Here is a 144,179-nt window from a genome sequence, read left to right as displayed (position 1 = left end):
CCCCTCACAGCACTCCGTCCTCCCCACTCCCCCCACCAGGCCCCCGATCTTAACCGAAGGCGGAAAGGGAGGAAACATCAGAAACAGGCTCAGAACAGACAAACATTTAATTTTTAAAAAACAAATATATATATAAAAATATTAAATAAAAATATAAACAAACACAAAAAATACATATAAAAAATGGGGTACACACATATAGGAAATAGAGCATTAGTGGAGCTGGAGTTGGCAGCCTCAGCAGGAAAGCAGCTGGAAGAGAGAGCAGCAAGTTCTTTGGAGAGTGCTCCGTCTTTGGGTGCTCTCCTGCCAGCTCATCCTCCACAGCTCCCATCCATGCATCATCAGAGGCAGGGGTCTGGGGGCCTGGCGTGTGGGCAGGGTCTGTCCTGGTCGCTGCAGGGCTTGTGCAGGGCTTGTCTCTCTCTCTGTTCTGTCCGTCCCTCGCCTGTGATCGTTGTGGAGAAGTGCTCTACTGTGTGTGGAATTGCATGGTGGACTTTACTTTGCATAAGAATGATTTATGGTTTTCTTTTTTGCTTTTTTAACAGCATTTTACTTTTGGTTTTTTTTTGCCTTCTAATGACCTCGCTTTACTTTAACAGAGATTGACAAGCTTAACAGAGTTTTACTTTGCATTAACCATGACCCTCGCAGCCAGAGGAAAAGCATACTTGAAGAGGGCCAGCATACAGGGTCTTTCCCCGCACACTGCGGGGAGATGCGCATAACGCTCATCTTTCCAGCTTTGCATTGCCTGCTTTAAGGAGTAAGCACTGCAAGGCTTACAAGCAACACCTCTGTCTAATGCAGGCTTACCAGGCTACAGTGCAGCTCTGCATGCGCAGTTCATGCTCCTCTCTTTGCTCAAGTGCGCGTGTTCGAGTGCTCGGGAGGCGTATTCAGAATCTCGGACTAGTAGTTCTTGGATCTCCTGTGTTCACTCTTTGGGTCTTGGTCTGTTCACTGGGTAAACTGTGTTTCAGGTCACATGTTACCGTACATGCTCCTGTTCACGCTGCCCCACTCCACACAGCACTGGCCTTCACAACCCCCTCTCGGCTGGCTTTCCCGGGACAAAAAAGAAAAGAGGCTGGCCACGCTCAAGCCGGCGCGGCAGAGCAGAGAAGGTCGAGGGGCGGATGACAGCCCAGCGGCGCACGCCTGCAGCAGTCAGCACAGTCGAGGAGGGGAGATGTCAGCAGCACCTGGAGCACCTGGATGGGTGGCGGCTGAGCGGTCAGCAGGAGGCTCACCAGCAGCTGCGGCTCAAGCGCGACGCCAGTCAGGAGGAGCAGCGCAGACGCCCTCCGGCGCACCCCGCCAGTGCCCTGAGCCTCAACCAGCCAAGTCCTGTCCCCTGCACCCCAAGCCAAAAGGGCCGTCCCCCAGGGGCCGTGAGAACCCACCCTGCATGTAGGCACACACGAGAACTGCTGTAGAGCGGTCTCTGAGTGCGCAAGACAATTTGCAACAAGTTAGACCAGTCCAGTGTCCACTCCAAGCCCCGTACAGCATTTTTTTTTAAAAAGCGGTTCCCCCACTGTGTTTCACATCCCACTGTAGGTTTTTGTGTTGCAACTTTGGTGTTTGTTTATTTTCTGTTCTGTCAGACAGTCATGTTTCTGTGGCTGTTGGGGCTGTCTGCCATGCACAGCAGACAGGCAGTGCAGGTGCACAGGCACCAGGGCAGGCTGCAGCTGGCACACACACACAGACCTTTCACAGTATGCTTGTGCATGGCAGTGTGTGTGGTGGTGGCTGCCCGTCTGGCTTTCCTGAGGTGTCCAGCCCAGCAGTGCACCCTTGCCCCGGCATCCCGAAGTCCAAGGCTCCCCCCCCCATCATTGGCAGAGCTCCAGATCCCCCACCCCCCCCTCCTTCAGCATCCCACCCCCCACCCGTCATCCTCCCCCCAACCCAGCCCCTCACCCCCTTCTCTTCCCCAAAGCCAAACCCCTCACATCCCCCCTCCACCTTCCACACCCCCCCCCCTTCCTGCAAATACACCCATCAGCAAACAATGACGCCAGGCTTTATTAAATTCCATGTTTCTCAACAGAAATGAAAAAACGTCCTTGGGAAAGATTTATTAGCTTAAAACATGTCCTTGTAAATTAAAAAAAAACGGTAGGAAGTGTATGGACTTGGTGGTTGATCATCAGGTTTCAAAAATCAGGTTACAGTCACCAGTTACCCCTTGATGAGAGGAGCCTCCTTAAAAAGCTCCCTGATGATATCGCCCACCTGCACTGCACTTCAGCACGGTGTCTAGCCCTCCCTCAAACAGTCTGCAGGCAGCAGGTCCCTTCCAGCTCCTGCTGCCAAAAAGGTTCAACAGTCCCGAGGCACCAATTTTAAGCTGCAGCAAAGGTTCAGCTTCACAGATATTCTTCCCATTCTTTTCGCTGATGCGGCCAGCGCCACCATTCTTTTTTGTTCCAGCCGATCACTGGCTGCACCACCATCCACATGTGCATCTCCACAAGCGGGACGCCTGGAAAGTTCCTTTCACCATTGAAATCGGGCGCTTCGGTCCTGTGCATGCTGCATTAGCCATCCAGCCGCGCCCACGGGTCCCGAGGATCACCATGCCCCTGAAAAGCCCCGGCGTCAGTGGTCCAAAGTGGAAAGAAAGTTCCTGCCTGGAGCGTTTTGTGGTCCTGCCCCTGACCACATGCGTCTGAAAGTAGCCCCACGGTTCTTGATGACCCATTGGCGCGTCCAGCAAATAGTGCCCTAAGCTGGTTAGCTCCATGCAAAAGTAGCCCTGCTGGTTAATGTAGGCCCGCTGGCCTGGTGGGCTGGTGTGCTGGTGCAGGCTGGAGTCCATGGCGGGCATGGCGGACAGTCCGCGAGACATTGTGTGGGCTAGAGATACAGCCATGTACAGTTTCGACAGTCTGATCAACGGTGGCTCTTTGATGACAGCAATGGCAGCATGACTGACGGCTCCCCCCAAAGTGTTGGCGTTCCTTACCCGTGCCGCGTGGCCGTGGCACACTTGGCTGTCTGTCTGGCTTCCTCAGGCTCCAGTCAGGCTTCCAGCATCTGCTGCCACTCTCACCACCTGATGCTGGCGGCTGCCACTGGCTCATTCCAGGGTCAGCCCATCTGTCAGCTGTCCGCATGCTGCAGTCCTCATCCCCCACCAGTCTGTGCAGGTTTGCAGCCCTAGCTGACCCTGTCAGAGTGCCTTTGCACTGTGCCCCACCATTGTTGCTTTCCCACCATTTCCATGCACGCGAGCCTCATCACCTCGGCCACCCCCTGCGCGCCACTGCGTACCTGGCTCGTTCTGGCGCTGATGTTCTCCTCACGCGACTCCTCGGAGATCGAGAGGCCCTGCCCGTGGAGTGCAGCGACTCAATGCTCGCGTGTGATGGTGGGCGAGTCGCTCGATTAGATTGATGCAGCGCACCAGATGCGCGGGCGCTGCAGCGAGGAGTGCGTTCAAAGAGAACACGCAGGGAACAGGCGAGCATTTTTCAAGGGCAGCAAGAATTGCAGGGCGGGATTGAAGGGAAGGATTGGGATACACAAATTGGGGCATTCATGGTAGTTTTCCCTTCCAAAGTTGAAATGGAGTCACGGAAAGGCGGGATGTGAATGAACCTCAGTGATTTCTGTGTTTCTGTTGTATTGGCTCCTGTGCAAGATATACTATTACTGCTGTGTGTGAATTTGCCCAGCACTGTTTTGTTCACACAAGACTTAGAAAGACTTCCATTGCAAGACATCCTATTACTGTTTTTTTCATGTGATCTGCAATACAAGCCAAGTTGTTCAGACCAACCACTTTCATTCACATGTGCAGGGTCTGCTCCTTCACCCCTGACTCACAGAAGTAGCTCTTGATGTCCTGTAGGAGCAGCCTGACATTAGGGCTGGCTTATTCCTGGGCTGGTGCAAGCTCAAGCTGGGGGCCAAGGCTTGTGCCTCCCGGATCCTAAAGCTGCTGGAAGATGCTGTATCCTGCACCACAGCTGCTATGGCTCCTATGGGCCTTGTGGCATCTGGAGAATAGTCAGGGCACAGGAATTCTATAGCTTTGCCACCTCATGTCCATGACAACACTCACCAGTGGGGGCTTCTCTGGTGGTGGGGGTGGTAAGAGCCAGTGAAACTAGCGCTACACCTGCCAAGGAGCACACCTGGGAGGGTACATGGCTGATTTATGGTCCCTTTGAGCTAGCACAAAGGATGCACAGAGCACCACTGAGCTGAGCCCAAGACCTTCAGTTTCTCTTTAGCACAGGGTAAAAGAGGCTTAACTGTCTCCTCTCTGTGGGCATTTTCACATTCCCTTACATCTGCCCACTTGAAAATAAGCACAGCAGACAGGAGGCTGCTTTATTCTGATTATTCCCCCCTCAGATAATTGTCTGGGATCTGCGTTAATGGAAATGTAAATTGGCTGCCACTGTACTAAATGGCAATCAGGTTTTGTTTGACAGAGCTAGAAAGTATCTTATTCAGAATGTTGGCACTGAACAATCTAAATGCAAATTGTGGGAAGATTTGGGGTTGGGGGGATGTTTATCTTCTGATTAGGTTCTACAGTAATGCAGAGGGGACAGAATTGGTTTTCAGTTCATAAAGATGATCAAAATGTGTAACAGTTAAATGATGGGGCCAGTGTTTACATATATTTTAATGGACTAGACTAAGTTATTCAGTCTGGCTTTTCTTTTAGCAAATTATGTGTGTGTGTGGGGGGGTAAACAAGACCCAATACGGCAGAATTTCAACCGTATTCCAGCAATTCACAGGCAGATGGGTTAGTTTGGAAAATGACAGGGCAGCCACCATTTTATAGCTGTTATTTCTAGCCCTCCTATCTCATTCCCTTTGGCTGAAACTCATCCCCCCCCCCCAGAAGACTGGAACACAGAGCTACGATCAGTCTCTGTGCTCTCTGTACGTTCCCCTTGTTAGATTAACAGGCTGTATCTGTGAGGGGTTTGTCCGCAGGCACCAGCTTCCTCCGGGCCCCAGGAGTGCTCAACTCCTGGCTCCATCTCAGGCCCCACCCTCACCCTGCCTCACCTCTTCCTGACCCCGCTCTGCCCCAAGCCCCACCCCACCCCATTCCTTCTCCCACGCCTGCCTCTTCCCACCCAGTTCCGCCCCGCCCCTGAGCGCGCCCTGTCCCCGCGCCGCCTCATCCCCCTCTTGCATGCCGCAGACCAGCTAATCGCGACAGGCGGGAGGTACTGGAAGGGAGGGGGAGGAGTTGATTGGTAGGGCCACTAGCAGGCTGGAGGTGATGGTGGGGACGGGGAGAGCTGGCTGCTGGTGGGTGCTAAGCACCCGCTAATTTTTTTCTGGGGGTGCTCCAGCCCTGTAAAACCCACGGCGTCGGTGCCTATGGGATTGTCAAGGTACATGATGACTGCCCACAATGAAACTTCCCTCCCGAAATGGAACATTAAACTGTTCAGTCACTAGGTGGTGCTACATATAATATACCTACATTTAAACTAACCTCAGCCATACCTGGCAGAGTATGAAAGGATCATATGATGAACACACCTAATGTGTGTAAGGAAGCTCTGTAGCCAGTTCATGTCTGGTACAGGAGCATAACATGGTGTCAGGAATAAACTAAGAACAGAAACAGAAGGAACAAAGCAACAAAGGTTGCAGGAGCTCATCAATATGCCACCGTTCAATACCCCAGAGAACTTCAGCTTTGATAAACCTTCACAATGAACAGACTGGAAACCGCATTTTGCAAGATTTTGAATTGTGAAAAATGCAACAAAAAAGCTACAGATATACAGGTATCGGCCTTAATTTATGCTATGAAGAAGCAGGCAGAGCATATATTTAAATCTTTGATGCTACTGAAGACAGTCACAAAGATTACTAGGAAAGGGTTCTGGCTATGTTTGATGCATACTTTATATCTCAGAGAAATGTGGTTTATGAAAGCACATGTTTTCACCAGAGAATTCATGAACCAGGGGAAAATGCTGAATGTTTTATAAGAGCTCTGCATACTTTGGCTGAAAACTGTGATTTTGGGAATGCAAAACATGAAACTATCAAAGACGGGCTGCTTATTGGATTAACTGAGAAAAACCTTTCACAGCAGCTACAACTAAAGAGACATTTAACCCTAGCCACAGCGATTTAAATAGCAAAACAGCCTGAACTGGTGAAACTGCAAAACTGTCCTAGAGAAACTTGACAAACCTGAAACTAGTTTAGGAACTGTAAACAGAAATTTGAGCGCTAAAATCATTAACGTAAAACCCCCAAGGCAAGGAGAGAGACCTCTGAGGCTTAGAGGGATGAATTCAACCTGAACGCACAAGGTGTGGAAAAAATCATATCCCCAAGAGATAATGCATGTCCAGCCATTGGCACACAGTGTAACAAATGCATGAAATATGGATATTTTGCAGCTATTTGTCTGTAATATGAGTTAACTCTCTGACTGCTTTGTTGTGACAATCAAGAGCCATTATTTTTGGGATCTATCACTTGTGATGACTGAGACTTCCTAGAGAATGAATCTGAATATTCATGGTAAGACTATGGACTTTAACACTGACTCAGGAACAGACATCACAGTCATCTCAGAAGGGACTTACAACCACCTTCAACCCCTCCCAGAGCTGAAGTCACTTGACACAGCTCTGACTAGCCTGGAGGTATTCTGAACTGCATGAGCCAGTTCACTACAAAGACAACTTACAAAGACAAAAACTAGATTGTATGTGATCAAAGGACCACAGACCAACAGCCTTCTCAGCCACAGTGTGGCAGTCATGATGAGCCTAGTGAGAAAGGTGGAAGAATTCAATGAAATATGTGGTGATATTGGACTTTCGAAAGGAGATCCAGTACAAATACCCTTATGAGACAATGCTGAAGAATATAGTATAAATACACCTTGCAGGATTCCTATCCCATTACTTCATAAAGTGAAAACTGAGTTAAAGAGAATGGAGCGGATTGGCATAATCGAGAAAATCTCTGAGCCAACAGCATAGTGTGCCCCAATGGCACCAGTTATAAAAAAAAATGGAAGAATACAAATCTATGCAGATCTTAAAAGACTTAATGAAGCACTTGTATGAAGTGTTGTTGTTGTCATGTCAGTCCCAGGATATTAGAGACACAATGTGGGTGAGGTAATATCTTTTATTGGACCAATCAATAATTGGGTAATACAATAATAATATTAGTCCAATAAAGATATTACCTCACCCTCCATGGCTCTTTAATGAAGCAGTTGTGGGAGAAATAAATGTCCTCCCAACACTGGATGACTTCCTCAGCAAAGTGAAAGGCACTACAGTACTCTCCAAACTGGCTGCTTTGAGCGGATTCTGGCAAATTCCTTTAATCAAAGAAAGTGCTAAACTAACTCAATTTATTATTTCCTGTGGGAGATTTTGCTTTGGAAGATTACCTTTTGGGATTACCAGTGCACCTGAAATTTTCCAAAGAAAGTGGCAGAACTGTTAATGAACACAAATGGAATTTTAATTTTCCTGGATGATATTCTGATGTATGGATCTTTAATGGAAGAACACAACAAAACCCTCAGCTAAGACCTAAGCCTAATCAGGTTTCAGAGTAGCAGCCGTGTTAGTTTGTATCCACAAAAAGAACAGGAGTACTTGTGGTACCTTAGAGACTAACAAATTTATTTGAGCATAAGCTTTCATGGGCTACAGCCCACTTCATCGGATGCATAGACTGGACCATACAACAAGAAGATACTTCCACCTTTTCATGTTCTCTGTATGTATAAATATCTTCTTGCTGTATGGTCCAGTCTATGAATTTGATGAAGTGGGCTGTAGCCCACGAAAGCTTATGCTCAAATAAATTTGTTAGTCTCTCAGGTGCCACAAGTACTCCTGTTCTTTAAGCCTAATCAGTCAGTCTGGACTGAAGCTGAACAGGGTAAAAAGTATTTTCTGCATATCCCAAAATCAAGTGTTTGAGACAGACAGACAATGATGGAATCAATCCTAGCAATTCAAGAATTGAATACACCAAGTAACGTACAAGAACTGAGATGTATACTGGGGATGATAAATTGCCTTGGTCAATATCTACAAGACCTTTCTGTAATGACAAAATCATTGAATGAACTGTTAAAGTCCAGCACGTTTTTGGCTCTGAAGGCCAGATCAAGAAATTGCCTTCAAAAAGGTAAAAGAAATTATCTCAACAGCTCCAGTTCTCAAGTACTATGATGTGCACAAACCCGCAGTGGTCAGTGTGGATGCAAAGTTTTATGCCCTAGGTGTTGTACTGTTGTAACAACATGGCTCTGAGTGGAAGCTAGTTGAATTTTTCTCTTGCGCACTTACCAAGGCTGAGAAATGACATGCACAGATTGAAAAGGAGTGCCTGGTAAGAGTGTGGGCATGTGAGAACTTTTATAGATATCTGTGGGGACTGGATTCATTTACACTGATAACAGACCACATACCACTTGTAACCCTCATGAATAGAAAAGACCTGGAGCAAGCACTGCTGAGAAGGCAGCATCTATAGCTAAGGTTAATGCAATTTAACCCAATTGCTAAATATGTTTCTGGGAAAAATCTGATAGTAGCAGACACTTTGTCATGGAGCCCAGCATCACACTTAACTACCCGTGAGCTCAAAGACGACAAAGTTGTACATGGACACATACAGACCAGTGTCAGAAAAGAGACTACTCCATCTACAAAAAGCAACCTCGACAGACCTGCAACCAAGGCCGGCTCCAGGCCCCAGCACGCCAAGCGCGTGCTTGGGGCAGCATGCCGCGGGGGGCGCTCCGCCGGTCGCCGGGAGGGCAGCAGGCGGCTCCGGTGGACCTCCCGCAGGCATGCCTGTGGATGCTCCACCGGAGCCGCAGGACCAGCAGACCCTCCGCAGGCACGTCTGCAGGAGGTCCACCGGAGCCGCGGGACCGGCAACCGCCAGAGCGCCCCCCGCAGCGTGTCGCTGTGCTTGGGGTGGTGAAATTGCTAGAGCCGCCCCTGCCTGCAACTTAAGGAAGTTCTAAGTTACATTAGAGGTGACTGGCCCAAGTATCTAGAGGACACTAAGGCAGTGACAAGAGACTAACGTTGTGGTGCCTGGACAATTAAGCATGTCAAATGGACTCATGATAAAATGCAATTGCATCATAATTCGACATGCAATGAGGAGGAGAAATCCTAAACCTGATCCATGAAGGACATCAAGGATTCACTAAATGATGTGCATGGGCCAACCAGTCAGTGTGGTGACCGGGCATCAGCGAGGACATAAAGGATAAAGTATCTGCATGTGAACATTGCAGCTCTAACAGCCCAACACAACACACAGAACCTTTAATAACAACACCTCTACCAGACAGACCTTGGAAGAGACTAGCTGCAGATTTGTACGAATCATTATGTGGTCGTCATGGACTATTTTTATTAAGTGTATAGAAATAATTACTTGAAAGACATAACAAATCACAATGTTATTGAGAAACTGAAGTGCATTTTTGCTCACTTTGGTATTCTAGAACAACTAGTGACGGACAACAGACCGCAATTCACTGCAGCAGAATTTAAGCCATTCCAAATTAAATGTGATTTTGGTCATATTACTGGCACCCCACATGTGAATGGAGAGGCTGAGAGAGCTGTACAGGTGGGCAAAATAAATTCTACAGCAAGAAGTTCATTCCTTGGTCTTCTTAGTTACAGCCCAACTCCAATAGCAGCTACTGGATATAGCCCAGCATAACTCCTGATGGGAAGACCACTCAGAACTACTGTTTGAAAAGGAACCTATTTCCACAGTGACCAGACATGAAAAGAGTAGCCAAATCAGATAAAAAGGCAACAAAGACCTTATGAATGAACAAATTTCAATTTCTACAGATGGCAGAAGCAGAACAAGAAGAAAACTCAGACACGGATTCCAAACTGACTAGAGCCAGTGATTGCAGCTAACGGACAGCCAGCTGGCCAAGTTGTTACATGTTTGGGTTGTGCAATTAGAAAACCAATACAATTTAGAGACACCTAACAGACTGATACAGAATGAACTTCAAAGATGGTGTGATGGTGTAAATATTGTAAATGGTAGGAATGTAGAACTTAAAGTGGGAGGTGTATTAGAATGTTAAACAGTAGTGTACAGTTCTGTGTGGTAATGCATTTAAAATACCTTATTTAAACTAACCTCAGGCATACCTGACAGAGCATCAAAGGTCTTTTTGATGAACACATCTAGTGTATAAAGGGAGTTCTGTAGCCAGTCTATATCTGGTACAGAAGCATGTCACCTATTTTGGTAGAACTTAATGCCACCACTAACAGTTAACTCGTCTACTGCAGAGATGTGCAATTTGCCCTCACTACACAGCTAATACAATAATTATATTCAGCTCCAAGAATTCTAATTTGATGGGATATTTATACACTTATCAGACCCATGTCCTCAGGACACAAGAGCAATTTACTAAACCATATGTTCCACATTTGAAAAATCAAAGCATATAAAATCCCCATGGTCCACAGGAATCTAGCCTCTTGCATTTGGCATTATCTACCTAGACACTCATGGCCAGATTGGTAGCAGCTCTCTGATTTGTAAAAATGCTACAAATGTGAAAATTCCTATTTCCAACAACTTAGCTCCCATTTGCTCCCTCTCACTCTGATGTCCTCATACTGTTTTGCTCAAGATGTTTTCCTCCTCTTCTTTTTCCTCACTTGTCCTTTACCCACTTCATATATCAGGAACATAGTGTTGAGGTCTAATATATGTTTTCCTGTGTCTCTATCAAAATACACCCTCGTTACAATGAAGGTAGTGCCGTCTAATGGCTAGAGCCAACCCAAGTTGGGAGAATCTTCATTTTGCCACTTATTTGCTGTGTGACCTTGGTCAAGTCACAACTTCCTCATCAGTAAAACAGAAATAACAATTCAAACCTTTGTACAGTGTGTTGAAATGCTCAGTTAAAGACACTACATGGATGCAGAGAAAGATTATCTCGCTCACACACACACACTATTAATATTGACACCTGCAGCATACTCTGAGCCCTGTAACTATGGCTGCAATATTAGGCTACGTCTAGACTGCGCACCTCACAACAGCGTGGCTGTGCCACTGCAGCCATGCCATTGTAAGGTGCCTGTGTAGCCACTCTTTAGCGCTGGGAGAGAGTTCTCCCGGAGACAAAATAAAACCACCCCCAGCGAGTGGCGGTAGCTTAGTTGCCAGGAGTGCGGCTCCCGCTGTCGAAGCTCTGTCCACACTGGCGCTTTTCGTTCTTAAAACTTTTGTTGTTCAGGGGGGTGTTTTTCCAAAGTTTTGATTGCTGCAAGTGTATATATATTATGTGTGTGTGTCTGTCTTTGTGGTAGTGTTGTAGCCGTGTTGGTCCCAAGATACTAGAGAGAGAAAGTAGGTGAGTAATACCTTTTATTGGACCAACTTTTGTTGGTCAGGGACAACCTTTAGATGCCAATACAAGCTATTACCTCACCCACCCTATCTCTCTTTATGGTAATATCTATTTATCACATCCAGATTTTTTTCCTCCTTTTTCCCCCTGTTAATTCTTTCCTTACATTGCTAACAATCCAGCAGGGATTTATTGGAAGCACAAATACATTTCAGCATCTGAAAAGTATTCTTCGTTGAACTTTCCTTCATTAGATTACAGGAAATAAATGATGGGGACACCTTGAATTGCATATGGTTTAAGAGCAATAAAAATGATCACCAGAGAACTCAGTGGAAGAGCCAGATGTATAGGAGTGAACCGCCTTTCTGAATTAACGGTTACAAGAAGCATTTCTCTGGTTCTGTTAAGACTTTTGTTGCAGCGGAGTCTTTGGAAGACATTTATAATGGCTGTTTGCATCGGCTTCTGCTATAAAGTAACGAGAGGGGAAGGGAGTGTGTGTTGTGTTTGTATACAACATGACGTTTTTCCCTATGAAAGAAAATAGTTTTGTTGGGCCTGCTCCTGAAGTGAAGTGACATGAATAGGGGTTCAGGGCTCTCAACAGCTTGAAGGTTTTAGCTTATCACAGAATCGGCCCCATTGAGAATAAAATGCATGTGGGTGTTTCATTGCTGTATAGACGTACCCAGTCAGGCCAGGATTTCTTGCTGATTAGGTCTACTCACATGAATAAGAGTTGTGTCATCCAATGATTAAAGTTAATGGATCATATTGAATTGAATTCCCCCTGCGGATGAAGAACTGCACCTTATGGAACAGTCGACTGCACAAGTCATATGCAATAGTTAAGTGAATCTTTCCTTAAATGGTAACTACTGTGATAAACGAATATATCTTGTAAAAGTCACTTAAGTACTGGCCACTGAGAAAACTTCAGCTATTCTGCTGTAGCTTTTACAGTACTGCAGATTACAGTGTGTCATTTTGATTAATGTTTTATAAAGCCTTCCAAGGTTACCTCTGTTTAAATTAGAGGGTGCCACATCGTGAGAAACTCAGACACTGGGCTGTAAAACAACTAAGTAAAGTTGAACAATTCTATCTCAGTGTCTGAACTGTGAATGACTCTCTCAACTCAAAAGACTGAACCTTGGAGCAGTTTCCAGATTTATTATGAAGCCCCCCTACAAGTACGGACATGTGTATATTATTTGTCTAGGGCCTGAGCCAATCAATGCCCAAAGCTCTCCATTAACTTCACAGGATTTTGGAGCAGGCCCTTAAAGTTAAAGAAAAAAAATCCTTCATCCTCCTGCTCCCCAGTCATCATACAAGAGTGTTCCACTAAGTGAGATAGTTTCTATTCGGATTTAGAGTAACATTTCTGATTGCTTTATACAAGGAGCTGTCCTAACATTCTGTTCCTATTCCTTGTACCATGACCATAGGACAATATGGTAATCTGAAAACACACAGTCAATTAGGACTATGATTTTATCCAGTTGTAGGAAATTCCCAGCGATGGGTCATGATGATCAGCAAAAGTAATGGAAATAGGATAAGCTCTATCAAGAGACAGTTATTGTTTTGTATTCAAAACCACCTTTATTTTTCCACTTTTAGGGCAAACTACAAGGACAGTGCAGTAATATAAGTAATAACAATGAATCCTTCTAAACATCAGCACTATCATACCAACACAAAGGGCCCAACTATGAGACACTCAGTTGCCTAAATACCTTTTAACATCTGCCCTTCTGGTGTCTTCAGTTCCCATAGAAGTCACTGGGTGTCAAGGGGGCTCAGCACCTCAGAAGCATCACAGCTCAGTGAAGTGACCTGGCAGTCCAAATTAAATGCCTTTTCTTTCTTCTAGCACCTAAGGGAGTTTAGGTTCAGGGGAGGAAGGGCAAACTTACTCTTTTTCTTGCCTCGGCTGTTTGACAGCAAATCCCACTTTGAAGCAGGAGAGACGAAAAAGCTTGTCCTGGGGGAAAAGGGGGCAGAAGCATAAACAGTGATTTTCATCTGGGCACTGACTCCAGCTGTTAGATAGCCATTGGCTAACAATGTTTAAATATTCTCAAAGGCAATAAGGCTTTGAAGTTAATACCGAGGTGAGGGGTATAACTCACATCTTCGCTACTGCTGTTTGGATGAAAACAATTTTCCGCCAGGCTGGGTTAACAAGCCATCCCTGTATTGTTTACACTTCAGGGGCTGCATTTTTAATACAGAAAGTGCTAAATGCTTTTCTGAAGCTTGCATTCTGCAGGAAATGGCAAAAATGTAGAAAGACCAGCAAGTTTCCAGTCCCCCAATGAATGAGACCCATGAGTATTAAAACTCTCATTCAAGCCATTGGTTTGGGTCTGTAAAGGACCTTGTGCTAAGCACCTATCCAAAGTGTAGCTACGGTCTGTAGTATATTGGGGAGATAACAAAGAACTATGGACATACAGCTGGGGAAGAAAAGTCGTACAAAAATTTGGTCTTGAGAATACTATTAAATTAAGACACTACTTTTAAAAAAAACAAACCACAAAGGGGCCAGCAGGGGGACAGAATAACATGGCTGCCTGAAGCCTGAGCTTTGAGAGGGACAGCAAAGCAATCTGCCTCCACTGACCCCAAAAACCTACTAAACTCTCCAATAGAATAGAGTACAGTATTGCAGAGGCTGGATAAAGATACTGTCTAGCTGTCCTGCAGTGGCTCAAGACTGGGCATGCCAGTCGCAGGGCAGACAGGTAAGAAGCAGGGCACAAACCCCAAGCTGGTTATGAGTTCTATACTTAGATTTCACCAACCATGTAACAAGTATAAACTCCTCAGGCATGATACCAGCCTAACCATGGAGTCCCAGACAGTCCCTGGGGTACTCTGGTCTATCTTGCCACTTAAGCAAGCTTGCCTTTGTGGTAGATGGTCCCTCACACCAACAATCCAAATAATATTCAGGTTACTCCCAGTCCAAAAGGACCAGTCACTTACCCCAGGTCAATTGCACGTTAGATCTTACATCAAAGACATGTGTAGCCAATCCTATAATAAACTAACTAAAGATTAACTAAGAAAAAATGGGTTATTTACAAAGTTAAAGCAGATAAACACACACACACACAAATGAGATACAATCTCAGGTTCCAAAAGGTGGTAGAAGTGTGTATAAAAAGCAAGCACTATGTGTCCTTGAGGGCTAACCCAGACCAACCACTGGGGATCTCTCGCTTATGCTTAGTAATCCTTGACCTTTGAGTCCAAGCAGCATAACGATACAGTTCCTCCTTGTTAGAGATTTTTATTCCCTTCCCTCAGAGTTCAAACTGATGGGACAAGTCCACATGCCTCTCTTCTCTTTGTGGGTGTGGGGGCAGGGGTATTTAACAAAGTCTTTTGTCCTCTGATGTTCCACGGAGGTTTGTCTGGTGTCTATGGGCCTTCTCTTGCTGGGCAAGAGATAACACCTCCTGCGGCAAACAAGTATTTCAGACTTGGTAATGCTCCGCTCCTGAGTGTGGGGGTTTACAGTTTCAGACCAAACACTTAAATATTACCTTATAACATGGGATACGGGTATTATAAATCAGATTAATGCATGCGGCAATTTACAAGCATTTCATAAAGTCTAAACCCATTTTTATAATCCAATCTCTATTTTAACAATACTAAACACACAGGTGAGCCAGGCTGATTTCCAGCTATGTATTGGTCAGTGTTCAGTTGAGGCATAGGGGCCTTGGCATGAGCTTGCACCTGGTCTGCCACCATCACAGATACCCACTAAGAAGAATGTTTCTTCACACTCTGAGCCAGGAACCTCTCAGACTCCAAGTGAACCCATGGCAGCTAAATCAGGCAGAAATGCAAGAGCTGAAAAAAATGGAATGGCTACAAAGCAGATATTCTGGAGGTGATCTCTGGGTTTAAGGCCATGAGAGATGACCAACTACTCACAGTAAAGAAGGAAGTTGCTGACTTGGAAGAGTGTGTCATAGCATTAGAGATTGGCCTAAGAGGAGCAAGTGAGAGAAACGGATCTGCAGAGCCACATGGCACTGAGGAGCAGAGAGAGAGAGAGAGAGAGATGACGTTTCATTGGGATGATACAGAAAATACATCAAGAAGGACCAACCTCAGAATTAAGGGACTGCCTGAAAAACGCTGAAGGAAGAAACCAAATCCAGTATGTAAAAGCTTTACTTGTGGCGCTGCTACATCTGAGCTCCCCGGAAGAGATAAAAGTGGGGAGAGCACACAGAACGCTGCACCCTGACCTGGGCCTAATAATAACAAAAAACCCAGAGACCTAACTGTGAAATTTCATGATTATCATGAAAAAAGCCAGAAATCATTCAGAGCTCACACTCACAGGCCACAAACTGCCAATTTCCCATGACCTCTCTGTCCTAACGTTAAAAAAGAGAAGAGAGCAGGGGGAAATTACAGCTGCACTCAGGAGGCAGATATCTGCTACAGGTGGGCATTCCCATTTAAACTCTCATTCAGCTTCCAAAATCAGTATTATACAACAGGAGACGTTAAACAGGGAAAAGAATACATTCCAGTCACTTGGGATAGAAATCCAAATCTCAGACATACAAGGCAACTCTCCAGAGGTAGTAACTACATATAAGCTGATGAAAGACTCTTGGCAAATGATGAAACCCAGGAAAAAGAAGACAGGAAAAGAAAAGACAAACGACTCTATGCCCATACTGGCAATGACAGTGGTGAAGCTGAACAAGAGAACTCAGATACCTGAACAGTTACTATGTTAATGTTGTAAAGAAAATAGTATGAAGTTTACTTTAAATGGGGTGATCAGTACTAGCTGTGATCTGTATTTTAAAATGTAGAGGAAATAAAGGACTATAAGAGGGGACTGGGGAAGAATTTCAAGGTTGGAGGAGATTGGAGAAAATAAACGGAGGAAGAGAAGGAGCCTTTTGTATAAACCCTTCCCATAACTCAAATGATCAGATGGCAATCTTTCCCTAATGATGAGGGTCAAGGTCCCAGAGGTAGAAAATCTATCTCCTTTGGATTGCAAAAGAAGCAGTCCACGTGTGTATGGGGAGTGTACAGAGGTGTAGAGTTCAGCAAAGCACAGTCATTTGGGGGATTGTTTTACATGTGATGTTGGTATTTCATTTACGGATTTAGAGTAAGGGGATTGCAGAGGAGAGAAGTGAGGAGGTCAGGGAGAATTAATATAAGTAGATATGGAAGTTTCCAGACAGAAACCAGGCCATATTCAGGCACACAACAGTGAATGTAACATAATTAGTAAAAAGAGAGACATTAACAGCACAAGGGTTCATGTCATCAGATGACTAAAGGATTAATAATTTGAGGTTTTTCATTAAGCTAAATAATTTTCACCCAGATGAAGGAGCTTACACATTTTATTCACATCCCCATCAGTTACATACCAGAATAGATTTAATGTTAACCTTTAAATCCTCAATGAAACAGACAAGGCCTTCAGAAATTGGCATATTTACATGGTCAAATCGTGTACCAGTGAAAGTAATATTTGAAAGCTGAGTTCGGGCGCAAAGATCACTTTACTGGAAAATGGACTACTTGCTTCTCCAAAGCAAAGATCAGGTTGCAACAATTAAAGAGGACATTGTTCAATATCCCAATTAAATGATACAGACAATATAAAAAGGGGCCTTCTCTGGAAGGGAGGTAAAAAAAGTATTTAGGGGGTCAGTTGATTAGCAGAGTGTGTCAACTGAAAAAAGAAAGAGCACAAGAAAAAATACAACTAAAAAGGTGCTAAAAAGGTTACAAGACAGATGTTTTACAAAAAAGCAAGTGATAAGCTATTTAGCTTGAAAGCTAAAAGGGGATGCAAGAGCAATGAGTTATTCTGCCAGTTAAGAATAATCAGCACAAGACAGTTATACACCCTAATGAAATATATGTCACTTATTATAAAACATCTGTATTCTCAGATACTCCAAGCTCTGAAGTTATTCAGAAATATCTGGAAGTAGCAAGCTTGCCAAAGATAAGCAAATTGATATAGAGACTTTAGCTAATGAAATAACAGAAGAAGAAATCCTAGAGGCAAGTAAGTATGGAAAGTGGTAAAACTCCAGGAACTGATGGCTTTCTAGATTAATTTTACAAGGTATTTGAGGCGGTATTAGTGGATCCTTTGAGAGGTACCTTCAATACCATTCTGTTAGGGAAGGACCTTCCACAACCTATGAAAGAATCTACTGTGGTTGTTCTGCCTAAAGATGGAAAAGACCTTACCTTGCAGCTCCTATAGTCCTATATCTCTGTTAAATTAAAAGAGATTTTAGCAAAAATACTAGTGAGCCAATTACGGTCTATGCTTTCAGCTTATATAAATCCAGATCAAGCTGCATTCCTTGAGGATAGACAAATGCAAAACAATATTTGGAGATTAGCTGGAATCATATATAATGCCAGATCAAAAACGGATCCATTTCTCTTGGTATCACTAGATGCAGAGAAAGCCTTTGATGGAGTGGAGTGGAACTTTCTGATTCAAGTCCTGTCCCATTTGGACTTTGGCCACCAGTTCCTTAAGTGGATAACTGCTCTTTGCACCAGCCCAAAAAGAGTGGTGCGAGTTAATGGGGGTTAAATCCCCCCTTTCTGAATTACACAGAGGGATGAGGCAGGGACAGCCATTGTCGCCTTTGCTTTTTGCGCTGGCTATGGAGCCTTTTGCACAGATGATAAGGAATAGTGAATTCATCACAGCAATAAAACGTGCAGGAACACATCAGTAGATATCATATGCGTATGATGCTCTGTTATATTTAACTAAACCAAATATGTCCTTAAAATTAGCTTACAAAGAAGTCTAGGATTTTGGAAAAGCAGCTGGATTTAAAGCAAATTACATCAAATCTGAAATGGGCAACACATTCTATGAGATACCTGGGGATTCAAAATCTCAAACAATTTAGAAGAGCTTTATGATTTAAATGTCAGACTACTACTTCGGCAAATGAAAAAAGGCCAGGAGTGCGTGGGGAAATATGCAATTTCTTGGTTGGGAAAAACAGCCACAGTCAAAATGAATATTCTGCAAAGGCTATTTTTTTATTTCAAAATCTTTCTGTGATTATCCTAGATAAAACCTGAGCAGAAATATAGAGGCTGTTGTTAGAATTTATATGGAATAAGAAAAAACCAAGAGTGAGAACAGGTACTTTGAACAGCCCCATTAAACACGGTGGAGTAGCTGTTCGAAATATTCTATGGCACAATCAAGCCAGACAGCTCATAGTGGTAGTGGCTTGGGGGGCACTCTAACCTAGACAAATGCTGGGTCTTTACTGAACAAGAAAATTGCAGCAGTGTAAATATCACTTGGCTACCATAGATTAATTTTCAAAAATCACACCTGCCAGAAATTTACATACATCCAATTCTATGGGTTTGGGATAGAAATAGAGATAAGATCAGTTATTTTACCTCCCTAATGACACCCAGTGCAAATAATCCAGATCTTAACCCAAATCGTGAACCAGAGAACTTCGAAGACTGGGAGAGCCATGGAATATACACAGTTGGCCAGCTATTCAGTAAATAAACTTTTCTAACTTATTTGGAGATCAAAACTAACTTTAACTGGCCAACTCTCCCCTGGTACCTATATTTTCCAGTCAGGCACTATGTTCAGTGCCAGGTTTACTATGGCACCATCATGCCAGGCTCTCACTCGGAAGGGGCCCATTATGCTTGCCAGGTGTCCGTTTTTGACCCGAAAGTCCAGTCAGAAAGTGGACCTGACAGTGTCCAGTCAGCACTGGCAGTGTCCAGACTGGACACTAAAAGTCCAGTTAAAGGAATAACTGCAATCAGCCTCCCCACCAGGAGGGTGGGAAGAGCAGGTGCTGCTGCCTGGAGGAGCTGCAACTCAGCTAGAGAGAGAAAGAGAGAAAAAAATGGCTCCCAAGGACCCGGCTCTGGCAGAGAGCAGTAGGTACTGGCTCTGCGCTGCCCTGAGGAGGATTCTGTGTACACACACACCATGGGTTCCCACAAATATGTTTGGTGCCAGGCCCACAAAAGGTTCATCCAGCCCTGACTATGTTTCTCAACTTTTTAGAAAACCTGTTTCATACAGAGAGCTAATTTTAATAGACAGCATCTGGTCAATAAGGAAACAAAAAAATTAACTAATTTATATTAATGTTTGCAGACAGCTTTCCTAACAAAAAAAAGTGTCCATATATGACACTCTGGGAAAAGGATGTGGTTATACAAATTGCCCCAGAGGAATGGAGTTTGACCTGGAAAAAGAGAATTAGCAACCTCAGTCTGTAGCACAATAGAAAATTTCTTGAAAATACTGTTTCAGTGATACCTCACACCAGTCAGGTTAAATATATAAACTGAATGAGGCTAAATGTTGGAGAAATTGTGGTGAAAGAGGAGATTTTATGCCTATGTGGTGGACATATCCAGTCATTAAAGATTACTGGGATGCAATCCATTACCAAGTACCACAAATTGTTGGATATTTATTACCAAATGATCCTTTGGTAATTCTGCTGGGGCTTCCTAGTGGAGATGGTCACATAAATGTAAATGAAGAAGAATTAATCTCACCTGCTAATAGAGGTTTGGCTGTTGGTAGCCTCTCCTTTGAAAAAGAAAGATAGTCCAACCATTGAGGAATAATTCAAAAAATATGAGAGGTTGTGGTTATTGAAAAATCAACACACCAATCACGTATCCAGACAGAAGACAGATAGATACTTCGATATTTGGTTACCTTTAATTGAGTACTCAGACAAAGTACATTAACCTGCAAAAAAAAAACCCAACAACAACAACAACAGCGTACCTGTCCAATTGTTTTCAATATTAACATCTGATAGCCATATCTGGTCTGTTGAATATGTGTATATAGAGATTTCACTCAATTTAATAAAATCACTAGAAATGGTATAGGTGTTATAATGATGTGCATTCTGTAATATGGTAATGCTATATTCCTGTACAAAGTATCTCTAAACAAAAGCTCGTGATTGGTTTTTTTTCCTGATATTTACATGGCAAAGATCTGTAAACTTTCTAAAACTTTCTAAATAAATAGTAAAACCCAAACATCACAATTCTGTCTCTCTGGAACTAAGTTAAAGGGAACCCATTTGGGTACTGCCCTAAATAAAAAACAAACAAGATGAACGTATACCACTGTATAGCAAATCATTGCACAGGGGCAGGTTTGCTACTTTCAGCATAATGTGTGGTGGTTAATCCCAAACTCCCCAAAAAGCTGGTATAACATACTGGTGATGTATTTAAGCACACATAAATCACACTCAGTATGGCTCTGTATTACTCCTGGGCCTGAAGATTCCAGGCCCTGACAGAATTTGGGCTTTAGCCCAGTGCAGACAGTGCTGTTGTCATGGCTATAGGGTGAACTGTGCCTTAAACCCATTTTAGTCCCTCCTAAGTGCAGGCCTCAGGTGATTCTGGATGGAACCATGCAGACCAATCACTCTTAGACAGGATACCTAGGCTGCAGCCCTCTGGCTCCCAGCTGTATTAATAATAGGTCAAACTTGGTTATGGTACCTGTATGAGTTTCCCTTTGGGAGCTGGTGACACCAGAAGTTTGCAGTGACACAGAAACAGCATTTTCCAAAGCAAAGCATTACTAATTCATTCCTCAAAGGTACAAAGCAAGTAGAGCAACAGCAAGTCTCCCTAGCCCAGTTATCTTCATTGCTGGTAGGGAGACACAAACTGCTCTTACGACCTCTCTCCCTCTGTGTCAGTTTGCCAGGCTGTCAGCTTTGCACTCACACACCCTGGGCAGCTTTTCCCAGCTCACCTAAATCCCCTTCTTCTTCTAGGGTCTTTCAGGTTTTTAGGATCCCCTGCAATGCCAGCCTTTAACCTTGTGTAAGGGGACTGTTGGCCTCTTACTAAAAACTCAGGGGGAGGGGGCGGAAGTTGGTTGGCTAGTTCCTAGTACCAAAAGAAAGAGGAAGGGCCGATGGGAAATCAGGACCCTGAGACTGACAGTCCCCAGGGACAATGGGGAGAGGCCAATGCTCCAGGTCAGCCTGATTGACAGGGCAGGCATGCTAATGAGTAGGGTTGCCAGGTGTCCAGTTTTTGACAGGAACATCCGGTTGTGACATTCTATACCTTGGGGGGAGTGTGCTGTAACCCCCATATTCCTCATTTTCATATAATCGTGTTCTCATGTATAAAGCAAGCCTTGTAAGGGTATGATGTGCTGAAAGTCATTTCTCTATCTAAATATGTATATCATTAGTGCATATGAAGTTATGAGAATTGTGCAGTATGGTTGTCACTAAAACATGCTGTAAGTTGGGGAATCAGCTAGATATTACCTCCACAGAGGCAACAGCAAGGAAAGTAACCAGCGCCCCGGAAGGATGTCAAACAATCCATCAACAGCCATTGTCCAGCAAGGGAACTACAATGCAATGACTCATCTGCATGAGGCCGCACCAGGGGAATTGCTCAACCTTGCTTGGAGAGACTCAGTAATGCTCACCTGACTCTGAAGGGGGAGGCGGGGGGGGGGGGCGCAAAGCCAAGAGGGAGGAAAGGATATGATAAAAGGAAGAGATGTTTGCCATGCTCTTCCCTCGCTCTTCCATCTACATCTACAGACACCACCACACCAAGCGACTGAAGCGCTGATCAAAGGGGAGAGCCTGGCTGAAGATCAACCAGCCAGCCTGTGGTGAGAAGCATTTAAGTTTGTAATGGCATTGAAAGTGTTAAGATCAGTTTAGAATGTGTTTTGCTTTTATTTCATTTGACCAAATCTGACTTGTTATGTTTTGACTTATAAGCACTTAAAATCGATCTTTATAGTTAATAAATCTGTTTGTTTATTCTACCTGAAGCAGTGCGCTTGGTTTGAAATGTGTCAGAAACTCCCCTTGGGATAACAAGCCTGGTATATATCAATTTCTTTGTTAAACTGATGAACTCATATAAGCTTGCAGCATCCAGCGGGCATAATTGGACACTGTAAAACAGAGGTTCCTAGGGTTGTGTCTGGGACTGGAGATTTTGGCTACTGTCATCCGGTTGCACAAGCCAAGGAGCAGCTTACATGCCAGAGGCTGCGCGTGAACAGCCCAGGCCTGGGGGGTTCTCACAGCAGAGCAGGGTAAGGATTGGAGTGACCTAGCAGATCACTGATCCAGATAACAGCAGAGGGACGCCAGTGACCGAGCCGTTAAAAGTCCGATTGGCGGTGCAGCGGGGCTAAGGCAGGCTCCCTACCTGCCCTGGCTCCACACAGCTCCTGGAAGCAACAGCATGTCCCCTCTCTGGCTCCTACGCATAGGGGCAGCCAGGGGGCGCCGCACGCTGCCCCCATCCCAAGCACCAGTTCTGCAGCTCCCATTGGCCAGGAAATTGGTCAATGGGAGCTGCAGGGGCAGTGCCTGTGGATGGGGCAGCATGCAGAGCTGCCTGCCTGCGCCTCCACGTAGGAACATGCCATTGCTTCTGGGAGCTGCTTAAGGTAAGTGTCACACGGATCCCTCACCTCCCCGCCACACCCAAGCCCCCTGCCCCAGCCCTGATTCTCCTCCCACCCTCTGAACCCCTTGGTCCCAGCCCAGAGCACCCTCCTATACCCCAAACCCCTCAGCCGCAGCCCCATCTCAGAGTCTGCACCCTCCCGCCCTCCTGCACCCCAACCCCTGCACCAGCCCAGTGAAAATGCATGAGTGATGGGAGGGGGGTGGAGTGAGCGGGGGTGGGGCCTTGGAGAAGGGGCAGAGCAGGGGCGGGGCCTCAGAGGCGGGGCATGGTAGGCGGTGGGGTAAGGTTGTTCGGTTTTGTGAGAGTAGAGTAGAAAGTTGGCAACCCCACTAATGAGGGAGTCAGGAAGCGAGGGGGTCCTATCCTCAATGTGAGCTGGAGTTGCCTGGACCAGAAGTGGCTGAGCTCAGGAGCGAGGAGGAGACCAAACTGAGCTGGAAGTAGAGCGGCGCTGGACAGAGCCAGGGAGACCCAGAGAAGCAGCCCAGGGAGCAGATCTGTGCTGGGAGCAGGGCTGCAGCAACCAGAGCCAGAGGGGCCAGAGGAGCAGCCCAGGGAGCTGGAGGCAGAGCAGCAGCATCAGTGCTGAGGCGGAGTGGAGCTGGGGCTGGAGCAGTCCGGAGCTGGACGTGATGAGCAGCTGGAGAGAGCGAGGGGGGACCCTGGGCAGCAGGCCTAGCACAGGGAGACACCCCCAGCTAAGAGGCCTTGCAGGCCAAACTTGGAGGGGGATCATAACCATAACAGGGGCAGGGAAGGGGACAACACTGGGAAGAAAGTTCCTGCTACCTAGAGCCTGAGAGTGTGTGGCCACCGCCAGAGCAAGCATCCCTGCTGCATAGCAAGGCCTGAGAAGGAGGCCTGGGACTTGTAAGGAACAGACTATGAACTGCCCTGACATTCTAGAGATGCTGGTTGTGATGTCCCCATGCCACAGAGTGGGCTTGTGTGTTTTCCTTTAACATTTTCCTTATTGTTTTTAATTGATTGCTGTTTAATAAATTGTATTTGCTTGTATGTAGTGGTCAGTGGGTCAGGGAAGCATCCAGTGCAGAGAGAGCATCTCGGAGTGGGACACCCTAGCCTGGGCCCTAAGTGACCATGACAAGATTGGGCCCAACCTTGTTGGGGTTACGAGGACTCTGCCACACGGGAGAGTGGAAAGGGAGCACTCGAGGTCAGGCAGGCCTCTGGGTAAAGGAAGGGGAAGCGAAGACTCAGATCCTTTCACTAGTCAATTCCGTTGGGGTAGTGTCTAAGCCAGGGGTGGGCAAACTTTTTGGGCTGAGGATCCCATCTGGGTGAGGAAATTGCATGCAGGGCCATGAATGTAGGGCTGGGGCAGGGGGGTGGTGTGCAGGAGGGAGTACGGGGTGTGGGAGGGGTTGCAGGGTGCAGGAAGGGACTCAGGGCAAGGGATTGAGGTGCAGATGGGGTGCGGGGTGCAGAAGGGGTCTCAGGGCAGAGGGCTGGGGTACAGGAGAGGCGCAGCAGAGGGCTCAAAGCAGAGGATTGAGTACAGGGTGCAGAAGGGGTTCAGGGTGCAGGCTCCAGCCCAGTGCCGCTTACCTTGAGCAGCTGCGGGGTGGCAGTGGTCTGCAGTGGGGCTAAGACAGGCTCCCTGCCTGCCCTGGCCCTGTGCTACTCCCGGAAGTGGCCAGCATGTCCGGCAGTAGCTCCTGGGGTGGGGTGGGACAGGCAGCTCTGCCGCACGCTGTCCTCACCTGTGGGTACCACCCCCAAAGTGCCCACTGGCCACAGTTCCCTGTTCCCAGCCAATGGGAGCTGCAGGGGGCCGAGCCTGCAGGTGAGGGCAGCGCATGGAGCCCTCTGCTCACCCCTCCCCCAGGGGCCACAGGGATGTGGTGCCAGCTGCTTCCGAGAGGGCACTGGGGCCAGGGCAGGCAGGAAGCTATGCCATGGGGCTGGCAATCCCGCTGGCCATAGTTTGCCCTCCCCTGGTCTAAGCCAAGAAAGTTCCCCACAATAGCAAGACCAATCCCCAACTTCCACTTGGGAAGAGTAAAAGATTCTAGCTTGAATAAAGCCAGATAGGTGGTATGCCCCAATAAACAGCTTTTCCCTTGTTTCCGCCAGGCATCTTATTAGGGTCAGTGTTTTATCTTTCCTGCTTGGTTCCTCAAACAACCTCTGATTTAACTCCTAGCGGCAGGCAGGTTAGTATCAGAGAACCTGAGGGGATATGACAGTTATATATAAAAAAAAAGCCTGGTTCCCTCATTCTCCACAGCTGTGGTACAGGGATGCAATGCTGTTAGACAACCCAGGGGACAAAGAATTTCTATGTCACCATTCTATGTCACCCTCCATTTCTGTGTCAAGTCCATGGCTCAGCAAAGGACACCCTCGTTAGTTATAAAACACCATAGCTAAATGGTTACAAAGTGATTTATTTTATCATTAGTCTTATCTTGCTTTCTAAAGCTGACTCAGTTCCTAAAATATATTAGGTTTGGCACGTTCATTAGTGTCTTCCCATTTGATTAAACTAAACGATTCTCTCTGGGGACAGAAGAATTCCTTTCTTCTACTTGTTTAAGTTTATTCAGGGGATTTTTCTCCTTGACTCTCTCTTTTACTAAAACACAAACAACAACAGCAAAGAAGATTTTTTTTTCTGTAAATCAGACATTGTGAGCATTTTCTTTCCTGATGTCTTTGCTAGTTTTGATATTTAAACTGTTCTTCTCTATTCATGATCACAAACATTTATAAAATTAGAAATGACCAACACTTGGAATTCAAGAGCAGGGCAGACAGACACTGAATGAGGGACAATCCCTCAGATCAATCAATCTGCTGCATTTCTTCGGGCAATATCTGAGATATAGTGTGCACATAATATGTCTAGCAATAAAAGGCTGCCATGTGACTCCTGACTACCCAGGGAGCTATCATTTTCAATTAAGAATAAAGCCTCTGGCAGCCAATGAAGGCAGCAGAAAAACTGAACACTGTTAGGGCAAAATTTAGTTTCATTGTGGCTTGACATAGATTAGATTTTTCTTACTATTTTCACACCATGAGTTCCTCTATCATCAGACAGAAGTAAACTTTGCAGCAAAGCCTTTTGTTATGGTCTGAGTATAATTCTAATTGAACAGAGCAAACCTGAAAATAAAAACACCAAACTGTTCAAAGTGAAAGATCTTTGTAACTAGTTTGAAATTACCATCCTTTCTGGCCCCAGCTCTGTAATTTGAACATAAATGCTATCACTTTCTGATGTTCAAAGCAGCAACACCGGTAATCACATACTGATGTAAAAATACTGCATGTTCTTTTAAGACAGGCTCCATATTGATGTCAGCCCTTTTAACACCTAGTTGTTGTTTGGCTCTGAATTGTACAAGCACAGATTAAATAAATAAATAAATCCCTCCTCTTTGGCTACTGGTTTCTTTCTCCGATGACAGCAAACAATGGAACAGTACATTTGCAAAGTGCAGGAGGGCACACTGCCAACTCTATATCTGACTTAATAAAATTATGGCAAATCCAATATGTTACCCTGAACTCATCTCTTTAATGTCCCACTTAAATATCATCATATCCTAATAAATGTAACTCAGTTTTCCCAGTGATAAATATCTGAAAATGTGATGTATTATGTACACCTCTACCTCGATATAACGCCATCCTCAGGAGCCAAAAAATCTTACCACGTTATAGGTGAAACTGCGTTATATTGAACTTGCTTTGATCCACCAGAATGCACAGCCCCGCCTCCTGGAGCGCTGCTTTACCGCGTTATATCCGAATTCATGTTATATCGGGTCGCGTTATATCAGGGTGAGGTGTACTTACTTTCTTTAAAGAGGCATTGCCAGCTTCATATGTTTTTTTAAACTGAGTACTTTTTTGTTTAGTCTCTTACACTAGATCACCTTTTAAAACGTTATGCATTTTCTCCCCCCCCCCCCAAACTTATAAAAAATGTCAAGAGAGTTTCTGTTCTTCTGTTGATGTTGATCTAGGGGTCTTTTCAGCAAGGGAGAAACTGATTAGAGCTCTGGCCCTACAAAGACTTGTGCTTAACTTTTCACACATTAATACTTTCATTGACGTTTCCTTTCCTGCCACATTACTCATGGGCGTACATATTTGCAAACTCAGGGCCTAAAGCATTATGTGGGGGGAAGTAAAAATAACTATGAAAAAAGTGCTATCAAACACACAATATAAACACATGGGGGGGCGGGGTTTGAGATATTTTTCCCAACTTTTTTTTTTCATTTCTAATAATTGCAGGTGTTACTTGCAACAGCAAGTACAAAATTTTCAGCCAGCCAGATGATTTTCAAGTGGATAGTGTCCCTTTGAATTGGAACCCTGTAATGTATCCTGCAAATAGCAGGAATAGCTTGATGGATACATAGAGGGTTAGTCCCTCCTATCCCATTGATGGGGCCACCAAGTTCAGTGCTCTTTTGGCTGAGAGCAAGTGAATAGATGTTTTTGTAACACGTTTCAGTTTTGTAGTGTAAGTAGAAGTCAGATCTACTATTGCTGACCTTCCCCCTTTCCACATGACTTGGCATATCATATGTCTGCTATGCTCAGCTTCTGCGAGACAAGCAATCAGGACATTTTTGAGGTTACATTACTATTTCTGTGTATTTGTACCTGCACAGCACCTGACAGAACCTCTATGTTGTATTTCAGTGCAGTTTCATTAAGTAGTGATGGTAGCAGGAGGTAAAACATAGAGGGGGAATTAGCTCAACCACTGAGCTGGTGCATAACCTTTGAGTAATAGTCTGCATCAGCAGGGCTCTGCGAGGGAGACTTTCACTAACAGCACAGCTTGTCCCTAACACCTGGATGGTGCTACAGCTTTTAGAACCAATACACCAATTACCAAAGGGGCAGGAGGTAGGATAGAAAATTGAAGTGGAGGGGGAGAGTAAGACTCATACTATAGAAGAGAAGCAAATATGATTTGTTAGTTGCACTGTGCCAATAGACCTTGTAGGCAATGGGACAGGGATTGCAAATAACTTAGGAGTTGTTTCATAGGATAGCAGGGTTGGAAGGGACCTCAGGAAGTCATCTAGTCCAACCCCCTGCTCAAAGCAGGACCAATCCCCAACTAAATCAACCGAAGGATTTTTCTTAAGAGATATAATCAGAGAATCTTGGTGACTGTGTTTTTTAGCTATCAGAAGCATATTCTCATCTTGGTTTATTACTGAAGACATTGGCCTTTCTATGGTTGATAATGGGTGGCCAGCTTCTACCTGACCTCAGTTTTGAGTCTTTTTTCCCCCTAACCAAATACCTTGGTTTTCACCAAAACAAAAACCTCTTGCCAGCTGGAAATCTCAAATTCAGGCTCCTGTCACCGCATAGGATGTTTTTTGAGGTTTTAAGACAAGCTAAAGAATATTTCGGAGATGTGATGGGTCACAAAGTGAGGTGAATCTCACTCCTGGAACATTTTTTCCCTCACTGTTTTTGGAATGTACATATCTCCAAGATAACTTGGCCTAGAAAGACCAGATTCTCTTTTACTCTGTTGCTTTTGATGCGAAGTGGTAACTTCCATATTCGGTGGGGGAAGGGATTCATTTCTGCATACATTATGATGTGGGTATCGGGACCATGTGTGTGCTTTAGCTCTGTTTTCAGGGGTTTTAGTAGCACCCATCACTGCACTATTTAAAGTGTCTGTGCTCTGCAAAATGAGCTTGGCTCCAGCAACCTGTGCAGCCCCATCAAGTTCACAAACTCCAGGGTGTTCTCTGCTCTCCCCAGCTCAGTCTTGTTTGGGTCAGACACACTTTTTCAAGCCTTGGTGCATGATTTCGGTGGACTTCCTAAAGTTCACAGACGCTCCTGAAAATTATAGAAGCAAAGCTGGCGAAGTTGGGGAGAGAAGAATCAAGCTGGGTAGCCTGGTGTGCAAAGGAAAAACTTCAGACAGGCCAATCTATAACTCAGTTGATAGGAGGATAGACATCTCCCTCACCTCCTTGCCATAGGCAGTTTCTAATCCGATTGTCTGATCCATATTAATTGTTAAATGCCATAGGGTACTTGGACCAGAGGGAGTCTAGGAACTCTGCAGGGTCCCTGGCTCCCCAGCCAGTTCCCCCTTCAAGTGATCTCCTCTCAACCCCTTCCATTTCTGCCAACAGGCGCTACAGTTCTTCATCCCTACAGACCTTTGTTGCTCTGCAGGAACCCTAAATCCTTACAATCTTTATAAAATACACAAGAAAACTCACAAACAACAGAGCAGCAGTGCTGTGAAAACACCCAACAATTATGAAAATACAGTTATAATAATTGGAGATATACCAATCTCCTAGAACTGGAAGGTCATTGAGTCCAGCCCCCTGCCTTCACTAGCAGGACCAAGTACTGATTTTTGCCCCAGATCCCTAAGTAGCCCCCTCAAGGATTGAACTCACAACGGTAGGTTTAGCAGGCCAATGCTCAAACCACTGAGCTATCCCTCCCCCATAAAACAAAACTCATAGATTCATAGAGTTTAAGGCCAGAAGGGACCACTGGATCATGTAGTTTGACCTTCTGTATATCACAGGCAATTGAATTTCACTCTATTACCAGTGTATGGAATCCAATAACTTGTGTTAGGTTAAATAATATCTTCCAGAAAGCCATCCAGTCTTGATCTGATGACATCAAGAAATGAAGAATCCACTACTTCACTTGCCAGTTTGTCCCAAGAGTTAATCTCCCTCAGGTTTAAAAAAAATGTGCCTAATTTCTTACTTGAATTTTTCTGGTTTAGGCTTCCAGACATTAGTTCTTGTTATGACTTTTTCTGCTAGACTAAACAGCCCTTTAGGACCAGATATTTCTATCCCCATAAAGGCACTTATGCACTCTAATCAAGTCACCTCTGTTTTGTTTTTGAGAAGCCAGACAGAGCACTCTAAGTCTCTCACTGTAAAACTAACTCTTTTCCTCCCCAGCTTCCATACTGGGAATTATCGAACGTTACATGTCAATTGGCAAAGCTATGAAGGAGCACATTGAATGAAGGAGTATTGGAAAAGGACTTTATTTACTAGTTTGCCTATGGAGTGAAGAAACACTGATATAAATATATACATGTGTGGCTATACAATCACCCACAACCCTGTAGACCTGGGCTCGAAGACTCACTGCCCCAGGCTGCTGCTTGCTGTGCAGACATACCCACAGGGACCTGCAGAAGAGCAGGGAACTGAGGCCTGGTCTCCCAGTTCCCAGGTTAGCACCTAACCATGGGCCATCCTTCCTTTCACTGGACCATCCTTCTTCCACTTTCACATTCCACCCTCATGTGCTTTCAGATCATTGTCCATAACCATTGACCCATGTGTGGTCATCGTCAGGCAAATGCATAAGGTCTGAAAGAGAACAGGAGTTTATTAAATTGATGTAAAGTCAGACAAACTAAGCCTCAATCTTGCCTAGATTTAGGGACATGTTTAATTGGACACACTGTGAGTAGTCCCAGTGTGTAAAGAAAGTTAACTACATTCCTATGTCTGTGCAGGCCAGGGCCTTAGATGCAGGGTAAAAGCCTAAAGTGCCTTAGGAACCTAAATTGTATTGACTTCATATTGCTTGAGGGTCCTAGTTTCTAGATATTTTGTGGGCAGTGACACAGAGTCAAGCTAAAGTTGTTTGTGAGACCTTAACTGTGAAGTTTTCACACTTTTTTTAAAGAATGGAACTAGTCTTCAAGCTTAACAGCAATTTAAGAAAAGTGTCTATTTCATTTACATTGGGGTAGTGCCCTTGAGCCCCATGCATGGGCAGGGCTGTACTGTGCTAGGCACTGCACAAGCACAAACACTGTACAAAGAGGCAGTCGTTGACAAATATTGACCTGCCCATAATGTTTAGACAGTACCTTGGCTGGCCGGAACTACTTCACTGCAATGGAGTCAGAGTGTTCCACCAACCAATCCCCGCTGGCTAGATGAGGATGCATATCAAAACATTCTTGTTTTATATCAATGGTGTTAGAGGATTATTCAGATACATTTATTCATATAGAAATGTCTGATATTGCTTAGCTATGAAACATAGCTCTCTTAAACTATTAGAAAAAACAGAGCTAATTTTTTTAGCTCTTATAACCAATAAAACTCTTGTAAAAAAAAGGGGGGGGGGGGATTCTATTCAAAACAGTATTGACTGTGTGAGTCACCGGTGAGGTTACAATTACACCACCAAATAAATATGCCACTAGTAACTAACCTTTAAGCATAAATAAAATGCTAAATGCTCCCTCTTGTATTAACAGGTACTAACATACTCTTACCCCTGTCCCCTACTACATGTCCAAAGCCTTGAACATATGGAAGGATAAGGAAAGAATAATATAGTAAGTTAGGAGAATATGTCCTGGCAGGTGCTGCAGGGATTTGTGTTAGGCCCCGATTTTTATTCTTCTAGAAAATGGGGCCTACAGCTCTTTACATTTGGAACCAATACTGAACTGAGATGTGTTACAAACACAAGTGAGGAGAGAGAAACACTACAAAGGGACCTGGAATGTTTAGAAATACTCTATGAGCTGGAAATTTTCAACCTGGGAAAGATGCAAGCCAGTACATCTGGGGAAAATAATCTAACACGCAGACATTCAATGAGGGGAAAAGTAATAGACAAAATGAATCTTTTTAAGGCAACAAATGAAAAAGGAACTCACAATGAGGTGACTCCCCCCCACCCAAAAAAAGCCAGTGCAATTTCTAGCTACATGCAGAGTCATCACAACATGGAGCAAAAGTCATAATCCTCTCTATACTGCTCTGGAGAAGACACACCTACAAACCACATGCAGTTCTGAGAACCAGACAGATGGTCAACAAGACAGAGAGAATCCAGAGAAAAATTATAAAGGGACTAGAGGGGCTGATACATGAAGAAAGGCTAAGCTATGTGTAACCCTTCTGCCACCATGAGTAAAAGACCCACCCCAAGTAGGCTGGGCTGTGCCCTTTTCCCCTCAGGTTCTTAAGTCCAGCAACCCCAAAGTCCCCTTCACATGCCAGACCCTTCTCTGCACCCCACTCACAGTTGCTGTCCTTGGTCAGTGCAGACCCAAAGTTCAGAGGTGCATCTGCAGAGTTCCCCTCCCCCCAAGGTGGGGTAAAGAGGTACCTTACTCACTCCACTGCTCGGGCACTTGCTCATCACCCCTCTCTGCCAGCCACCATTCTGGCCACCTGCTCATGGCGCTCGCCGCGCCTCTGCACTGCCACCCTGCTTGCCGCCTGCTCACCACAATGCACCACCATCTGCCCTGCCTGCAGCTCATTGACCTTTCTGCTGCACCAGCCACTTGTTCACCAGCTGACTGTCAGTCACCTTCTGCTGCCACCTGCCTCTCTGCTGTGACCTCTACACATCAGCTCCTTGCAGGCTGGGCAGAAACACCACCCCATCTCAAGTGATTTCAGTTCTCAGCAATTTTTAGGTCTTTGCAGGCTGGGCAGAAACACAGTCCTACCACAATTGATTTCAGCTGTGATTGGGCATTTAACATATTAGGCCCATTTAGCTCTATTATTTGAACAGTAGAGAGGAATAGGTTAAACTGGTCTAGGTAGACCCTTTAAAAATATGCCACCACCTGATTAGGGATACCTATCCCTACCTCTTTTACTTTTACAGTGTGCTGACATTTGAGCCCCTGCTTAATGAGGTTCTTTTAACTGAGGGTGGCCCCCCTCATTTGGGACAGGCTAAGCCAGTCCTGCTTTCCTGTATTCCTACAATAATTACAACATTGGTAACCATATTTCACTACCCCTGCATTCAGTACTAAGGTCATTTGTACCCAACACCAGCCAAAGTTGATCCTTTGACACAGCTGTATCTGATGAATATGTAAACAGAGCAGGAGCAAACTGTATTTACATAAACACACCCACAGTCTCTTCCCCTCCCAGCTAGGTGTCAGGGAAGCATTCATTCACACCCTGGTTACATATGCATTTATAGCCTGGCTCGGTGACAACAGAGTGTCTGAGGGGGAGGGGGAGTGTGTGATGGGGAGAGCTGTTTACACCAAGGGTATCCAAATTTTAGTACTGAGGGGGGCCATATGGGCAATTTACCAGGCGCCTGAGAGTTGTATTTAATTTACATATAATTGAAATACTTTTTAAATTAAAAAAATGAACTGTACCCGATCACAATACAATTGCATTTCTCTGCATCTTTTGAGAAAGACTAGTAAAAATGGCTAATTGGCTGAGTTCACCACCAATGAAAACCTGCAGTTGGTCAGTTTTGCCCTCACTCCACATTTACAGGAAATAAATGCCACCACAGAGGCTAGCTGCACACTATACTTGAGGAAATGCTGCTCCCCCTGTATGTGAACGGTGCAAATACCAAGGCAGAGGTATCACGGCCCCAGGAGGTACAACTTGTGCTAGTGGGAAAGGCCAAATAAGGGTAAACAATGCCACTCACTGAGAATTATTAGGCTGTGGGGCACTCACTTAAGGGAAGAGTAGGAATCTCCATGGCTTTGGAATTGGGGCCAATGCATCCCCTCTGTGAATAACAGAGAGAGAGAAAACGCTGTATGCAGTTCTGGTCTGAACTCCTGGAGCCCCGTGAGTGCCCTCCACCATAGCTTTGTGGGTTTGGCAGGAAGAGAGCAGAGCCAGGAAGGGGAGGAGCACAGGAAGAACTATTTGTCATAGACCTGTCCCTTCCTCAGCTCTCAGATTTCTGACTGGAAATCCAGAAGCCTGGTTAATAGAGATCAAAGCTACATTAATTACCCTGAGTCCCCTCCGGCTACAGTTGAGAAAATAAAGTGGGACCCAGCCAATGGTAGCACAGGCCCTGCTGGGGAATAGGAGGCAGCGGAAGAGTCATCCATCCTGACTCATGCTTCTACACAGCAGTAGATTAATGCACGGGCCCATGGGCTCTATGTCCAGGGGCCCCAGCCAATTTGGGGGGCCCTGCAAGAGCACTGGAACCTGGGTAGAAGTGGGGGGCCATCAGTACCGGAACTTTGGCCCCGGACTGTGCTCCTTCTCTCCCCGCTTGGGGCCCACGCCCCCACCGCCTGGCCAGGCAAGAGCCAGCCATGGTAAGAGCCACCCACGGAGCCTGGGTCACTGTGGGGAACCACAGACCCTCCACCTGCCTTGGATGGGGGGCCAGAGAGCCTGAGAGCAGCTGCTGACCTGTGTTCCCACCCCCTGGGGGGCACCACCCAGGGCAGGTGGAGGGTCCAGGGTTCCACACAGTGGCCTGGACCCCCTAGGCGGCAGCTCTTACAACAGCCCGGCTCCAGCTTCTGTCCTGGCCAGGGTGCGGAGCCTCGGGTGGGAGAGGAGGAGCAGAGGACAGGACCCTGTGGCGAGGGAGGTGTGGGGGCCCCAAACGTTCTTTGTGCCCAGGGCCCCAGTAAATCTAAATTCACCTCTGCTTCTACAGATCTTGGCAGGGGGTGGGGAATCCCTTCTCCTTGAGTGTCTCTGGGATTTGCTGTGGTGAGAGATCCCACCTTCTGTGCACTCCAAAGGGCGCCACCAGAAGCAACTATGGCAGAAATCTCAGAGTGGGAAAGCTTAAGGAGTTCTGTCCGTATGGCTGTCTTCTGTGGAGTTAGCTGCAGGAGAGAGAGCGCTCCTATTTTCAAACTAGACTTGACAAAGCTCTACAGAATATAGTGCAAGGAAGAAGCTTGCAGTCACATGATGGCAAGAAGATAAGACATGTCTTTTTCATCTCCAGCTTGCATGATGAATGCAGCAGGGCCGAGACATTAGGTATGGGGTTCTTATTTTTAGAAATATTTTTATTGTGAAGCAATATGTACTTTCAGCCTCAAGGGTTAAAAATCCTCACAAGAATATTTACTTACCAAATAGACAGTCATTAAAAGGTGAAAAAAAAATCACAGTTAAGGTTAAAATTCAAAGAAATTCAAACTCTGAAAGTTTGAGAGAGCACAGTTAAAGTTATCTAAAACTTCAACTTACTTGAAGTCTCTCAGATAATCACTTTATAGTTATGAGATGACAGAAAAAAATAGAAATTTCAAACTGATTAACACTTATGTCCCTTAATTTTAAAATGCTTGTCTGAATATGCCTCACATTTTGAAGATAGTGACAACTTCTACATTGGGTAGCTACTGCCACTCCACAATGATACAGAGAAAAGCTGGGAATAAACATACACAACTTGTGATTTTTGTGGTTTTTAGCTGTTCTTCATCCTCGAGGCAGTATTTAATCAGGACCTTTGGATAAAGATCTAACTTTTTATTTTATATTATATGCCACTGATTCATTCAGGCCACCTCACTTTTACTGGGACTTCAAATTGCCTGAAGGGTTTTGCCTTTCAATTGCTTCTAATAAGAATAAAATTGTAACAGTCCTTTGTTTTTTGTTTGATAAATTGGGAGGTTTGGTGTCAAATACACAAAACTGGTTTAACAATTACATATAATTGCTGGTTTACATGGTGATACAGCTACACAAGCAGTAGCATTTCTAGAGTGATTATTTAGCATCATCTGCTGGTGACTGGTAGGAACATGCCAATTGTAAATGGAGGAGAAAAGATTTTTGTGTGAGATTCAAGGGAAAGTGACATCAAAGCAAAAGCATAGCAAATAAAGAGTAAAAACCTGGATTTAAAACCACCCGAATATACATGTCCCATTTAAAGTGAATCCAACAACTCCAATACAATTTTATTCCTCTTTGAGTTATGATTGAACCTTCAAACAAATAATTTTGGTGGTCGCTTAAGACAGGTATGACCGTAGCTATTTACAGTCTTTGTAACCATTTGCATAAAAATATTTTCTATGAAAGTTAAATATTTCTTAAAAATCATGGTTTTAAATAAACAAACAAACTTCACTACCTCCATTTGGCAGGTTATTCCATAATTGTCTACTTAGCTGAGAGACAAGGTGAGTGAGGTAATATCTTTTATTGGACCAACTTCTGTTGATCTAACAGACATTGGCCCAATAAAAGATATTACCTCACCCAAGTTGTGTCTCTCATCTCCTGGGACTGACGCAGCTACAACTCATGCTGTATACATGCTAATCGGAGAGCTAATTTTTGCTGGTTCAACCAGTATTGCACATTCTAACCACAGGCAATCTCTCTCAGAATGGTGTAACCAAAGTAAGGTTATGTCTACACTGCACACCTTACAATGGCACAGCTGTGCTACTAGAGTCTCACCATTGTAAGGCAGTGGTTCTCAAAGCCTGTCCACTGCTTGTTCAGGGAAAGCCTCTGGTGGGCTGGGCCGGTTTACCTGCTGCGTCTGCAGGTTCGGCCGATCGCAGCTCCCACTGGCCGTGGTTCACCGCTCCAGGTCAATGGGGGCTGCAGAAAACGGCGCAGTCCGAGGGATGTGCTGGCTGCCCTTCCCGCAGCCCCCATTGGCTTGGAGGTAAACAAACCGGCCCAGCGCGCTAGGGGCTTTCCCTGAACAAGCGGCAGACCGGCTTTGAGAACTACCATTGTAAGGTATACAGTGTAGCTGCTCTTTGTCACCAGGAGAGAGCTCTCTCAGTGACAAAATAAAACCACCCCTAAGAGAGAGGGTAGCTTTGTCGCTAGGAAAGGGTCTCCCAATGATGAAGCACTGTCCATACCAGTGCTTTTCGTTGTTAAAACTTTTGTCGTTCAGGGGGGTGTTTTTTTCACACCCCTACATGACAAAAGTTTTAATGACAAAAATGCAGTGTATATGTGGAGTAGTGGCCAGATCATTAGACTGGGAACTCAGGAGACCTGGGTTCTGTTCCAAACTCTGTCCCTGCTGGGTGACCTTGGGCAAGTCAATTTCCTCTGTGCCTAAATTTTTCCATTGGTGAAACAGGGTAATGATACTGACCTTCTTTGTCAAATGCTTTGAGATCAATGGAACGATAAGAGCTAGATATGATTACTTCAAAACAGTTTCCCAACTATTTTGTAACTACCACCCCCTTTCAGGGGCATTAATTATTTGGGGACGCATCCCTCTGTCTTGTTCTTTTCAATTTGATGCCTTCTTTCACTCCGTGTGTTGGCCAGGAATTGAATCCCTTCAAGCCGACTCAGCGCAATCCTGGTCAGGCTAATACACTCTGGGACAGGGCTGGGGAACAAGGTCTAGACAGAAAGCTGAACTGGCAGGAGAGAAGAGTATCAGCTGCTGAACCCAAACAGCAGCTTTTAGTGGAAGGAAGGAGACATGAAAGGCCTGTGTGGAAGTGCCTGAAAGACAGATTATTTCTACCCACCAGCGAGAAGACCCTTGCAACCCACACCCAGGCGTATTTACCCACATCTTGGGAAAATCCTCTTTAAGAGAAAGTTTCTAAAGCATTTAAAATATAATTTTCAGATCCACAAATAACCTCAAATGTTTGCACAAGTGCATTTTCAGTGTTCAAAAGTGAACTGCAATATAGTTTTAAAACAGGACAGTTCAGAGCTCTGCAGACATGACAGAACAGGCCATCACAGAAAATAATTCCATGACAGGCAACACACAAGCACATGTGTTTGGTTTTCCTCTCTCCAGCCTCCATACAGAGTGAAAATTATGTAAACTGCAAGCTAGCACCAAGCAGTGATGGGGGGTGCACACCCAAGTTAGTCCTTTTAGCTTTCCTTATTTTTGCATGCTCCATGTTTGTGTTGATATTTACCTCTGGTTTTTCCTCTTGTGTTTGGGTTATGCCTTTAGAGAGAAGTCAGGCCGGATGGCGGCAGGAAGTACTCAGAGGTGGGACAGTCTAATTCCCTTCCTTATACTGATCAGCTCCCTATAAAGCTACCTCTTTTTATAAATCCATCAAACCAATAGCAGGTTTGAAGAGGGTGGATGAGAGGAAGGCTGGTCCACTGGTTAGTGTCACCAAGGGATTCCAGAGACCAAGATTTAATTTTCTGTTCCATGACAGACTTCCTGTGTGGCTTTGGGCAAGTCACTTAGTCACTCTGTGCCTCAGTTCCCCATATGTACAATGTAGGTAACAGCACTTCCCTATCCTCACAGGATTGTTGTGACAATAAATACATTAAAGATTATGAGGTGCTCAGGTATTATAGAGTCACAGAAACATAAAGCTGGAAGGGACCTAGAGAGGTCATCTAGTCACAGGCGCCAGCTTCCTCTGGGCCCCGTGGGTGCTCAATATCCTGCTCCCGGCCCCGCCCCCTGTCCCACCTCATCTTGCTCCAGCTCCACCCTAGGCCCCACCCCACCTCACCCCTTCCCCCAAAGCCCCACTCCCGCCCTGCCTCTTCCTGCCCCCACTCTACCCCCACCCAACAGCTGGTCATCCCAGGTTCACATGACAATGTGGTCACACCACTCTGTGCTTGTGGCCCAGCCTTGGAAGCAGTGATCTACATAGGGGGGAAATCAGTGACTATGCCAATTCTACTGAGCAGCATCTGCCAGTGAAAGTCTGCAATGCCATCAGGTACCTTTGCAGGAACCCAGAAAATGCTGCTGCTGTTATGTCCACCACCACCTCACAGATGCTCTGCCAGTTTCCTGACACAGGAGTGAAAGCACAAACAAGAGATCATCAAAGGTGCTTCCTCCACATTGCTGGATCATATGGACAGTCTATCTGGAATAGGTAGAAGCTTCAGCAGTACTAGCATCTGAGCAAAGTCAACTTGCTCCCTGGTTTTAATGGTGACTTTCCCCTTCTTTTAGGCTCTCTCTCAGGAGAATGAGGCCTTTTCTCCTAGAAGGCTTCAAGGGGTCCAAAGCTGGGAGATGGAGATGGAGCCGACCAAGTCACCAAGGCATCCTGAGTGACTGGGGGAGGTGGTTGGGGAAGGGAGTCAGACTCCTGCAGGTCTCAGGGAGTGTTCCACATGATGCAGTTTCAGTATATCTCCCCTCAGCTTCCTGGATTTGCTCTTGAAGCAGGAGCAGATCTTACACTTGGATGGGACATGAGACTCCCCAAGGCAGTGGAGGCAGCTCAAATGCTAGCTGCTGAGGGGAAAGGCCCTGTGGTAGGAATTGAAGCCTGGAGTTTTTGCCATAACCTATGTAGGAAAGGCCACAAACAGAGAGACGCTCAGGGCAGTGAAGGCCCTGACCATGAAAAAAAGGTGGGGGGACCCTTTGGAAGCACAAACCTGTGCTACTAAGTAAAGAATAAAACAACTGAACAAAATACTTAAAATAAGATTTAAAAAAGCAGGTTACATAGCTATCTGGTGGATACCATGGCACTTGGTCTCAAGCTGCAGCCAGCTGTGAAGGAAAAAGAACAGCAGTAGGTCCCACCCCTTCCTATATACCCTTCTACCAGAGCACCAGGATGGGTAGAGTGCAGGCATGGATCCATGGGCATTGTTGATGAAAATCTCTTATCAAAAGCACACAGGCATGTGCACATCCTCACATGGGGACAACTGGAAGAAGTTGTATAGCTATAGGCACTGATCATGTGACCTATCCTTGAGATAATATTTTAAACTCTCTAGGTTCTGATACCACATTCACATTAAGGTAGTATCTTTCTACACATAGTGGAAGACAAAGGGGATACAATATCTTCAATTTAAACCTAATTTTCCTATCTGGGCCTTTCCTATGCCCATAGCTGGCCATGTAAAGAAAGTAACTCAGCCCCTTGGAATACACACACCTTAATATAATCTAGAAGCCAACGGTTTGGTGCCATGGGAGAGGCACTTGTACAGCCCCAATAGTTACAGATTTTTCTATAGGGTTCACAAAGCTCAGGATACAGGGCAATATATCCCACAGTTGGAATATGCAGAGGCCACATTGAAGGATAGTCATAAATTTCCTTTCATCAGCATCAAGGGAAACTATACTAATTAACATATCTTCTTTCTGGAAAACCTTTTTGAGAGAGTTTTTGGACTGCGGTCACCTAAAGCAGTATTTGGACTTGTTTCCAAATACAAGGTTGATTTCAGATTACTATCACTGTGACAGAAATCACTGAATAGAAACTCAGAGCTCTTGCCTTGTATGCATTTACTTGAATGCTCTTTTTTTGTGTTTGCACCTCACTTCTATCTAGATAATCTAAGATTCCATTCTCTGCCAGAAATACTAATGTAAAATGTGTTTAATGCTTTACATTTTCAATATCTCAATGGCATAGGTAGATCATGTTTTTACAGATGGAGGAAGACTAATCTCTCTGCCTGAAGAGAGACCAGGCTACAAAAGAACTCTGCCTCAACTAAGGAGTAAGAACTTGTAACTTCCCGGGTCCTCATCCAATGTTTATTTACACTCTAGCACAGTGGTTTTCAAACTTATTTTCTGGCAACCCAGTTGAAGAAAATTGTTGATGCCCGTGACCCAATGGAGCTGGGGATGAGGGGTTTGGGGTGTGGAAGGGGCTCAGGGCTGGGGCAGAGAGTTGGGGTAAGAGGGTGAGGACGCTGGGAATGAGGGGGTCAGGGTGTGGGAGGGGGCTCTGGGCTGGGGCAGGGGGTTGGGGAATGGGAAGGGGTCAGGCCTCTGGGCTGGGGGTGCAGGCTCTGGGGTACGGCCAGGGATGAGTGGTTTGGGGTGCAGGAAGGGGTTTCAGGTTTGGGGGCACAGGGCTGGGGTAGGGGGTCAGGGTATGGAGTTGGGGCAGCTCCTGGTCAGGGGTGCAGAGGCAGGCTTCCCGCCCATCCTGGCACTACAGACTGCGCTGCGCCCTGGAAGCGGCCAGAAGCAGGTCTGGCTCCTAGGTGGAGGCGTGCAAGTAGCTCAACGCAGCTCTCGCCCACAGGCACTGCACCCCCCAGCTCCTGGCCAATGGGACTGCAGAGCCGGTGCTCAGAGCGGGGGCAGCGTGCAGAGCCCTGTGGGCCCGCCTGCTCCTCACCTGCTGCTGGCCACTTCCAGAATGCAGCACGGTGTTGAAACAGGTAGGGACTAGCCTGCCTTAGCTGGGCAGCACCACTGACAGGACTTCTAATGGCCCAGTCGGTGGTGCTGACCAGAGCTGCCGTGACCCAGTGCCTTACATTCCATGACCCAGTACTGGGTCGCTACCCACAGTTTAAAAACCACTGCTCTAGCATAACTAAGTCAAGGGCAGTCTAGCTGGGTCAAAGGCCAGGATGTTAAGCAACCAACACAGACCAGGATATGCTCCACCAATGGCAAAGGTGGAATATGTAAGTGAAGCTCAGGACACGCTTCCTCAGCTAGGGGAAGTATGTAACTCACACACCTTCTGGGCAGAACACCACAAAAAGCACTCAGGGTTTCACTGCTGAGTGCAGGTTTGTGGGTGCTGCTAGGGACAAATTCTCTTTCTGATCATTGCTCCTGGACCAATACCTGCAAAAGGTTATCTTGAAAGCATCTGTATTGTTCTGTCCAAGTGTTTCTCTTGGCACCAAACTACTTATCTTACTATGGATGTTTGTTACTCATTAACAATAGTTTACAATATTTGTTATTGAATGTTTATGCAAAGCTTCAATAGTTTCATAAAAATAATTATTTGTACCTTTGTTGGTTCCCCTTCTCAGGGCCGTAACTAGAGTGGGGCGAGAGGAGCAGCCGCTCAGGGCACAGAGCTGGCACGAGTGCAAAAATAGGGCAGCACAGGCCCAACAACATCAAACACCTCCTCCCTTTCCTCCCCCAGGATTGGGCCCAGCAGTGTCAGCTGAAGTCCATGAGAGTAGTTTGGGGGAGCATTGCCTCCCCTAGAGAGGGGAGGTTCCAGAGCTGCTTCTCCTGCTGGGTGCTCGCTGCCTTTGCAGTTCGATGCTGCCTCCTGGGGCTTAGTGCCGGTTGTCTTCCTCTTCCACAGGTGCTGGCTGCCCTATATGGCCACCATGCTGTTTTCTGTACAACGGAGAGTGCCCAGGTTGCAGGGGGAGGCGATATGGGGAAAGAAGGAGGATGGGATAGGGCAGGGGAGGGGGATGTGGGAGGAGGGGGAAAGAGGCAGGAGATAATGGGAAAGGGGAGGGGGTGGGGAGGAGATAGGGATCGGGGAATGGGGCAGGTAGAGGCAGATGGGGGATGGGGAGAGGCATTGGGGCAGTAAGCAGTGGGGAAAGGAAAGGAGATGAGATGGGGAGAGGGACAGGGGGCAGTGGGGAAGGCGTGGGGAAGAGGAGAGAGGATGGGATGGGGCAGTGGGGAAGGGGGATGAGGTGGGGAGAAGGAGAGAGAATGGGACAGGGGGCAGTGGGGAAGGCGTGGGGAAGAGGAGAGAGGATGGGACGGGGCAGTGGGGAAGGGGGATAGGGTGGGGAAGAGAAGGGAATGGGGGGAAGCAGGAGCCATATATGAAGCATCCCCTCAGCAGCAGCAGCCGGTGCTCCCCTGTTAAGATGGCCCATCTCCTCCCAGCACCAGCAGCTCACCTCCTGCAGTACCCCTGCCACAGGTACCCCCTCCAGTGCTCTCCAAATACCAGCACCCCCAAATATCCCTCCCAGTACACAGACTCCCCTCCAGCAGCCCCCAAATACCCCTTCCAGCTCCTCCTTCCCCTCCCCCTGGCAGTGTCCTCTATTCGGGAACTTGAAGTATGGTAACCCTAGGGGTTGCTCTGTTCTCACAGCCTTGATTTCAGGAGCTGGCGGTAGCAAGTCCACCCTGCCAGCAGTCGCCTGCCCCCAGCCCTGGGCTCGGCCCCAGAATCGCATGGCTGAGCTCAAAGCTCTGGCTGTGAGACCGCAATCCTGGCAGCCATGGGGCTGAGGCAGGGGAGCAAGGGCCGGTTCTGCTCTGTGAGCAGGGAGGGTGGGGAGAGTGACCCGGCTGCAGTGGCAGGTGCCTGGGGAGTGAGCAGGGTGTGACCGGGCTGCTGAGAGGCAGGTGCCCCAGGGGGAATGAGTCCTCCAGGGAATGGGGAGCATCTCATGGCAGCCAGGCTCCATGGGCAGGGGTCAGCTCCAGAGGGTGTCACCAGCCAGCACCAAGCTCTTTCAGGGAAGAGGCAAGAGCGTGTCAGGCACAGGTTGGACCTGTGCCACCCGCCCTGCCTGGGAGTGCTCATCTGTGCAGAGGTGACCTGGCTCGGGCAGCAGGGCAGGGAGGGCTTCCAGGCAGCCAGCCAGTGCCCCGGCTCCAACAACATGGAGCGCCAGGGGTGTGAGCAGGCCAGGCAGCTCCACCAACTTCCAATGTGCTGGCTCCTGGCAGGAAGCGACAGTTTTCAAGCTGTGGGGTGCATCCCCCTAGGGAGGCACGCTCCACAGTTGAAAACCTCTGTGATAAATGGGAGGCAAAAATCTGAGGGGGCATGTGACCCTATGGCCTGGTCTACACTGGGGGGGGTGCTGATGTAAGATATGCAACGTTAGCTACGGGAATACCATAGCTGAAGTCAAAGTATCTTATTCCGACTTACCTCCTGTCCTCACGGCGCGGGATCGACGTCCATGGCTCCCCCGTCGACTCCACTACCGCCGCTCTCTCTGGTGGAGTTCTGGAGTTGACGGGGAGTGCGTTCGGGGATCGATATATCACATCTAGATGAGACGCGATATAGCGATCCCCGATAAATTGATCGCTACCCGCCGATATGGCGGGTAGTTTGGACGTACCCTGAGTGTCTCCCCTCTATGTTGCCTCTAGTGGGTGCAAATATGATTAGAGTCTGGGGCAAGTAAAATGCTTAGTTACGGCTCTGCCCCTTAGTAAAGGTTGAGATGCTGCTTAATGATGTTGATGTCACAAGCAGTTCTTGTTTCCATATGTTACAATGACTGTATGAAATACAGAAAATATCAGTACACTATTTTAAGTCAGGTATTTTCTCCATCTAATTGCATTGTGCAACTGTAGATTCTCTGGAATATGGAAAAAGGAAAATCTTGTATCAGCAACATCAAGGGATTAAAATAAAATTTTGCTGAGAGAGGAAATCAAAGTCAAGGTACAAATATTACTGTATCTTAAAGTTACATTAAACTACAAAGCATACAAAGAACACACTAGGCAAAGTATAAAATCATGACTGGTGTGGAAAAAGTATGCAAGGAAGTGTTATATACTCCTCACAACACAAGAACTAGGGGTCACTACATGAAATTAATAGGTAGAAGGTTTAAAACAAATAAAAGGAAGTATTTCTTCACACAATGCACAGTCAACCTGTGGAACTCTTTGCCGGAGGATGTTGTGAAGGCCAAGACTATAAGAGGATTCAAAAAAGAACTAGGTAAGTTCATGGAGGATAAGTCCATCAATGGCTATTAGCCAGGATAGGCAGGGATGCAAAACCATGCTCTGAAGTGTCCCTAGCCTCTGTTTGCTAGAAGCTGTGAATGGACGACAGGGGATAGATCACTTGATGATTTCCTGTTCTGCTTATTCCCTCTGAAGCACCTGGCATTGGCCACTGTCAGAAGACAGGATACTGGGCTAGATGGACCATTGATCTGACCCAGTATGGCTGTTCTTATGTTCTTTGGTCCTTTACCTAACAGGGCAACTGTTCCAGTGGTCCAGAATGCCTATTTTTATATATATTGTGTATATTTTAAAGGGCTACGATTTTTTCCACGGAGATTGCAGAAGTCACAGAATCCATGACTTCCCGCGACCTCCATGAATTCAGCCCTGTCTGCCAGGCGCTGCAGGGTCCCCCTGGTGCGGGGAGGGACCCCACAGCTCCCCATGGCTGTGGGTGATGGGGGCCCCTGGAGTTCCCAGCCACTGTGGGGCCTCAGCTCCTTGTTGCTGCAGGGCCCCCCCTGGAGCTCTGAGCTGCTGCGGGCAGTGGGGCCCTCCCGCAGCTCCCAGCCAACACAGGCAGTGGGGCTCCCCAGAGCTCCAAGCCGCAGTGAGTGGCAGGGGCTCCCTGCTGCTCCAAGCTGCCAAGGGTGGTGGGGCCACAGCTCCTAGCTTCTGTGGGCAATGGGAGGGGGCCCCGCAGCTCCCAGTTGCCTGGGGTACTCTGGAGCGCTCAGCCACAGCCCCCAGAGTTCCAAATCACCATGGGCACCGGGGGTCCTTCAAAGCTCCCGGCCGCTGTGGGTACTGTGGAGCGCCGAGCCCCCACAGACGGTGGGGGCCCCCAGACCTCAGAGTGGCCCCAGCAGCTGCCCAACCTCCGCAGGTGGTGTGGGGACCCCGCAGCTGGGCTCCCCATTTTGTCAGGGATATTTTTAGTAAAAGTCAGGGACAGCTCATGGGCTTCCGGGAATTCTTCTTTATTACTCGTGGCCTGTCTGTGACTTCTTTTAACAATATCCATGCCTTAAAATCTTAGCCTTAATAATGCATACAGTATTCACTGTGATAGGGGGCATCAAAACAGCAACAATGAAACTAGAATGAATATCCTAGCAATCACTACATGAACAGAATAGTCCTTTCAGAAGGGCCCACTTAATGAGCATATACGGAATTATGGTAAATTAAAAAGTGTTCCACCTAAACTCTTATTTCCCACATGATGATTGTAATTGCTTTCTAATGCTTTGAACTCTATTGTACTGTTAGGCATGCAAGTACACACACTAGCACTTATCCAGTATCTTATATTTCAGGGTAAGTGCACCCAAAGGCAGTTATGGACTTTTCCAAACTACACTTCATCTCCAATTATACTACTACTACTCCTTTCCATTACTCTCCTCCCCTCCTATCACCGTATCTCATCTTTGTGTGCATCATCTCCTCAGTCTAAATAAACTCAGAAGGGCCAGAGCTTGAGCACAGTAACAGTTTATGAACCAGTCTGACTTCTTGAGCCAATGTGCCAGAACTAAAATTTTATTTTGGCCAATAAATCATTTGTTTAAGAAAAATGTTTGAAAAAATTGCAACTGTATTACTTTTGTTTATTTTTAAGAGTAACGTGAATTCTTACCCCATGTGTCTAATACCAACACACACAAAAGTAGGATTTAAAGCAATTTAGACACTTTTCAGCAAGTACATTTTATTTCAGTGAAGTTATGTATTAATATTTTATTTAAAAAATAGTAATGTGCAAGTCATCTTTGGAGAATTACACTGTCTATAGATTATTGCAGATAAATAGTTATTGGGGACTTCTAAAATATAAGAATTGTTTTAAACGTGCTTTAACCTAAAGATGCTGAAGTTAACAAAAGGGAAGTTTAGCCATCTGTTCTAGTTGTACGACATAATTTTAACACTACAAAGCTATGGTTACTTATCAAAGTTTGTTTTTAAAAACTGATTCTTCAACCTATTGTGTAAGCCACTAAACAGTTTGTCTTTATGTAGTAAAGCGATACAAATAAAGTAAGGCTCCAATCCTGGAAACACTTATACACGTGTTTAACTTGTGCATGCAGGAAGTCTCATTGAAATAAATGGGACTAGTCATGTTTGTAAAGTTACTCATGTGTGTCTTTAATAGCTCAGTTTATTTAAAAAATGCCCAGCTTCTGAACCGGGGAATACATGTAAAGAGGCCAAAGACTGAAAAGCAGATGAAAGTGGATTAGACTATATTTTTAAATGACTTGGTCTTCAATTAGTAATGTCAACTACAAATATATTAGCATGCAACACTGCAGCACTGAAGACCATGATTCGTTTTCATTAGAAAGCTTAGATCACAAAATCAGAACAGTGTTTCTATAAAAAACAAACCATTGTCAGCAAAATTAATAAGTGGTTATTTGAGCAGATTTAAATATTTAATACATTTCAAAACACTTCAGAAGTTACATTAAATGCTGTTTAATAACTAAACATAACGTATCAAAATTACTTTCAAAAGGCTATAATATATATATTCACTGAATACTTCTGTACTACAGCATTCATATTATGAATGAAAACTGTCTACGGTAGAGATATTTTCTTTGGTACAATGCACTTGTGTGTGACTTGGTCATATGCTCCTAAAGTATAAGGGCATATCAACGTAGCTGCTTAATGGAAATGTTCATTAAATTATATTAATGTAACAGTAACTTACAATACTGTATGCATATTGACCATATACTTTTCTTCTTTAATTTGCAGGAGTAATGGCCATTTTCCAAATTTTTGTTTGGTAAGAAATACAGAAGAAAAAGAATAAGTATAGGAAACCATAGCTTACTTGTATAATTTTTAACATTTGCTTGCCATAATCCTCTGTATTACATAAAGCTGGAAATGAAACAGAAAAATAAATTAGTAAATACTGAGAAAATGAAAAACTTTATACACAAGAATTATTCATAATGGTACAGTTAATAAATCCATTTTAATAAATCCATTTTCATGTACAATTCTTACAGAAGATGAAATGAAGGGAAAAGAAAGTAGCTACATTGTTTATAAGATGCAATTTTGAGAAAGTGAAGTAGAAATAGAAAACTGATGTATACACAGAAAAAGTCAAGCCTGGCCTTGCTCCAGCATTCATGGGAATGTGTGTGCCCATATAACTTCTAAAATTACGCATAGCAGTTGGCCAGTGACATGCAGCTGCGTATCAGATCAAAACTGAATTTTCAATTTCAATAAGACTGACAAAAACAACAAAGCAAACTGTTATTTACAGTTAAATTGTAATCCGCCATCAAGGAACAAAATGATTAATTTTATGATGTTTGTTGTTTTTGTCACACTCAAAGTTAAAACATATTTTGTGTGCATCAATTTTCTTTGTGAAAACACATTTGTTTTAATGAGTTATTTGGGAGTTCTGCTTTTTAAAGGACTCCTGTAACTCCACAACTTTTTCAAGTTTTCACAAGACAAAAGTCAACTGGCTCCAAAAGTGAAAAAAATGTGGGCCATATTCAGGATACAGCACAACTGTAGGACCATGTTACAAAATCCTGAAAATACTTGTTTGTAATGTACGTGATGATACAATCACAACTATGGCAGAGCAACTGGTTCCTCAGTGGAGAGGAGGCATTGGAGGATTGCAAACCAATGAGTGCCATTGACCCAGCAAAGATTACTGTTTAGCACTGACAAAGATCCACATTGGCGTCACTCTTTACTAGAAAATAGCATAGCATCTGATAATACGAAGAATAAAAGAAGAAATGCAAGAAAAAAGTAGTAACTATAAAGATCAATTCTACAACTTTTGAAACTAACACATACCCTAAACCCATAAAACTCGACAATTGCATCCAATTGCTATTTCTGGAATTCCCTGTGTGAGATTCTGTCCCTTTCTAACTTCTCCCTCTCACTCTGTTCCTGCACGTTCACAATTTCATGATCTCTGACATCAAAGCACAGGAGTTCAAGCCGAAAACCTGGATCCCTTATTGAAAAAAAGAACTCTCATAGAATATACAGCAGCTCCTCAGATCAGTCAAAATAGCTAAGTTATTTGAGTCAATGACTCAAGCATGATTATTATTCATACTTTAATTCTCATCATATAAAAGATAACATATTTATACTGTTTATTAAAATGACTGAAGTTTGGTTATGACTAAATAACTCTTTGAAACGTGGAGACTTTTTTCTCTATTGATATCCTAGACAGACTGCTAGTACGAGCACTTACTTTTTACGGTCCTTGTCTTTTTTCAAACTAACACTAGGTGTAGATGCAAATGCCTGTGCTTGAAGTAACTCAGTAGCAGCTTTCCTTTTATTGAATGCAATCATATCATCTTCCAGGAGTTTTCTTTTTTCCTCCAGCTTCATCCTCTCTTCTTGGTGAAGTCGCTTAAGATGTTCAAATTTAGCCTGCAGCTATTAACCAAAGCACAAAAATTGCATTTCCAACTAGTGACACATGGTGGTAGTCTTGCCATAGGAAAACACTCACTAATACTCAAAGCAAACTTTGTAAGCTACATAGATAATTTGCATTTTGTTATCATTGCAGATTTCTTACATATCTTGAGCTCTTAAAACACTGATTCATAAATCAAACACAGGGGAACCATAATCCTGTTTTAAAAAAAAACTTAAAAGAAACTTTCAGAGTACAATCACATATTTATATGCGTTTGCATTTACAAAAAATGCTTAACCAACCATTTTTTTCCAAACAACTTTTTTTTTTTAAAAGAGGCATTTAGGATGACATGTATACAGATTTTAATTTGTATTAAAAAATTAAACAGGGAGACACATGGGTCAGCAATCCTTTTCTACGACTAACAGGGAGTAAACAAGCACCAAACCTTCTTATCCTTGATGATCGATTACTACATGTAACATAATGCTGGAGCCTATAAATTGCAAGAACTAAATAGGGAACTAGATTTGCATCAGGAAATATCTTCTATGGATCAAAAATTGAGGCATCCACAGGTAACATTTCCAAAACTGAAGAGAGGGCCCCCTTTATGGTTCAACAGAGGAGTATCCAATCATCACTGAGCTGAGTAAAGAAAAACAACAGCTTGATATAAACTGGAGTTGTGAAGCTCTTTGATATTAGAACCTCTGAGAAGAGGAAAAGATTAGCAGAGCATTCGAAAATTAGGAACTGTTGGGCAGACTATCTAAGACTTCTACCTCCCTAAAACTAGATGATCAGAAAGCCATCAGATGGCTGTATATGTATGTAGCCCAGTGTCCATGACTACAATTTGAGTAGCTGGAGAAAAACTATTTGTTGTATCACAGGAGTTAATTATTTATCTGCAAGAATTGTTCTCTGAAAAAACACATTTTAGGCTTGTCTACACTAGCACTTTTGTCGGCAAAACTTTTGTCAAGCAGAGGTGTGAAAAAAAACACATCCCTCACCAACGTAAGTTTCACCGACAAAAGTGCTGGTGTGGCCAGTGCTATGTCATCAGGAGAGTGTCTCCCACCAACATATCTACCGCCGCTCATTGGGGATGGTTTAATTATGCTGGCGGAAGAGAGTTCTCCCACTGGCATAAAGTGGCTACACAGAGACCATACAGTGGCGCAACTGCAGCGGTACAGCTGTGCCGCTATAAGGTCCAGAATGTAGACATGGCCTTAGTTAAGCTTCCCTTTGGAACTGTGCAGTTACAGCTCCAAAATCACTGCATGCTCAAAATCTCTGTTGAAGCTGTCCTTATGGACTGTCACACTTGGGAGATTAGCAAGCAAGTAGTGATCCTGTAGGTCGGTCAGTCTGAGGAGCAGTATTTAGAAGTAATTGCAAGACTACTGTCCTGAATTGGGCAGAATTCAGGTACAGAGAGTAATTCTGCATAAAGAGCTCCAAATACCAATCTTGCATATAAGAGAGGTAGGATATGTGAGGTAATATCTTTGATTCGACCAACTTCTGTCAGTGGGAGGTACAAGTCCTTAGAGCTACACAGAGCTCTCCTTCAGGTCTGGGGAAGGAAGCAGTGTCTGAGAGTTTGTCTACACTTAGGGTACGTCTATACTTACCGTCCGGGTCGGCAGCTAGCGTTCGACTTCTCGGAGTTCGATATATCGCATCTAATCTAGACGCGATATATCGAACTCCGAACGCGCTCCTGTCGACTCCGGAACTCCACCACCGCAAGCGGCGGTGGCGGAGTCAACGGGGGAGCCGCGGACTTCGATCCCGCGGCGTCTGGACGGGTGAGTACTTCGAACTAAGGTAGTTCGAGTTCAGCTACGCTATTCGCGTAGCTGAACTTGCGTACCTTAGTTCGACCCCCCCCCCTTAGTGTAGACTAGGCCTTACAAAACTGCAACTGTGCTGCTGTGGCACTTAGTGAAGTCACTACCTACACCAACAGAATAGCTTTTCCCATTGCGTAGGTACTCCACCTCCCCAAGAAGTGGAGGTGGAGCTACACCAGGAGGTAGGTCAATATAACTGTGTCGCTTGGGATGTGCAGTCAATGGTTTCAGGTTTTTTTCCTTGTATTGAAGAATGTTCTCCTAGAATATTTTGGTGGCCCTTTCCAGAATGCAATCTACTTCTCTGGTGGAATCTCCTTGTTTAGTGAAGGTGGTTTTAAGTGTGTTTAGGTATGCAACCTGGACTTTCTCTTTGGAGCAAATACTGTGGTATTTGAGTGGCTGGATGTAGACAATACATTTTTTTGGTGCGTCTGGGGTGGTTGCTGGATCTGTGAACATAAATCTGGTGATCTGTGGGTTTCTTGTATATAGATGTTTGTAGGGTTCCATTGTTTAAGCTAATCATGGTGTCCAGGGAGTTGATGCTGGTGTGGGAGTGTTCTACGGAGAGTCTGACGGATAGGTGGTTGTTAAAGTTGTGATGAAAATCTATGAGGAAGTTTAGGTCTTCTGTCCAGAGGATGAAACTATTATCAATGTATCTCAGATATATCACTATTTCATGGTGCATTTTTCCAGAAATTCTTCCTTGAAGTGACCCATGATGACGCTGGCATACTGGGGAGCCAACCTAGTACCAATGGCCATTCCCATGGTTTGGGCAAAGTGTTTGTTGTTAAATGTAAACTCAAAGCAGCACCAGACCCTTCCAGAACTACAAACACAAAACCTGAAGACATATATTTACAGCTACAAAAATCAATACCTCCCATAATACACCTTTCAAGATCCATGGGTTCTACATATGCTTATTACATGTAGTGTACATCACCCAGTGCATCAAATGCCCCAAGAATCACTATGCTTTCAAAAGAGTTCACACAGAAAAACGATAAAAGACAAACACACCATATCACTCTGACTGAACACTTTTCACAAAGCAATCAGTTCATATCCGATCTTTTAATACTTGTCCTCAAAGCTAACCTGCATAACACCTTCAAAAGGAGACCATGGGAACTTAAATTCATACTCTGCTACACACCAAAAACCATTGACTTCACAGGGACACTGCTTTTATGGATTATTACAACAATTTGTAACACACCACATTGCCTGCTACCCTTAATTGCCCACTTCAAACCCTTTATACATAACAATCTAGCCCCCAATTACCCACTTTATTTCAAGTGACCACTTCAAACATGGGTTACCCCTTCTGCTTAACAATATCTGTCCCAACTTGTATTTAGCTCAGACACTCTGCTTCCTTCCCCAGACCAGAAGAGCTCTGTGTAGCTTGAACAGTACCAGGCTGATCATGGTACTAGGCCCACACTCAGAAGGGGTCCTGGTGTCCGGACCGTGGCTCCACCTCCCCTCCCCGCTCTGCCTGTGCTCTAACTCAAAATCCCCCCACCGCTCACTCCTCTTCACCTCTCTCCCGCCTGACCCGTGGGTGTGGGGCCAGTGGCACAGCTGGGTTGGGTGGGCTCTCAAGGGTCATGTCCCAGGGGTCTGCTCCACTTGCAGGTGCAGCTCTGGCTTGGGCAGTCTCTGCTGCCCGCCACCTGTGTGGCCCTGCCCACCTCCCCAGGCCAAGCTGCCTGGGACTGGTGCAGGGACCAGGCCGGTCTCAGCCAGTGGGTGGGGGGCAGCGCAGTAGGCTGGGCTGGACAGCTCCAGGCAAGTGGGTCCTGAGGGAGCCCAACCCAGGAAGGCTCTGGCCCGGCTGACTGTGCCGTTCCCAAGGAGCCGTAGTGATCCCTGATTGGCTCCAGCTGTGCTGCAGGCTCAGCTCATGCACAGACATAGTCACTTCCCAGCAGCTGAGGCTGGAGGGTAGGCAGGGCATTAGGGAGGGGGCCTCTGGGGGATTGGGAGAGGGGGCACTGGGCAGTGGAGGGGGTCTGTGTGGGATACTCTTGGGGGAATGAAAACAGGTCCCCCTGCAGATTTCTTTGCTTTCCTTTAGAAAATGATGAAGAAGCAAAGGGAGTGGGAGGCGGGGCAGCTGGGAATGCCCACGGGCTTAGTTTGGGTAAGGTTGCCAGGTGTCCGATTTTCAACTGGAACGCCTGGTCAAAAAGGGACCCTGGTGGCTCTGGTCAGCACTGTTGACTGGGCCGTTAAAAGTCCGGTTGGCGTAGCAGGGCTAAGGCAAGCTCCCTGCCTGCCGTGGCTCCGCACGGTTCCCGGAAGCAGCGGCATGTCCGCCCTCTGGCTTCTAGGTGTAGGGGCAGCCAGGGAGCTCCGCACACTGCCCCCGCCCCAAGCGCCAGCTCTGCAGCTTCCTTTGGCTGGGAACCACGGCCAATGGGAACAGGGTGGGGGCTGTGCCTGCGGACAGGGCAGCGCGCAGAGCCGCCTGGCCGTGCCTCCATGTAGGAGGCAGAGGGGGGATATGCTGCTGCTTCCAGGAGCTGCCTGAGGTAAGCGCCGCCTGAAGCCTACGCTCCTGACCACCTCCCGTGCCACAACCCCCTGCCCCAGCCCTGATTCCCCCTCGGCCCTCTGAACTCCTCGATCCCACCCGGAGCCCCTTCCTGCATCTCAAACTCCTCATCCCCAGCTCCACCCCCGAGTCTGCATCCCGAGCCAGAGCCCTCACCCCAACCCCCTGCCTCAGCCCTGGGTCCTCTCCTGCACCCCAAACCCATTATCCCTGGCCCTACCCCTGAGCCTGCACCCCCAGCCAGAGTCCTCACTCTCCCTGCCCCCCAACCCCCTGCCCCAACCCAGAGCCCCTTCCTGCACTCTGAACCCCTCATCCCTGGCCCCACCCTGGAGCCTGCACCCCCAGCCGCAGCCCTCATCCCCTCCTGCACCCCAAAACCCTGCCCTAGCCTGGTGGAAATGAGCGAGGGAGTGAGGGTAGGGAAGAGGGAGCAACAGAGGGAGGAGAGGATTGAGTGAGCGGAGGCGGGGCCTCAGAGAAGAGGTGAGGCATGGCCCTGGATGAGGGGTGGGGCAAGGGTGCTTAGTTTTGTGCCAGTAGAAAGTTGGCAACCCTAAGTTGGCATTGCCCCCAAGCAGAGGTGAGGAGTGGGGGGGGCACATAGGGTCACATGCCGCTGCCCCCCTGTTCTGTGAGTGCAGAGCTGCCCAGCTGAAAAAGAAGGGTGCTGCTCAGCTCCGCTGACTTTGCAGCTGGATGCTGCCTTCTGGGTCCTAGTGCTGGTTGTGCTTACAGCCGTCCTGTTTTTTGTACAGCAGTGAGTGCCCATGGTGGGGCGGGGCGGGGGGTGGGCTGGAGATGGGGGAAGAGGCAGTGGGGAAGGAAGAGGGATGGGATGGGGAGCGGATGGAACAGTGGGGAAGGGGCATTGGATGGGGAATAGAAGGGGATAGGAGAAGTGGGAGCCCAGCATGTGGCATCCCCTTGGCAGGAGCTGGGCCTCCCCCATTAAACAGGCCCATCAAACTCCCACCCTGACAAGCCCCACCTCCCCCACACCTAGAGCACCACAATGAGCCCCCCTGACACCCTCCCCAATGAGCCCCAACCAGCTGCACCTGGACCTCCACCCCAAATGAATCCCACCTCCCCTGCACCCACATGTCCCGCCCCACTGAGCTCCCCACACCTAGATACCCCATACTGAGTCCCAACCACCTTCACCTGGATCCCCCCTGCAGAGTTCCATTGCCCTGCACCTGGCCTCCCCTCCCCCATGAGTCCCTGTGCATCCAGATCCCGCACTGAGCGGCCCACACCCAGACTGCCCCATACAGAACCCTCTTACCCCCACCTGGATCTCTCCACACTAAGTCCCTCTGCACTTGGATCCTGCTGCCAGGCTGAGCCTGCCTGTCCACACCTGGTGTGTCTTGCGCAGAGGGGCAGGGCCCCAGGATGTTTCTGGGGCCGGCCTGGCCCTTGCGTTGTGTCAGGGTCAGATGCAGCCTCACTACTGAGTCCCTGTCCCGGGATGGTGGGAGGATGCAGGGTGATCTCCCACCTTCATGAAACCAGTGGCCTGTGCTCCCCACTGCCATGCTGGAGCTTCCACGTTTATGTATTGACAAATAAAATTTGCAGAATTTTAAAATATTGTGCACAGATTTTTTTCTTTTTCTTTTACTTTTATGCAGAACTCCTTCATGGGGTGCTGTACAGCTGTGATGGTGGGATTTTGAGGGGTTTGCTGGGCAGTGGGGTGGTCTGGGGGGGCGCTGGGCATAGGGGTCACAGGGAGGTCTCAGTGAAAGGGCGGTGGGCACAGGGATCTGTGGTGGAGGTCTCTGGGCGAGGGGGTGCTGGGCATAAAGGCAGGGCCCTGAGCTTGAAAACTTGTACTTTTCACCAAGCTGGTTCAATAAAAGATTATCTCATCTACACTCTCTCTCTCATATCCTGATACCAACACGGCTACAACACTGCAAACTATCTTGCGTATATCAGAGAAGCAAACTGCAAAGGTATGTTGTAGAGGCTGCCTTAGACCTACCTGAATGTGCCCTGAAACCCATTGTTTGCTGAAACACAATAAATCATTCATATCCTGATCTGCTTGGGCAGTCTTATGCTGGGAAGGAGTTTATGATCCTAATCTTATCCAACACATCACAAGTAACGGAGGGCAACTTGTGGATTAGTTTGATCCTATTTAGAAAATAAAATTAAGACCCTCTTGACATTTAAAGTGTGGAGCTGAATTCCTTTCAAATGCACCTGCATCGCAAGGAAAAATGTAAGGTTAATGACCTGCGATGGAAATCAGAAACCACTTTAAGACAGGATTTGAGGTAAACATGTAGGACCATCTTATGGAATGTTAAATAAGGAGGCTGGGGGAGGGGGGTGGTAAGAAAATCATTTTCCTAGCATGGCTTGATGGAAGACAATCCTTTGAGGAATTTCTTGCACTGACAAATGCCTCAGATCTCAAGAGATCCATCTACTTCATATCTTTATTAAGTAAGGATCTAGAAGCTCCAGTCTAGATTTCTCATTAGCTATTACCACTACCACTACCAGAGAGAGCCTGGTATTGGGTGAAAGTAAAAAGATATTCAAAATCCTTCTCAGGAACTTGATAGTGTATGCTTGCTTTAAAGCAGGTAGGAATTGAAGCTTGGGTTAACTCAAAGTCCCTACACAGCTCCAGAATGCCCTTGTTTATGGGGATAACCACACATTCAGCTGTTTGGGCTGAAGAATACTGAAAACCTGCAGGATTTCTATAGAAATCTTGCAATATCTTTTGATGAATTTAAAAGATATACCTAGATACTACTGCAATGGTGGACTTATAAATAATATAAACAGGATATTTACTAGTTTAGGCTTCATCCACCGCTCCCTCCCACACCCCCAATGCATCAAACAAATTATGTCCTTTTTTTTTTTAAAAGCACTCCACAATTTAGCCCCACCCCTTCTAACTCATTTTACTGCAACATTGACTCCCACTTTAATTCCACCAATAATGTCTCAATCACCCACCTCTTCAACAAGCACTTCTGTGCTTCTTCCCATGCTAACCATGATGTATGGAAAATGCTCCCAATCAAAATCTGTAGTCACCACCTTACTTTCTTTCAGCTCCCTCCTCAAAACTCACTTCCGCCATAATGCATGCAGAAAACTGCAATCTGATAATGGCTAGGCCATGGTGAGCTGCAATTATTGCTATAGAACTGTGCAGACTGTTATGTTACCCTGTCTCCATCACTCTGTCCAAGCCCATGTGTATTTCTCTTCTCCATCTGTCCAGTCCTTTAACTGTATGCTCTTTGAGGAATGATATTGTCATTTATTATATTTCTGTATAGTGTCCAGCACAATGGAACTCAACCTAGTTGTGTCCTTTTAGCTCTAGTGCTATACAAGAGTTAATTAATAGGTATGATCGTAGTAGTGATTTTGCTAAAATATTCCAAACACCTGTACATTAAAAAGAAAAGAGGCATACTTGCCTCTCGCTCAGCTTCTTTCAATATTGCTTCTTTCTCCTTGACTCTCTGAACAAACATCTGTCTCATCTCCTCCTCCTTCCGCTGCAATTCGCCAAAGAACTCGTGCCTCTTAGCTTCATAGGTCTCCTGTAGACTGAAGTCCAAAGAATTTATAGTCTCTATCATATTGTTTGTAAGATAAGGAAACATAAAGGAAGCATGTAAATACAGTTTGGCACATTACTTCAACAAGTTGTTCAGCTCATGTAAAAATCTCTCAAATTTCTCATATGCAAGTAATAAACAACCTTAAATAGAAGCAACTACTCCCTACACCTTTGTAGTAAACATGCCTGGGTAGATTTGAAAAAACTGACAAGAAGCCCTTTACTGATCTGATTTGAATCACTTCAAAATTACAGCAGTTTAGGACTGTTACAATTCTTGAAACATGGAGTAGGAACACTCTCAATCCCCATTTTGCAAAATGCAGAGTTTACAAGAAAAGGAAGTGGCAAGACACTCAATATGTTGGAAAGGGATAGGAGTTCTCTCATACTTGGAATAGACTGATCGTAATCAATGAAAACTTAACATCTCTGAAATGTTTCATCCAAGATGCTACTTGGCACATAACAGCTGTTAGATTGATTATGCCCTATAAAAAGCTATCCTTGGGGAAATAAGTGAAGTAAGAAGGCTCAACCTGAATGAAGGGAAATAATGTGACCCTCAAACAAAATATATAGGATTCTTTATGTGATTTCAAAATTGAATATCTGGGATAGTCATGTGGCTAAAAGTGATATCTGATTTTACAAGTACTTTGATATCCACAATATAGGCTTATTTCTTGAAAAGTCTGAATTTCCTTAACAAAAACATTTTTGTTAGTATGGTTTTAAAAAAATTAGTTTCTTCACAGAAGCTAACACATTTAAAGCGTACTATACTGGTCTTTGAAATTATTAAGCGGGTAACAAAAACAATAGTTCAGGCTATCAAGCAAACACCTAGACACAAAACACAGAAGCAGGGTATCAACAACAAAACTGTTAAACAGATCATGTTGTTTTATTCCTGTATCCACACCTCAGTTCCCATCTTAAAAAGAGGATAACCTACCTATCTTTGAGAAATGCTTTGTCACGCTTGGATGAAAAATGCTCTTTCCAAAAAATATCTGAATAAATGTTTTGTAAGACAGCAAAGTCTACGATAATTGAGTTTGTGGGCCAGACCCTCAGCTGGTATAGATAAGTCGATTTATTTTACACCAGCTGAGGACCTGGGCCTGTCTCTTACAGGAAATAATGCTGATGAGTAGTTTAATAAAAGGATCTTCAAAGTATTAGCAATGAGTAAGGATAAGACTGCGTCATGAAGGTCACGGATTACATGACTTTCAGAGACCTCAGTGACATTTTCCACTTCAGCCATGTGCCCTGGGGCAGCAGGGCTGCAGCTGTCAGCTGCTGGGGGAGCCCGCAGCTCTGAGCCACTGCAGGAAGCAGGGGCCCCAGCACTGTCAGCCACCATGGCAGTGGATGCTGGAGTCCCCCTCTTCCACAGTGGGGCTTAGGGCAGGTCTACACTATGGGGGAAAATCGATATAAGATAAGCAATTTCAGCTACGTGAATAACGTAGCTGAAGTCGAAGTATCTTATATCGAATTACCTACTGTCCTCACGGCGCGGGATCGATGTCCGCGGCTCCTCATGTCGACTCCGCTACCGCTGTTCGGGTTGGTGGAGTTACGGAGTCGACATGAGCGCGTTCAGGGATCGATATATCGCGTCTAGATGAGACGCAATATATCGATCCCCGAGAAATCGATTGCTACCTGCCGATACGGCGGGTAGTGAAGACGTACCCTTAGACTCTCATCCTCCCTGTCCCTGGGGCTTGGGCTTCAGTCACTCCCCATGTCAGACCTCCCCATTATTTTTAGTAAAAATCAAGACAGGTTACAGGCCTCCGTGAATTTACTGTCCACAACCTGTTAGTGACTTTTACTAAAAATAACCATGACAAAGTCGTAATGTTGGCAATGATGTCCCTCTCTGTTCTGGTGTTACATGTGCCCTGTTTGCCTTCTTTAATATTCTTGTTCTCTTTTCTAGCTGTATCTGGCATCTTTCCTCAGCTATCAAGAGCAAAGTTCATGGCTTCCTTCCAGGCTGTTGAAACACTGCATCAACATCTTTTTATTCATTAACTTATGTTCTTCCTTTTTGGCACATTAACAGATTTAAATCCTGTTCAGTTGTTACCACTCAAAGTAATCTTCAGTATAAAAAGTTCTTAGTTTTCCTGATTCAGAACTTGCTGATGTAGATGTTACAATAAACTGAAACAGTTTCACCTCTTGTTATTTGTACTTAATTCTATAACAGCGGCAGGAAAGCTCCCCATTCCTAAATATCAATCCATTCTGAGTCAACGTAACAGGAAGTATGACATCACCGGTGCTGACAGTCTATTCACTCCACTTCTTTCTTTCATCCTTCTATGAAAGTCTTGTTGCTGAATGTTTCAGTTATTAAATCAGATGTAGTTCCTTCACTACTTTTTTTCCTCCACACATTCAGCACTTTGTTGCTTACTGACTCATTGACTGTTGGGTGGTGGGACTGCAACATCCTTTCAGTGGGGTAATGGCAGAGGGAGTTGATTCACCTCTTCTTACTCTAAAGCTCTCCCCAATTCACTACCAGGTAAGAGTTTGGCACCATTGGTAAATTAATCACTGTGACAACGCTACTTTCCTTCCTCTTTTCCTCTCCCAATGTGGGATACAGTAACTTACAAGGATTGTGACAAAAGTATCTCACGCTATGTCTACACTAATGTGGTAAGTCGACCTACGCTACGCAACTCCAGCTACGTGAATAACGTAGCTGGAGTCGACGTACCTTAGGTCAAGTTACCGCGCGGTTTACACTTACCTCACTCTTCTTGTCAGGCGTAGAGTACTGGGGTTGACTGGAGAGCGATCTGCAGGTGATTTGGCAGGTCTTTACTAGACCCGCTAAATCGACTGCCGATGGATCAACCTCAGAGCGTTGATCCCTGCTGTAGCGTAGATCTGCCCTAGGTACTGTGTGTTTTCAACCAAATGAACATCAACAATTTTATGAGACGAGACCAGGTCACTTCTTTAAAAATAAAAATCATCACCGCAAGATCTTAATGAGTAAGTTGTCACTATCTTCTTTCAAATTAAAAGAAATAGAGAAATTAAGGCACCTTTCCTAGAAATTCATTCACTTAGATATATGTTGAAAATCATATTTATAGGAATAGTTCTGCAGAGAAACATACTGGCTAAAATGGCATGCATCCATGAAGTTCACACAAAGAAGTCTGCCTTGAAGATACCAGATTTACCAAATAATCACTTATAAAAGCACTGTTTTTTGTTCTTTTTTCTGTTTGTTTCTAAAATATAGTATTGTTTTGCAAATCACAATGACAAAAACAGAACATGTAATAACTTCAACCCTCCCCACAATGTTTAATGTCAGCAGAACAATGATCTAAAAAGTGCTTTATTTTAAGAGTGGTTTATAGTCCATCAGAGTTTAAGTGGGCACTATACATATCTAATGAATTGTGTATACTGTGGTCAATTAAATGCTTTTCAAAATGTACACAACACTGGCTCTGACATGCTTCGTATAATGCACTCCAGCTTTAAAATGAAAATCTAATACAGGGATATTATCACCCTTTCTGTAAGAGGGGTTGCTGGGGGAAGGGAGTTTGTGACAAAGGCATTTACATACAAATAAGGTAAATAATTTTTAATATTTTACTAACACACTTCACATACTTCACTATAGCACTACTACCTACCTTTCTACAGAAGCGTGGCTGTGAGATATAGACTTTTTGCTATCTGTGTAACCCTTTAGTAGGGGGACCCTAAAAACAAAGGTGCAAATCAATCAAGTTTTGCTCATGTTCAATGAGCTTAATTTAAGCAGGCTTAGTAGGACACTAAATATTTCATCTCACAAAGATCAAATTTACAAGTTGATAGAAATATAAAGAGAATGATCCAAATAACCTACCTTAAGAGTGATTCAGGTAGCTTACTCCTCAGATATATTCTATTAATAAAATCCTCCATTTGACAGAAAAGCTTTAGAACTCTTCAGTATAAAAACTCAACAGGAGTTAAGGCACTACAGTTAACAGTCTCAAGATTTAAATTCTGAAGATGGTGGCGAGGTGTTTTCAGGGAATTCTTTGACTCAGACTCACTATCCCAGAGGTTTCCTAAATTTGACAATAGCGGACTTTCAGAACGTACCTAGGCATTTACCCGAATAAAGGCTTGAACAAGAGGCAACCTGTATCTAAATGACTGGTTAAGGATGGGGTTCAAGATCCTTTTAGCGATAATGGCTGTCATGATTTTATTGTTTTTATTCTTTATATATACACACACAGCATAGCACTTTAAACAAAAGATGGGATATAGGAATTCCCCATAGTGGATCAGACCTATGATCCATCCAGTCCAGTATCCCATCTATGAGGTGATCAGCACCAGATACTTCAGGAGAAGGTGCAAGAAACCCCACAGTCGGCAGCTGAGGGAGAGTCTGGCTTCCATGACAGTGTAATCCTAATCCCTAGTAGTTAGAGATTGGTTTAAACCCTGACACAAGAGGTTTTATATCCCTTCCAACACCTTTTTTTTTTTTTTTTAAGCACTAACTGTAAACTCCGTATCAGTGGTTTTCAAACTTTTTTCATTTATGGACCCTAAAAAATTTCAAATAGAGGTGCAGACATCTTTGGAAATCTTAAAACGGTTTGCAGACATCCAGGGGTCTGCAGATCACAGGTTGAAAACCACTGCTCTATATGGTTAGCAAGAACATCCAAACATCCAAACCCTCTTTGAACCTCACTAATTTCTGACTGCAAAGACATCCTGTTTTAATGAGTTACACCATCTAAGCATTGTGGGGGGAAAAATACTTCATTTTATCAGTTTTGATTTTGTCGGCTATTAACGTCACTTAATTTCCCCTTGTTCTTATGTTATGGCCTGGGACAACAGAATCTACCAGTCAACTTTCTCTATACTTTTATAATGTCCCTTTTTATTCATCTTCTTTTTATGGTAAACAATCCTAATCTTTCTTCACATGAAGAACTTTTTCATGCTCCTAATCACTCTTGTTGCCCTTCTCTGAAAACCCACAGAACAAGGACAAGTGCCTGCTCTGAAGAATTTAAAATGTAATCTGACACCATGGCTTAAAAAAGGATGATTAACCCAAGGAATAACTGGTTGCTCCAATTTTGGGCATTCTGTTCCCTTTAAAAGAAAATTGGCTGGGAAGCTTGTGAGACCCACATGTTGTGAATGCGGAAAAATACAGACTAAAAAAAGATTAACTTCAATCAAAGAAAGTAAACAAACATCCATTTTACAAGCTGTAGGTATCTTTCCCCATCTATGCAGACTAGTAGCATATATTTTCAATGCTCCTGTGACAGTCAGTTTTCTTCCACCAGAGGATAAACATCTCCTAAGGAAAGAATTTAGGAAATATCCTGGAGTAGGCCCTAACATAGCATTGGGTCAGCAAGCAGTGGACTGCAGGAGGGATGCTTATTAGCTGTCAGCTAGCCTCCTACCACCTGCCAAGGTAGGAACCAAAGGAAAGACTCAGGGAGGCACCAGCCAGGAGTCACTTCACTCTGGACTCTGCCTGCACACACTTCTATCTACAGCAGAGGAGAGAAGAGAGGAACAAACACTTCTGCTGGATCAGGACACAGTATAATAGAATTCCACTCATAGATTTCCTACAAATTGATGAGGTACAGGTAATGATCATTTGTTTAAGGGCATGTCAGCGGGTAGTGATCGATCTATCGGGGATCGATTTATCGTGTCTAGTGTAGACGCGATAAATCGATTCACGATCGCTCTGCCATTGACTCCTGTACTCCACCGCGGCAAGAGGCGGAAGCAGAGTTGATAGAGGAGCGGCGGCAGTCGACCCCACGCTGTGAGGACGCAAGGTAAGTCGACCTAAGATACGTCGACTTCAGCTACGCTATTCTCGTAGCTGAAGTTGTGTATCTTAGGTTGATTTCCCTCCTCCACCCCCTCCCCCCCCCCCGCAGTGTAGACTAGGCCTAAGTGGTAAATGAGCGTTAGGATAGTAATTTAACATTAAAGGTTCCAATAGCTCTGGTCAGTATACTTTCTGCATTAATGGCCATACATAAATGGGGGGCTGACTACCACAACTTTTAATCCAAGAAAGTTGCAGGTGCTCTACACCTGTCAGAATCAGGCTCTGACTGATTATGACTGGAAGCAAACAGAAAGACACTCATCTTAAAGAAAAACCTACATAATTTAAGTACATGATACAAGTAGTATCAGATTTCTGGACTTTTAAACTGCAGCTTGCAGATCTACTCAATCATTTATTCTCTTCAAAGAGCTACCATACAATTATCTCTCTCTCTCAACGTCTCCTCTCCTCCACTCTAACTTTTAAATTCTAAATCCTTCAACAACTTGATTTCCAGACTGGTAACAGGTTGGCTCTTTTCAGGGCTAGTAAACAAGAGTTCTAACCACATGACCAAACCAGCTATGTTTGACTTCAAGTGATGAACCATACACCCCGCAAAGTGTTAGATGATAAAGTCTAGTTTCTAAAACTGTATACCACACATCTGTTTAGACTGATGTTTGTTTAGTATACATCACTACACTTAATAATACCCTTTTGCGATAGGGCCTCTCATCGTGATCCTATGTAATTCAGCTGATCCCTCTTTTCATACAAGTATTCTTTTACAAAGCACATGTATAAGATTTGTTGGGTAGACATCCTTAATTCAGATTAATACAATCTAAATCACAACCAGCGCCATTTAAATCCTGTGGGGATTAGGATATAGTGGTTTGTTAGAATTCCATTATAAACAAAAAAAGTCTGGAATGCAGCTACAAATAAACAACAGTTAACTGTTCTTATTACTAAGCAAACTCACAGAGGACATTAGATTAGGAGGACTACTATATTTATTGGCCTATTTAACCACGAAAAATTGTTATCTTTGCTCTCCCATCCCTATTCCTTGTTACACCCACTTGTACATTAAGTATGTTTCTAACTTTTCAATTTGGAATTGGGACCATTTCTTTCCAGGTTTTCTGAGAGGACCTAGCATGCTTTGGGGCACAATAATAATTCCACTGCTGTACATGCAATGGACACTTATCAACATAGTTTTTCATACTAGACAATTTATGAAAACCAATTATGGTTTTCTCTGCCTATGACCTCATCAGCAGTCCTGACAATACAAGACCTATTGCTGTTGCCCTGCAAAAGGAACAGTTTTGGACTCAAATTAAATTCAAAATGAATTATCAATCATTAATTAGTGGAAACTATATGAGGGTATTTATTAAATCATCAAAATGACATACGTGCAATACCACAAAGCTCTTGATGCAGGAAAGCCAGCATATTATTCAAATATTTTATGGATAATGTTACATTTTTGGGTAGACTGTATATCAAATGAATCCTCTGAATTCTCTCTTCTCATTATAAAGTTATGTAAATTTTCCTTCAGACAAACCAAGTGCCTTCTCTTTTAGGCATCAATGTAATTCTCACTGTGGTACAGAACACAGGGAAAATTGCATGCAGATCCCGCTTGCCTATTTTTGTCACAATAAATTAGTTAGTTAATTCCTCTCTTTAAATTATTTTACTGTACCTATTTCCCTCCTTAAAAAAAACAACGGTGCCTTCAATAGTTGTGGGTAAGCATATCTAATTCATCTCTCACAAAAGAGTATGCTTGCCATCAATCGCAGGGTTCTCAGTAGGCTAGCTACTCAATAGGCCCCCAATACAGCTGCACACCAATGGCAGTTATAGCTTTCTATCATTCTGATTTCTTGTCAGAGAATCCAATTCCAATCAACATCCAGGGAGTAGAATGTTAAAACATATAGGTATAACGCTGCAACTTTAGGCCTGGAAATAATTTAAAGTTTAAAGCCGCCTGAAGCTTTAGTTTAGATGCCATATGCATTTTGCTGAAGAAATTGCAGCTATATGAACACCAACATTAAGAAAAGGTAGACAGTACTGCAGTCAACACATTTATGATGCTGACTATGGCCATTTCCAATAGCAGCTGAAACTAGATTTGTCAGTTGCAATACAGTGGTATCACTGAACTTGTCTCTTAATGCCAGCTAAGACCTTTTGCCATTTACATGAACAATTTCCCCATTTGAAGGAAGAATTATTCAGCTACCAATGCATTTAAAGCCTGACCTAAAGCCCATGAAGTAAAAGCAAATGGAAAGACTTCCACTGACTTCAGTGAGCTTTGGATCTGACCCTTAGTTTTCTACTTATGGAAAGCTCATATGCTTCCTGTTAGGTTTGGTCAAGAATGATCTAATTCACTACATAGTGTCCTGATTGAGGGACAACTCAAGATTATCTAATCAAATATTCTATACATGTGCAATGACATTCCGATTTCTCTCATGGTAGTTGATGTTTTACATTACCACCTGGTTGCTAGAGAGGTTTTCTGAAGGTCTTTAGACCTTTTGGAAAGTGCTCTCATGTCCAGCATGATCATGTGTTAAATAAGCTCACTTGACAGAATAATGCTAAAACCAGGTATTCATTTAATCAATGCCAAAAACCGTGTTGTCCTAAACATTAACATTCTGCAGTTTATATCTGTTGCTGCAGCTCTGTAGCTTCTTCTTGGAGATAAAGATGAAAGCTAAAAATTTACGCAAATAGAAAAACTATTCTAAAACTAGTTGGAACATGCGTTACTTTTTAGTATTAGTAATAACTGGGTAAAGATGGGCAGATATAAAAATATCAAATAATGATGAGTCAGAGCATTAGAAACATTTTTAAGTTCCAGGATATTTTGCTGTTTTTTATGTATATTCCATCCCAGAGTTGGCCACCACTACTGCACAGCAGTAAATTGGCACTTCACAGATTTCCATTCTCAATAGAATTCGACTACTAATTATAGACTGGGAGGAGAGAAAAATTGGTAGTTCAGAAGTCTATTTCTGGAAGAATTCTAACACGCAATGTGCACGTACAAATGAAGCAGTCATACATGTAGAAAGAAGAGGCTACATAAAGAAAAAACGTTCAGAAAGTTAAAAAAGACAGAAAAATTGGGAAATAGGAATTATGAGGATTTGCTGTGCAAAGTGCGATTATACAAAAAAAGCCTGTTTAACAAGTAAGCTTTTTCTTTTTGCTTTTCATGAGAACTTTTGGAATCCCCCTTAATTCTATGGCAGGCTATTTGGAGATTTTTTGTGGCATGAACTAATTTCTAATCTTTATGGGTAAAGAAATGTAAAAAGTTAAAAGTAGTGCCAGTGATTTTATAGGATTGAAGTTATTTATTCAATTATTTCTGACCATGGAGTCCAACCACACTACCACTTCTACATCAGATATCACTAACAGATGAGACAAAACAGCAAAGTTGTTGGAAGTATAAGAAAAAGCAAGGTTATGCTGGAATTAGTTTCAAAGGCAAGAAAAAAGAATAGAGAATAGAGTACATATATGTAGAAGAACATGGGCTGCCAAATACGTTTTTGCAAGAAATAAATCAAAATCCTCAGTTTTGGAACAAAGCATCTGTGATCTATGAGAAATACAGAAATAGTCTGTACTCCTCTAAAATAGTCACATCACACATATACTATACGGTGATGATGACTAGATAAAAATATTACAATTTCCATGTATTACTGATATTTCCTTCAGACAGCACTATTTGTTTCTAGTGGTGGGTTAAAGAATATAATTTTTCATCCTGTCCCTCAGACTATAAAGGATTAGGGATCATAATGGAAGGAATGAATGAAATCAACATTCAAGCTAAAGGATTCACCCCCTTACCTGACTGGTTTGTTTTCAGGGCCTGTGTCTCTGAAGCCCATCTCTTCCAGTTTGCAGCGTCTATACAGCTCATAATGCCGTGCGTGAGTCTGTTCTCTCAGGTCTTCCATATTTGTGCAAATAAGCATCTCACGAAGCTTTACAAAGTCACAGTGGTTCTCATTTTCCACTATTCAAGTAAATAATAATAATAATATTCATCCATGATATACAAATGACTATACAGTAGAACCGTATTTTGAATAACCTTGGTATTTTCTATTCAATTGGTTAAGTTTTTTGGGGGTAAAATGTCCCTAGTTTCTTTTGTTGCTGCCTCATGATTTTTGATACATAATTCAAGCATTAACTATAAACATTGTTTATCAGGTTCCATTATTTTTCTTTTCATGACTCCCTATTTGAATCTACAAAAGAAATCACTTTCTTTCTCCTCTGTTCTGATATAATAGCCTTGTAACATTTGGTAATGCCAGCTGCACCTTTACAATGCAACAACATAACTAATCACCACATCCAGGATCTAATGGCCTGATTTTCTGAGATGCTCAGCACTCATAAATCTCATCTGTGTTGATGGGACCTGGAAGATCAAGCCATGAATGTTTTGGATCAGTTAGCCTATCAATCTGGCATCAGAAGCCAGCATCAGCCCACTTAATATCAAAACATAAACACTTCTGCAACTTGAATGGGTTTTATAATGAAAACAACATTCACATACTTGTGAAAAATACTATTCAAAATTCAGATTTTACCTTGTACAATGCCCCAAGGGTACTGTCGAGCTTTCACCATTTTGTTTCCAACCTTCATTTCCTCCATACTCCCCACTACAGCAAATGGTAAATGTCCCTGTAAAACAGTCAGAACAATTCAGTCTTATTTCCCAGTATCCTTACATACGAACTAGAAAACACCACTTGAAAATTAAATCAGAGAAACAACAAGCATTTGGAGACAAATAAACATATTATAACTACAAGTCAGTTTCACATAGCGAATCCATTTAAAAAGAGCAATAGCTATTCAAATCCTGGCCTGCTAGTGCACTAAGGGACTTTGGAGCTTCAACGCAGGGCTGCACATGTCACAAGGACTCCTAATTCTCAAATCCAATACAGTCTTCATAGATTGCTACAATAAATGAAGTTTGAGGTAGTTGTCCCTCATGCGTCAATTTCTATTGGAAAAGGCCAGCAGACAGTTGCTCTATCTGGGATACAGACCTCCTCAAAGCCGAACAGGCATCTTCAGCATCCACCAGTGAGAGACATGAGGCCATTACAGGAAGTGCAGGGCATGAGGCCTGATATCTTGCCCATGCCACAAGCTCAGCCAGCCATGAGGCAGGAAATGTTGCCTCAGCACTGAATGACTGCTCCACAACTAAACCTGAAGTACTGCTAACTGGGAAGAAAGTTATTAGAGTAACACAAAGCTTTCCACAAAACTAGGAATTCTTTTCTGTCAGAATAATCCATGCCAGGTATCAGACATTACAGCATTCCGATTCCCTGGCACAAGTGGTACGGGGGAACCAACTGATAGCTCAGGCTGCACACCCATTTATGTCCTTGGACACATGTAACCCTCAACAGCACTGCTTGTCAAACGTTCTGACCAGCAGATACAAGATCCATATACACCAACAGCAGGATCCCCCGTAGACAGTACTTCAAAAAGAAAAATCTAGTTTTCACTCAAATTTAGTTTAAGGTGATGAATACCACCAACCAATAGAAGAACAGGGGGATTTTGGGCGGGAGGGGACCCAGACTAGATGAGTGTGTCTAAATTTTTCCTTAAGTAGTTCATAAGAAGACAAATGTAAATATCCAACTTGCTACAAATACAAAATCCTATTGCCTCAAGAAGAACATTCAAGAAAAAGCATGAAAAGTGATAAAAAGGATACTTTAATACCAGAATATCAAACATTCTTTCAAATTATGCAACATACTTACATTCATGGTGGCATTAATTTTAGAAATGGTTTCATCATCTGTTGGAAACTGGTATATCTGGACTCCATTACTAACCAATTCACTCATGAGTTTGATTTTAAACTTCTGTAGTTCAGTTTTAGAAATGGTGTCTGCTTTGGCTATGACTGGTATAATGTTCACCTATTAAATAATATAAACAACATGAGATGTGTAAAGGCTTTGTTTTCAAGCCTGTAAGTTTTATATGTTAAAATATTCAGTTTCCCATAACATCTGAATTAATTAATTTCTAACAAGCTTTCCAGTGACTCTTATGTGAATGGTTTCATTCAAAAGCCAAACTAATAATAAAGACTGTGTACATTTCCAAAGTGAATACTTTAAACATCATAATCAAGCAGTAATGTGTTACCTAATAATCCCACCAAAACAGAGCTGATCAGAGAACAAAAGTGAGTAGAAGAAAGGTATTATAATCCCACTAGAAAGAAAGCAAACCTCCATCACCATTCAAAGATGACCGTAAGGAAAGGAACAGTAACATACACAAAGTTACCAGCTACATTATACTAAGATCCTAAATCCAAAGTTAAGAAAAAATTATATTAACACTGTGTACTCTAGCTATTTTTCTATGCCTATAAAACAGCAAATTTGCTGTTTTCTGCTTATTGGTACCCTAAAAGTCTGCTGTGCTGTTAGATTCAAATATTTATCTTTGCCCTGCTGAGAAATTTACTAAAAACATTCCTGCCAAAATCATAGTCTGAATCATAATGCATATGCACAAGGGAGAACAAATTAAGACTGCACAAGCAACCTTAATTCTGGCATTTCCTAAATTTTGAGAGCTTGACTTTGCAAACAATGTGCTTTTAACTTATGGTATTTTTGTACATAATTTCTTATAAAAAATTGGATAAACAAACTCCATCATGTGACATCATATTGAAACCCACGTCAGCAAGTTTGGACTCTTTGGATCCACCACACAGACCTCAGCCACTTGAGCTAATGGAGTAATTGAGAGCAACAGTAGGTTGTCATCTTCTATGTGGACCAGCACTAAACAGAGATGGGACATTTTGCCAGTCGGTTTCAAAGATGTTTGCTAACAGCATAGTAATGGTGAGACTCAGGAATCTTGTGCACTATATTGGGCACAGGCTCTTCTGGCCATTCCCCCCAAATTTGGCCCTTCTGCCATGTACCATCCACAGAAAGTCCCAGTTCTCCTTCTCTCAGCTCTTCATCTCATCCCACCAGCCTGGAGTCATCCCAGCCCCCGTCTTGTAGTCCCAGTCTCTCTCCCTTAGCTCCTTCTCTAATCTCAGTGTCCACCTCACAGTCTTGTCCCAGTTTCTTTAGCCAGTCAGTCCCAGTTCTCCCCCAGCACCCTGGCTCAATCATATTTGCCTCTCCCCACCACACTGGTTTCCAGTCTCCTCCTTCTTGTCCAGATAGTACCAGTCTGCCACCCACTCCTCGTCTGATCTCTGTCTTCCCAATGGCCCCCAGGCCCCACACACCTCCCATTTCCCTTACAGACAATATCCCATACTCCCTCTCAGGTCCCACCTCTTCCTTCTCTGCATTCACACGAGGTAATTTTCTCCTCTGTGTTGCCTGGGAGCCAGTAAGGGGGTCAGGGAGAGCACAGGAGAGAGAGGCTCCGTGCTCTCAGTTCCTGGCCCCAGACCCAGCCCGCAGCAGTCCAGAGCTGCAATTGCAAAGAAAGTACTGCTTAGCCGCAGGCTGCAGCATGACCAGCATGGATGGAATCTTTGGAGAATTTAGTTACCAAGTTCAAGCAAGTCTCTACTGAGCATGTGTAAACTATACTTTTTCAAAGCTTTATCACTTGGCTAAATTTGGGCAGATTTTCACAAGGAAAACAAAAAGCAAATTTTTGATACAAAAAACAACCCCATGCTAAAATTCGAGTCCCTGCTCCCAGGGTCAGCTTTAGTAACTGCTGGGCCCGATTCAAATACCCAGCGGCAGTCCAGGGCTTCGGTGGCACTTCGGCGGCAGGGGGTCCGCTCCAGGTCTTCCGCAGCACCGAAGGACCCCCCGCCGCCGAAATGCCACCAAAGACCCCCAGAGCGGACCGCTGCCAGGTGAGTAAAAAAATAAATAAAATTTAAAAGGCGCCTAAGGCACGGAGCCCGATTCTGGGGAATCGGGCGAATCAGCCTAAAGCCGGCCCTGCCTGCTCCAAAGCATAGGGCTGCTAGAGATTCTCAAAGAAAAGGTTGTCAGATGCCCACCATGCAAAATTTCAGCCCACATCGTTAAAGTCTGGCAAAGGTAAAAACATCTAAAAACAGTTTTATAATGGGAAGTATAGGGCAACCTAATAAGTGCGGCTAACAGCTCCATGTTATTTACACACACACACACACTCTTTTTAAAAAACACAGCTGGTATAGCTTCTGAAGGCCATTAATTTATAATGAGAGAGACACGGAGGATGAGGTAATATTTTGTATTGAACTAACTTCTGTTGATGAAAGAGACAAGATTTTGAGTTCTGTGACCTGGAGAGCTCTGTGGAGCTCCAGAGCTTGTCTCTTTCACCAACAGAAGTTGGTCCGATAAAAAGTATTACCTCACCCATCTTGACACCCGCATATCCTGGGACCAACACAGCTACACCACCACTGCAAACATTAATTCATAATGTAAGAATAGCAGGTATCTTTCACATTGTGGCAGTGGATGTAGTTAAGTGGTTTGGTGGACATTTGGTCTGACAATTAAGCCAGAACCACTCCATAACTGGTTCCCTATCCTGGCCATGCTAACTAGAAAGTATTCCTTCTATGAGACAAGTCACCTCTTCCAACCTGGAGTTGTCTTAAACCCTACTCAGCAAGACCTATGAGGGTTTGGAGGGAGCACAATACTTAGTAGTAGAGAGAGCTAACCTCAGAATAGCTAAATATGTTCAAGAATCATAGGACTGGAAGGAATCTTGAGAGGTCATCTAGTCCAGCCCCTGCCTCATGGCATCTAGAACATCCCTGACAGGTGTTTGTCTAACCTGCTCTTAAAAATCTCCAATGATGGAGATTCCACAACCTCCCTAGGCAATTTATTCCAGTTCTTAACCACCCTGAAGGGAAGTTTTTCCCAATGTCCAATCTAAACTGCCCTGCTGCAATTTAAGCCCATTGTTTCTTGTCTTATCCTCAGAGGTTAAGGAGAACAATTCTTCTCTCTACTTCTTGTAACAACCTTTTGCAAACTTGAAAACTGTAATCACATCCCCCCCTCTGTCTTCGCTTTTCCATATTAAACAAACTCAATTTTTTCAATCTTCCCTCATAGATCATGTTTTCTAGAGCTTTAATCATTTTTGTCGCTCTTCTCTTGATTTTCTCCAATTTGTCCACAATGTTCCTGAAATGTGGCAACCAGAACTGGACACAATATTTCAGTTGAGGCCTAATCAGCGTGGAGTAGAGCGGAAGAATTACTTCTCGTGTCTTGCTTACAACACTCCTACTAATACATCCCAGAATGATGTTCGCTTTTTTTGCAACAGCGTTACACTGTTGACTCATTTTTAGCTTGTGGTCCACTATGACTCGCAGATCCCTTTCCGCAGTACTCCTTCCTAGGCAGTCATTTCCTATTTTGTATGTGTGCAACTGATTGTTCCTTCCTAAGTGGAGTATTGTTCTTATTGAATTTCATCCTATTTAACTTCAGACCATTTCTCCAGTTTGTCCAGATCATTTTGAATTTTAATCCTATCCTCCAAAGCACTTGCAACCCCTCCCAGCTTGGTATCAGCCGCAAACTTTATAATGTAATCTCTATGCCATTATCTAAATTATTGATGAAGATACAAAACAGAACTGGACCCAGAACAGAACTGCAGGATCCCACTTGTTCCACCCTTCCAGCATGACTGAGATCTGATAACTGATAACTGCTCTCTGGGAACCAGCAAAGAATCCTGTGGCACCTTATAGACTAACAGACATTTTGCAGCATGAGCTTTCGTGGGTGAATGCCCACTTCGTCGGATGCAAGAGTGGAAATTTAGTCTGTTAGTCTATAAGGTGCCACAGGATTCTTTGCTGCTTTTACAGAACCAGACTAACACGGCTACCTCTCTGATACTATCTCTGGGAACCATTTTCTAACCAGTTTTGCACCCACCTTATAGTAGCTCCATCTAGCTTGTATTTCCCTAGTTTGTTTATGAGACGGTCACGCGAGACAGTATCAAAAGCTTTACTAAAGTCAAGATATGCCACATCTACCGATTCTCCCCATCCACAAGGCTTGTTACCTTGTCAAAGAAAGCCATCAGGTTGGTTTGACACAATTTGTTCTTGACAAATCCATGCTGACTGTTACTTATCACCTTACTATCTTCTAGATGTTTGCAAATTGATTGCTTAATAATTTGCTTCATTATCTTTCCAGGTACAGAAATTAAGCTGATTGGTCTGTAATTCCCGGGTTGTCCTTATTTCCATTTTTATAGACTGGCATTATATTTGCCCTTTTCCAGCCTTTTGGAATCTCTCCCGTCTTCCATGACTTTTCAAAGATAATCACTAATGGCTCAGATATCGCCTCACTCAGTTCCTTGAATATTCTAGGATGCATTTTGTCAGACCCTGGTGACTTGAAGGTATCTAAGTTGTCTAAGTAATCTTTAACTTGTTCTTTCCCTATTTTAGTCTCTTCTGATCCTACCTCATTTTCACTGGCATTCACTGTGTTAGACGTCCAATCACCACCAACTTTCTTGGTGAAAACCAAAACAAAGAAGTCATTAAGCACCTCTGCCATTTCCACATTTTCTGTTATTATTTTTGTCCCTCACTGAGTAACGGGCCTACCCTGTCCTTGGTCTTCCTCTTGCTTCTAATGTATTTGTAGAATGTTTTCTTGTTACCCTTTATCTCTCTAGCTAGTGTGATGAATGAAATATATCACATATATCAAAGGACTGCAGCACATTGGACTATATTTGTAATGGTTATGTCCTGTTTTATTTTAAAACCCACCTTTCTCCTATATCAGCAAGCAAACAGTTATACATTTCATAAAAGCAAACAGCAGATGCTGAGTCAGATGTAGTTTTGTACTGTGAACTGTCCTTGCAAATCCTCTGATTACTTTTATACTGTGTGTTCATGTTCCTGCTGTTAGAAAGAATTTTAGCCTAAAATATTTTGTCTTTTACAAAGAACGTTACTTCCCAGTGAAGCCCAGAGAAGTATTTAGCCCTGAGAAAGAATGATCCATTTCCCAGTTTCTTAACTTCACAAGTTTACACAAATGCTCATTTCTCCCCAACTAGTGATTGTTTGTATTGGTTTTAGGAACCAGCAAAAGGGGGAGCACACGCATAGATGAGCAAACGAACACACAAAGTTGATCAAACTTTGAGACTCCTCTTGAGATCTCCCACAAGGCTACACTGAAGACTGCTACAGTGCAATGGGATCAGCAATACCCCAATTCAGGTTTACAAAGAACTAGACTGATGGACTTGCATAGAAGCCCTCAGCAGTAACCCACCAGTATAATACAGCAGAACCAGGTTAAAAACAAAAAACAGCAGCAAAGCACTCCTTAAAAAGAAGCTCATAAAAACTTAAAAAATCTGGACTTAGTCGATGAGAAAAATTACCCAGGAAGTCAAAATTAAAAGACCAGTTTCCATGGAGGTACATTACCCTAGCTACAAGAAAATGTCAGGAACTTTTTATATTTCTTTTACCATCATTCTATCACATTTTTACCATAACTTAGTACCTAAGATAGCACTTTTCATCTTTGAAAACATTAATCTTCCTATGACCATTGAGACAAGAATTCCTCCAAAATAAAATGTGTGTAATGGATAGATGGTGCACACGCCTTGTACGTGACAAGGTAAGAGAAATCTATTTCAAAGTCCAAACTACTTTTTCAGAAGCTCATATACAAAAATTGTTTTTCAATTCCACAGAAGACTGAAGATTTCCTCCACGACAAGCAGGGAACACAAATCCACACTTCTTACCTTTGAATATACTACATACAGTGAAATCCCTCAATACAGGGAATTCATAAACTGATTATAGTATTTTTACATTGTCCACAAAAAACAACCCCAAACACAGAACAAGAGACTGAAAACACAAAAGCTTCCTAAATTATTGTGAATCACTTCTATACATTACCAACTTTCTAGATAAAGATAAAGCAATATAACACTGCTGACGTTGATAATCTAGGCTCTAAAATGTCATATTAGAGATGTTCCAGGTAGATTACTTTCTCCCTATACCTTTATGAATGAGATAAGCAGTTATAGTTTATGTCAGACTTCCTTTTAAATGCAGTTGCATTAAATAATTAGCACTGGTTCATTTCAACAAGTTTCAACAAAACAAAAAAGATGTCTCTAACGGATGAAACTGCCCATGAATAAAAGGAAAGAACTGTTTAATGCTACTATTCTGCCAGCAATGATATACAGAGCAGAAAGCTAGTCAACAACAAAAGCGGAGGAAGAAAAATTCGCTGTCACCCAGAGAGCAATGGAAAGGCGAATGTGTAAGATATCGCTCCATGATCATATACTGAATGAGGAGATCAGAAGGCGTACAGACGTAGTGACCAATGTAGTGCAGGCGATGTATGATGCAAAGTGAAGATGGACGGGTCATGTAGTCTCCAGGCAAGACAATAGGTGGACAACCTGCATCAGTGACTGGATCCCCAAAGACCACAAGCGACCACTGGGTGGACCAAAAATGTGATGGGCCAATCCCATGACAAAACTCTTTGGCCAGAAATGGAAAGAACATGCTTGCAACAACACAGAATGGTGTGGCTGTCGACTTGCGTTCATGGAGGGACAGACAAGGACAAGCTGGACAAAGGTGACAAAGGTGTTTTATTCATTTCAGACAGATCTATTTTTACTTTTTACAACTTGCTCTCTCCTCTGCCCTATTGTTGCCAGTATAAATATCCCATTGTGATATGAATAAAATTAGGTGCGTAGTTTGTAGAAACAAATTGTTTATACGATTTTTAAAATATGCTTGCCATGTATATTAAACAAATGTGCACCACAAAGTGCCTCCCACCCAAAAACGAGGAACTGTTTGCACAATGTATGGTAGAGAACAACTGCTGATGAAGTAACTGTAAGGCTAAAAAAAACAATCAGCAGCACAGACTGCTATAATAGTTAAACAGGTCTACTTTAAACCATTATAAATACACGCGTCCAAGACTAAAGCAATAATACTCCAACATTAAGCATGTAACAGGATACAGTTATATTTACCTTAATTTATCTGCTAAGGCAACACTTGTTTTTGTCAGGACATCCGGAAATATGTTACAGAATTACATTTTTAGTTACATCAGATCAATCCATATTTAATTAAGACTGTTTAACTGAAGGCTGTACCCCTTAAGTTTCCCATATTCCCTGAGAAACTGGTCCATATTCCATTCACCCTTTAAGTAAGGAACTTCCATGTCTTACAGGCCATAGCCAGCACTCAAAGATTGATGGGCTCTTTAAAATATGAAAAGCAAAACAAAAAAGTTAATCTGACCTTAGAGTGGACAATTTTCCAAAACTAACCGCAACTGTAGGTTTCTGGCTTCAGCACCCTCACTGTTTGGTGCAAAATGCAGGGATTTCAATAACAAAGAATAAACTTCAAGGCATTAGCTTAATTGTTATCTTATGTAAAGTAGGACTTCGGAGTTACGAACACCAGAGTTACGAATTGGCAGGTCAACCACACACCTCATCTGGACCTGGAAGTATAAAATCAGGCAGGAGAGACAAAAAAACAAAAAACAAAAGCAAAAAAAAAAGAAAGCAAATACTGTACAGCACAGTACCATGTTAAATGTAAACTACTAAAAAAATAAAGGGAAAGTTAAAAAAAATGATTTGACAAGGGAAGGAAACTGTTTCTGTGCTTGTTTCATTGAAATTAAGATGGCAGCATTTTTCTTCTGCATAGTAAAGTTTCAAAGCTCAATGTTCAGTTGTAAACTTCTGTAAGAACCATAACATTTTATTCAGTTATAAACATTTCAGCATTACAACCTCCATTCCTGAGGGGTTCGTAACTCTGAGGTTCCTTTCCCGCCTAATGTCTTACATCTCAAGTATGAAACGCAACAGTTTTATACTACCAAATATGTGTTTAGCTAATCATATCAAAACTTCTAAAAAATCAAATGAAAGTACTTTTCATCATCTTCTACTGGTTTTCTCTCTGCAATATCCATTTTAGTATGGTGAGTGTGCTGATCCAAATGAAGCCTTTTTTTAGTAATTGTGACAGAATGTACCCCTGCATTTCCACACTACACACTATTGTAATAATCTTTGTACAAAATACACTTTCTAAGGTATCATTTGACAACTCAATTTGCTGGTCATTACTGTCCCCTGGTAAAATATGTGAGACAACACTGCATGTGAAGTTTAAGATTCCACTGTACAGTGTTAACAACACATGTTCGAGTCAGAAGTTGGCAACCAGATCTGTCCTAAACAAAGGAATGTGTGCTCTGCTTAATTTGCATTAAAGCAGTAAACAGAGTCATCAAGCAGGAAGGGAAACAAAGGAAGCTCAAACACGTGAGGAAAAAAGAGCAGGGAACATTCTTCCCCAGACTTTGGCGGGCCGGACTACCACTTCCTGCAGCTCCCATTGGCCGGGAAAGGTGAACTGCAGCCACTGGGAGCTGCGGGGGGCCATGCCTGTGGATGGTCAATGTCCGCAAAATGTCTCATGGCTCGTAATCAGCTTACCCTAATGGGCCGCATGCGGCCTGCAGGTTGCCCACCACTGGTCTAGATTGTACTCAGGTAAGTCACAGTAATGTCTTAGACTAATGTCAAAGTATTTTTTGATGAATTACATTCCTTACCTCCATGCATAACTCCAAAGACTTGATTTGCCTTTTTACATCTGCCACATAAAATCAGGTGATTTTAAGCGTACTATATACAGTTACCTCCAAAACAGTGTTTGTGCTGAACCCTCAAATATATAATCTTTGCTTAATTTTAAGGAGCAGTATGTTCTGCTACACTGAACTCCATGAGCCTCTTATTCCCACAGTAAATCTGTTCTGAACATCCTGAAGGCCAAACTTTCAAATACATTAAGTGAGAACAAGCCACATGTCATTTCTCTCACTTAACAGTGACCTGCAAATATTTTAGCAAAAATACATTTGTGTGCTGAATTGTCTCAAAGGGTGTGGTGATGGTGAATCATTCTGGATGTAACTAATTTTAAACCACATTTTTTTCCTCTGAGTTCATTTCAGGTTTCCTGAACTTGAGTTGGACTGCTCAACTCTTGTGACTCCCCTCACATTGTAGCTACAACTGGTAGAAATATGCACCCAACTCATAGAAGGTTACACATATTTTACAAACATTTTGATTTTTTTTTTAAAGTCTATAAAATTGCCATAAAAAAGTATCACCAATTTCTTGGCCTAAGTTTTTCTATCATTTTTAAAAGTACCCCTAATGAATCAGAAGCTAAATTCATAAGTGCTTGGTCAGAAATGCTCTGCTGGCATGAAAAAACAAAGAAAATATCTGATTCTTCAAAACATTAGATAAACCTCCTGAATATGAAGACAAGTGAAAACCTGGTTTGTAACATACCACATTAGTACTTCTTACTTCAAATTACAAATGAGTGAATCTGCATGCTATGATCAGTACAAACAGGTAGAAAATTCATGTGCACTTAAATGCTAGAGGTTCTGTGCCAAAAAGAGTACATAAACAAAACAAAAAAAAAGTTTCCATCCACTTGATATTCAAATTTTTTTAATGGTATGTATTTCTAAATGAAATAAGAACTCAGTAAAATATGTTGTTGATATAAAGTTCAAAGCCACTTACCAACTGCAAATATAATCATAGAATCATAGGACTGGAAGGGCCCTTGAGAGGTCATCTAGTCCACGCCTCTGCATGCATGGCACTACTAAGTATTATCTAGAACATATCTGACAGGTGTTTGTCTAATCTGCTTTTAAAAATCTCCAATGATGCAGATTCCACAACCTCCCTAGGCAATTTATTTCAGTGCTTAACCACCCTGACAGCTATGAAGCTTTTCCTAATGTCTGCAATTTAAGCCCATTGATTCTTGTCCTATCCTCAGAGGTTAAGGAGAACAATTTTTCCTCCCTCCTCCTTGTAGCAACCTTTTATGTGCGTGAAAACTATTATGTCCCCCTTCACTCTTCTCTTCTGCAGACTAAACAAATCCAATTTTTTCAATCTTCCTTCACAGGTCACGTTTTCTAGACCTTTAATCATTTTTGTTGTTCTTCTCTGGACTTTCACCAATTTGTCCACATCTTTTTTGAAATGTGGCACTCAGAAATGGACACAATACTCCACCTGAGGCCTAATCAGCGTGGAATAGAGCAGAAGAATTACTTCTTGCTTACAACACTCCTGCTAATCCATCCCAGAATGATGATTGCTTCCCCCCCCCCAACAGTGTTACACAGTTGACTGATATTTAGCTTGTGATCCACTATGACCCACAGATCTCTTTCTGCAGTACTGCTTCCTAGGCAGTCATTTCCCATTTTGTGCAACTGATTGTTCCTTCCTAAGAGGAGTACTTTGCATTTGTCTTTATTGATTACTTGCTTAATGACTGAAACACACAAATCTCTTTTCATAGCTCACAAGATAGACTACTACATCATACACAGTACATGCAAAGAAATCACAGCTACAGCAACACACAACAGGATGATTCATTTTAGAGCATTTTTAGGTGTGCTGGCAGAGAGTTCCAAAAGCATCAGGCAATACTTTTAATCACCAATTTAATCCTTGGAGTGAACCATCCATCATATAATAGATCTTGAAAAAGTACATCATCTTTCATATGAGCTATCTCAAAATGCTTTACAGATATAATGAAACACTACTACTAGGAAAGGTGTGTTAGCATTGACTTTGTTTTCATATTCCCAAAGTCTAAAGAAAAATATTTGGAATCAAAACTTGTTCTACCATACAAATTTTTTTTTAAAAAAAGTCAACCCAGCTAGTTGAAAGCATTTAATGATTAAAAAACTGTTAGTTTCCCTTACTACAGTAACTGCAGTTCTCCAAGATGATTGCTTGTACTGATATCCACTCTGTGATGAGCAATAATTCATCCTTAAACTCAAGTGGGGATTGACAGGTCTCATTTGAACAATGACTGTAGGATTATTCTACCAAATTGAAGATCTAATCTAGAAGCTAAATCCAGGAAGTAATTCTGTACAAAAGTACAGACTGAATTCCAGGTAACAGTATTTCGCATTTCAGTGACAGAAACATCTGACATAAGCAGAAGAGGTCACCTTAGACCTAAATGAATGTGTTCCAATACCTATCATTTTAATACTCACTAATTCATAGGAAGAAAGTATACAGAATCTAATTCATTTGGATAATCTGAGTGGAAACTAGCTAATCCCCAAAAATATTGCTGTGTGCTACCAGGAATCCCAGTGGTTTATTGTACAGTTTAGTCCTGTTCAGATAGTAAATATCCTCTTCACTTCCAAACAATGTGGTCTGGCCTCTTTTTGCAGTGAATGGAGCATTAGGGAAAATACCAGTAGATCGAATGTTTGGTTTAAATTAAAATCAGAAACCACCTTTGATAGGAATTTAAGGAGGGCATGTTGTTACACCATCTTAAGAAATACCATATTCAGTGAATCAGCCATTAGTGTCTGAATACTTCGGGTTGAACTGATGCAATTACCACTAGGTGAAAGGCAAGGTGAAAAGGTGGTTCTATTAACTCGGCGAGCACCACATTTAAATCACATTATAGAATGGAAACCAAAGAGGTGGAAATATTCAAGATAGACCTTTTAAAAATGTCTCCCCTGTAAAATGAAAAGAGTCCTGTGCCAGTGGGTGAAATGCCAAAGTCATTGGCAGGTATACTCTCACTGAGCTAAAGGTGAGCCCAGACTGTTTAAGGTGCAGCAGGCAGCCCAGAATAAAGGGAGTAGAAAACTAGCAAGGATTAGACACCGTCTGTCTTGCTCAAATGAAAAATCACTTTCATTTCATAGAGGAGGGATTTCTAGTGGAAAGTCACACAAATCTGCTTTCCAACAGAGTTTTCTGGACATCTTCAGAGCAGTTCCAGTCCAAGCTGTTCAGTCAGCTAGCATCCTAGGCTGACAGACTCCCGTATCTTGTCTTAAATAAGACTGAGTGTTCTTTGGGACAGGGACTGTACACTACAAAGTCTGTAGTGTCTAGCACAGTGGGGCTCCCAACCCTGATCAGTGTCTCCAGTCATTATAGTATTACAAAGAAACAACAATAGTAACAACAATATTCTGAATCCCAGGCTGGTGAGCCCACATTGACCGCTAGGGCCAGTGAGCTAATGGACCATAATGATAAGACATATCTTGAAGAGGATCTACAATGCTGAGACAAATAGGGGGTGTTGAGGGAGAGGGATTCCAGAGTAAATCACAGGCCCTATTCCAGATGGCAGGGGCGTTATCCCTCAGGCATAATCTCCCCAGGGTATGGATCAAGAGATACATGCAATAAGAACAGCAGCAAGAGTCACCAGCTAGAAGCTACAGAAAAAGAAAAGGAAACACACCAGATGCAAGAGAGTTGCAGAAGAGGCTAGTGCTATGGAACCTGTCCCCTGTCCAAGTTTATGATCAGGCTACATGGAAGCAATTGACTTCCAGGAATACTGCTCTGGTGAATTAGACACTGAAGGAATCCAAGGTAGAAGGGTCATGTCACCAAAGAGACAGATTTTGACCAAAGAAATCTGCCACAGAATTTTTCATTTTTGTTCAGATGTTTTTTCTACTTTGCCTAATGCAGAAGTCTCCCTCATCCCTTTCAATGACCAAACGAAAAAAGCAGTGAGTGACATATTTCTTGACAACATAATATGTTGACTTTACTTTAAAAAGTTACAGTATTAACAAGAACACAAATAAAGAATTATAAGAGAGGCAAGATGTTGCAAGAAATAGGAATCTTTACAAATTCATTCAAACTGGTTTCAAACAATCTTACCTTGCTGTCAAGATTCTTCATGGTTAACAAATCAAGCGTTTTAAGGGAATGGCCTGTAGGTGAAATAAAATAGAGGCAGACATGGATGCGAGTGTCATGGTAGTTGTATAAGGAGCGTTTAATTTTCAGTTCTTCCTGGAGGTAGGCCTCAAATTGTGCATCTATGTAATCCACTATTGGCTGATAGCTGGGGGAAAAAATGTGATGTATTAGCAACCAAAGATTAGTTTCTCTCAGATAGAGTGGGACTAAAAAAGGGAATCCATGTTATATTTTTCTGCATACTATTGCTTACTCTTTGAGGAATTCTGTGCCACTGCACAATTTTCAGAAATTAACCATGTGCACACAGAATTTCCTTTCCCCTACAGAAATAGGCTGCAGTGCTGCTAGCTACCACTAGCTAGCATTGGACTCAGAAGAGCGCAGCTTGCACATATAAGACATTACTGGTGAGAGGGAACTAGAGAGTTCCTGGCAGCTGCAGTTCCCAGCATGCCCTGAGGAAAAGAGAGGGCAGTGCACAGGAAACTCAACACAAGCCTGGGACCGAGCATCAGGCTGTTTCTCCCTCTGCATCCCTGGGCCGAAGATGGGCTGGGGAGGGAGGGGAGAGGGGGGTTGTGAGTGTCTGGCCCCCCAGCTGGGCTGGGGAGGGAGGGGAGAAGGGGACAGAGAAAGAGCAACTGGGTTGTCATGGGGGTTTCTTTAACTCTACTCCCGAGCAGGGGCGCCAACTTATATGGGCTCAAGGGGCTTAGGCCCCAGGAATATTCAAGGCTGAGGGCTCTGCTCCACCAATATTTGGAGCTGGGTTTCTCCCCTGCCCCACCTCAGAGCTTCCCTGCCTGAAAGAAAACAGCCAGTGACTCTCTCCTTTGTTTAGTATCAGAGGGGTAGCCGTGTTAGTCTGGATATGTAAAAGCAACAAAGAATCCTGTGGCACCTTATAGACTAACAGACGTTTTGCAGCATGAGCTTTCGTGGGTGAATGCATCCGAAGAAGTGGGTATTCACCCACGAAAGCTCATGCTGCAAAACGTCTGTTAGTCTATAAGGTGCCACAGGATTCTTTGTTGCTTCTCCTTTGTTTGTGCTGCTTCTGCCTAAGGCTATAGAGATCAGCAGCCGGCAGCCTCTTGGAGCACCGGGGGAGGGGAAGAGGGAGAGAGGAGAAGGAAGGAGGCACACAGGTGCTTGGGAGCTCTCTCCCCCGCTCCCCTGGGGCAACAGCAGGGGTGGGGAGGCTACACATGATAGCAACCCCCCCCCCCCGCCCCGGTGTGATGAACTGGGAATGTTCTTAATGTTTTCTCTGAATACTAGTATCAGAGGGGTAGCCGTGTTAGTCTGGTTCTGTAGAAGCAGCAAAGAATCCTGTGGCACCTTATAGACTAACAGACGTTTTGCAGCATGAGCTTTTGTGGGTGAATACCCACTTCTTCGGATGCAAGCAGTGGAAGCTTGCATCCGAAGAAGTGGGTATTCACCCACGAAAGCTCATGCTGCAAAACGTCTGTTAGTCTATAAGGTGCCACAGGATTCTTTGCTGCTTCTCTGAATACTGTGTTGGTGCCTCAGTTTCCCCTATGCATTTCTCAAGGATCTAGATGGTGGGATAAGGGGGTGTGATTGTTGTAGAGCCCTAGAGGGCCAGTGTGATGCCGTCTGCACAGAGAATGACTGCAACCCTGTCTCCAGGCTTCCACTGCTTGCATCCGAAGAAGTGGGTATTCACCCACAAAAGCTCATGCCAACCCAGAGGTCCCTGCACCCCAACTCTGCAGTCAGATGTGACTCTCAGCCAGCTGGTAAAACAGAAGGTTTATTAGATGACAGGATCACAGTCTAAAACAGAGCTTGTAGGTACAGAGAACAGGACCCCTCACTCAGGTCCATCTTGGGGGGTGGGGAGCCCAGACCCAAGTTCTGGGTCTCTCCCCATTTCCCCAGCCAGCTCCAAACTGACACTCCCTCATCTGGCCTTTGTGTCTCTTCCGGACAAGGAGGCCACCTGATCTCTTTGTCCCCAACACCTTCAGTTGGCACCTTGCAGGGGAAACTGAGGCACCCACACAGTATTCAGAGAAAATATTAAGAACATTCCCAGTTCATCACAACAGGTGCAACAAAATATAATACTGTATATTGAAGTAGGCAAGTGCTGCTTCTGACTTTCCATTTTTAACTGACCCTTGTAATCTTGTGGTGCTGACGCATTGTAGCTTCATTTTATATCGGCTTACAGGGTGAGAGCGGGGTGGGGGGGGGAGAGACCACCATTTTGGGCCCCACCAAAAATTATACGAACCTGCCGCCTATGCTCCTGAAGGAATTTTTGTGTGTGTCTGTATTGTTCCAGACATACTTGCTGACAGGTATTTTGAAATAAATTACAAAAATAATTGAAACTGGCTTGATTATGCAGCATAATTTTGACAACATTTGCAGAATTTTGCTGAATTTTAAAATACTGTGTGCAGAATTCCCCCAGGAGTATATCACTTTACATATCAACTACATACACTGGAATCTCAAGAAGTAATATACTAGAACAGGATATTAAATGTATGGATAATGATCAAACTGTCTAAGCAATGTAAAACTAAAGTTACTGAATACTAGTTTGAGAAACTAACGCAGCACAGGATGGGTTAAAGATACAGTTAAATTTTTCTCTATTGGTGATGAAAAGCAGAGTGTATCAGCTATGCTTTTTACTGAAATCCTTAAGTGATCCATTTCATGGACTTCTGTAATTTCTGTAGTCTCACAACTCAATCTTGGAAATAACAGATTATCACTATAACTAGCATGTGACTGATACTGTCCATAATTATGATATTTTCACATCTTTTGGAGATCAGTATTGTGTTTTTGGGAGCTTTATTACTGGTAAATGCATGCAAGAGAGCAGGAAGTTATCCTCTAAAGAATGAGAATCTGATCTGTATTTTAACTACATTTTAAAGATTCTTTCCCTTTTTGTATGATCCAAATTACAAGAGGACCATAATGTATCTTCAAAACATGTTATTGTATACATAAAAGCAGCAGGTCCTGAGTATCTGTTGCTGCATACAGTGTAGATGAATCATGGGAGGCGAAATTTCAAAGGAACTGATTACATGGAAAGTGAATTTGAAAGAGGTAGAAGACAGCCTTGTTTGCAATATGAAATATTTTACTGCGTATCATTAACACCAGTACCTGAGATTTTTCTTTATCGTCTAAACATTGTTCATCAAAGAAATGGGCAAGAACAGGCAAGTCACTAGCAAGAACTCTCTTTTGTTAGTATCCTATGCTATAATGTTAATTAAAGCCGCGAGTTTGTCACGGAGGTCACGGAAGTCACAGATTCCGTGACTTTCGTGACCTCCGTAGCAGCTGGTGGGAGCTGCGGGGGTGGTGCCTGCAGGCGAAGGCAGCGCACAGTGCTGCCTGGCCACACCTCTGCCTAGGACCTGAGCAAGAAGGAGGTCACTGCTTCCGGGGAGCCCCCTGGGTAAGCGCCGCTCAGAGCCCGCCTCACGCTGTCCCATGCCCCAACCCCCTGCCCCCTTCCACACTCAAACACTGCTGCTGCTGGGGGCGAGGGGGAGGTTCGTAGACAGGTACAGAGCCTACTGTCCCTGCCAAACATGTCACTCCCCCCAGCACCAACGAGGTTCTTGGGCCACGCACCGCTGCCCACCCCACCCCCCAGCATCAGCAGGGGTCCAGGCCGTACACCGCCACCCATCCCCTACCCCACTAGCACCCAGGCCAAACTCCCCCAGCACCCACGGCTCCCCCGGGCAGTCCCCACCCCTCCAAGTTTTAGTCAGGGTTATATAGTAAAAGTAATGGACAGGTCACGGGCTGTGAATTTTTGTTTACTGCCAGTGACCCGTCCATGACTTTTACAAAAAATACCCGTGACTAAAACGTAGCCTTAGTGTTAATTTATGTTCTGGAAGTGAATGCACAACCTCCATCCATGCCCAACCCTACTTGGCTCTTAAATAATGTAAATTATAATTAAAAATGCTTCATAGTATTGGTCATCCCAATAAAAGTCTGAAGAAAATCATTTTAATAATTATGAATATTTAAATTCATCAAACTGAATTGGACGGAAAAGAAAACTCTAAATTCACTAGCTGTGTAATGCTCCATCTTCTAAATAGACTGTTCAACTTCAAATATACCTACATTTAAAAAATCGAGATGATTTTCTTCCAACTTACACTCTTTTGTGGATCCTACTGAAACTTAAAAGCACAAGTCTGTAGAGAATATATTGTACCGCAACTTACTATCTGTATAATTATATGAAAGTTCAAAAAATGCCCATCACTATTATATATTTTATTGATATAATTTGTAACACATTATAAAGGCATGTGCACATGAGGGCAGAGTAAACATTGATTTCTCAAATAACTTGCCTGACAAGAAGAAAATACGATCCATTAATTATGTGGAAAAATGTATAATTAAATATCTGGAGTACATATGTAATTTGTACCACACATTTTTCTTAATCACATCCCTAACTTGAAAAATCTACTCAGACTCCACAGTTCAAGACCAAGGTTATTTTGCATAATCAAATTCTTACCACATGAGGAAACACTAACCTATCTTCTTTGTTTATCTGGTCACCGAATCCCACTGTATTTACAATGGTCAGTTTCAATCGAACATTGCTTTCCTGGAGTTCATAGGTCTGAGCTCTGAGTCTTACATTCGGTTGAAAATGTGTTGATATGCGGTCATCAAAACTGGTGTTAAACAAAGTATCTATCAAGGTTGATTTTCCAATTCCAGTCTCCCCTAAAAAAATTAAAAGAAAAAGTAAGAAGTTTGCATTTACATATATTTGTACAAAGCATAATAGTTGTTATTATAGTTATTGCCCCCATTAAAAGAGTTTAAAGAGAAATTACCTGTAAATTAGCTTCTCCAAACATATGACCAAATTCCTCTTTTTGACCCTTAGAAGCACCAGTAAATGTATTTTGTACAAAAAAATCAATTGCAGTGCCTCATTATCTTGAATATTCCCTCAAACCTTCAATTCCTTGACAAGTAGAACATATGCATGCACACCTACTAGTACCCCAAAGGGAAAACAACACCACCACACACCTTTGAGTACTAAGAGCATTCCTTTTGTGCCTCTCACTAGAATCTTAAGATCCAAGAACAGGATTAGTGTCTTATAAATGAGGACTAAAGATTGTTTAGCATGCTTATATGGGCCTGCCGTGGTGGCCTAGGCACCAGCATTCCAAAAATCAGTGGGGGGCAGGGGAAGAGAGAAAACCTTAACACCAAGAAAACTTTACTATTTCATTAGGTCAGTATTACTATTTACTATTTCATTAGGTCAGCTATCCATCTTCACTATTTTACACAAGTTTTAAGATTAGCTATTCCATGCATATAGGGAGGTCTGTTCTTCAACCACATCAGCTAATAGACAGAGAGGAAGTGAAAGACAATTATGGATTGGTGTGGATTATTTATATCCTTGCTCAGTTCAGTGTTGGGTTTTAGGAAAATGCATGGCTGTGTGTCTGGCTGGTACATCCAAAGAACTCCAATAGAATCAGCCAGAAAATTAATAAGTATAAAAAGGCTTCAAGGTTTCCTACTGATAGACCTGGGAGTGGCTTGGGTTCTATTATCTGAAATACTTTACCTATGGGGAAGAGTTGGATGTAGACCACAAGTTTTAAAGAATCCTAGAAGTTGCTCATGAAACAAGACTTAAGGCATCCTTCAAGCCTGATCATGAAAGTACTATACAACAAAGATAATCAAAAGGATGGCTGCGAATAAAAAGAGGCATATTATGGATCATAGTTAAAAAGGCAAAAACACCCTAAGATCACATTGGATCAATACTGAAGTCATTTCCTGATGGGAGGTAACAGTAACCTTGTCATGCACTTTTTTTTGTATTAATATTTGTGCCAAAAGATAGTTTATGGCCAAATACTTAATATTCACTGCTGTCAATAATAAAAAAAGTATATTACTTACCAATACAAAGAATGTTGAAGCAGAAGCCCTGGTTGATGGATTTGTTAACCAACTGATCTGGTAAGCTATCAAAACCAACATGGCCAGACAAAGATAAGGGTCGACAATTATCATTTTGCTGTGGAAAAATGATTATTTAAGAAAATATGTTGCCAAACAATTAACAGTGATATACAAGGAGATCTACTAGTAAGCTAGAACTCTTCTTTAGTCTGGTAAGTGACTGAAGAAAACATTAAGAGTTTGCAAAGTCTGTCAGTGGAATAATAAGTATCAACTCATTTAGTGAAATGATGGCATAAATAATTAAGTTTTACTGTAGCCAGCTAATTTGCCATCGAAGCCACTGAAGTGAATGGGACTATTCACATGATTAAAGTTAAGCACATGCTTAAGTGACTTGTGAGATCAAAGCCTATAAACAAAAGAAAGCACACTAGTCAAATGGAAATGAAAACTTGTGAATGAAGGCTATCCCAACTGATTTACCTCTACAAAGAAAGAAAAAAAAAATCAGAGGAGAACATAAGGGACAGCAGGAATTCAAAATAGTGACTGAAAACTTGAGGAAAGATACACACAGATAAAAACGTACTCTAAGTGTGCAAGCAGTGAGAATTTTTTAATGTGTAAAGTTATCCATACATCACAACTATAATGGATATCATTACATATGTAGTTAGAGTACCAGAGTCTATGGTTCTTTTTAAATTATTTAATAATGAATTGGTACTTAGACACATTGGTGATGGGTATATGAGAAATGCCTAACATACATAGTCTAAAATAAAAGGAAACAACATCATTTTTCCACATATTAACTGCAGAACCTGAAATGCAATTTAAAAAACAACCATTCAGCATAAACAGATGGACAAAACCATGATTAGCCACAGGTCCACGTTATTCTGTGTTCCTACGTTTACAATCATCAAACCACTATCAATTCCCTGAGCCTTCTAATACAGCCAGCATCCTAAGACTTAACCTTAACCTGGGTTTACATTCTAGCGTTTGCCTACTTCACTAAGGTTGGGGGATTTTTATTTAAATTTAGAAGCTCAGGGAAAAGTGTCATCCTTTACACTGAATATGTTTGGACATATTTCAGTCAGGCCTTTTAACATGAGTTTAGCACTCATCATGAAACTATGCTGAATCTTTCTAGTATGCATCTCTTATAATAATTTAAATATTTATTCATTCTCATTGATTTTCATGTATTGTTGTTCTCGTATTAGACTGATAGTGCTGAAAAATGTACACAGACAAAAACAATTTAAGGAGAAAACAGTACATTTTAGGACTATCAAACATGGTGATTCTGAAATTAACATGGTATTGACTGAAAACAAGTTCAGATATAGCCACAATCTGAAAAAGAGAAAATGACAAAATACCTCAGGAAAGGCACTCCAATGTGTGGGAGCCAATATAAAAAAGAGAGAGAGATGGTTGTGGTTGAAACAAACAAATGGGACATGGAGTCCCCGACGGAGCAGAGGGGACAACAGGCAACATAAAAGACAAGATTATACAAGCCACAAAGGTGAACACAAGAACAGCACTTCTGTCTAACAAAACTGAAGATTCAACCTGGTATATGACCAAAAATCAAGCTATATTATTAACACCAACAATTAAGATTTGAGACACACAAAGGACGTTAGAGTCTCAGCATAATTGTAGAGGGATACAATGCCTTTCATATCCTGGTCATTGGCCTAAATCTTGACTATGTTACTAGTGTCCTAAATTATCATGCAACTGTTAGCTATGTTGCATAAGTCGCTAGCAGTCTCGGTGGACAAAGGTCTACAAAAATACAACAAATGGCACCAATCCATCTATGTCAGGATTTGAATCCATCAACAGGGTTGTATAGAGAAAGCTACTGATGGACTTTCTGTATTTGCTCAGTGGAAAAAACAGAGGAGCTAGTCTCTATAGCTGTCAATTTGGTACCTTTGACTTTAAAAAATAAAAAAAAATTAAAAGTATTCCATATGATGAATTTAGCCTCCAAGTTCGTTGACAATGAAGATGACTGAATAGAACAAATTTTCACTGCAAAGCGGATAATGGCACTGAAATATAGTAAACATGTTCAACAACAGGATGCCTTTTTACGATTAATTTCCTAAATATAACCATACTTCACTACACAACAAAAATTTTGACTATAGCAGTGTTATGTAGTTCATATCAAAAGTCCAACTTGGCTTATTTCCTTGGGTCCTTGAACTTCTGCCAAATCAGCTACTTTTAGATGTGTGTTTTGGTCAGGAAACTGAGTGGCTCAACTTCTGCCAAAGGTATTTATATCATTTTCAAAATTTCTTCAGATACATGAATTCTTAGAACAGCAGCAAATTTGAGAATGTAACTATATGGGTACAAGATATTTACTAGAGGCCCTCCTAATTGAACTAACCTCCTTATCTCTAGCCTGATTCTTGCTTGCATATTTATACCTGCCTCTGGAAATTTCCACTACATGCACCCGATGAAGTGGGTATTCACCACGAAAGCTCATGCTCCAATACGTCTGTTAGTCTATAAGGTGCCACAGGACTCTTTGCGGCTTTTACAGATCCAGACTAACACAGCTACCCCTCCATTATTTAAATTGTATGTTATACTTACAATTAAACTAAACCCTAATATTAAGACTAATAAGTTAACTATAACATATTGTTCAAATCCTAATAACTTCTAAACAACAAGCTTTCCCACTATTCTGAACAGCACTGAAGACAAGTTTCTATTATAAAGAAGAACTGTAGGAATACCTGCTGCAGGATTGTTCATATTCAGTTATTCTAGTTTGTTTTCTTTCAGGTATAGCTACAGTACTTTACACACTTCCATCATAAGAAGTCTTACAATTCTATTCCTATTAGTAATTTATACAATTCCTATTGGTAATTTATACAATTCCTTTGTTGAACCTGTATGAAATTCTCCTAGAAATTTTATGTTTGTTTTTCTGAGACGATTGAATGCCAACCCCATTCAATTAAAATTGTCTGGAGCACTTTAATACTACTATTTGTTAATCTGAGAAATTAGACTATTTGTCTCCACTTCCCTCTACCTATAATAACTATAATCCAATCTAAAATTGCCATCCTGTGTTTCCAAACTACCCATGAACTTGTCCCCTCCCAATGCTCCCTCCATTTTTATATTGGTCCCCTCCCTACTATTCTCCTGTGTAATATTGTTTGCTTCTGCTGCCCTATCTAGAATTCTCTTGCCTCTCCAAATCTGTAAGACTACTGATAAATTCTAAATCCCCATCACATTTCATTTTTGCTGATACTGCATTTTTTTTAACTATCCTCTCACTGTAGTTAATCCACAAGAATACTCTCTGACATATTTATTTTTTAAATGTCAACTCTTCTTTTATGCTAGTCTTTTGCAGTTTTTCCTTTCTGCTCATATAAAAGAGCCATGAGTCCAGGCTGTGAAACTTTTGTTCTCTAGTTTACTCTCTATAATTCTTTACATACAGAATGCTATATACAACATGCAATATAAAATTGTATTATATTTTACTAAATGATATAAAGGCTATAAAACTTATTTAAAGCATAATTATTCATAAATGGAACGCAATGGGCTACTTCTTTTGGATGAAACAAAGCAGTGTTCAGCACTGGATCTAGGGGCAAGTCTGGAAAGTGAAGGAAAAGAGACCTTGCACTTCTCTGACTGGGAGTAATCAGGGCACAATTCTCCCCCAACGCTGCTCTAATCTAGGGTGACCAGATGTCCCGATTTTATAGGGACAGTTCCAATTTTTGGGTCTTTTTCTTATATAGGGTCCTATTACCCCCATCTCCTGTCCCGATTTTTCACACTTGCTGTCTGGTCACCCTACTCTGATCTAAGTCACTACAATGGCCCCCATGAACTATCCAACAGCCAAGGATCATCAGCATTCAGCATTTTGGCCACACACCTTTCAGAATGCCTCACAGACAGAAAAGAACAAGAACAGCCAACTAAATTCCACCCAGGGATTCCTCTAAACAAGACAAATCCGCAGCTGGTTATTTAGGCCATTTTGTGTCCCTCATGTCCCTAACAAAGCAACATCCAAGATGGAACAGGGCAGAAGATGTGTCTTTATATCATGAGCTATTCAAATTATTCACTACATCAGAAATAAAAGTGAATCTGAGCCAAGTTTTGGATTGGATTTGTGTATCTGAAGAACCAGGTAGAAGTGGAAAGTTGACAGAATTTGCCAGGATGCGGAGCAAGGTTTTCCTTGAAGCATGCAAACACATAACCAAGACTGTTTAGATTTTTTTTCTTTATAAATATGCAGCAACTCTCAGCCATTTTGAGCAAGACAAAGCTGGGAATTGGATCTTCTAGTAATAATTTTAGAACACTGACAGAGCCTGCAAACTGTAGTCAACAGACGTGCGTGTGTATGGGCCTTGTATACAGGTTCAGTACAGGATTATGGCATGATACTTATTTCTGTTCACAATTTTACCTATAAACTCAGGGAAAATTAACAAATTTGCTCATTATTAGAAATTATTCAAGGAATTTCTTATTCAAACATATGTCTGTGCATTGTTTGTGAGCTACAGTTCGTAACCATTAGAGTATTTGCTATCCACAACTAGAAATTTATGTTGCATGATTGGTAATCTGAATCGCATGGGACTGGTTCCTATGGCTAGATGGCTCCCAAATTGACAGTTTTCAAGATGGCCACTTGAATACTTCTGAAGTAATTGCATATTTTAACAAGTATGCATAATTCTACTTTGCTGTTAGCACTCTTGCAAAAAATATGGGCTGGACAAAAGTAAAAGCAGCCACAAGTGAAAGCTGTTGTAAGCGTAGTTGAAGCACATTCACGGTTTTTATGTGAATCAATGTTCATAAGATTTTTTTTCTCATCTGGACTTGCTAACAAGAAACACTAAAGTTCCACCTCAGTCTAGAGCTACACGAAAGGGAAGCGTTCAGAGCGAAGAAAAGTTAAGCTAATGAATCATTAATGCTGATTAGTGCCTCCATCCTTTGATTTGCTCCCAGCGTGGAATGACGGGGCTGAGGGCAGAGCCCCTGGGGCTTCTCCCACTTCTAAACCCAAACCCTGACTGGAATGGGGGAGTCGCCCGCTTTGTGCGGCTCCATCCCCCAGCCGCGCGCAAGGGGCTTTGAGACCCTGGGATGAAAAACCCCTGACACTGTCCTACCCGCGCCGCCCCCCGCAGCGAGCGCGTCACACGCGAGTCTCCCGCGGGGGCGTTTTACCAGCCCGGTGGGGGTGACAGCGGGGGGGGGGGCCGTGAGCCTGGGCGCAGGGGGCTGTGGCGGGCGGTGACTGAGGGGGGAGGCTGGGGCCGGCACGTCCCGTCACAGTGATCGGAGCCCGCGCGGAGGCAGCCCCCCCCCCCCCCAGGAGGGGCCCGGCCCGGCCCGGCAGAGGAAGTTTTTAGGGTGCGGTGGGGGGGGGGGGGAAGAGGCGAGAAAGTATCACGCGCCCGCGGGCGGGACTCACCAGCTGCCGGGCCACCTCGGAGGAAGCCATGACACCGGGCGGCCGCCGCGGGAGGGGGAGGGGAGAGGCGCGCGGGAAGCTCCGGGCGGTTGGAATGTAACCGGCAGCTAGAGGGTCCGTGCGGGGGGCGGGGCCAAGCAAACGGGCGGGGAGGGGCGTGGTCACGGGGGCGGCCCGAGGGGCGGGGCCGGGCTGTAACCGCTGCGCATCCCCTGCCTCGGGGCGATCCCCGCACGCGGCGGGATGGGGTCTCGGACGTGACGTGAGCTGGGAGCGGACGGTCGGTCCCCAGTCCCCCCTCCCCCACCTGTATCATGGGCCGCGAGCCGCCGCCGCACTGATTGAGCCGCCGCCGGGAGATGCCGCCGCCGCCGCATTAGCAAGGGGCGGGGAGCGCTCGGCCGCCGAGCCCTGAGCCGCCGCAGGAGGCGGCCGCGGCGATGCTGGGGCCGCGCTGAGCGTGGGGCGCGATGGCCGAGGAGCCGGCGCTGAGCCCGGAGTCGGTGCTGCGGTTCCTGGCGGCGCGGGGCGGGCGGGCGCGGAACGCGGAGCTGCTGGAGCATTTCCGGGGCTGGCTGAGCCCCCCGGAGCCGGAGCGCCGCGCCCGGGCCCGCCAGCGCTTCAAGGAGCTGGTCAACGCCGTGGCCACCGTGCGGCTGGAGCCCGGCTCCGGCGCCAAGTACGTGCAGCTGCGGCGGCGCTACCGGCCCGCGGGGACCCCGGCTGCGGACAAGCCGGACTCGCCGCCCGGTGACCGGCCCCTCGAAGCCGGCGGTAGCGAGGCCGCCGCCCCCCTCGATCCCCGAGCGGCGCCCGGGCCCGAGCCGCTGCCTGACATCGCGGACACCGCCCCCGTAGGCCCCCCAGCGGCGCCGGAGCTGCTGCCCAGCATCGCGGTGACCCCTGAGGAGGAGGCGGACTCGGTACAGCGGAGCCGGGACTCCTCGCCTTGCCCCGGGGGGCAGCCGGGGGAGATCGCGCCAGCTGCCCCGGGGAAGCCGGACCCCGAGGATGGGGCGCTCCGGGGGAAGGGCCCCCCCAGCTGCCCGCAACAGCCTCCCCAGGCGGGGAGCGGGAGCGACTTGCCCCGGCTGGGCCAGGTGCCCCCGGGCGGCGGCAGGAAGAGGAGCTCGCGGCGCAATGTGGCCCGGGGGCTGCAGGCGCAGCCGGGGCACGGCGCGGAGGAGACGGTTGCCTCTGCCCGGCTTGCCGAAGAGGAGGGGGCCGAGGCCGGTTCCGGCTCCCCCCGTTCCCCGGGCAGCTCCGGCGGGGGGGCCACCCCCAGGTCCGGCCGCAAGAACTTCCGCGAGTTGATGATGGGCAGCTCCCCCCAGCTGAAACGGAGTTTCTTCCCCGGGGCCCCCCGAGCCCGCGGGGGGGACTCGGACAGCGCCTCGCTGGCCTCCTCCTCCGCCGAGGAAGAGAGCGGCGGGGGGAGCTCGGTGGCGCTGGACCCGCTGGAGCACGCCTGGATGCTGTCAGCCGCGGACGGCAGCTGGGAGAGCCTGGAGGGGCTGCTGAGCTGTGAGCCGGGGCTGCTCTCCAAGCGCGACTTCATCACAGGCTTCACTTGCCTGCACTGGGCCGCCAAGCACGGGCGCCACGAGCTGCTCGCCATGCTCGTCAACTTCGCGCACAAGCAGCGGCTGCCCATCAACATCAACGCGCGCACCAGCGGCGGGTACACGGCGCTGCACCTGGCGGCCATGCACGGCCACCTGGAAGTGGTCAAGCTGCTTGTGGGGGCCTACGATGCAGACGTGGATGTCAGGGACTACAGCGGGCGCAAGGCCTCCAGCTACCTGAGCCAGGGCACCACGGAGGAGATGCGGAGCCTGGTGGGGGCCCTGCAGGAGGAGGGCGAGGGCGCTGTGGGCAATGGGAGCGGGCGCTGGAGACTCTCCAAAGTGCTCCCCTCCAACCTCATTACCCACAAACTCTCCCACCACCACCAGGGGCAGGGTGAGGAGACTGAGTCCTGCGACGGGGCAGCGGCCCTGGGCAAGGGCAAGGAAATGAGTAGGAAAGCCTCAAATAGCGGCAGGATGAAACCACGGCTCAACAAAATCCGATTCCGCACCCAGATCATCCACACCACTCCCTCTTTCCGAGGGGAGGCTGAGGAGGAGGAGGAGGAGCAGGAGGAGAAGCCACTGAAAACGTCCTTCAAGCTCAGACCCAAATCCAATGTCTTTGGTTAAGCAGGGAAACGAGCAATGTCTAAATCAGGGGTGTGACATGCTCCTGAATCCATTGAGCATGTAGTGCAGAAGAGAGGTAATGTTTGCAGGCCGTGTGAGTGACAATCCCTCATCCAGACTCATGCATTCTCCCGGAGATAAAGCAAAATGTCTTGTTTTAACGTCTGAGTTTTATTAAGTGTAAATATCTGCAGGGCTCTTGGGATTTAGCAGTTTCCAGAAAATAGCTGTTTCAAGCCAAGCAGTGGGGGCTCCCCATACTTAAGGGCTGTTTCCTTGCAAGTACAGCCAGGGGCAGTGGGTCTGTAAAGAAGTGCTGGGTATGTAAAATCTGCAGGCCCCTTCTTTTTAGAAACTAGGCATTAGTCTGGAAACCTGTATTTATACTTGGTTTTAATTGGAGTTGGAGGGGAGACAAGAGAGAGAATCCAAAACTTTACACTTCACTAGTAGATTATCAACTGGTACTCTATATTACTCTTCATGGACAGCTAACTATTTAAGTAGGATTTCTTAAATACATTCATGTATTTTTAAAGTCTCTTTTTCTAATGGCAATACCACATGATTAAATAGAGTTAAGTACAACACGTGACCGGTGTGTCGAAACTGCTCTGCTGACTGTCAGGATGTCTGTAGACATTTGTGCTCCTGTCCTCAAAGACTTAAGATCAGTCTTAACTTTACCTGTTCAAATCACATAATTAAAATATGGAAGTCAATGGGATGGATTACAAAGGGTATAGTTAAGCATGGTGTAAGTCTTTGCTGCTTAATTGAGGTACTACTGAACTCTAATAGAATTGGGATGCTAATGCAGAATATAGTAGCATGAATGAAAGGTCTTTAATTTTTATACATTGAATAACTGCTAATTAAGTTCTATATCAAAGCAATTTTACTTTTATAATCACTGTGAACTCTCAAATACTACATCTAGTACCATTTGAGTTATTGATGGTTGGTCTGTCGCCAACACTACACTAGAGTAATAGCAACATATTTTCAGTTGATATAATTATTTTTATTCATGTAAAACTAGGTAATTATGCCACACATCTCATCCAAGCAAATCACTTTTCCTTAAAAAGGAGTATAGATGGTGTTGTATGAGATCTTCACAAAACCAATAAGATATTGAAATGCTATAGTGCTGTTCTATGCATTCAATAATTGTGTGCTGTAGTATCTACTGACTCCTTCAGTGTATTATATGCAGAAATGCTTATGAACTATGGTAGGGTGAAGGACCTAGGAACTCTTATCTAAGGCCACCTCTGTCCCTGTTTGTTTAGTGTATTGAGTAAAAGCTGCTTAATGAGAGCGTTTGATTTTTTTTTAAGTAGTGGGGCAACATTCAAATTCTGACTCTCTAGTAAAACTGATTAAAAATCAAATCTCTTAGTTTGAAACTTCAAAACCATTCCTGTCTTTGCATTTAAAAAAAAAACACTGGAAATTCTCAAAGTAATTGTTTTGGAAATTCTCAACCTCAGACAAGTCTATTCTAAATCTGTTCTGTACAGTCTTCAGAACTTAATTGGTTTATCTGCTGTTCAGGTCAGTAATTCCTGCAAATCTTGGCAAGCATACTTATGTTAAAATTGCCTTTCTTCAAAAAGAGAGGCATTGGGCTGGTCCTACATCATGGATGCAGCTGGTCATTGAATCATCTGCATAAATGTCAAAATACTGCCAATGAAAAATGTTTCTAAGTTACACTATCTTGTAATATGTGCATATTTGGGGGAGTTGCTCCTGAAAGATCTGTGCTTTCTCGTGTTGACAGCTTTCTGCATTTTGGTGGCAATAGCATGAGTGCCTACAATAGATAGATAAGATAGATGTGGGGGAGGACTTTGCCACAGATCACTTCCCAGATTTTGCATGACTGTTGATCTTAGTAAGCTATGATAGTCACATAGGTAGGCAATTAATACTATGCCAAACTGTTACTAGAAAAACTGACCTTGATGAGCAGTTTAATCTATTTTACACATTATTTAGGTTCAGGTCATTGTTTTTGTTCAGAAACACTAAAAATCATGGGGAAGTGTTAATTTTATAATCTATAAGATATCATGTAAAATTCCATTTGCCTCAACTTTTAGTTGTACACTACAAACATGAGTATGTTCAGTCCTGAAAAGCACTTTCACTCATATGTATATGGGGCAGGGCTAACAGTCTTCCCTCAGCTCTTTCTGCCAGCATATAACTTTGGTGCAACAAGAACTGGGTGTTTCAAAGGGGGAAATGCACTTGAGAACTAGGTACTTGCTTAAACTTTCTGCAGCGCAGAAATAAAATCTACTAGATTTTCTATAAAGCAAGCTGAAGGTTTGTTACATTTACAAGCTTCTAGCTTGAGGCTCTTTAAGTACTATATTTCTAAGTGGACACACATTTCATGCTACTACCTATTGCCAAATCTCAACTATATTAGTGTAGCAGTTATGAAGCCTTGTGTATCTTTCATTTTGACTGAATGAGGTGTTGAGCTTTTCAAGTGTAGGTCTGATAGAGAATTGCACAAAAATATATAATCTTGAATTAGTATTCTGTTGGTGTTAGGGGAAACACTTTAGACTGTTGAGATCTTGGACTACTGCAGCACTCTTCAAATTGTGTTCTAAGTTGTCCATTGAAATTTATTTTAATACCTGCAAAAAAAGTAGAAACTCACTATTAACTAGGAGAACCAGTACAAATTACTGAAATTTGCAGTTGGTAAATGTGAATTACATTGTGATGCACAGTTTTAGTTTTAATTTGATACTTCACAACACACTAGTAAGTGGCTGTAATATGTCTAAAGAAGTAATGAAGTCTTAGGTCTGGTCTACACTAGGGGGGGTTCGAACTAAGGTACGCAAGTTCAGCTACGCGAATAGCGAACAGCTACTTACCCGTCCTCATGCCGCGGGATCGAAGTCCGCGGCTCCCCCGTCGACTCCGCCACCACCGTTTGCGGTGGTGGAGTTCCGGAGTTGACGGGAGCGCGTTCGGAGTTCGATATATCGCGTCTAGATGAGACACGATATATCGAACTCCGAAAAGTCGATTGCTACCCGCCCAGGTCGGCGGGTAGTATGGACGTACCCTTAGTGGTATAAGACCTCCCCACAACACTAGAAAATCTGCGTTGTGGTGGCACACACTATTAGTACACTATGGTGAATTCAAGTGCAAAATTAGCAAGGTTCTGCTTTTATTCCAAATGGCTAGCTAATCAAATTTCTGCTTGTGCTATGGGACTAAAGACTTTTATTTCACCCCTTGGCTTTCACATTCCACACACATGCTCCTTTTATTTGAGCTAAAACAAGTTTCTCTGTGGGGAAGGAGGTTACTCTTGATACCTTTGTTTCAGGATATTCAAAGTCTACTGGTACTCTTAAATGTATGTATTTGAATTAGCAAATATATTGCTGAGGAAGATGTGAATTGAACTAAAACAACTTGTATGGTGCAAAACTGGAGCACTTACTTTTTTTTATGGTACTCTTGAAATATTGAATGTTTATTCTTTTATTCGGTTTTTATGATGGTGTGATGCAGCAAGCCTGTAACTTAACCATTTGATCACTTGTATTGCATCTTTGCCTGAAATATTAGAGGTCTGGATGCCTGTCAGTTTTTAATACAAGGGTGTTTTTTTTTATGGGTGTCTGAATGGATATTTGAGCTAAGAATCTGCAAAAGTCAAACTTTCATTTTACTGAAATAAACAAATGCCAGTGAGTTGTGTTTTTTGCTTTAACTTATTTATGTATCAGGTTGCTATTTTCAAATTGGTCTGTAGAACCAACACTTTTTTTTTTTTGTTTTTAATCACCAAAATAACTGATTGGATATAACTCTTGAAGTGGAGTGGGCGGGGGAGAGAGAGGGAATACAGTCTGTTCTTTGTAGGACAGTAACAATTTTTGCTGGCTATTAAGTACTCTTGAATAGTTCACTTTTAAAGTTAATCAAAGTGCCCTTGAAGTTATCCATGCTAGATAGCACTGGCCTTTTAAACAAAAGGCAACCTCATTTAGGCCTAACCTCTTAACTTAACTGTTGCCCTGAACCTGCTGTTTTTGTGCAATCAAAACTGACTTCGGAAGGACAAATATACCTAAATAGTAGTCCTGATCCTAGAGTCTCCTAGAACACAGTACCAAAGTAATAGACCAAAGCTTGTTCACTAAGCCTTTCCAACACATACATTAATAGGAAGTATGTTCCCTTCATATATGAGACTGAGGTTTTCAGTTTGTGTAAACTCTCTTTTTCTGTCACTATGGATAATGTGTATGCACATATAGTCATACTACTAGTAACTGCCATGTCTACACGATTTGCTGATTTTAGGACTCTAGTCCAGATTACTGTACATACCATCTCTATTTCTAGCTCACTCTTCTTTGCTGTGTTTTTCCTTCTCCCCATAATGGTCCTGATGGAGGTGAGACAATTGGCAGGTTTGCTGGCAAGCCACTTTTTTCCTTTCACTTAACCACATGAGGGGTGAAGACTGCTCTTGTAGTGTGATGGGTACAGTTGTTCTCCCCTGAAAGAGAAACAAGAGGTGTGATCAGCTTATCTGATCTTGCTAGGAGGCCTTAACCTACCCTTTTGTTACAGTTATTGGATTGGAGGAGAAGTAGGTGAGGCCACAGCACAAAAGTGTTAGTAGTTTCTGTAGAAAACTCTTGCCGAGTGGAGCTACTTTGCCCATCTCTAGTTCCCACCACCTGCACAACGGTTGGCCCTACTAATCCATCTGTTGTCCTGAACAGATACTTTAACAAGTCCAATAGTGTGACTTTAAGTGATGTTGCTAGCTGTAAATCTGATCCCCCTGGGAGTTAAATGACAAAGATTAGGAAACTAAATGTCACAAAGATTAGGTTAAATACATCAAGATGCTTTCCTTTTCTCTAGCCTTGCCATGTAATCAACAGGTGGTATTCCTTACCCTTAGATGTACTGGTGAATCTACCTCATTAGAATGCAAGCAAGTGTCAAACAGTGCTTTTATAGGAACAGTGTGGTTTGTTTTGGAGGAGGGCAAATCAATACAATTAAACTTAAGTATGGGGATTTATTGCTGATAGCTCTATTTGGGGAAATACTCTTGACCTTGGGGCATATTTGCAGACAACTTAAGTTTTACTTTTGCCTTTGCTTGGAAATGTTTAGTAGGGTCATCTTTTAAGGTTGTCTCACCAGATCAATTGAAGGAGGGGAGGAAGGACAAGAGTAGGCCCCAGTTTGTGTTTTCGTCAAACATGGTCTGATGTATAAATTAAGGGGTTAATATGGGAAATGTTCTAGAGACTAAACTGACCAACTTCTGCTTAAAACTTGCATTAGATTTGATGATGTCCCAAGGTAAAGACGAAAGCAGCCCATGTTTACCAAGCCCTTTTGTCTTAAACATAGCCTCTGAAACTGATTGTTTTCACTCCTGCAGAAGACTGTGATTTTAATATGGAGAGAGATCTAACTTGCTGAATGCTGTTACAAAAAATTAAATGGTATGTTTGCAAATATTGTGGAAAGTACAAAACTTGTTAGACCACTTTTAAATGTTTATCCTTTCACTTAATTCCTACTTCAATATAAGTGAACTAATAAATACAAAGAGGATTCTTAGTAAGTCCAATTCAAATCTAATTTTATATCTCTTGCCAGCATCTTTCAGTACAGTCAACTATTCTGCAGAAGTCTAAACAATTAATTCTTCTGTATTTGGTGTGGTCATAGTTGTTACATGATATTGTTACATTAAATGTATTTCAATGAAGATCTGGGTTAAAAGCTGCTTTCTGAAAAGTCCAACAAACCAGTGCAAGGTTCCTCTTTGCTTGCTACACAGTCTTAAAATAAATGTTACCATTTTTGTGCATGTGAATATCAGCTAAATAAGTAACATGTTTTATCTAGAACCACTTATGATACAGAATTTTAAAAAGTTGCTATTAAGCTATAGCTGACACTGTATGGATGCTTTGTCTAGCACAGTTAAGGCTGAAAAAACCCTCTACCAATGACTTTAAAAAAAAATAAAAAATCATACCACACCTAAGCTTTTGAAATGTAACATGCCACATCTTGGTGCAGCATCTCTTTCTTCCAACCTTTTTGGAGTAAATAGTTTTATCTTGTACATGCTTTTCTATGTTTCTAGTTCGGTAAAGAACTCAGAACACATTAAAAGTTTGCAGTTGACTCTCTTTTGTGAATTAGTAGATAGAGTACTGGAATGGACTCAAGACCTGGGTTTTATTCCTGGCTGTCATACTGGGTGGCCCTGGGCAAGTCACTTCACCTATCTTTGTTTCCCCATCTGTAAAATAGGATTAATGACAGGGGTTCTCAAACTCAGGGTTGGGACTCCTCAGGGGCTCACAAGGTTATTACAGTGGGGGGGGGGGGGTCGTGAGCTGTCAGCCTCCACCCCAAACCCCGCTTTGTCTCCTGCATTTATAATGGTGTTAAATTAAAAACACTTATAAAGGGCATCACCCTCAGAGGTTTGCTATGTGAAAGGGGTCACCAGTAAAAAAGAAAGTTTGAGAGCCACTAACTAATGAGCTCCCTTGTAAAGTGCTCTTGAGCTTTACTGATGAAAAGTGCTACATAAGAGCCACCTATTACAACTTTTCCTTCAGTCTGCATTGTCATCTTCATAGTCTGATGGGCACAAATTGTTTTGATTTTTAAGTTGGCATTTTAAAGGTTTGTTGTATATCCCTTAACTACCCTTCAACACAGTTTTGTCTTAGAGCTGTGGTTTTCTCAGCTCTCAGAAGGTGAGGTCTATCTGTACTGAACAAATATAAAAAAATTAAGAGGTTTTAGGGGGTAGAAATACAAACAAGTTTTGGATCATAAAATCTCAGCATTAGTAATATTTAAAACAAACTTTTGTTCCTGAGAAATTTATGAGGAGAATGTAGGACACTGCACATCTATGCCAGTAACAGATTGTTTGGCCCCGGAAGACATGTAACTCTAGCAACACCATTTATTATCTCAGACTGGCCAGCAACTGCAATTTCAGTTTTCATCTGACTCTTAAGGGGCCGAGGGACATGGCACTGGTCTCCGTTTCTCTTGAACTTTTTGTAAGTTTTTAGTACAACACCAAACCTGTCCTCTCACCTGGGGTGAATGTCATATGATGACATCTCTCTCTTCTCGCTGTGTAAGCAAGGATGAACTAAGGTCATTGGCACTTCATGAGGCTAAAGCTTTTCTTTAAACATTTCAGACATCAAATATGTTAGGGTTTTTTTTCCATTTCAGACATTGACTTTAATTGCGTTTAAAAGAGACTAATGTTCTTAATTAAAATACAACTCCTCTAGGGCCTGAACTCCCTGTCTGAACTCTGAGGCTTTAGTTAACAAGTCTTACCAAAACTGATTGAGCTTACAGAAAGATTTCCCCAAGCTGTCAGCTTTTTGGGGTGGGGCAGGGGGAGAGGCTATTTTCAAGTGATGAGAAATAGTGTTCAAACTAGTACAAATATTTTAAATGTGAGTGTTCTCCCTTGCAAAGGGTATTCATCTTTCATAGGGACCTTCCTCAACAATTTAATGAAAATATGTCCATGTACTGTGTCTCTTGCTCCTGTGGTCGGAGTACAAAGAACAACAATTCTATGTTTTAACTATAAAAATCTCAGTAGATGGGGTAATTTTACACCCCATACAAGGAATCAGTGTTAAAGGTGTAACATGGACACACACAATTAATTTCCACTCTTTGTATTAGGTGTATGGTCTGGATTTTCTAGTGGGTATTTCCCTACAGCTCAAAGGGATAATGTTTTCACTCCCTAGGGAAGTAGATGTATGCAAGAGTGGGAGGAGTCACCCTACTGCTACCTGGAAGGCTGCCATCATTACTAAATTTTCCTGAGTGAAAGCAGCAACAATAAATCCTCTCTGGGCTCCCTCAGAGCCTGCCTGGGAATGGTGTGGACTTTGAATCTATTCTTCTCCCTGGCCCAGCAGAAGAAAGTCATTTCCCATTACACCTTTGTACTAGGCAGACTTTTCCTCGGAGAGTGAATCAGGCTCAGCTGTGATGTTGGGCCTCTTTTCCTCACCTGGCTTTGTATAGTCACAGTGTGGCTTCAGAAGGTGGTCATTTGGTTGACAGAACAAATGCTTAGCTGGACATAACCTGGTTTGACCTAATATGGCTTTCTGTATCAAAAGCATTGAATTAGACACAAATTGGCAGAAGTCAGTATATGGTGCTTATTGCCATCTTTTTTCCTAGTGATTTCTTCCCTTGAGGTTAATTGAACTTTCCTCACATACATACATAAACTAGAACAATTCTTTTTCTTCAGAAACGAAGCTTGCTTGCCCCATTCTCCAGGCTTTTCCCCCTGAAATCTGTTGTAAGACCTGTCATTTTCTGTAGTGCTGCTCCTAAAACAGTGAGAGAGAACAGCAGATTCAGCGTCTAGCCCTATGCTTTACAGTGAGCAAGAACACACAATGGCACTGTGGTAGGGGGACCAGATGTCCTGATTTTGGGGTCTCTTTCTTATATGGACTCCTATTACCTCCCACCCCCTGTCCTGATTTTTCACACTTGTAATCTGGTCACCCTACACTTTGGTCACTCCTTTAGATTTTTCTTGTGCAGCCAGTGTCACACTGTCTCACATGGCTCGTGATCATGAGTGCCCACCTCAGGGCTGACTGTCAAAAACAGGCCAGACACCCCCAAACTGGAGATGTTCTATAATTACATTTCACCAAATGTGAATTCCTATATCAGTTTTACACTATTGCTAACCCCAAATGTTCAAAAATCACGAGATTATGTAAAAACTATAGATTTGGTGTTTTTTATTTACCTTCTGCTTTTTGAGCTTTAAGGGTACAGTGGGTCACATTTTGAAGCTTTCTCCACAGCTACAAGGGCTAGAAACTTTTTCTTTCAGAATGAAGGCTGAAATTATCACCTATCCACTTGACTCTAGGAGCAGGGACTCGAAGGAAAACAATTATCACGAGACTCATGACAAAATCATGAGAGTGGCATGGGGCCAGGATTCATCACTGAATTTGGCCCGCTGGACAGATCATTAGCTTCCCTGGCCCAGGCTGGGTACTGACTGAGTTCGATGTGAATACTGATGCTCTTCCAACCCCCCAGCAACCAATCTCTTACCTCGGGTTTCTTGGTACCCTACATCTTACACCTGTAATAAACTACTTAAAGGTTTATGAGCTAGGAAAAGGGAATGAGTTACTTACAGGTTAAAACAAGCCAACATCTACACGCAACTGAATTACCATCTAAATCCTAAGAGTGACAGAGATCTGTCAATTCAAAGTGTCTTTCAGGGTAGACCAGTAGGCAGCCCCTGGGGATCTCATGCTTCAGTTCAGAGCGTGTGGCCCTGTCAAAATTCAAACACCCAAAACAATGGACAATTTTTCCTGTGACTTTGTTTTATTTCCTTCATTCAGTTTCCAAGTACACAGGTTGAGCTTTCTTGCACGGAGCATTTCTCAGGTGTGGTTAGGGCCACTAACCAATCATTTGTCTAGCAATATTCCTTAATGGCCCATCTGATTTTGATAGTCCTGCTGGATATGTGGTGGGGCAGGGGAGAGCAGATGATTCCAATGTCTGAGTTCACAAGTTGAGAGCAAACATTTTCAAAGTGATAGAGCAAAACTTACATATTTCCCTATAGCAGGGAATACAGCCGTTAAAAGTAAGGTTCATGCTTGCAGCAATTTACAAGCATTTCACAGAGTCTAAAAACTAAATATGTTCTTATAAGATTAATCTCTATTTTGTCCAAAACTACCATACAGGTGAAGTGCTCTGATCTTCAGCTATGGCTTGGTCAGTTTTTAGCTAATGCTGGCAGCCTAAGCAAGAGCTGGCATCTGGTGCGTCAGCATCATACCAAGCAACTTCCCTCTCCTCCAACTTGCTGCTCAAATTATTTGACTTCTACAAAACCTACCACTGGTGTGCAATTTCTGCTTCACCCCCAAACTTTTGCTGTTTATGAACTATCAAGTGCTCTAAACTGAGTGCAAAGAGGCAGTTATGCTATGCCTCTACTTCTCATTGTTGTATGGCTGGGTGGTGAGTTGGAACGTACAACTTTTTTTTTTATGAGCTAGTCTATTTTTTTTAATATTGTCAGTGATAAAGGGGGAGGACAAATAGGAAGCAAATGAGCAGAGAAACAACCCAGAAATATTACAACAAAATGAATCATATGTAACCCACACTAACAGTCTGGCTCTCTGGCTCCACTAGTGACTGAACCTCAGATGTTTACCAGTTGACTACCAGCTTTGAACTAATGGAGCTGAGTCTTTCAACTCAGGTAGTAGAGGCCTGTGGTTTTAGATCCAGATGTCCTGCGTTCAATCCCTGTTATCAGCAATTTACCTAGGTGTGTCATGTTACATCTACATCATGATAAAAAGAAGAAAGCTTGGACTATCTAATTTATATACTATGTAGAGAATTTCAGGAAAGTCACCACATTATTTCCTGCATGTGATCTTATAAAAAAAAAATTGTATACAAGAAGTGAGAGGGAGGGGGAGGGAGCAGAGAGTTTAAAAAAAAAAAAGTTGGGCCTAGGTGTTTCTTCCAATCTGCAGGCAATTAGGATACTTTTTTTCTCTTGCCCCAGTATGATTTAAATTGAATAGATGAATTCCTAAAGGCAGGGAGCCACATTCATCCCTGGTATAAATCCATGTTAATAGCGTTAGGATGAATTTGTCCTAAGATTTAGATGGAAACTACAGCCAGATCATTTATTTTATTAAGCAGAATGAACTCATGAATAATTTCAGTATAATTACCATAAATCAGTGCTCAGAGCCAACTGTCAATGTTTACATTATAGTATTTTATATGAGAAATGAATACTGTACATGCTTCTGTTGATGCTTAGCCATCACTTATTTTAGCTGATTATGCTACTAGAAACACTAAGGCTAATGTTTTCAAATTTGGGTGCCTTATTTGGGCCTTAGTTACAGAGTTTAAGGAAGAAGGGACCACCAGATCATCTAATCTGACCCTCCCACGCACACACACATTACAGGCCACTAAACCCCTGACCAGTTACCCCTCAATTATAACCAATACCTGAATTAGACTAAAGTATTAAAGCCCTCTAGAAACTAAACTATTGTGAGGAAGCTGCATGTCTTATGTACCTTTGAAAATTAGGCTACTTCGTTGGAGGTGCCTAACCTTAAGCCCAAATTTGGGAAGACTTGGCTTAAGATCATACAAAAATAACAAATTATGACTTTAAACATGACCAACAATTTTAAAAGCATCCTTCCTTCCACACCCTTCAAACTGAATTCCTAAGGGATAGGCTACACTTGCAAGTTAGAGCACATTAAATCAGCCTTGGGCACCCTAACTCCTGAGGTGTCCACACTGGCAAGGCACTTAGAGCACCTGGACTCTGCAACTGGAGCGCTCCTAGTAATCCGCCTCCACGAGAAGCATAGAGCTTGCTGCGCCTTGGCTGAAACGCCTGGGTGTCAGTGTGGACAAAGTGTTGCATTACTGTGCTGTGATTGGCCTCCGGAAACATCCCATAATCCCTTGAAGTCAAGTGGCCACTCTTATCATTGTTTTGAACTCGGATGCAGGCATGGGGATATCCCCTTTCAAAGCTCCATTTCTGACAGCCGGCATGCTTATCTGCTCCAGGACAAAGCAAACCATTACTGTGGAATACTCCTGCTGCCGAGGCAGGCGTGCGTGCGTGCGTGTGTGTGTGTGAGAGAGAGAGAGATGAGGGAGGGCTGATGTCAGGCTGCTGCTGCTGTCTGAATTTACAAGACAGCATGCTGACACACACTCTGCCCCCCAAAACACACTCTCCCCCCACATGCACACAACACACTCCTGTCACACTCCACCCACCCCCCTTGAAAAGCATGCTGTGGCCACTTGCACACTGGGATAGCTACCACAATGCACTGCTCTCTGTGGTGTTGCAAGAGCTGCTAATGTGGCTGCGCCACTGCGCTTGCAGCTGACAGTGTAAACACATGGCAGCGCTTTCCTTGATGCGGTCTCCAAGGGCTGGTTTAACTCCTGGCACCTATGTCTGCAAGTGTAGCCATGCCCTAAGACATAGGAAAAAATGTAAAACATTCTCAAACTTGCAGGTGTGCACAATGACAAAGCACTAGGAGGAACAGCATCAATATCCTTTTAATCACTGAATTCTGACCCAGTGTTTCAATGCAAAAACCTTTCTAACGGCCTGATTCAACTCCCATTTAACTCTAAGGAAAGACTCCCATTGACTTCAATGGAAATTGGATTGGGGCCTTAATTCATTCTGTAGAAGTGCAAGAGTGGGCTCCTGTCTCAAATTCTTCTTTTATAAACTATCTACTCACAGAAGCTCATGTAATAAAGTTTTTAAAATGTGTGAGTCTACTGATTACCGTATAAACTCGTTCATAAGCTGATTTTTTTAGTAAAAAAGGGAAGCACCAGAGAAAGGGGTCAGCTTATGAATGAGTATAGAGTGGGAGAGGTGGGACACAGCCCCTCCCCCCAACAGAGGGGGCAAGGAGAGGCAGCACAGCCAGCAGAGACAGAAGGGAAGAGGCAGAGTCAGAGTCTCTCTGCTTCTGGCCACACTGCTCTCCCCCCAGCCTCAGCAGTATCTGCAGCTCCAGGGCTGGCGGGCTGCAGCCATGCCGCTCAGCCACAGCCCCCAGAGCAGGCTGCAGCCCTGCCACTCGGCCCCACCCGGAACAGGCTGGGTCATTGCACCTGGGGTTACAGGGGTCATGCTAGCGCTCTAAAAATAGCTGTGTAGAGAGCACTTTGAAGTTGCAGCTCAGGCTCTGAAGCCCCCTAGGCTGCAGAGCCCAAACTCCAGTCAAAGCTGCAACTTCAAAGCGCTGTCTACACAGCCCTTTTTAGAGCCCCACAACCCCAAGGCTGTTGACGGGCTGAAAAGCTTGCTGCTGGGCCATTTAGACATACTCTTAGGTGTCCTAATCTAGACTGGGGCTCTGCTGTGCTAAGTACTGTACAAATGCCAGGGAAGACACCATCCCTAACCCAGAGCTTTGTAGATGAGACAAGCAGTGATACAGCTTATGTAAGAGAAATGTCAAAGGCGTGTAACTTTTTTTCTCCATTCCATTCCCCCTCACCATACATCATCCCTGTCCTGATACTCCTGGCAATTTGTTAGTCTCAAACATCCTCTTTCTCTGTTGGCCTCTCCACAGAAATAGCTTCAGGCCCAATAAGGGGGAGCAGGAATTAGTTAAGACTTGCCAAAAATGTCTGTGGTAAAGTAGACATGATAAGGTAAAGTGGATTACCCAGAGTATTATAGGACATGCTCCACCTGTCATTCCTGTTCTTGTCAGGGGAAGTTCACTCTCCTTCTCTAGCCCATGCTTACGCATGCACACACACACTGTTGTGATGCTGTAAAACAAAGCAGCAAGTTCCTAGCATGCAGTCTTATAAGTAGACTTATAATTGTTAAACCGAACAGTCCCTTTACAAAAGTCTACCAGTTAAATACTTCAGCTTTGTCTAGACTGGAATTTAAAGGAATTTTGTTAAGCCATGTCTACACTAGCACTTATGTCAGCAAACTTTTGTCGCTCAGAGGGGGTGAAAAAACACCCCTCCCCAAGCGACATAAGTGGTAGTGTGCACAGCACTATGTTGGGGAGAGACGCGCTCCCACCAACATAGCTACCGCCGCTTGTTGAACTGGTTTTATTCTTCTTCGAGTGATTGCTCCAATGCATTCCAGTTAGGTGTGCGCGCCGCGCGCCGCGTGCACTTTCTCCCAACTTTTTCCTAGCAGCCCCCGCGGGCCGCGCCCCGCCCTGGAGTGGGCGCCCCGCTATGGCGCTAATACCCCGCCCGCTCCTCAGTTCCTCCTCAGTTCCTTCCGCCCGCGGCCGGAACTGTGGAGTGCTCTCTACCCTCACCACCCTCCACTTCACTCTTCTCTTTTTTTTTTTATATATATATAGTTAGTGTTAGTTTTAGTGTTCTTAGTGTTAGTAGTCTTAGTATAGTTGTTCTTCTAGAGAGTTGGTGGTTTTCCCTCCCCCCCCTTCCCTCATGCCCCAGGCCACCCAGGGCAGGCACCGACAGTGCTCTGTGCCTGTGTGCCAATGCCGCCGGAGACACACACGACGCTCGCCCGTTGCCCTCGGACAGGACATCGCTGTTCCAAGCGCGTTTGTTCTGCTTGCTTTAAGGACACGCAAAGGGACACACAGGGGTAACCAGGCTTACAGGCTGCTCGCCGGCACTACCGCCAACCAGCGGCGGCGCACGCCGCGCACCCGGCGCACCAGCGGCGCACGCGCGGCAGCGCACGCACGGCCCGGGTCCCCCCGGCCCCGCCCCGCCCCACCTCCCCGCCGGCGCCCGCTCTCGGCAAAGCCGTGCGACGCGTTCGCTCGCCGCAGCCATAGCTAAGCCAGACTCTAACAGCGCCGGCGTGCTGCTGCGCCAGCGCCCCGCGGTGTGGTGCGCCCAGGCAGACGCGCCCGCCGCTGATCCTCGGCGCCCGCGCGAGTCGGTACCGCCGGTCCCCGCCGGCGCCGGGTGCCGGGTAGCCGAGCCCGGCGGCCCGACGAGACGCCCGCGAGAGCGAGAGGCATCGAGCTCAGGAGGCCTCCGGCCTCGGCACGGCCGGGCCGGTGCGGGTGGTTCGGCGGGCTGGAAAACCAGCGAGGATGGTCCGCGCTCCACCGCACGGTCCCCACTCGGTCGACGCGCGCGTCGCTTTCGCGCCGCCGCCGTCTGCCGCCGCCCAGAGATCGCCGAGATCTCGGCATCGCCCATCCCGCGCGCCTCGCCGCGCCCGCGGTCCCGGTACGATCGGGTACCCGGTATCGTGGCACCGCGTCGCGGGTCGCACTCCGGTCCCCGTCGCGATCCGCGGCGTCGGCCGTCCCCCGCCGGTCCCCGACGGACACCGTTTCCCCCGAACTCCGCCAGCGCCTCGGAGGGAGCTCCCGCGGGCCCCGGTGAGCCGCGAGCTCCCGAGCGGTGGCCGGGAGGCTGGTCGCTCCGTCGGGGACGGTCCGGGACGGACACCGGGGGGCATCCGCCATCCTCCAGTATCCGCGCCGGCCTCGCCGGCGCCGCCCCCCGCCCCGCCTCCTGGCCCGCCTGGCGCGCTCGGGTCCGGCGGCCTCACGGCCCCTCATGCCGCCAACCCCACCACCATCATCATGGGGATGCCTGGGCAGGCCCACGGCATTCATCTTCCCATCATCACATGCCAATCGCGCGCCCTCGGCCCGCCACATCTCCGCTGCCGCGCCCCGTCGGCGGGATCCGTCGCCCGTCCGTCCTCTCCCCGCGAGCCAGGCCCCAGCAGGGGCCCCCGGGCCCACCAGGCCTGTGGAGGCACAGTAGAGCCATCCCCCACCCGCCATCGCCCCTGCAGTGCAGCTCCCGCGCCCCCCCCCCCGGGCGGGCTGGACCTGCCAACCTGCTAAAGACCCGCCGGCGGCTCACCCGGGACCCCGGACCAGCATGGGCCTTCGGGCAGAGGTCCAGGCGGCGGCGAGGACAGGTCCAGGATGTGAGACCCCCCCATAACCGCGTGGCGCCACGAAAGCTCAGGTGCGGCGCCACAAAGCGCTTTGCCACGCTCTGGCACAAACCAACGCGCCACCCACTGCGCGGGTAGAGCGGGAACCGCTCAGCCCCCGGGGAAGAACTTAGCCATACTCCCACTATGAGTACGGAGCCTCGCACGGGCAGACCGGAACGCCGGTGCAGAACGGTCATGGCCCCGGCGCCAAATCCAGCCGCGCCGCCCGCCCGCTAAATCCCGCAAGGAGTAGGATGGACCGGACTGCAGATGCGCAGAGCTAACCAAATGGACTGCGAATGCAGCGCATAGCTAACCAAATGCCCTCATGGCTGCCGAATGTGTTTGACATTCTGACGACCCTGGCAAAACAGGAGTTCTCGGAGATGCAACTTCCCGCCAGGAGCGCTCAGCGATCTCGGCGAGGGAGCCCTCCCCTCACGCGGCCTCCGGACGGCGGCTCGAGCGCGGCGTGCTCGAGGCGCGTCGCATCCCGACAGGCAATGGCGGCTCGTCACATCTCACAAGACAAGATCTGCAGCGCCCGCTGCCATTTGACAGGACCTGCTGAGACATGCACTGCGACCGAAGACAAGGCCTATTCTCGAAAGCCGATTTGCCGGATACAGACGCTGATGGCAACGCTCTATGCACGCGCCCTGAGCGCCTGCCGCCACACGCGCCTGAGCCAACTACGTCCAGCCGCAGCAGCGAGCTGCCTCCGGCCTTCCGCACGTCCCACGAAACCACAGGCAGGCCCACCGCGGGGCACCAAAGTCACCAGTCCTTTTGGCCTTCAGCAAGGGTCTTCCAAGGGCCTCCGCCTCATGGGCCCCGCCCTTCCACTTTGGATCCTCTCTCTCTTTCCATTCCCGCCTCCCCCTTCTTGTCCTTCGTCCCGCCTGTCCGCGGGGTCCCGACAACATCTAACATCGGTGTCCTCCCTTCCATCAACCCTCCTCCAGCTTCTCCCCACCCACCCTCCCCACCCTCCTTCCTCCCCCACTCCTCTCCCCATCTCTCCTGCCCCTCCTCCTGCACTCTACTGAGCGTGGATGAGCAAGTCCTCCTGCCAGGGTTTAGTGCCAGTAGTGCCTCCAGGGGGACGCTATCCAGGGGACCTCCTTATCCCCTTCCCGAACCCAGGAAGGACCAAGGAACTATGTCCAAATTGGGGACTGGGATCTGAATCTGGTCCCCTTGGGACCATCATTCCGCACTGCGGGACCCTTCATGTCCACTCTCGCGATCTTGAGAGGCTCACCGGCACCTCTGCTTCCTGCGATATGACTATGCCCATAAGACTTACACCCTCACAGCGCCTTCTAGTTCGGTTTTTCTTGGCACTAGCGCAGCACGCTTACTACCAGGTCGCACCGGCAGCCCGGGCAGGCGCCACCTGCATGAGCACGCGGGGCCAGCAGGCAGTCAAGCCGGCGCTGCGCCAGATCCATATCTAAGCTGACCTCTGGTTGATTCGGGGCTATTCGGGGACTGCTTGTCAATGCCGAAGTCAGGGCTCTCGGATCCTGTCCCCTCCTTCCTCACCTCGGACTGCTTACTCTGCCTGCGGTCTACAGCGCTCTACCCTCATCGGCTTGATCCTGGCCTCGCTGGGCCCCTCGGTGGTGTCTCCCGCGCGCGGCACGCCTCTCTCTCTGACATGGCATCCTGCACGGCTGGCATCCCACGCCGCCCATCCGGCGGCTCCGACCCCCAGGGCCTCCGGCCATGGCCCGCTCCGCACCGCCCATATGCACGCCGTGTCGCTGACCACGCTCCGTCCGTTCGAGTCCCTGGCCGCTGGCGCTCGACGACGAGACCGCGGTGGCTGGCACCACGATCCAACCTCCGTCGGTCCCCGCCCGCGAGTCCCCGCCTCCCGCCGCGGCTCTGGGCGAGGCCTGCTGCTCTGCGCACGCCTGCCTCTGGTCGCCCCAGGACCGCCTCGCCAGCGCCTCACTCTCCCTCAGCGGCAAGCCACTTTTTCACAGGGGGCCTTTCAGCCAGAGCCTTCTGTCAAGCCAACGTCTCATCCGCCCAGGCAATCGCCGTGGCCACGCCCTATGACACACAGCGGGGGCCGCTGGGATGTCCGCAAGCAGTGGGGACAACACAGCCTTCGACTACAGGCAAGCCTCAAGCTCCATGAGGACTTCTGCGAAGGCGGGCATCCACCTCTGCGTCCGATCCAGGACTCTCCTCTCCGGGAGTTCCTACGCCCTTCCTCTCCTCTGGGAGAAGGTTCTCTCGGAGTCCCTCAGGCCGCCCTCCGACCCACTCAGCACTCTTCGGGCTCCCACGGTGCTCCCTCTTCGCCCATTTCCCACTCGTGGTTTTTCCTCGGAAGTTTCCTCTGTGGAAGTGTCCTCTCTCGCCCTTCCGAACTCCCAGTCTTCGCCAGTGGCTCGCTCCTCTCCTCCTTCCTCCGGATCTTCGTCCGTCTCTGTTCTATCGCTCCTTCGCTCCTCCGCTAGTGCACAGCACCTCCGTGCTGGCCAGCGGGAGGCACCATGAACATCTGCTGCCGAGCGGCCGCGCCAAGCCCATCACCCCCATTGGCTGGCGCCTGCCTCTCTCAGCATCGGCTCTCCACCCGGGAGCCCATCACCTCCATCTCCCTCCACCCGCTCCCTCATACCCCCACACGCAGATCTACTCGGCCTCATCCCACCAATAGCTTGCAATCTCTCCACCCTTACGAGAGGGTTCATCACCATCAGTACACAGGAGGTGAGAGTTCGAACCACCCAGCCGCACAGCAGGTCACTCTCGCGTAACAAAAAGGGCACGCTTCTGCCACTACTACCCGGGCAGGTGCTCAACCTGGCGGGGTACCCCTCAGCTCTTTCCAACCTACCCTCGCCACCTTCGCCGGTCTTCCTCTGGTCTGCCTTGGTTCCGGATCCGTCTCGCCCGCCTTTCCTGAAGGGCCTCGATCGCTCGTCGGCCGCCAGAGGCCGCCTCCCTCTTTCCTGAACCCTGGACCCTGGCCTCTGGCCACCTCCGCTCTTGACCGACCTGCCTGCCCCTGCAAACACGGCCTCTCCTCTGACCCTCTCCTGCCCAGCCTGCTGGGCCTCCATTCTGGTCTCGATCTCTCTATAGTCTCGCCTATGACTCGGGCTCCCTCCTCCGCCTGAGCTCAAGGAGAGCGGCGGCTATAACCTCCCGGCCCTGGGCCTATCAGCAACCGCGGTCCCACGGCCTTCCACACCAACCTTCGGCCTCCTCCCGGTCTTCCAAAGGTGGTCGCGGCCTTCGGAGCATCAGGACACTCCCTCGACGGTCCCCTTCGCTGCTCTTCCCGGCATCGATCTCACAAGGCCTTTCGGCGTCTCCACCTAGCTCATCGCAGTCGCTGCGGCCGCATCAGGCGCCACCCAGCTCTACCCAACGAGTGCGCTGTCGCTGACGGGCCAGCTCCGATCTGGCTCCGACGCCTCCTCTCAACGGACTCCCATGTCCCAACGCATTGCCTCCCTCTGAGCGCCAGCCCTCGTCGCCTTCACAGCCCACGAGACCGCTGCGTCACGCCTGCTGAGCCATGTCCCACTTCTGTCCCCCTTCCGCCCCCCACCAGGCTGGACAAGCGCAGCAGTCTTGCCTCCGGCTACTGCTCCACCCAGACACTCGCCACGCGCCGCCCGACGCAGCGACGACGCAGCCTTCTCCCCACGCGACTGGCCGCCACACGCAGAGGTAAGGCCACCAAGAAGGAAAAAGGGCTTGACACTACTCAAACTGGTTCGAATGGAGCATTCACCTCCACCAAAGCTGTTGTCCTTCCCACTCGTAGTTGGCGGACTGCAAGAAGTCCAGGAGCCGCCGCTGCTTGCCAGCCGCCAGAAGGAACTGAGGGCGAGCGGCCGGAAGAGGGGAAGACCGGGGGCGCCGGGGGCCCGCCAAAGCGGCGGGCCACTGGGGCGCGCGCGGCGCGCGGCCCGCCGGACCAAGCAACGTAGGTGGAACACACTCTTATGTCAACAGGAGAGTTCTCTCCAATTAGCATAACACGGCTACATGAGCACTCTTACAGCAGCACAGCTGTATCAGTACAACTGTGCCCTTGTAAGTGTAAACATAGGGATTGCAACTGCTTTGGAGGACAGGGTCATAATTCAAATTGATCTGGACAAATAGGAGAAATGGTCTGAGGTGAACAGGATGAAGTTTAACAAAGACAAATGCAAAGTGCTCCACTTAGGAAGGAAAAATCAGTTTCACACATACAAAATGGGAAGAGACTCTCTAGGAAGGAGTACGGCAGAAAGGGATCTAGGGGTTATAGTGGACCACAAGCTAAATATGAGTCAACAGTGTGATGCTGTTGCAAAAAAAGCAAACGTGATTCTGGGATGCATTAACAGTTGTGTTGTGAGCAAGACACGAGAAGTCATTCTTCCGCTCTAGTCTGCGCTGGTTAGGCTGGAGTATTGTGTCCAATTCTGGGCACCGCATTTCAAAAAAGATGTGGAGAAATTGGAGAGGGTCCAGAGAAGAGCAACAAGAATGATTAAAGGTCTAGAGAACATGACCTATGAAGGAAGGCTGAAAGAATTGGGTTTGTTTAGTTTGGAAAAGAGAAGACTGAGAGGGGACATGATAGCAGTTTTCAGGTATCTAAAAGGGTGTCATAAGGAGGAGGGAGAAAACTTGTTCACCTTGGCCTCTAAGGATAGACCAAGAAGCAATCGCTTAAACTGCAGCAAGGGAGGTTTAGGTTGGACATTAGGAAAAAATTCCTAACTGTCAGGGTGGTTAAACACTAGAATAAATTGCCTAGGGAGGTTGTGGAATCTCCATCTCTGGAGATATTTATGAGTAGGTTAGATAAATGTCTATCAGGGATGGTCTAGACAGTATTTGGTCCTGCCATGAGGGCAGGGGACTGGACTCAATGACTTCTCGAGGTCCCTTCTGGTCCTAGAATCTATGAATAGCACATTCTCGCTAACATATTGTAAAGGTCTAGAGTGAGCAAGGCAGTATATTCTTTAACATGTGCTAAACTAGTTGAATTAAAGCTCAGCAGAGAGCCCAGGTTTCAACTCAACCAGCTAGCAAGTATGAAAATCTACTCGGTCTTGTCTACACTGACCAGGGGTTCTCAGGACAAAATTTTTGGTGGCCTCAGAGTGCGGCCACCAACTCTTGCTGGTGGCCGCTCTCACACTTTTTCCTAAAATACTTAATTAGCTTTAGGACAAACAAATAAATATCATAGAATCATAAAATGTCAGGGTTGGAAGGGACCTCAGGAGGCCATCTAGTCCAACCCCCTGCTCAAAGCAGGACCAATCCCCAACTAAATCATCCCAGCCAGGGCTTTGTCAAACCTGACCTTAAAAACCTCTAAGGAAGGAGATTCCACCACCTCCCTAAGTAACCCATTCCAGTGCTTCACCACCCTCCTAGTGAAAAAGCTTTTCCTAATATCCAACCTAAACCTCCCCCACTGCAACTTGAGACCATTACTCCTTGTTCTGTCATCTGGTATCACTGAGAACAGTCTAGATCCATCCTTTTTGGAATCCCCTTTCAGGTAGTTGGAAGCAGCTATCAAATCCCCCCTCATTCTTCTCTTCTGCAGACTAAGCAATCCCAGTTCCCTCAGTCTCTTGTCATAAGTTATGTGCTCCAGCCCCCTAATCATTTTTGTTGCCCTCCGCTCGACTCTTTCCAATTTTTCTACATCCTTCTTTTAGTGTGTCCAAAACTGGACACAGTACTCCAGATGAGACCTCACCAATGTCGAATAGGGGGGAATGATCACGTCCCTCGATCTGCTGGCAATGCCCCTACTTATACAGCCCAAAATGCCATTAGTCTTCTTGGCAACAAGGGCACACTGTCGATTCATATCCAGCTTCTCGTCCACTATAACCCCTAGGTCCTTTTCTGCAGAACTGCTGCCCAGCCATTCGGTCCCTAGTCTGTAGCAGTGCATGGGATTCTTCCGTCCTAAGTGCAGGACTCTGCACTTGTCCTTGTTGAACCTCATCAGGTTTCTTTTGGCCCAATCCTCTAATTTGTCTAGGTCCCTCTGTATCCTGTCCCTACCCTCCAGCGTATCAACCACTCCTCCCAGTTTAGTGTCATCTGCAAACTTGCTGAGAGTGCAGTCCACACCATCCTCCAGATCGTTAATGAATATGCACATAGACACGTCCAAATCATTGTAATTTATTTATTGCTAGCTAGTAAATCTGTTGTGAACAGTGATATTAACACACATATAAATATCACTTTTCACAGCAGACTTACTCAGCCCCGGCAAGCCTGGGGACAAATAAAGCCCTGGATGGGGGGGCCAAGGGAGGAAGTGGGGGGCTAGAGCCAGAGTCTGAGGCCTGCTGCCACGCAGCCGGAGCCCAGGACTGGAGCCTGGGACTGGAGCCTGAAGCCCTGCAGCCAGAGCCTGCCACCCCGCCACCCCAGGACTGAACCCCAAAGCCTGAGCCCCACTGCCCCTGGGAAGGTGGAGAACCCACTGGGCCCCTGCTCCTCCAGCATTGTGCCCCAAGTGTCTCCAGAGATTGGCAGGGCCCAACAGCTGCTGGCAACCCCGGCAACCAACACCAAGGCAGGGCATCCAGGAGCAACAGAGAGGGGGAGTGGCCGCTACTTTGTCCCCCGCAAAGGAGGGCCTCGGGAGGCTGTGGCCACAAGAAAAGTCCCTGGTGGCTGCATGTGAGAAACGCTGCACTAGACATTTAGGACATGTTATCTAACACATTCTAACAACTCACCTTTAAATCTGGATTTTGATAAAGCTTTAAATTCTACAGTGACAGCACTATAGAAAGGCTAAAATGCTGTGCCTAACACACTACTACTTACAAAAACACAGTTGGGGGAAAATGATCTTTGAATCTTTAACACCACCTCCATTCCTTCAATTAAGGACTAAGACAACTCCAAATCCACATCTTTGCATCCTTCAGCTGAGACCTTCAGCAAAAAGGGAGAACATATAACACTTGAAATTCCTTATTTTCTACATAAGAAGCGGGGGCAGGAGTCAGTAGGTGGGGGACCTATTTAAAAGTGCAAATAAGTATACAACCCTAAATTTGTTCCCTTCTGCAGATCACCTTTTAGAAGGGGCAGCCTAGGTTGTAAAGATACCATCTCAGCTATCTTAAAGATAGAATGTTTTAGAAAACTTCTTCATTGTGTTATTGTCAGTAGTATTGCTTATTTTTAAATCTAGCACTTTCTGAGTAAGATTTTATTGTAAAGGGTATATATGTTCACTAGAAATAAAGTGGCCCTAAACCAAATCCTTTTTCTGAGGTTTGGAAAAGTTCAATTACTTTTTTTATTAAATTATTATTCCATTTTCACATGCCTCTGTACCTCCAGGTATTCCAGGACTGGAACCAGAAGTGTTGAAATATTATGAAACAGTCTGTTCTTGTGGTACTCCTGACTTGACCAAAAGAGGGAAGTACCAGGCATCTGAGAGAGAGAGAGAGAGAGATGGTTCCCATGAGATTTCCAGCCCTATTTTAACAATCAATTTGAACAAGTTTTAGATAAGGATCCAGACTTTAGGATGCTTATACAAACTGAAACCAAGATGTTGAGGTTAACTTGTCATTGGTTAACTATGTCATTGGTAGATTCCGGGATCATTTCAATAATCATTTGCCAAGACACCAGTGAGGAGAAAGAGATTTTGAGATGAAGTAGTGTTGCCTAGCAATTAGAACAGAGAATGGGACATCTGGACCTATGGAGTCTATTACCAGCTCTTCCACTGGTTTGCCAACAACAAAAAGAAGAATTTGGCGCAAAGCGAGGTTAACACAACATTTTAATGTATTTTTGTTCATCTCTTTTCTGTTCTATGTTATACAGATTCTTATACTGTTAGAATAACATCTGAGTGCGCTAAGTGATGTGACCAATATCTGTCACGTGTGTAATACTCTCTCACCTTTTCCCCTTGAGGAGAATTGTGGGTGTTTTGTTTTGGGAGGATTTTGTCATTTGTTTTTTATTTTGACAATTGAAAAATCACTTTTAATTACATAGGCTAATGCTTCCTCATGCACTAGTAAACAATCTCAGTAATATGACTACTCATTACAGTGCTTTGTCTTTAGATCTGTGAGAAGAAATGGCCAATTTTGTTGTGTGGATTGTAAAATGCACAGACTGTGAGGTTCCATTGTAGCAGTAACAGTACAGTGCCCATCTATGGCACCTTCCATCTGAGGTCTCAGAATGCTTAAAGAACATTAATGAATTGCCTCTTACCTCTCTCAGAGGGGTGTTAAATATTTATTACACCCACTTTGTCCCTCGCTTCTGTTTGATGAAACTGAGGCCCAGAGAAATGAAACGTTTTGTCCAAATTAACACAGGAAGGCTGTTGTTGAGCAGAATATAACCCGGGTTTCCTGATTGCCAATTCTGTACTTTAAAAACAAAACAATTTGTCCTGCCAAATTATGTATTATTCAAACCTACATCCTTAAAAATGAGATTTGTGTGGGACTGTAATATTTGCTAATTTTAGAGCCTTTCCATAATATATATAAAAATTCTCACAGTTTCTCCACTCCCATGAATGATAATACTGCGGTGGCAATAAGCATCTTTGATTTTTTCCTCCCACACTGTGGCTTAGAATGACAATGTGGCAATTCACAAATCAGTGGGTGACAGTAAATGTCACTGTAAACAGTAGCTGAAGTTGGTGTAAAAGGTCCTTCTTTTCTGTGTGTTAAAAGCATGCTGGCTAAATTCTGCATCTAGCAAAAGGCATTTATAAGTTCTATTGTTTAAATCATTATTTCTTTCGTTATGCAGTGATTCTGTGTCTGATTATTTGTTTACAGAAGCATAGGGAGCCAATTGATTGAATTAAGCTCAAAATGCAAATTCCTAGTCTTACAGGAGGAGGAGGATAAAATGTTCAGTGATTTTGGGTTGCAAATTGTCACAAGTTAGTCATGTTCACTTCGCTGATGAATCTTCTGATTAACTGTAGCCTCATCTCTTTCTGCCTTACTTGCATCTGCTGTGGGAGCAGAGTCAGAGGTGGAGGCTGCAGCGCTGGCTGAAAACCCATCCCGGCAAGTGCAGTGCTGGTGATCCAGCGCTGCTCAGCAGGTGTGGACACTCACCAGCGCTTTAATTGTCCTCCAGGGAATAAGGAGGTATTCCAGAATTCCCGTTCAGCCACTCTGCTCATCAGTTTGCACTCTACTGCTCTTGCCTCAGGTGACCCGCCCTTTAAATGCCCCGGGAATTTTAAAAATCTCCTTCCTGTTTGCTGCAGCCAGGTGTGGAGTGCAATCAGTTAATCTTTCCAGGTGACCATGCCTCCACGTGGCCATGGAGCACTGGTGAATTGCAGGACCTCATCAGTGTTTGGGGTGAGGAATCTGTTCAATCTTTGAGCAGATATCAAGGGACATGCTGGATCGGGGCCATGATCCACTACAATGCAGGGTGAAAGTTAAAGAGCTGCGGAGTGCCTATTACAAAGCAATCCCAGGATAACGATGGACACTTCTGAGCAGGCTGGGGACAGGAGGAGGAGGCAGAGGAGGCGGCGGGGAGGGGGAGAGGAGCGAGTGAAGCTCCTGGGATGGGGAAGACACGGCAGAGTCCCTGGAGGCATGCAGCCAGGAGCTCTTCTCAAGCCAGGAGGCAGCCAGCAGTTGCAGAAGGACAAGCAGAGTTATTTTCTGGGTGGAAATGTTTCTGGAGAGGAAGGGGGTTATGGCTGCATGCATGCCAGCCTCTAGATGTGGAATAGCCCGTTGATGTGGTCTATCACGGTAATCTGCTTCAGTTATCTCAGCAAAGCTTCATCCAGGTTTATAGGCAGAGCCACTGTGTCCCTTGTCCCAGTCACTCTGCTGCCAGTGGTGGGGACCATTTCTGAACACAGGCACGCATTGCTCTAAAGAGCCTCTGTTCCCTAGTGACTGAAACATCTTCCAGGATTAAGTCCTGTGAAAAATGTTGGGAGACTCTTTAGTGAAGAGATAGGAGATAAGATCACCCCTGCATCTGCATCTTCACTCAACCCCTCTAGCACTCCAGATTCCTCTATCACTCAAGCCCCACTTCTCCCTATATAAGTAAGCACCTCTCACTCACCATTTCGTGGCTTCTGTTGTGTTATGCGTGTGGGGAAAAGAATGCTAAAGTGAGAACTCCTCAGTGTAACAATTCATGTCTGGAGATAGTGGATACAATGCTGCCCGTGTTAAATGTTGTCATTTCTGTGTTTCTACAGTGACCTTGACTACTGGACTGCCCAGATGTTCAACATCACAGAGGCTTCAAAATTTGAGAAAAATAGAGCAAAGAGGACATGCTGAAAACTGTTCTTCATCACTCTGCTCGAGAGAGTAAAGACTTGAAGGAGTGGAGAGAAAGAAAGCAAGATCCGCCAGAGGAAAGCAGGAACCGGCAGAGAAATGCAGTGGCCAAGAGGAAAAGCACGGCTGCTAAGCATCCTGGGAGTCTATAGAGTCACTCGTTGCCATGCAAGCAGAGCACCTTTGTGCCTTGTGCCCCAATGTCAGCTCAAACCACCTTTCCCCAGCATCCAGGTTCTTACCACCACCAGCTGCCTCCAACACCTGCCCAACCAGCCCTGATACCTACCACCACCCTTACCCTCTGCATTCAACCCCCATCACCATGCAGTACATGCACCCTGAAGTGCAGGATTCATTAAACAGCAATCCAGACAGGACATATGCAAACTTGTGACTGTACAGTTCACCAACCCACACCCCTGCCCTCTTGTGTTCATGAAATGTTGTGTGTCTGTCTGTCTGTCAAGGAAGTTTTTTTCTTTTCAATAAAACAATTCTTGGATTTGAAAACAGTCTTTATTATAGCAGATACTGAAAGATACCTTAGCCCAGTAAAGAAAGAGGCACTGCACATCATATTATTATTATGGATAATAGAATAACAGTGTAAGCAGTGCAATTCACTCCCATGCAAGGCAGCAAACATTACTGTTGGCTTTCAGCCTCAAATTCTTCCCTCAAGGCATCCCTAATCCTTGTAGCCCTGTGCTGGGCCTCTCTATTAGCCCTGCTCTCTGGCTGTGCATATTCAGCCTCCAGGACTTGAACCTCGGTGGTCCATGCCTCACTGAATGTTTCACCCTTCCCTTCACAAATATTATGGAGGGTACAGCGATGCTGCTTTCCCCAAGTCTAGCTTCCCATACAAACATCTCCAGCATGCTTTAGCACACTCCACAGTCATTCTGCACCGGCTCAGCCTGTAGTTGAACCGGTCCTTGCTCCTGTCAAGTTTCCCTGTATAGGGTTTCATGAGCCAAGGCAAGGATCACAATGGGCATTTCGACATCCCCTACTGTGATCTTCCTGTCTGGGAAAAAGTCCCTGCCTGCATCTTCCTGAACAGGCCACTGTTCAAGATGCGTGCATCATGCACCTTTCCAGGCCAGCCTGTGTAAATGTCAATGGATCCACAAGCGCCTGGAGAACCATAGAGAAATACCTGATGCCAGGTGGGGCCAGAATAGGAATATCCCATCTATCGCCTCCACAGTTAGGAAACCCATTTGTGCAAAGCCATCCACAATGTCCTGCACGCTCCCAGAGTCACGGTCTTTCTTAGCAGGATGCAATTAATTGCCTTGCAAACTTGCATCCACCAAACTGGTTCCCGACCGACCGGTAGCTGTCTGGAGTTGCCAGCTTCCAGATTGCAATAGCCATCAATCTTGTGTCCTTGCGCAGTCCCATGAAAGTGGCTTTTCTCATACGAAAGTTCTGCAGCCACTGCTCGTCATCCCAGACTTCCATGACGATGTGATCCCACCACTCAGTGCTTGTTTGTGCTGAGCATTTCCGTGAATGCCACAAGCACTTTGGTGTCGGAGAATCAATATCGATATCATCGTCAGACTCCTCACTGTCACTTTGGAGCTGAAGGAATAGCTCGACTGACAAACGTGTTGTGCTGGCGACACTCATCAGCACAGTCCTCAGCAGCTCGGGCTCCATTTGCCACAGAAATCACGATTCACACAGAGAGTAAAACAGAAAGACACTCACAATGGCGAAAGAGTGAATGCTGGGATGTGGCGCTGGCAAACAGGAAGCAGAATGACCCTTCCCACAATACTCAGCGCCAAAATGGGACGAGGTGCTCTGTGGGATAGCTGCCCACAATGCACCTCTCAATACAGCGCTGGCCACACTGCAGCGCTGGTAGCTGTCAGTGTGGCCACACTCCAGCGCTGGCCCTACACAGCTGCATGACCAGCGCTGTAACTCCCAGCGCTGCAACTTGTAAGTGTAGCCAAGCCCAGAGTGAGCTATTTTCCTGACACGTATCTACATCTGTATCTCTCTTTTATCAGTAGTAATAACTGGATCTTGAAATATTTTGAGGTGCAATTTTAGTAGAATGTCAGGATGTATTATCCTCATGTCACAGGTGGGGAAACTAAGGCACAGGGAGGTTAAGTGACTTGCCCAGGGACATAGAGGAAATGTGCGGCACAGCCAGGAAGATCTCCTGAATCCCAGGCCAGAGCTTTAGCAACCGGCCATCCTTTCTCTCAGTCAATTCATAGGAGGAGTGTTTTCAATCTTTTTCAGAGTGTGGATCACATCCTAGTAGAGATTGCCTTATGGACCACCACCATTTCTGTCCATAGTGGCACAGCAGACCTGTAGCAACTACACATATGAAAAAGTAATATTATAAAAGTATTTGACGCATCTGTGTTTTCTTTTAATGTAGTTGAGTAGCTGGAAACTGAGCCAGATTTTACTTCAGTGGAGCTAAGTAAATTTACATGAGACCAGCACCATGTCACTAGCTGGCTCTCTGTTGACGACCAGCAAATGCGCCAGGAACCACAGTTTGAGAACTGCTGTCTTAGGACAAAAGGTATCTTGCTACCATTCTATAAAAGAGCACTTAGTTGTTGGGGAGCTGCAGAATGAAACAATGGCACTGTTAATAAGAAATTCAGTGAACATTTGTTAATAAGGAAGTCATAATTTAACCAAAGATAAAATACCTTAAATGTCTACCCTTTAGTCTTCCACTCATTCATGTTACCCCTGGAGCTTACTGGTAAAATTTAGAATCTCTGTAATGAGACAACTGAAGAGTGTATGATTGAGGGTGAGGAAATATTTATCACATTACAGCCTTTTAACTTTCTATTCCTTTTCTCTTGATCGTTTCAGCCCTTACTACTAGAGCCCACCAAACTCCCAGGTTTGAATGTCCCTGAACTTCAAAGAAGTCTGGATCTGGATCCAAACTGTGCAGCTAGGACCCATTTTATGAATTCTAATCTCATTTATTTCAACAAAAACCCTCCTCTCAACCCTCCCAGGTCTTGCTTATAATGAGAATTTTAGGGAAACCCCTCACTGTTGTTCTAGCACTAACTATCAGAGTGCCACTGTAAATTGGCCACCTGTGCTTTTACTACTAGCATCATCTAGGCCTGCTCTGAGCAGGATTAGATGATGCTGTGCGAATAATTTCGGTAGCTGATCTATGTTGGGATCTTTATTTGAAAATGCATTAGCACCAGAATTTAGCCAAAGATTCCTTTATTAATCCAAAGACCAAGTGGCTGTCATAGTTATCCCAATGTGCAGTCTAATCTTAGCTAAACCTATGTACAATGATATAACAGCTGTCAATCATAAGATTGATCAGTTACATACAAAAGGACTAGGCCTGGCATGCTCAAACCCACATTGGCTGGCTCCAACTGAACAGGCTGACACTAGCAAATGGCCCCATTCTTTCCACTTTTGTATCTTATAATAAACAAGCCTATATGCCTATCACTCAGTGTCAAGTCTCCGCCTTTGTCAAAACCAGTTAGAACCATCTTTGACCAGTGGGCTGGCAAGTGCCCAGAGATTTCAAGGACTCCCCTTACAATATTTCACTTGTCTCTATCGTATCTGCAAATGTCCCAGTAGTTTTACTCCAAAAACTCATTCCTTTGTTAGACCTGCTAACAAATGTGCTAAACTTTGTTTCTCCTTTTTCCCCAACAAAGCATGCTTTCTTAATTCTCAGCAGAGCCAATTAGCCCTGTGCATTCCTAAAGTCTATGCCAGCACTCCCACAATGGCTAGCACCCGTGGAATACACCAGTGCTGCGGCCAATGGTGGGAGATTTCCATAGTATTCTCATTGTAGATGCAACCCTAGATTCCATGAGCTCATTTATTCACCCAAAAATCTAGGCACAAGCACCTCTCTCCCACTTCCACATCTACATGCACTGCCTGTACCCTACACATCAAGGTCTGAAGCCTTTTGTGATGCTTCTGTATAAATGGCTATACAAAAACAGTCTTGTATTACTTTGCTTTGATTCTCTCTTGAGCTCAGCTCAAATCTGTAGTTTTCCTATTCTCCTATCCTGAATTCTGATTGTTGGTTTCCTCTCATCATTTTAACTTGTGTTATTTGTTATGAAATGTACACAAATTAAAAATGTCTTCAGTTTGCAAATGTTTATGTTTCAGACTTGGGCACATGAATACAATTCTTTGTCTGTTAATACATCAAGCATATATCTCTCATCAATTGCAGCTTTCTTTTAAAACTGTACCACATTATACCAAAGGGAACAATTAAGAAACAAAAAGAACAAACAGGGAAAAAAAGAGAACCGATGACTCAGGACAAATCTGATCCATGCAGGTTTTTCTTTCCAAATGTTACATGAGTGCCAGCTCAAATATGCCTGTTCCCAAATCGTCAAGGAAAGGGAAACTAAACTCAGAGACTCTGCCCAACTGATCCCTATTCTTAACTATTAACCGTTCAAGCACTAGATGTGAGAGAAATTGGGTCTATGGTGGAGGCAGGGAGGGGAAGGTCATGAGGACGTTGTTAGTTTAACTAGGATTTTGGTGCTTTTGAAAAAAAAGAAGTGGATTAAAAAAAACGTAGAAAAGCCACCTCAGAAATGATTTGGAACCATCCAAGTTTGTACAGTGCTGAGCCGAACGGGCTCCTGGTTCACCAAAAAACAGATAATGTTGACATTTATGTTGCTGTACCTCCTCTGCTGGGTAGTAGTGTGGTTTTGGTTTTTTAGAAAAACAAATTATTTCAATTTCTATTTTTAAAGAGAAATGTTGGGAAATAGTCTCTTTAATAGCAAATTTTGTATGTTTATGAGATTTTCTGTATTTTTCTTCCTTCATTCTTTGTTTAATTAAATTTGTATTAAAAAGGATCAGGGAGTTTTACTGAGCCAGTGCTGCCCCAAGAATAATTCCGTAACCTATAGCTAAATAGTTTCGGGTGCAGTTTTCAAAGTTGTATGGGGGATTTAGCGATTAACTTTAATAGAAGATACGAGGCTAAATCCCCTGCATATTATGAAAGTCTCAGTCCTAATCTTTTACAGGATCTAGACCTTTCCTATTTTAATATTAGGTTGCAGTTTTGGACCATCCTGGATTAAGTTCAGAAGAGAGCCTCCCCATTTTAATATTGTGGGTTTAAATTATGTTATAACTCAACATGAGTGAGTGGTCACAAACAGTGTGAGCCTGGCAGAGCTGATGCACTTATTGCTGTGTTTAAAGAAGGACTTTTGTACTGGGCCAAATTTGAAAAGAGGAATATTTATGTAGAACATCATGCACTGTACTAGCAGTGTCCCTTATTCACCGCTGTGTCAGGAAACATTTGTGTTTGAATAAAGCTTTCAGCCTTCTCAGTACTGCTTCTCTATCTTCTGGAACCTGCATTAAAGTCATAATCCTCTGTTTAGGACACTACAGTCTGTTGAGATGGAAACAATAGTAGGGCAGGCCATAAACTCAGATGAGCTATGGGAGAAAAAGGAGGCACTCACTAATAGTAACTATCTCCAAATGACTCACCCCTAAAGAGTCATGCTGTAAGAGCCCCATGCTAGCTATGTGGCCATGAACCCTTTGAAGCCATCCTTGGCAATTAAGGGGCATGAGTGATTCCCTCAAGCCCTACGTTCTATAAACTGAGGGTATAAATATCCTGTACCTTGAAGCCATCACTCAATTCCTTTCTGTCTCCAAGAGTCTTATTTGCAGGGCCACACAGAGGGGGCAGGGAAAATCTGAAATGAGATGTTCCCATTTAAATACATTGAAGACTGACTGAAAGGCTGTGCATCTGTGTGGATAGTATAAAATGACTATTATTCGTTTACGATCCAAGAAAATATTATTTGAACATTCATAGTAATATTAATTTATATCAGCAACAATATAATGAATATAATAAAAGTTGGCAGACATTTTTTATTTTATATTTATTTTGTAAACAAATGCTACAATATTAGAATACAAATAAAAATTTAAAAGATCAAACCAGCAAAGTCTCCTAACAAAGATATTATAAAACAATTTATTAACACAATAATAGTCATGTTAAAACCTTAACTATTACTAATGTGAAATGTGAGCCTGCTTCTTCTTTGTCAGCTTATCCAGTCGTGGTTCAGTTAAGGACAGTGCCACACGCAATGGAGAATGACTATCCATACTATTCCTGTATTTTGTCTTAATGACACTCATGGTTGAGAAGCCAGTCTTGCAGAGGTATGTTGAAGGAAATGGGAGAAGATTTTTCAGAGCAGTTTCAGTAAGCTCAGGATATTCTGCTTTCATTTTTATCCAAAAGGAAGCAAGTGATATTGTAGTTTCGAAACTCATCTTCAATCTTTCGTCAGCAGCCAGCTCCAACAATTTATCCTCCATAGTGACAGTTTAGTCATCTTTCAATGGAATAAACGGATTTCGGATCCATTCGGTCTCTTTCCGTGGATGATCTTCTGCTGGAAAGTAAAACTCAAAATGTTCTGCCAATTCATCAAGTGTTGACTGATGACGTTTCGTAGAGATGTAATATCAAGGTCTTTGCCTGCATCGGCGATTATTGTCGCTAAGTTGTGAAACATGTCATAATAATCTCTTGACACACGACTCTTCCATGCTTTTAGCTTTCGTTTCTGTCCGTCGATCTTGTCTGCCATTGTAAGACACAAATCCATCCTTCCCTGCATGGAGGTGTTGAGATAATTAAAGATGGCAAAGATATCAGCCAAATAAGCCAGCTTGGCTATCCAATCCACATCTCGGAACAATTGTGACCGATTTGGTTTTTTGTCCTGAAGAAACTCGGCAAGCTCGTTTCAGAGCTCAAATACTCTTGACAGGACTTTTCCCCTTGATAACCAACGTACATCGGCATGCCATAGGAGTTGTTTATGATCAGCTCCTATATCATCACATAATGCAGCGAATAGTCTCAAATTTAAAGCATTCACTTTTACATGGTTCACAATTTTTACGACCTCACTGAGCACACTGTTTAGTTCTGTTGACATTTTTTTTGTTGCAAGACTTTCTCGGTGAAGGAAGCAGTGGGTCGACTTGCATTCAGGTGCAAGCGCTTTAATCTGGGTAACCACTCCAGAATGCCGTCCTGTCATTGCAGCAGCACCATCAGAACATATGCCTACACAAAACTTGAAATCCAACCCACATTTGTTAACAATGTAGTCGCTCACAGTCTTGAACACTTCAGAACTAGTTTTTGTTAGTAGTGAAGCAGAAAACAAAAACTCTTGCTTCAAATCACCCTCATGTTCAAAGCGCACATACACCATCAGAATTGCCATATTAGCAACATCTGTACATTCATCAAGCTGCAAAGAAAAGTATTTTTCTAACTTAATCTGTCCTATGAGCTGCTCTTCCATATCGTGAGCCAGATCGTGAATTCATTGAGTTATAGTGTCATTTGAAAGTGGCACCTGAGCCACTTTCTTTGCCACCGCCTCACCCAGCATTTCCATGCAGACATCTTTAATACAGCCTATCACTAGCGTCTCACAAATTGTGTATGGCTTTTTAGCCTTAGCAACACGAAGCGCTACTTTATAAGAAGCTTGCAAAGCACAAGTATTTATGTATCACACTGCAAAGATCTGTTTCTGACGGCCTTTTAAATCAAGATGCTTTCTTTCGAAGAACTCTTTCGGCTTTGAACTAATTTCATTATGTTTTGTATTTAAATGCCTCTTGAGCTTTGACGGCTTCATTCCGTCATTAGCCAACATATCGCCACAAATAACGCACTGCAGTTTTGGCACTCCACCATCATTCATGGCTACAAAACTGAACTGAATGTATGAGGAGTCATATTTCCGAGTAAAGCCAGAACGAATTTTTTTTGTTGACAATACTTTGGTTTCATTTACATCTGTCATCTGATTCAGAATTACTTCCATGTTCAGCAACCAGATGTCTCTGCTTGATAAATATGTCAATTAGGCCTCGCTTCACCATCTGTAAATTAGGCATAAAAATAATGAATATAAATCCCATTACCCCAGGTATATACTTAATTTATGATATTAGGATGAAAAATGTATAATATTATTAGTACAGTGGCGTCACATCTTACGTGGGGGTTAGGTTCTAAGGTCAGCGTGTAAGAGGAAAATCGTGTATAGTTAAAATTACAATAAAGTACAGTACACACAGTACAGTGTATATACAGTATACACTGTATACACTAGAACAGGGGTCCTCAATCAACGGCACGCGTGCCAAAGGTGGCACGTGAGCCTTTTTTTTTTTTTAAATGGCAGGCTGCAGGTCCTGGCCGCCGCTGAGCCCACTGCCGGCCTGGGGTTCTGTTCACTCAGCTGGCAGCGGGCTGAGCAGGGCCGGCAGCGGGCTGAGCGGGCCAGTGGCCAGGACCCCAGCTGGCAGGAGCCAGCGGACAGAACCCCAGACCGGCAGTGGGCTGAGCCGCTCAGTGTGCTGCCAGTCTGGGATAACAGCCGCCGGCCCCATTCAGCCCGCACTATTTAAATTGTTATTTTTCTCTTTTTTTTTTTTTTTGCCAAGCACGACTCTTCTGGTACTTACATTCTCAGATCAGTGGGTTTGGACAGGGTCCCAAATGACAAACGGGCAGAGATCTGTAGGACGCTCTTCATTCAACTTCTCGATAGTAACTGCCGGTGGAGCGGGAAGCGGGGAAGCATGCGCTCGTGCGTCTTATGCAAAAGATGCTGTAGCGCTATGGCATAATTATCAATATTATAATATGTGCTTCTGAAAACATAATATTATTTAATATTGTCAACTTTATCAACTGATATTTATTCTTGGTGGAATTCTACTATTATTTCTTTCTTTCCTGGAAACTCACCGCGGACCGGCAGCCGATGGCTCACGGCCTGGCACTGGTCCGCAGACAGCCACTTTGAGTAGCACTGGAATAAGCAATGCACCTTGGTGGAGACAAACGTTCTGAGAACAAAAGTTAGGGCTTTCAACATGGTTATGTTTTTACCAGCTATATTGATATAATTATACCATTATAGTTAAACCAATATAAATCCCCCTGTTGACACTCTTATTCCACAATAAGTCTCTTTTTGGGTTTGTTTAGCTTAAACCCCTCCCAAAACATGATAAGCTAAACCAAAATAAAGCTCTCTTATACCAGAATGGGTGAATCCACATAGGGAGTGGGTATAATGATAGCACTTTAAATTCATACCTTAGTTTATACCAGTATAACTTCCACATGTAGATAAGCTAACTGTCTGTAAGTAGCCCCTTTTCTACTTCCTGGTGTGACTGAAGCACTGCAATATAGCAACTAGCTTGTGCTTTTGAGGCAGTGTCCAGAGAACAGTGATTCATGACAGTGTGAGCTGAACTCCACATAGTAACCCTGCAGACTCCACATAAGGGCAGATTGTGTTTAGATGTAAAGAAAGGTGCCAGTCCCCAAGCTGAATGAGCCTTGAGATGTTCAAGCACAGGGACATTAGCCAATTCGGAACAAGACTGAATGTATAGTCTTATCCACTTAGACCTGGTCTACACAGGTTTTGTCTGGAATAACTATGTTGATTAGGGGTATGATTTTTTTTAATTGAGATTTTATATAGAGAGATAGATATATCATTAAAACTTCTTGTGTGGATGCAGTTATATCACCATAAAGGATTTTCATATGCCACTATAGCTTATTCCCCTTCCCATACAGGAATAAACTAAACCAGGGTAGTAACAACAATATAACTTTTGTATGTAGATAAGACCTTAGACAGCTTTTGAGCGGAGATGGTCTGCCCTCTAGATTTTTCTCCAGAGATCAAAAATAGTCTGTCTTTCTACATGGCTTAGTCCTGTATAAGGAGCAGCTAACAGCTCTTTTGACCTCTAGAGTTTGTAACTTTGCCTCGCCAGGGTGAAAATGCGGCTTTGGGAAAAACAAGAGGCAGTGACACATTAATTTAGATGAAAATCTGATACATCTTTGCACAGAAATTAGGGGGAAGGTTTCTGTACCACCTTATTTGCGGAAGATGGTTAAAAAGTAAGTTGATCATCACGGCTCATAACTTCAAGATTCTCTGGAAGAGAGGTAGTAACAGCAAGACCCTATGGTCCCAGGTTAGTTAACACCAAATTTAAGTACCAAAGAGAAGGCCTCCTAACAGAGAGTATAAGTTTGTAAGAACTTTTAAAATTAATTTCGCCAGAGGATGAAAAAGCAGCATGATCCCTTCTCATAGGAATGCAGAAAGGCAGAAATAAGAGAAAGTCTGACATAGCTACATTTGGACAAGAATCAGAGTCAAAGTCTCTTTCTTAAGCAAACCTTTAAAACTGGTTCTATTTAGCAGCAAAATATCTCCTTTCTGGGCTCTGCCAGGACTGCTCTGGGGTCCTCAGATAAACACAAGCAGACATGGTGTGGAAACCCACCAGTATTCCTCTTGGGTGAAGCATCTTAAGATACAGGAAAATTATATATCCTTCCTCCTGGGACAAGAGATCTCAACTCCAGGGAAGACTTTGACCACAATGGACTGTAGCACCCTTCATGGAAGCTGAAGAAAGGAGCACATGTTCTAGGAGGGAATAATTTGGAAAGGGCACCAGGAAGTCAAGTCAGTCTGTGTGCTCATGGCTAGAAGGCTAGCTGTAGTCACAGCATCTCTGTAAATAGTTCTCTTAATAAAGAGCCAATTTAGTACAAGAATGGGGTCCTTTCATGAGATTACCCAGCATGCAGTACATGAAACTGAATTACTCCTGATTTATATCACTATAATTGATCAAAATATGGCCTATAGCCTTTTAAGCATGAGTCTAGATCATTTATTACCTGACTTTCAGCAGTACTAAGTACCCACAGCTTCTATTGAACTCTATGGATGTGGTAAGTGCTCAAAACACTTCTGAAAAATCAAGCCATCTGGACTTTGTAAAAAATGACTGGCACATTTAATTTCACAGGTCCCAGCTACCTCCAGGATTGGGGGCATAAAGCTACCTTTTAACTCTCTGCCCCATCATGTGGTCTCAGTATTGTTCTGGTGCAACCCCCTGATCCCCATCACATGAGCTGAACCCTGATCTGGAGCACCTGAGATATCGTCTCCTGATGGGTCTCTGTCATCATTTGCTCATCTGCAAAATGAGGATTATAATACCTACTTCACAGTGATGCTGCAAGGCTATTCATTTATTCTTGAAAAGGACACTGAGATCCTGGGCTGGAAGGCACTATAAAAGTGTTAAGTATTACTATTATTTATTTATTATACACTGGAAAACCTAGATTAGTAATAATGATAACTTCAGAATTATTCTGATGACACATGATAAATTGCTCAAGGCTTAAGTCAGACATTCCAATTTCAGGTGGTTTCAATAGATCAGCTGTAGAGGAAGGAGAGACACATTTGTGTCCAGGAGTCAAAATAAAGAGAAGTGAGAGACCAAGTGAGCACTCAAGATGTTTGTACATTGGAGACTGCCCAAAGGAAAAGAGTAGCTAGACCAAAGCAAATTCTAAACATTCCCTGAAGTTTAGGTCAGGGAGGAAAAAGGACACTGTCAGAGAGTATCAGAGGGGTAGCCGTGTTAGTCTGGTTCTGTAGAAGCAGCAAAGAATCCTGTGGCACCTTATAGACTAACAGATGTTTTGTAGCATGAGCTTTCGTGGGTGAACACCCACTTCTTCGGATGCAAGCAGAGAGTGGCTGGCCTCTGTAACTGAAATAGGTCCAGCTCCTCTGTGCCAGAGTAGGGGCTCTTATTTAGGCCAGTGAAGGGAGAGGGGCTCTGCCTGGGCTTTAAAGAGTCAGAGGGCAGTTCAGGTAAAACAGAGCTGGGTGAGAGAAGGAATTGGCTAGGGGAGAGTGAGCCAGAGAGAGGGGCAGGAAGTAGGAATGTCAGAGCACCAGTGGAGGGGAGGCAATGAAAGCCTGAGTTGCAATGGGGAAACGGAAAAGCTGCTGCTGTTGCTGGTTTTTTTAAATTTGGGAATAAAACTGGGATTAGACAGTGGGTGTGGCAGTGAGTCACTTGGCAGTGGGGAAATGCCGTTCCTTATTACAGCTACCTTCCAAAAATCTGACAACACATGGGTGGCAGAACAGGCCCTTAGCAGTTTTCATAGAGATGAATGGAATGGGGAGCAGAGATTACTTGTTTCAGCCATGCTTGCTCACGGGCCAAGGAAAGACTAAATCTAGCCTGTCCCTTGAGGCATTGATGGGCTGATTTTGAGAGCTGTTGAGCACCCAGAACTTCCATTGGCTTTAATTGGAGTTGGATGGCATCTCTGAAGTCAGAAACCACATCAAAAGTGTGTCTGTTAGTCCCATGGAGTAGGTGCCTTTTGGTTTCCTTAAGCCCATTTAGATCTTTTACATCTATTGATTATGTTTTCAGAGAGAATTTCTGATTAATGTGGTAGTCCCCATAATGGATGTAAAAGTGAAGTCTTCTCAAATAGGGGGGCTTGAGTCTCTTCCACTGATGCAGGATGTTGCAATCTGTGCATGAGGGCAGGAAGGAGGAAAGGTGCAGATAGGCCCCAGGGGGATTAATTATCCCATCAGGGGTCTGCCAGGAGGGCAGTTCTTTAGTACACTTAGGGCTCAAGAGGACACCCCCCAACCCAGAGAAGGCTTGGACACCAGGCTATGCCTCCTCTCTCTCCATGGCTGTCTATTTCTGGCTGTGGGGACCCGCTCAATGAAGTGTGGCTTACAAGCATCTTGAGCCATCACACCTCCTGGCTCAAGGGCAGATTTTCCACTGCTAGTAACTTACAGCCCCATCTCTGCAGGGAATGAATAGAGTCCAAGGCCTCTTTTTTTTTTTTTACATGAGAAATGGAAATATTTGAGATCCTTCCTGTTCAATGGTAGCTGAGCTTCACATGGCTAAAGGGATCACTTAGGACAAAATCTCTAGCAAGGATGGTTCTGCTTTGTTATAAAGCTGAGTCAGGAAGCACAACGAACACAAGAGGAGATAGCACATCTCTTGAAATGGAATCACTGTTTGCCTCACGCTAGTCACACTGCTGATTGATTGCTCTGCAGCAACCCTCGAGAGGAGGATTTTGTAAATTCAAAAGCATTAAACAAATTCAGAGTGGATTTAAAGCTTGGATTTTATTAAGCCAAATATTTTAGTGTCTTTAATTCTCATGAATTGTCTATGATTGACAGCTCTGGGCAAACACTCTGGTTATTCACAGAACAAGTGACACACAGACAAACAGAGCAAGCTTCCCCACACAGTCGCTCCCAATCTACAATTATGCCTTCTACAAGCCTTTGCCCAAAGTGCTGCCCAGTTGGCAGTCTCAATTAATGGTATGATAGGGGCAGTTGGTGTGCCGTGGATACCTGGAGGTGACCTGGGAGCATCAGTTCACTTTATATAGCCCATCAGATTCCAACAACATTTAGCCCCTACATTATGCTGCTGGACGTGAACCTGTGGTGAAAGGCTATATCCCATTGCTCTCCCTTTTAAAGCTTGTTTTCTTTCAAAGATGATTTTTATAAACATTTGAACAATATTCTCTCAGCTATTTCTTTGCCCCCAGCACATCTGCAGTATAACTACCCTGGCTATAGCATTCCTAAAAAGTTTGCAGCTAGCGACTTATACAAGTGTGAGCTGCTAGCCCTTCACAAATCTGTCCCTTCCTGGTCTTGTCTGTCATCTCTTCCCTGGCCCTTTTGCTTTGCCAATGATGCCTGCCTTGCTCCCACCCCATTTGTTCACTTATCCAACTGTCAGCTGCTTGCATTCTTCCATTTCCCAATCCCCGTCATGGGAGGAGCACTCTCTTTGAATAGATCCATAAAGTCACTAACCTCTTTCAAATCCTGAAGACTCATTTCTACTGTAATGTGTGCAAGAAGTTAGCCAACCAGTAATGGTGGGGTCCTTTGGGTTCATTCGGGCTGCTCAGCAGAGGGGGTGACTCAGCCACAGGCAGATGACTGGTAGGGATCTTGCCGCAACCCCAGTGCCATCAGATAACCTGAGCAGCTCTACCCCCTGCAGCTGTGAGCTGCCTTTTTTACTCCTGGTTCCCAAAGGCCAGCCTGGGGTGACTGCAAGTAGCTTTAGATCGTCAGGAAATATTAATGACAAGCTTTCAGCCCTCAGGCTTGGTTTGCATTGGTTACGTTGCATATTAAGCAGCCATTGCAATCCACTCCAGAGGTAGCTGCAGTCAAAGTGAAGTGACTTCTGGGGTGAAAGCTGCAATATAAAAGGCATATTATTAGGCCATTCCAGCGGTAAAGAATACTAGGGCTATGGCTGTTAACTCTCTGTGTAGCCACGTTAAGCCACTGGGAGAGAGCTCTTTCGTCAGATTAATTACTCCAGCCCCCCGCAAACATAGGTGCTGGAACTAGGGGTGCTGCTACACCCCCTGGCTTGAAATAACAACAACCAAAATACATGGTTTCCACCTTCAGCACCCCACTATAAAAAACTGTTCGAGCACCACTGCCCAGGAGTGGCAGTAGCAGCTCTCCCGCCAATATACGTGCCGGTGTGGACAGCACTAAGTTATGTCGCTCCAGGGGGAGGTGTAATTCACACCCCTGAGCAACATAACTTATATCGACTTAAGCTGTAGTGTATCCATAGCCCGAGTTCTACATTTCAGAATCTGGGATTTGATTATCTACAAATTTGCACCTTGTGTAGTAATTGACACCTATGCTCAATGGATGTAAAATGCCACCATTCTGATTTGGTAGCACTTTACACCCACTTAGCATAGGTGACTGCACAAGTTGCATGGCAATAGATAATCAGGTCCCTTTACTGCTGAGTGAACAGGAGCAGCAAACGGAATGATTTGAGGGTGTGCGAGAGGCAGATACACCTAACAAACGTACTCCAAACTTAGGCCAATAACACTCCCACCAAAAAAACCCACCCCAAAACAAACAAAAAACCCTGCAAGAGTAAAATTAATGCAAGCAGAAGTCCTGCAGCAGAGTGGGGGCTATCCAGTTTATTGCACTGAATGCAGCATGCAAGATTACCCGCCGTGTGGGCAGGTGGCATATCCATGCATAGGGTACAAGCAACTCATGGCCCTCAGAGACCAAGTACAGGTTTGTGAGGCCAGAGTAGGTGAACTGAGGAGCTAAGGGAGAAAGAGGTACATAGACGGGACTTTCAGGGACGCAATAGAAAGTTCCCACCCCTAGTCTGACAACCTGTGTGATGTTACGGAGGATGAAGGTCTCAGGGAAGGAGAACATCAAGCTGGAATGGAGGGAAACAATCCCATAGTTGGAGCCCTTCCAGATGATGTCATGGTATCCTCTTGCACTGAAGATAACCCTCCTGGGCAGGTGTTGGGGGGTGGTGCTTATGTGCACCAGGCCAGCAGTATTGCTTAGTGGCAAGTGTCCAGGGCCACTTTGCCTAGAGGCTACAATTCAATAGCAGCATCCACAATGAGAAGGGCCACTCTGCCTAGCAGCTGCCGTTCCCCAATGGCGGGAGTCAAGGGCTACATTCCCAAGGATGAAGGGGGAGGGGAACCTGGGCCCACACTACTCCACCAGGTTCCAACCCAAGGCCCTTCAAAGCAGTAGGCCATCTATGTGGCTTACAGTCTGGTACCCTTACTCATGCTTCCTGGGTAACTTTCTACCCCTGTCTCCTGTATCTCCATCAGTGCCACGGCTCTGTCTTGGGACACTTCTTGGCTTCCTCCCAGGAGCCTATACCGGTGGGATAGGTTACACCTAAACCAAAACAGAACCAGATTGCTGGCACATACAATTAAAAAGTTTGCAGAGGAATTTTTAAACTAAGAAAAGGAGGACTCTATATCCTAGTAAAGAGGAGAGGAAAGATGTTGGTAAAGTACAGGTAGGAGCTAGTGAGGAACAGTTAATGGTAAAAGAGTCCCCTTTAAATATAACACATGAAGGCAAGTAACTAAATATTGACAAAATGTACAAGTGCTTATATACAAATGTTAGAAGTCTAAATACTAAGATGGGCGAACTTGAATTCATGGCATTAAATGAGGATATTGATATAATAGGCATCACAGTAACTTGGTGGAATGAGGATAATCAGTGTAATTCCAACGTAAAAAATATACAGGAATGACAGAGTAGGTTGTGCTGGTGGAGTAGTGGCACTATATCTAAAAGAAAGTAGAGAGAGTCAAAGAAAGTAAAAATCTGAAGTGAATCGAACTATACCATAGAAATTCCATGCTTGAATAATAAGAATATAGCAGTAGGGATATGCTACTGACCCCCTGACCAGGATGGTGATGGTGACTGTGAAATGCTCAAAGGCAGAAAACACAACAATAATGGGTATGTATGAGATTGCCATCGTAAAATTATGCAAAATTCACAGTAAAAATGTACAAAATCAGTGTATGGTCATGGGGGAGGAGGGGTAAAAATGCCAAAGCCAGAGCTGGGTGGAGTGGGGTAAGTAAAAATGTACAAAATCAAGGTATGGTGGGAGCTGGGGCTCAAAGCCGGAGCCCTGCTGCCCCTGGGTGCTGATGGCCAGAGACAAAGAAGTCACATAGGTCTGTTAAAGTAATGAAATCTGTGACCTCCATGACCAAATCGTATCCTTAATAATAGGGGATTTCAAGTATTCTCATACTGACTGGGAATATGTCACCTCAGGGCAGGATGCCGAAGTAAAATTTAGACATTAAATGACTGCTTCTTGGAGCCACATGTCCCGGAACCCACCAGGGGAGAGGCAATTCTTGATTTAATCCTAAGTGGAACGCAGGATCTGGTCCAAGAGGAGAATATAACTGAACCGCTCAATGATAGTCACCATAACACTATTAAATTTAACATCCTTGTAGAGGGAAAAATGCAAAAGAACCCCACCACAATAGCATTGACGTTCAAAAAGGGGAACTACACAAAAACAAGGAAGCTAGTTAAACAGAAATGAAAAGGAACAGTCACAAGGGTGAACTGTCTGCAGACTGCATGGAGACTATTTAAAATTGCTATAATAGAGGCTTATACTAAATGTATACCCCCAAATCAAAACACACAATAAGAGGACCAAAAAAATGTCACCATGGCTAAACAGAAGAGTAAAAGAGGAAGTTAGAGGCAAAAAGGTATCCTTTAAAAATTGGAAGTTAAATCTTTGTGAGGAAAATAGAAAGGAACATAAACTCTGGCAAATAGAATCGGGCAGGCCAAGAAACAGTCTGAAGAGCGACCTACTAAGAACACAAAAACTAACAGAAGCAGGAAGCCTACCAAACAATCAGTGGGGGCACTGGGTGATCAAGTGCTAACTGAGCGCTCAAAGATAAGGCCACAGCAGAGAAGCTAAGTCAATTCTTTGTATCTGTCTTCACTGCAGTAGATATGGAGGAGATTCTCATAGTCCAGCCATTCTTTTTAGGTGATAAATCTGAGGAACTGTCCCAGATCAAGGTGTCAATAGAGGAGATTTTGGAACAAACTGATAACTTAAACAGTAATAGACACAGGTGCCGACTTTCATTTTTCTGGGTGGGTGCTCCACCCCCCTCCTCCTCAAGCCCCCCCCGCTCTGCCTCTTCCTGCCCCTGCTCCGCCCCCTTGCCCCCAGCACTCTAACCCACTGCCAAACAGCTGATTGGCAGGGGCTGCTGGTGGCTGAGCACCCACTATTTTTTTCCCCATGGGTGCTCTGGAGCACTGATGGAGTCATCGCCTATGGTAATGAATCACCAGGATCAGGTGGTATCCACCCAACAGTTCTGAAGGAACTCAGATATGAAAGTGCAGAACTTCTGACTGTGATATGTAACCTATTGCTTAAATCGGCCTCTGTACCAGATGACTGGAGGATAGCTAATATAGCACCAATTATTTTTAAAAGGTGCCAGAGGCGATCCTGGTAATTACAGGCTGGTAAATCTAACTTCAGTGCCAAGCAAATTGGTTGAAACTATAGTAAATAATAAAATTATCAGATACATACAATATGTTGGGGAAAAGTCAACATGGCTTTTGTAATTGAAATCATGCCTCACCAATCTATTAGAATTCTTTGAATGTGTCAATAAGCATGTGGACAAGGTTGATCCAGTGCATACAGTGTACTTGGACTATCACAAAGCCTTTGACAAGGTCTCTCACCAAAGGTTTTTAAGCAAAGTAAGTGGTCATGGGATAAGGAAGGAAGGCCCTCTGGTTAAAAGATAGGAAACAAAGGGTAAGAATAAAAGGTCAGTTGTTGCAATGGAGAGAGGTAAATAGCAGAGTCCCCCAAGGATCTGAACTGGGACCTGTGGTGTTTAACATATTCATAATTGATCTGGAAAAAGGGATGAATAGTGAGGTTTCAAAATTTGCAGATGATACAAAATTACTCAAGATAGCTAAGTCCAAAGTTGACTGTGAAGAGTTACAAAGGGATGAAATTCAGTGTTGATAAGTGCAAAGTAATGCACATGGTAATAATTCCAACCATACATACAAAATGATGGGGTCTAAATTAGCTGTTACCACTCAAGAAAGAGATCTTGGAGTCTTTGCAGATGGTTCTCTGAAGACACCTGCTCAATATGCAGTGGCAGTCAAAAAAGTGACCAGAACATTAGGAAACCATTAGGAAAGGGATAGATAATAAAACGGAAAATATCATAATGCCTCTGTATACATCTGTGGTATGTCCACACCATGAATGCTGTGTGTGGTTCTGGTTGCCCCCATCTCAAAAAAGATATATTAGAATTGGAAAAGGTGAAGAGAAGGACACCAAAAATGATCAAGGGTATGGAACAGCTTCCATATGAAGAGAGATTAAAAAGACTGGAACTGTTCATCTTAGGAAAGAGACTATAGGGGATGTGATAGAGATCTATAAAATCATCATGACTGGTGTGGTGAAAGTGAATAGGGAAGTGTTATTTACCCCTTCACATAACACAAAAACTAGGGAATATCCGATTAAATGAATAGGCAGCAGGTTTAAAACAAACAAAAGGAAGTACTTCTTCACACAACGCAGAGACAACCTGTGGAACTTGTTGCAGAGGCTAAAAGTATAACTGGGTTCAAAAAAGAATCAGATAAGTTGATGGATCATAGGTCCATCAATGGCTATTAGCAAGTGGGACCCAATCTCATGCTCCTAGTGTCCCTAAACCTCCAGATGCCGGAAGCTGGGACTAGACAACAGGGAATGGCTCACTCAATAATTGCCCTGTTCTGTTCATTCTCTCTGGGGCACCTGCCATTGGACACTGTCAGAGACAGGATACTGGGCTAGATGTTGGCATAATAAAACCACCTCCATGAGCGATGGTAGCTATGTTGATAGGAGAAGCTCTCCCACTGACATAACACTGTCATAAGCTCCAGTGTGGACAGTGCAATTTATGTCGTTCAGGAGGGTGGTTTATTCTCTCCCCCGAGCAAGGTAAATTATGCCAACATAGGCTGTAGTGTAGATGTAGCCTAACTGCCCTGACTAGGATATTCTGAAGACGTGCTTGTTAAAATAGGTATGTGTGAGACTTTGGAGAAAGAAGTGAAAAATAAAAGCACAAACTTTGCCAGTACCCATCACCCTTGAATATCTCAAGTGAAACAAGAAGAAAAAGCGATTGTGATTTGAAGGGATTTTACATCTGGAAGTGATTTTGTATCTGTTGGCTTTCACTACAGAATTTTTAAAAAGCTAAACAAAGTAGACAGATGGTCAAAGCCACTAAATTAGATGCATTCAGAATAGGAGAAAAAGATTGTCACATAGCATCTAAATGAAATGCTGCTGAGAAAGTCAGGCAGGCCATTGATGGGCTGCTAATGGCCCGCTGATAAGCGCTTAAATTGGAGAGTTCGGGAGCGCTGTACACTATAGACTACAATTTGTACTCATCAACAGGCTCAATCCAACAGAGTGCAGAGCATATCCAGTGAGATGCTGAGGGCTCCTGCTAATCCCGCAACATCTTACAGGATTGGACACAACATCTATCTTGATCTTTACTCAATGACACTATATTCTCTTTGCATGTAAAATGGGGCCTTTTCTCACAAACTATTTTTTCATTTAAAGTAAAAAATATTTGTTTCTAATATTTTGCTGTACAGGAGGGTAACTAATCACTTACAATGAAACTTTGGGTGGAGAAATGAGTGGGCTCAACAGCCGGGAGTAGCTTTTGTCACTGCGGACTTTGGAAAAAAAGGGAACAGCTACTTTTTCTGTCCCCCTTTTAACATTTTTTTTCTTAACTATTTCCCCCTCTTCTTTTCTGATCTTCCCACCCACTTCTGCAGTCGAGAATGCCTCACATATGCAGGCATGTGCACACCCACCCTCTTAGTATGGCGCCTCCCGCCCTCTTGATCTGTTTCTTCTGCTTTATTATTAGGGAGTGCTCCTGGGATCAGATGCCTTCTTCTATTACTTGGGCTCTAAGGTCTTGCCGACTGGTGTACCTTGGTGTAAATCATACCTACGCTTGGGGATTTGCACAGTGCACCTACACCAGTGGCTGAAATCCCTATGTAGATCAGGGAAATAGGAACTCACTAAATACAAACAATCCCTAAAACAGCCAGGATTGAATATGGAATCTGTGAAAGCTGCGAGAGACACAAACCTGGGATCAGAGTAGCAGCCGTGTTAGTCTATATCCTCAAAAAGAACAGAAGTACTTGTGACACCTTAGAGACTAATTTATTTGAGCACAAGCTTTCATGGTTTAAAACCCACTTCATCGGATGCATGCAGTGGAAAATACAGTAGGAAGATATACACACACACATATATATACACACACACACAGACATACACACACACACAGAGAAACAATCGGTGTTACCATACACACTATAACAAGAGTAATCATTCAACCTGGGATCATTCATCCATGCTCATGTCTCTCCAGGGGAATAGTACACTAAAGTTTCAAACAAACAAAACATTTTAATGTTTAACTAGTATTTCTATGGAGAGCTGTTCTCACTGCTGAGGTGACAGAAAATCTCATTTCACTGTACCCTTGATTCATACCCTTGGTGTCCTTCTCTTCACCTTTTCCAATTCTAATATATCTTTATATACACCTTGTGTTCCTTTGACAAGTACTGTAGCAAACAAACACTATTCAGAAGCTGTATGTTTCACTGTAAATACAAAGAGGAAGTTTTTGCTCTCTTTCTCCCCCCTCCCCCGCCCCATTTAGCTAGCTAGCTCTTCTATCTCAGTGCAGTTTAAACTATGGCCAATTTCTTAATTTCCACAGCCATACAAGAATACAGAAGATTTACACTCCTTTGTGGTCTGGGAGCACAATCAGCCCATATTACTGCTGGCAGATTGCCTTCTTTCAAAATAATTTATGGCTTTTGGCTTTCAAATCCACCACAACTCATGAACAACCTGAAGAGTCTGGCAGCTACGGACAGGTTGAGATTGTACAATGAGAGAAAAAACACTTTCAAACTTGCTCACAAATCCTGAGTCAGACTGGAAAGGCTTTATATATTTTGTGTTGTTGCTGTAGTAACCATTTCCTCACTCCACCCAACCACAGTCCCTGCTGCTGTGTGAGCAAACAGCTGGCATGACAGGACAAGCCTAGATAGGTTGTGTTTTCACATTAGGTGAACTTCCCAGCCTCTTTGAGAAGAGCTGCTGGTACTTCTTGTTGCTGGTATCAAAACCATTTTCACTTGCTTGGAAATGTTATTCTGGGGGCAGAGGTGTTACAATAACTGCTCCATAAAGTCTACAAGCCTTTATTTTCTACGTATGAAGTTCCCAGACTTCTGTTGTTGTTGTTGCTGTCCCCCGTCCCTTCTCCATGGGAGTCCCATAGCAGCCTGCCCCAACTCCCACCTGTCCAGGGCAGAAAGTGCCTCATTGAGGGGAGTGGGGAGCAGGACCCAGCTACCTCCATCCCTGGTGCAGTGCAGAGTAGACTGGGACTCCTTGTCCTCCCTGCCCTGTGACTGGGGACTCCCTGTGTGCTCTCACAGCTACTGCCCTGGCCTGGCCCTGACACCCAGCCAGCTGCAGCCCCACATAGGGTTGCCAACCCTCTAGGATTGACCTGGAGTCTCCCGGAATCAGCATCAATCTCCCAATGATTATTGAAAGCAATCCAGGAGATTTTAATATGATATTTTAAGAAAATGACATTGTCATGTTGGGGAAAAAAATCTCCCAGAATAGCTTTAGTCAGAGTTGGAAACCCTAGCCCCACATCACCCCTCATGCCTCCCTTATGAGGGAGAAGAGTGTCCCATATTGGGAACCTCTGTTCTCTGTTATTTCCAATAAAGAGGTGATTTCCTCTGTATAATAATAATAAGCCTCCCATCACTCACTCCCCCAAAGCCTTCATTCCACACATTATTCCCATTTAAAAAATTCAAGGAGTGACCAACAAGAGGTGTACCTAACAGTAAGCCTATTTCATGATCTTTAACAGCTCTGACTTTTGTTTTTCCATGTTCTCTCCCCTCTCCTGGTTTGTCATCATTTGCTGTGTTGTGTCTAATTTAGATAAGATCTTTTGGACAGAGGCCTGTGAGCTTTTTGTCTGTGGAGGAGCATCCATACATTCCACATTGTATTAACAAACAATAAGTGTTGTGTAATCTGTTCCACCTTGTATTTTGCTGTGACATTCTGGGTACCTTTCCCAGACCTGAAAAAGAGCTCAGTGGAGCTCGACAGCTTCTCTCTCACCAACACAAGTTGGTCCAATAAAAGCTATTACCTCACCCACCTTGTCTCTCTTGTGCAACTGTATTATCCTTTCCATACCAAATCCCTAATATTTCCTAGTTTCTGT

General features: G+C 44.5%; 2 protein-coding genes and 1 pseudogene across 8 annotated transcripts; 1 reads left to right on the top strand and 2 right to left on the bottom strand.

The window, feature by feature from the left end:
• Positions 1-30,069: 30,069 nt before the first annotated feature.
• Positions 30,070-93,287, bottom strand: SEPTIN10 (septin 10). 5 transcript variants are annotated; one of them, XR_005592046.1, is made up of 13 exons: positions 93,138-93,287; positions 87,599-87,716; positions 86,188-86,383; positions 81,563-81,749; positions 68,464-68,625; positions 67,255-67,351; positions 66,497-66,665; positions 60,381-60,449; positions 56,543-56,675; positions 48,450-48,640; positions 48,035-48,200; positions 47,031-47,080; positions 30,070-30,360 (listed from the first exon to the last, which is right to left on the bottom strand). XR_005592046.1 is itself a non-coding variant. In XM_039518068.1 (12 exons), exons 1-11 carry the CDS (start codon positions 93,165-93,167, stop codon positions 47,071-47,073), a joined length of 1,362 nt encoding a protein of 453 aa, XP_039374002.1. In that variant the 5' UTR covers positions 93,168-93,287; the 3' UTR covers positions 30,071-30,360; positions 47,031-47,070. The 5 variants fall into 5 exon arrangements, 4 of the variants coding, with proteins under 4 accessions (XP_039374002.1, XP_039373976.1, XP_039373998.1 ...); XM_039518068.1 differs by lacking the exon at positions 48,035-48,200 and having other exon boundaries at positions 30,071-30,360; XM_039518042.1 differs by lacking the exon at positions 30,070-30,360 and having other exon boundaries at positions 46,310-47,080.
• Positions 93,288-93,303: 16 nt separating this feature from the next.
• SOWAHC (sosondowah ankyrin repeat domain family member C) lies at positions 93,304-118,680 on the top strand. Of its 3 annotated transcripts, none has more exons than XM_039518027.1 (2): positions 93,304-95,414; positions 118,604-118,680. In XM_039518027.1, exon 1 carries the CDS (start codon positions 93,608-93,610, stop codon positions 95,336-95,338), a length of 1,731 nt encoding a protein of 576 aa, XP_039373961.1. In that variant the 5' UTR covers positions 93,304-93,607; the 3' UTR covers positions 95,339-95,414; positions 118,604-118,680. The 3 variants fall into 3 exon arrangements, with proteins under 3 accessions (XP_039373961.1, XP_039373946.1, XP_039373955.1); XM_039518012.1 differs by lacking the exon at positions 118,604-118,680 and adding an exon at positions 103,180-103,693; XM_039518021.1 differs by lacking the exon at positions 118,604-118,680 and adding an exon at positions 100,803-100,841.
• An 8,729-nt stretch (positions 118,681-127,409) lies between these two features.
• On the bottom strand, positions 127,410-129,373 carry LOC120405148 (annotated as a pseudogene).
• Positions 129,374-144,179: the final 14,806 nt, after the last annotated feature.

The sequence above is a fragment of the Mauremys reevesii genome, linkage group 1, assembly GCF_016161935.1.
Source record: "Mauremys reevesii isolate NIE-2019 linkage group 1, ASM1616193v1, whole genome shotgun sequence".
Taxonomy (NCBI): Eukaryota; Metazoa; Chordata; order Testudines; family Geoemydidae; genus Mauremys; species Mauremys reevesii.
The sequence above is the reverse complement of the archived record's forward strand: the minus strand, read 5'-3'. Positions and strand labels throughout refer to the sequence as shown.

What these genes read in the sequence shown, in the direction of transcription:
- SEPTIN10 (XM_039518042.1), bottom strand. Translation starts at nt 93,167, where the DNA reads ATGGCTTCCTCCGAGGTGGCCCGGCAGCTG. An exon ending in CAGATAAACAAAGAAGATAG is followed by an intron (nt 81,750 to 86,187) that starts GTTAGTGTTTCC and finishes TTTTTCCCCCAG; the next exon opens with CTATCAGCCAATAGTGGATT. An exon ending in AAATTAATGCCACCATGAAT is followed by an intron (nt 67,352 to 68,463) that starts GTAAGTATGTTG and finishes ACTGTTTTACAG; the next exon opens with GGACATTTACCATTTGCTGT.
- SOWAHC (XM_039518027.1), top strand. Translation starts at nt 93,608, where the DNA reads ATGGCCGAGGAGCCGGCGCTGAGCCCGGAGTCGGTGCTGCGGTTCCTG.